Source organism: Lissotriton helveticus, chromosome 9 (assembly GCF_964261635.1).
Source record: "Lissotriton helveticus chromosome 9, aLisHel1.1, whole genome shotgun sequence".
Taxonomy (NCBI): domain Eukaryota; kingdom Metazoa; phylum Chordata; class Amphibia; order Caudata; family Salamandridae; genus Lissotriton; species Lissotriton helveticus.
Genome location: NC_136070.1, coordinates 275,638,125 through 275,782,303, shown reverse-complemented (window position 1 = coordinate 275,782,303; position 144,179 = coordinate 275,638,125). Strand labels below are relative to the sequence as shown.

At 45.1% G+C, this 144,179-nt stretch overlaps 1 protein-coding gene across 1 annotated transcript; it reads left to right on the top strand.

Moving 5' to 3' along the window:
- Positions 1-43,188: 43,188 nt before the first annotated feature.
- SNW1 (SNW domain containing 1) lies at positions 43,189-115,628 on the top strand. The gene is made up of 14 exons (XM_078659978.1): positions 43,189-43,326; positions 83,782-83,935; positions 86,993-87,154; positions 97,956-98,051; positions 98,139-98,245; positions 101,958-102,062; positions 103,306-103,375; positions 104,370-104,435; positions 104,834-104,950; positions 106,408-106,549; positions 107,075-107,174; positions 107,449-107,566; positions 107,886-108,049; positions 114,588-115,628. Exons 1-14 carry the CDS (start codon positions 43,313-43,315, stop codon positions 114,781-114,783), a joined length of 1,611 nt encoding a protein of 536 aa, XP_078516104.1. The 5' UTR covers positions 43,189-43,312; the 3' UTR covers positions 114,784-115,628.
- The last annotated feature ends 28,551 nt before the right edge of the window (positions 115,629-144,179 follow it).

Here is a 144,179-nt window from a genome sequence, read left to right as displayed (position 1 = left end):
CATGGCGGCACCTGCCACCTCACCCCCCACATACTTCAGGTCCTGGAAGTGGTGTTCCAAGACCTCCATAGGCAGTTGCAGGAGGGACAGCAGCAAGAAGGGGGTAGGTACATGTCTGTTTGTTGTCATGTGTGTCACATGCTACCTGCAGTGCTCCGAGGCATGTTAACACTCCCACAGTTGGAGTGGTGTGGTCAGACAAGCACTTTATGCATTGGCATAAGAATGGCCCAATTTCAGCAGATGCTTCTTTACATGCCTTGCCCTACTCCGCATTTGACCAGCGCTTTGGCTATTGATTGTTTTTCACATGTACTCCTAAGGTGCAATGTCTTAGTATGCATATTCCTTTGCACATCATCATGATGGAGGGAGGTCTGTGACACCTGTTGGTACCTTACATGTAGCACCACATGTGCACTGTGTCTGCCTGTGGAGCAGGGGTGAGGACGGACCGGAATAACAGGCGGGGAGGCCGGATGAAGTGCGCTATGATCAGCGAGTTTTATTAAAAGTTCAGGAAAAAATGACTTTTCAGAACAAGTGCTGTTTGGTGTGTCCCGGGTGGATATGCAGGGCTGGGGTCGCTGGGATGAGGGTCGGGCGATGCGGGGTCGTCTGGATGAGATCCTCTGCTGGGCCGATGTCGTCTTGTCCAGGGAGAGGCACCGGTGTTCCTCTGAGGTATACAGGGGAGAGAAAAGTATAGGGCGGTTAGTCCTGGGCGAAAGGACTTCTGAGTACTGCCACCTACACCAGGGAGTGAGGGATTCAAAAACGAACGTGAGGAAGGGACGGTAGGGTGGGTTGGGAAAGGGAAGGCAAGAGAGGGAACTGGAAGAGGGTGTTGCGTGTGGGGGAACGGTGCTCAGGTCTTCTATACAATCTACAGTGCCAGTGATAGGATTGAATACAATATACAGTGATTCCGTGATCGTGCGGTCCTATGTACACTATATAATAACTAAATACAAGGGAAACACGGAGAAAGGTTAAAGTGTACTCACGTGCCCCGCCGCAACTCTCCTGCGAGTTGCAGCTGCTCTCCAGCCACCTCCTGAGGACGCCACCAGTCTTCGGACCAGATGTCCTCCTCCTCGTCCTCGTCTCGGTTCTTCCGCTCCGCTCTGCTCACTGTCACTGGTTCTTCGCTTGCTGCTGCCTCCTGCCATGAGTCCGCTGCTTGGAACGCCTCTCCTTCCTTGCTGATGGCTTTTCTGTGTTCCGGGCAGGTATCCGGAAAAGCACTTCCGGGGCCAAAGGCGGTCATTTCCGGTCCTTCAAATGTCGCCTCACTTCCGGGGTCAAGGGAGTCTGCTTCCGGTCTTTTGTGCTCGGCTGTTGCTGCCGGTTCCTGTAGGGGAAGAGAGAGAGGAGGAGTCCTGGTTGATAGGGACGCTGCATGACTGGTCTCGGAGGTCAGGGACCCCCCGGGGAGGTAAGGGCTGCTTCTTCTCCACACTGCCCTTCTTCATATTTTGGCACTGATCAGGAGTCTCAACATGTGTTTTCTGCACAAGTCAGCCTCAGTGGCCTTTGTCCATGGTACACTTTCTAATTGTCATGTGTTAGCTACAGGTGCACACTGTACATGTAAACTAATTTTGGCTTGTGCATACTCACACTGGGCAGTGCTGGGCAGTGCGTCTGTGCATATTCTCAAAATATGTTGCATGTTGTTTGTAAATAATATTGATGGTCAGCCACACAATGTGACTTTGGGTGTAGACAGCTGTGATTCCAGTGTGAGGTGATGGAACACTTGTCTCAGGTCCCAGGATGGCATCACATGGCAGTTTGAGCAGGACTTTTCCCATGTGGCACAGGGTCAAAGCGATTCAAACATGACCAGGTCTGGATTTGGGTGGCAGGGTGGGCAAATGAACAGTGATTCATCATCAGCTATCCTGTTGTCAGGCAGTGGCTCATCATTGTGTCTCTCATAAAAGTTGTTGCCTTGCCTGTTACTTGTATCCTACTATACATTGAGCGTTGTGTCTCTTACAATTGCCCAAGACTAGGCTTAGCATTGTGCAGAGTTCAGTGGCATGTGACTCATGATGCATGCCATGTTTAGAAATGTGCCCAAATAATTTGTAGCTGATATGTCTGATGTGTACAGGTGACTGATATGTTTTTCTTATTCTCCTTGCCAACAGCATCATCACCGCAATCTGGAGGAGACACAGGCGCGGACCAGACAGAGGGACCCAGCGACAGTGCCACCTGCTTTGAGGAGTCAGAGGGAGGCAGTGGCATGGAGGGTGAGGAGAGTCAGACGGCCGGACCTCATGAGCACGACACCTCCTACCATGCGGACGGCTCTGAATCAGACTCTCCGGAGGAGGGGGAATATGCAGCTATGCCATCTTCTACATCTTTGGCTGTCCCCTCCTCCTCCAGTACCATCTCCACCCACCCAGTTGTTAGGGCCCCTAGGGCCCGTGCTACCCCCCGTGTCTCCTTTGTTCCCGGCACCGCAGCCCCTGCCCCTGTCTCCCCTGCTGCCCTCAGTGCTGAGTCTGTGGACCTACTCCGGCAGATTCTAATAGGTCAGACATCCATGTTGACTGTCCTCCATGGACATACACAAATAATGACACAGTTGTTGTCGTTCATGGAGGGCATGTCATCTGCCATGTCTGATCTACGTCGGAGTGTGGCTGCCATAGAGTCATCACTGACGGCAGCACTGTCCACCCAGCAGCATCTGCCCCCCTCCTTCAGACCCATCCACCTCAGCCTCTCCCATACCTGCCCAACGTACACGCAGACACCACAGGTCAGACACCACAACAGACACACCCAGCACACCCACACGGCAGACAAAGCGCAAATCTCCACGCACCCAAACTCAAGGGGATGTAGGCACACCCACAGGGAGAGGGGACAGACGTCACACACGCATCCACAGACCCACGACAACAGACTCACAGCCCTCTACCTCCACCCCCAATGTGTCCCCGGGTTCAGGTGGTAGTTTTTCAGAACTGGCTGAAGTGTGCAGCCAAGTATATCTAGCCACATTCTGCGAGGCACCGGCCAGTGTGGAGGGATCCACACCACCTGCACCCACTACACCTGTCCTTCCCTCTCCTGTCCCTGCGGTGCCGGAGGATTCCCCAGATGATGCCCCCACTGTTTCCACAGACGATTGAACTCTATGTGCAGGCAAGTTTGGGTGTGACAACATCCAGGATGCCACAATCTTTTTTCTACGTTATTTGGACTGGCCATTGGCCTTCTGTGAGCATGGACTCATATTTACGTTTTATCTTTTGATGCGGCTGAATAAAGCTTTTGATTTTTGGTTTTCTGATAATGGCTTTGACTGCTGTGTGCCTGGGAGCTGGTGTGATGTTCACATTTGGGTATTGTAACATGTGTCTATTTCCTGATGGTAATGAGGTTAAACATGGTATGTTTCTGCTTTCACTGCTGGGCACTGCTGGGATTCCTAGCCACACACACCCTATGCTGGTGGGCACTGCTGGGCACTGCTGGGGGTCATAGCCACACACACCCTATGCTGGTGGGCACTGCTGGGCACTGCTGGAGGTCTTAGCCACACACACTCTAATGCTGGGCACTGCTGCGCACTGCTGGGGGTCTTGGCCACACACACACTCTAATGCTGGGCACTGCTGGGGGTCTTAGCTACACACACACACTCTAATGCTGGGCACTGCTGGGCACTGCTGGGACTCATAGCCACACACACCTTATGCTGCTGGGCACTGCTGGGGGTCTTAGCCACACACACCCTCTCCTGCTGGGCACTGCTGGGCACTGCTGGGCACTGCTGGGGGTCTTAGCCACACACACACCCTCTAATGCTGGGCACTGCTGGGCACTGCTGGGACTCATATCCACACACACCCTATGCTGCTGGGCACTGCTGGGGGTCTTAGCCAGACACACCCTATGCTGGTGGGCACTGCTGGGGGTCTTAGCCACACACACCCTATGCTTGTGGGCACTGCTGGGCACTGCTGGGGGTCTTAGCCACACACACACTCTAATGCTGGGCACTGCTGGGCACTGCTGGGGGTCTTAGCCACACACACACTCAAATGCTGGGCACTGCTCAGACCCTCCAGCTTATCGCGATTTCGCGATTTGCAAAAAAATCGCGAAATCGCGCGATCTCTGCAAATGCCGCGATATTTGGCATAAAGCCCGCGAAATTTGCTGTTTCCCGTTTCCGCACTGTTGATTTGCGGCTTGCGCGGCGAGAAGAGAAGGAGCCAGGAGGTCGAGGACGCGCGAGGGAGAAGACCACGGCGGCCGAGAGAGGGAGAAGACCACGGCGGCCGAGAGAGGGAGAAGACCACGGCGGCCGAGAGAGGGAGAAGACCACGGCGGCCAAGAGAGGGAGAAGACCAGCACCACACCAGCAAGAGGGGGAGAGAGCACGAAGCGGCAGCGACACACAGGAAGACTTCCTCATTCCTCAGAGACTCGCAGCAGGAGGAAAGCCGGCCGGCGGTGAACAGAACACTGACAGGTACCGTCCGTAGGCAAGTTTAAAAGCAGCTGCGTTAAGAAGCGCTGCCCGGGTGGGAGGGGGGCAGTGGAGATGTGGAAGAGGAGAGAGGGAAAATCTTTTATTGCAGGTCTCGCCCGGCCTTGGGTAAAGTTTTTATTATTTATTTATTTATGCATTTTTATATAGCGCGGACTTTACCTGAAGGCGTCAGAGCGCTTCACATTAGGAACAGAGATGAAACATAATGAGAAACCTTACAAAAGGACAGATTGCAAAAACATACGTTACTTACATAAGGTAATAGTGACATTTGTGAGCAAACAAAATACATGAGGTAGTAAAAACTGTGAGCAACCAAAAATACATGAGGTAGTAAAGGTAATAGTGACAATCGTGAGCAAACAAAATACTTGAGTAAAAATTGTGAGCAACCAAAAATACATGAGGTAGTAAAGGTAATAGTGACAATCGTGAGCAAACAAAGTACTTGAGTAAAAATTGTGAGCAACCAAAAATGCATGAGGTAGTCAAAAGTGCACAAGAGGAGATGAAAGTGACAAGTGTGCAGTTATAAGAGAAAACAGAGTATAATTTGAGGTATAGTACTGCAATAAGTGCTAGACACTCAGGCACAGGAACAAGCGTTACGTGGGCAAGGTCAAACAGTAAGATATCTGTGTTTGGTGTTGCAAAAACCCCAAAATAAAATGCCGCTAAATGCCGCTAAATTTCCATTTTTGTGCCGCTAAATTTTCATTTTTGTGCCGCTAAATTTGCCAATCCATGCCGCTATATCCTGGGGGGTCTGACTGCTGGGCACTGCTGGGACTCATAGCCACACACACCCTATGCTGCTGGGCACTGCTGGGGGTCTTAGCCACACACACCCTCTACTGCTGGGCACTGCTGGGCACTGCTGGGGGTCTTAACCACACACACCCTCTAATGCTGGGCACTGCTGGGCACTGCTGGGGGTCTTAGCCACACACACCCTATGCTGCTGGGCACTGCTGGGGGTCTTAGCCACACACACAATCTAATGCTGGGCACTGCTGGGGGTCTTAGCCTCACACACACTCTAATGCTGGGCACTGCTGGGGGTCTTAGTCACACACACAATCTAATTCTGGGCACTGCTGGGCACTGCTGGGGTTCTTAGCCACACACACCCTCTACTGCTGGGCACTGCTGGGCACTGCTGGGGGTCTTAGCCACACACACCCTATGCTGCTGGGCACTGCTGGGCACTGCTGGGGGTCTTAGCCACACACACCCTATGCTGCTGGGCACTGCTGGGGGTCTTAGCCACACACACCCTCTACTGCTGGGCACTGCTGGGGGTCTTAGCCACACACACCCTCTAATGCTGGGCACTGCTGGGCACTGCTGGGTGTGTTTTCCACACATCACTGAGATGTGACGCAACATACACATACATTACTGACGTATGTCCCACACGTCTAACCATTCCACTGGTGATATGCGGTAGAGTACCGTACCCCGAGGTCAATGACGTAGGTGCGGCACGTCTCACTATTACACTGGTGATATGCGGTAGCGTACCGTACCCCGAGGTCGATGACGTAGGTGCGCCACGTCTCACTATTACACTGGTGATATGCGGTAGCGTACCGTACCCCGAGGTCGATGACGTAGGTGCGGCACGTCTCAGTATTACACTGGTGATATGCAGTAGCGTACCGTACCCCGAGGTTGATGACGTAGGTGCGGCACGTCTCACCATTCCACTGGTGATATGCGGTAGTGTACCGTACCCCGAGGTCGATGACGTAGGTGCGGCACGTCTCACTATTACACTGGTGATATGCGGTAGCGTACCGTACCCCGAGGGCGATGACGTAGGTGCGGCACGTCTCACTATTACAATGGTGATACGCGGTAGCGTACCGTGCCCCGAGGTCGATGACGTAGGTGCGGCACGTCTCACTATTACAATGGTGATATGCGGTAGTGTGTGGCGCAACGTACCCAGACATTACAGGCGTGCAATGGTGATGTGCGCGTGTGGCGCCACGTACAGGTATACTTCAATTGTTGGGGTTCGTTGTACTCACCATCTGCGTCGTCGTCGGTTTCTATGTACGAGGTGGTGGGCGTACAGAACTGGGATGACACGGACGATGGGGTTCATGTCTTGTTTGTCGCGTACCGGGGTGCGGTTCGTGCCGGACTCTGCTTTTACCGCAGTTTTGAGCTCTCGTAGCAAAAAAGCCGTACGGAGTGTCTTCAACACGGATCGTACTTCCTGGTACGAATGACGCGGTCTATTTACGTTCGGATGGAGCGTGGAGCGTCAGCCGAATGCAAATCGTATGGACTTGCGATTTGTACGGAGTTTGTTACGAGTCGTACGGAGTGACGCTTTTGGTTGGGATCGTACTTGCTGAATCGTACGGGGACGTTTACGAGTACGAATTGTATCGGGAAAAATGCTCCATACGAAGATTCGGGGCGCTTTTTACCGGATCGGAATCAACCCCTGAGTGTAAGGATTGTAACAAACCGCTATGTATAGTTAAATTTGGTGGAATTCCTTTACAGGTTGCTGCTGATTCTGGTTCACCATTCACTATCATTGTAAAAATGTGTGGGATAGCAAGTTAGTCGAGGCTCTTGGTCCACATTTAGAACACCCTGATGTGCTTCCCGAAAGTTTTACTGGTGACAAAATGTACTTATTAGGATTTCGTTCCTTAGTTTTTGACTTCAAGAGTCGTTCTGCTGTTTGCAAACGTTATATAGCTACTAATGGTCCTTCTGTTTTAGGTTGGAAAGACCAAAGAGCATTGAATATAATTTTAGATCCCAACAGTCCTGAACAAGTTCTTGTTCCCTGTGAAAGTGAAAGCACCAAGAACTGGGTTGTTAAAGAATTTCCAAATGTGTTCTCTGGAAAAATTGGTAAGCTTGATGGTTTTTCACATCGTATTAAATGTAAGGCCAATGCTGTACCCAGAATACACAAAGTGAGACACATACCTATAATTGTGAGAGAGGAAGTAAAAAAAGAACTTCTCAAGTTACGAGAAAATGAGATTATTGAGCCTGTAGAAGCCTCAGAATGGATTTCTCCATTGGTTGTGGCTAGACGTGCCTGTCAGGCTCCGTCTCCTATACTCCTCGGGGCTGTGAAGAAAGTCCTATACCCTCACCCACACGACGACCCTGAAGTCTGAGAATGAAACACAGACCACAGAAAAGTCCCGTGAGCGCGGGAAAGGAAAGGAACAGCGGGGAAGGAGATCTGAAACGACAAAGACAGATGTTTAGAATAACATCCCCCCCCTTTTGTCTCTTATAAAGATAGACCTAGCTCTATTCCTCTATACTCGCATGAGTGTACTTCTATACCCCTACCTGAAAAGGAAAATAATAAGGTCTTTAAATACAGGAGCACAGGCACAGGGTAATACCAGTGGCTGCCACCAGCTAGAAGAAAACAAGGAACAACACACTGTAAATCTATACTTCGTTTTTTGGGAGAGATGTATGCACCAATACACATAGATCACATACCACAATGTTTCTGTGTGCTACTCTTGGTCACATGCTCCCTCTGATCATGTACCCCCTGTTGATTCTCTCCTGAACTGAAGAAAACAATAAAATAACGTTGTGCAAGTAAATCATATGAGAATATGTGAGGTTAATTCACCATACCACAGCTCCTTCCATAAACAAAAGAAGATAGTTCACATATGAAACGTGTTTTAGTCTTTGTACTTCTTGATGCAACCAGCGAGAAACTCGCCCAACGATTTGAGCCCAAACCGCCAGTAGTATCCAAAAGCAAAAGAAGTAAGACCTTAATTAAGAGGACTGCTCAACAGTCCATATCCCGATGTTGTGTGGCCTGGAAATAGCGTCTTCCTCCTGCAATGAGAAAGCGAGTCTTTCTCGTCCAACAGGGGAAAACGAACGTTAACACTGCAGAGCAGGAAATCCAAACAGACAGGAATCTACACGCAGCCGCGTGTACTCCAAAAGCAGGAGGTTTGACACACACTCGGTCAAATCCGAGAACGAGTGTCAACAAGAAACAGTGTTTGTACTCACGATTTCTCCTGCTAAGCCTCGTCTTACCGACCATACCAACAAACACAGCAAGAATTATCGGCACCGTCCTTCCAATGCCGCCGGTACTTAGTTCCTGAATTAGCGTAGCGTACGTCACTACGCTGCGTTACCTCTAGGGATCTTGGGTAACGTAGTCTTTGGGTTTGAGAGCTGTTATGTGCCACGCATCTCGCAGACAGCGGCACCGGATTGCGCCGATCTTGACAGTACATCCCCCCTCACAAGGGGCGCTGTCCAGCAGCCGGTTTGGACGGAAACATAGCATGGAATCGAGCCAAGAGCCGAGGCGCGTGAACCGAACCCACCGGCTCCCATGAGTTCTCCTCTGAACCAAACCCTTTCCAAGCAATCAGATACTGCAGACGCCCCCTCACCCACCTGGAGTCAAGAACCCTGCGCACCTCATACTCCTGATCCTGCTGCACCCAAATAGGTAGTGGAGCCCTGCGTACAGGCGCCAAAGAGGGCTTTAGCAAAGACACGTGAAAAACAGGATGTATCTTGAGATGAGCAGGCAAACGCAACCTCACAGAAACAGGATTCACTCTACCCACCACCCGGTGGGGACCGATAAACCGTGGGTTAAACACACTATGTTTCCTAAACCTAATGTGTTTCGTAGACAACCATACAAGGTCGCCCTTCTTATACTCAGGGCACGGCCTACGATGTTTGTCAGCCTGCGTTTTATACCTCACTTTAGCTTGGGCTAGATTACGCCGCGTCGCCAGAAGTATTCGGCGTATGCGTGATAATCTTGCCCTGACGTCTGGCAGCCTGACCGTATCGTTCGGGAGCACCAAGGGATTCACCCTAGGATGATGACCGTACGAACTGAAGAAAGGTGAGTGCTGTGTGGAAGAGTGTTGAGTGCTGTTGTAAGCCATTTCCACCACCCACAGCCAATCCACCCAGGAGTCCGTATCGGCCTGCACATAGCAACGGAGATATTGTTTTAGTGATTGATTTAATCTCTCCGTTTGGCCGTCCGTTTGGGGGTGAAAGCTAGTGGACAAAGAAGAGGTTATATGTAGAGCAGAACACCAGACTTTCCAAAAGTGAGCAGTGAATTGAGCCCCTCTATCTGAAACTATCACCCTCGGGAGTCCGTGTAACCTCACCACATGTACCAACAGCAGCTGGGCTAAACGACCTGCCGTAGGGACCTGATCACAAGCGATAAAGTGTTCCAAATTTTGTGAGATAGTCCACTACCACCAAGATGGTGGTCATGCCTTGGTCTTTAGGAAGTCCAACGATGAAATCCACTGAAAAGCTTTCCCAAGGCTCTCCAGGTGTGGGCAAAGGTTTTAAATATCCCTGAGGTTGTTGGCGGTCTGACTTCATTCGGGCACATTGCGTACAGTCTTTTCCCCATTGACACAGATCGAGTCATATTGAGGGTACCCAGAATTGTCTCAAAGCCTTCTCAAGTGTTTTCACGTATCCCATGTGACCTGCACTAGGCGTCTCGTGGCACCAAGAAAACACAGTTCTTTGCAGGGATTTTGTGGGCACTAGCACTTGCGTTCCTTTCATGGCCACCCCGTGCTTCATTTTCCACTCTGGATGGAGACGAAGCCAGGTTCTCCAAACGCAAGATTGAATTCCAGTCCGTACAGCTTGCAGAAAGTCTCTAGATTGAGCAACACACACCACTTTTGAGGGATCGATGATGGAGCGATCCTGTGTCGTGGTATGTAGAGCGGGATTTTCTTGCCTGGTCAATGCATCCGCTTTTTTATTGTGGATACCGGGTCTGTACGTAACCACAAACCTGAATTCCTCAAAAAACAACATCCAGCGTAACTGTCTGGGAGTAAGATGGCGGGCTGATCGCATGAACTGCAAATTGTGATGGTCTGTGTAGACAGTGACTAGATGTGTAGCTCCCAATAGCCAATGTCTCCACTCTACAAAAGCATCCCGTATGGCCAGCAGCTCTTTCTCTGCTATTGTGTAGTTTATCTCGGCTGGACTAAGTTTCCTTGACATAAATGCAATAGGATGCATGTTTCCGGTGGTTTCATTCCTTTGTGATAAAACAGCTCCTAATGCAACTTCGGAGGTGTCTGCTTCCACCAAGAAGGGTAAGTCTGGATTGGCATGAGTCAGGACAGGAGCACTAGTAAACGCATCCTTCAATCCATCAAACGCACCTTGTGCTTCCGCTCCCCAGAGAAATGGAACGTTCTTTTTTGTAAGACGAGTTAGAGGAGTTACCAAGGCAGAAAACCCACGTATAAAACGTCTATAAAAGTTGGCGAAGCCTAGTTGGCACTGTATGTCTTTGACATTACAGGGACGGGTCCAATCCTTTATAGCTTTCACTTTCCTTTCCGCCATCACCTGACCAGACGGTGTAAGCATCACCCCCAGAAATTCAACGGTGGTCACGTGGAACTCACATTTCGTGATTTTGCAATAAAGTTGATGATGGAGTAAGGCCTGTAACACCTGACTCACGTGTGATGGATGTTCCTCCGTTGAGTCCGAGTACACCAAGATGTCGTCAATGTACACGACTACAAAGCGACCCAAAAAGTCTCTCGCACCTCATTCAAAAAGAATTGAAAGGCGGCGGGGGCGTTACAAAGCCCGAAGGGCATCACCAGACATTCAAACAGCCCATACCGCGTCTTAAATGCCGTCTTCCATTCGTCCCCAGATCTAATTCGGACAAGATGGTATGCACCTCTCAGGTCAAGCTTGGTATACACCTTGGCGGATCTCACCTGTTCTAACAAAACAGGGATCAATGGTAATGGGTACTGATTCTTGATGGTAATAGAATTCAAGGCACGATAGTCGATGCAACATCTCTTGTCACCATTTGCTTTGGGAATAAAGAACAAAGGCGACGACGCAGGAGATCTTGAAGGTCGTATATACCCGATTGCCAGATATTTGTCCAGATAAGCACGTAGGTACTCGTTCTCGGGCACCGTGAGAGCGTAGAGTCTTCCATTTGGAACAACCGATCCTGGAGTGAGGTCGATCCGGCAATCGTAGGATCGATGCGGTGGAAGAACCTTGGCTTGTGTATCGCTGAACACCCTTTCGAATGCCTTGTAACAGGAAGGCAGTACCACTTCCTTCTCTTCAGCGGTGGCGATGCTATGAAAAGAGGCCAATACCCGGGACGGGTCTTCAGACACCCACAGACACTTTTCTTTGCAAAAATCAGACCCAAAACGGATCGTTTTAGACGTCCAATGTATATGTGGTTCATGTCTTTGAAGCCACGGAAGCCCCAATATGATTCCATATTGTGGGGCCTGGATAATGTTGAAGGATAACGTCTCATGGTGTATCCCCTTGTATACGAGCAGGTATTCTGGCGTGTGGTATTTTATAGGTCCTGCTAACAATTCGCTTCCATCTACTGCAAATACCATTTCTGGTTTCGTCTTGGTGATGAGTGGGATTCCCAGCCTTTCAGCTTCTGCATAGTCCATGAAGCATCCAGTCGCCCCGGAGTCCACCATCGCGTTAACTTCTTTCTCTTCTGTTTCCATGAACAGAGACATTACCAAAAACACATGGCTCCTTTCCTGATCACCGCCCGGTGCAATTGAAGGGATTATTATCCTACTTGAGGGGTCCCCTTCTTTCATCCTCAAGCATGGGAGTTTTCCGACGTCTTGTCGGATGCTCCAGCTGCAGCTTGTCCAGTTTTATATCTTCCAGTTTTAGGCTTTACTGGACACTCTCTCAGAAAGTGGCCTTTTTTGCCACAGTACAGACACAAACCATGTTTTCTCCGATATTCTTTTTCACTAAACGTCAAGGAAGCCCTCACAGCTCCAATCTCCATGGCGTCTTGGGCAGAGGCTGATTTTTCTCCCCCTCTACCGTAAGCCATCACCGGTGTCTCTTTTTTTTTCTTATGTTCACCCCTCCGTTCCTTTATTCGATGATCCAGGCGCAAGGCAAGTTCAATCAGAGCGGAGCAGGTACGAGGCTGCGGATCGATGTGCGCCAAGACATCTTTCATCTCGTCATTCAAGCCTTGATAGAACAACGCGGATTGTTTGGCTTCTGGCCAATCTGTTTCCGCCACCAGGCGGCGAAAACTGTTCAGGTATGTCACCAGTTCAGTGTTGCCCTGTTTCAGGACTAATAGTTCTCTATCGGCCGAAAAAGTTTCTGCCCTGCGATCGAAGGTTTTTTCAAATTCCACTCTGAATTCATCCCAATCATAGAGTAGGGGATCGTCCCTTCTAACTACAGGAACCGCCCATTGTGCTGCTTCCCCCCCAAGGTAGGATATTAGAAAAGCCACCCGAGCCTGATTGGTTGAAAACATCTTTGGTTTGCACATAAAGTGCAACTGCACTTGGGTCATGAACACCTGGACTCTCTTATTGTCCCCATAAAACCTTTCTGGAGGAGCAAGTGGTATTTGTGTTGGCATTTCAACTACCAGAGAGGTGGGAGGTGTCTGACTAGGTCCTGCACTAAAAGGATTCCCTTGGATTCCATCCATCCTCGCCCTCAATTGTGCAGTTTCGGTTCTAGAAGCCGCCACTTCTCTATTGGAGGCTGCTAACTCCGTTTGTACTAAGGCCAGGGCTGCCAATACATCATCTAAGGACGCCATTCCTATTCAACACAGCCAAGAGGAGAACAGTATTCTTGGGCCGATAATTCTGTCAGGCTCCGTCTCCTATACTCCTCGGGGCTGTGAAGAAAGTCCTATACCCTCACCCACACGACGACCCTGAAGTCTGAGAATGAAACACAGACCACAGAAAAGTTATGTGAACGCGGGAAAGGAAAGGAACAGTGGGGAAGGAGATCTGAAACGACAAAGACAGATGTTTAGAATAACATCCCCCCCCTTTTGTCTCTTATAAAGATAGATCTAGCTCTATTCCTCTATACTCGCATGAGTGTATTTCTATACCCCTACCTTAAAAGGAAAATAATAAGGTCTTTAAATACAGGAGCACAGGCACAGGGTAATACCAGGGGCTGCCACCAGCTAGAAGAAAACAAGGAACAACACACTGTAAATCTATACTTCGTGTTTTGGGAGAGATGTATGCACCAATACACATAGATCACATACCACAATGTTTCTGTGTGCTACTCTTGGTCACATGCTCCCTCTGATCATGTACCCCCTGTTGATTCTCACCTGAACTGAAGAAAACAATAAAATAACGTTGTGCAAGTAAATCATATGAGAATATGTGAGGTTAATTCACCATACCACAGCTCCTTCCATAAACAAAAGAAGATAGTTCACATATAAAACGTGTTTTAGTCTTTGTACTCGCCCAACGATTTGAGCCCAAACCGCCAGTAGTATCCAAAAGCAAAAGAAGTAAGACCTTAATTAAGAGGACTACTCAACAGTCCATATCCCGATGTTGTGTGGCCTGGAAATAGCGTTTTCCTCCTGCAATGAGAAAGCGAGTCTTTCTCTTCCAACAGGGGAAAACGAACGTTAACACTGCAGAGCAGGAAATCCAAAAAGACAGGAATCTACACACAGCCGCGTGTACTCCAAAAGCAGGAGGTTTGACACACACTCGGTCAAATCCGACAACGAGTGTCAACAAGAAACAGTGTTTGTACTAACGATTTCTCCTGCTAAGCCTCGTCTTACCGACCATACCAACAAACACAGCAAGAATTATCGCACCGTCCTTCCAATGCCGCCGGTACTTAGTTCCTGAATTAGCGTAGCGTACGTCACTACGCTGCGTTACCGCTAGGGATCTTGGGTAACGTAGTCTTTGGGTTTGAGAGCTGTTATGTGCCACGCATCTCGCAGACAGCGGCACCAGATTGCGCAGATCTTGACAGTGCCAATGGAAAAATTTGTCTCTGCGTTGATTTGAGAAGTTTAAATGATAATATAATTGTTGACCAATTTCCTTTGCCTAGGATTGATGAAATGTTATCTCTTACTTGTGGTTATAAATATTTCTCCACCATTGATTTATCATCGGCGTATCATCAAATTGTTTTACACCATTTTAGCCGCAGTTTAACCACCTTTTGCGCACCTTTTGGTTGCTTTTGTTTTAAAAGAATGCTGTTTGGATTAGCATCTGCAGCTGCAGTATTTCAAAGATGAATGCACCAACTTTTTGGTGATATGTCTGGTTCAACTTTTTTCCAGGATGACATTCTCATCATGGGTCATGATATAGTACAACATGATTCCAGACTAAAAAAAGTACTTCAAGTTCTTGATAAGCATGGTTTAACAGCTGAAGTTTCTAAATGTACATTTTCAGAGAATAAGGTAATTTATTTAGGACATGAAATTGGTGAATCTGGTAATTGACCCAAAACGAAGCTTGTTAGAGCTATATTAGACGCACCTGCTCCTAAGTCGAAAGATGAATTGAAATCGTTTTTGGGCCGAATTTTATTCAAAGTTTGTAAATAACTTTTCGGAAAAAACTTATGCCATGAGAAACTTACTTAAGAACAAAGTTCCTTTTTCATGGTCTGAAGAGTGTCAACAAGCATTTGATGTAATTAAAAAAGCTATTTGCAATGCTCCCAACCTTCATGGTTGTGATCCTCTTGCTTCTACATTCGTTACCACTGATGCAAGTTCAATTGTTGTATAACATTTTAGGACCCTATTGTAATTTTCACGATTCATGCCCTTATATAGGTATAAATCCCCATATCCTTATATAGGCATAGAAATCATAACCATATTTAGACATAGCTCATGCAGTCCAAATACGGCAGGGCTACTTCCACTAGTTCTGAAAATCCACAACGATTTCTTGGAAAACTCGGCTTCAGCAGCTAGGGACTTCCCCTTGCTCGAATACTGACTTGTCCAAGAACTCATGCAGTTTTCAAAGAACTAACAGCCTGATTCATGTACGGGCCGTTTTGCGTGGCCCTAATAGCGAATCATAGCGACTAGCTATTGAGGACACACAAAACGGCATTCATGTAGGAATTGCTAAATCAATAGCGATTCCTACATGTTCTCTATTTGCGAGTAGCAATTTGCTACTCGCAAAAAAAGGAATAACTCCCCATTCATTCCTATGGGCCAAAAGGCCCATAGGAATGAATGGGGAGTATCCCTCATTTGCGAGTAGCAATTTGCTACTCGCAAATCAGATAGCGATTTTAAGGGTGCCAGGGGTGTCCAAAGGACACCCTGTAGCACCCCTAAAATGCACAATTGAACAGGTGTTGCGCACACACATGTCCAAAGGACATGTGTGTGTGCAACATGCAACTTAGAAAAATGCTTTTAAAAGCATTTTTCTGAGTTTTTGCTATTTACCGAGAGGTCTGACCTCTCGGTAAATAGCGGCCCAAAAGTGCTAAATCGCAATTTTTTTTTGTGTCATGAATAGCATTTGAGGAATCTCTATTAGAGATTCCTTAAATGCCATTCCTCGCAAATATGCGAATTCTTAAATAGCGATTTTTGCATTTGGGATGATGAATACCAAATGCAAAAATCGCACTTACAAAGGGCCAGATTCTCAGAATCTGGCCCTTTTGCGAGCGCTTTTAGCTACATGAATCAGGCTGTTAGACTCTTTGATGACGTTATTATGTCCACCTTTACGTCAATCTCGGTACATTCAAGGTATAAATATACCCACACTTGCCATTGCAAACACACGGTGGTTTGGAGCAGTTCGACTATCTACTTGCCCGACGCATCCTGCTACAGCAAGTGCCGAAGAAAGCCGGCCCTACAGCAGACGCACTGAGAGAGACGCTGTCTTTCCTCTTGCCAAGAAATTCAGCTCCAGTTTTTCCAAGCTACCCTTGTGGGTTGTTGGGAAATCGAGTCCTGAGACTGGCCGGCATCATTCTACACCAAGGTACGAGCTGATTTGACCCTAAGAGAAATCTTGGATAGATTCTTGGCAAAAGAATACTAAACTTATGCTACACCACACTTACTTCTTCCCTCATACTAGACTTAGGTTAGGTACATCGGGGTAGGCGTATTTTAGAAGCACCAGTTGAGTACTTTTAGTCTTTATTTATTCATGTATGTATTTTATGGCTTAGATACCATACCATGCTTTTACAGTATTATTTTATAATACTCTTCTTGCTGTATGCAATATACTTTGCAACCAGTATTACTATTGTAGCAGTTCACTTCTTATGCTTGAGAAAGAAGACTGTTCAATAAATACTTTTTTTTAAAACGCCTGTCTCTCTATTTCTCTGCACCTCTGGTGAAACAAAGCGTGCACAAATGACTGAGTAACATATCTATCTATTGTTTCCACGACTCTGAAGATACGTTTTATCTTGTGGAAACAAAGTTGTCATGTTTATGCGGTTGTCCAAAATGAAATCCCTTCTTGTGAACTCAATAAAGTTTCTAGTGACCTCTGAGCTAGCTGGCACTCACAATTAAGTCTAATATATGCGATAGAGACCTAGTTGACCTAAGTCCTACGTCACATCTATAGGATATATTATTCCAATGCGCAGAGCCTATTGGAAATATACGAACTACACTACTTGGCGCCCAACATTTGGTAAGGCACTAATTTGACGCTAGTAACTCAGTCATGCTTTTCACAGAGACCCCTTTATCCCGTAAAATACTCCAATAGACGTCTGGAGTGGGTTAAAGGATAAAATATCCGCCATTACTGAGTAGGACAAAAAATCCTATATTTTAGTTTTTGGTTTGTTCAACGTTGAAGAATACAGTGTTCCAAAATATTGTGCACCTTATCTTTATTTCCTTGAAACTTGCTCCGCAATACATTCAACAAAATGTTGAATAGTGACGAACAAAACAGTAGAGAGGCAGTAAATGCAAACCAACCAGGTCTTGACGTTACAGGTTTCCGACATGACGACACGGATGCGATAAACATCCTGGAAAATGTGCAGAAACCCATAGCTACAAAGCTCATAGAAAATGGCCTATCACCAAGAGGTGGTAGGGTAATTTTTGTCTTAAAGGCACATGAATATCGGCAGACAGAGGTATTCTATTCATGGATTATCTTTCCACAAGCAAATCCAACAACACATGTGTTCCACTTCTATAAGATAGAGGAACATCCAGCGGAATACGTTCCTTTCGAGGACATTGAAATTCCACTAACTTACCAAGGGCATCAGCTCTGGTTTAAAGGCACCCTACAACATCAAAATCACATAACCAGGCTCGGTCCACTAGGTAGACCAGGAGCAACATGGCCGGTACTAGCTAGCTATACACCACACCCTGCCATTGAACAAATGACAGGTCCAGAACTATTAGCTCAGCTAAAACAATTAATTAAAATCCACAGACAATTGGTACAATATGTAATGCGGACACTAACAGTCCAACCTGCTATAAGAATTCCACAGCACACCCCTCATGAGGGAACACAAATTAAATTACACCACAGACTATACAATCAGTCATCGGTAAATTACCCACAAAAAGGGAACAAATTCCATTCTGGTTAGCTTAAAGAATTACTCAGATCAAGGCAGTTTTTTCCGATAGTACACCTCATGAGAAACACAGGATTCTTACAATCTGTTTACCAATGGGGATTGCACCACACCGGGAAGACTGTGACACTTGGGGTACAGTCTTTGCTGCAATCTACACAAAAACACATGGTGTTCCATCCATGGTGATGATACCAGACGTCCTGAAACAGATTCAAAATGAATACGGGGCAGAGCCTGCTTTAAATCTCGGTATGAAGTTACTAAAGGATTTCAAACAGGTCTCAGCTATAATATTAGCAAATATTAAAGGTGAAGCAGCATCCGTGGCAATCCGCCAAAAACTGAAGGAACTTGATGTAACTGAGCAACCATATGAACTGGCCAGAATAATAGAAAAATCCTATGAAGAACTAGGAAGAGATAGTTTGGGAGGGAAACCAGTAAAGCCCGAACTAACAGAAAATCCTGAAAAAGTTTTTATTTAAAAACACTCTCACTACTCCTAAAAAGAAGTGGGAAAATACTAGACAGACACTTCTTAAAGAGAAGCGTTCTCAATCAAGAGGTAGGTCTCCTCAAAAGGAGCCCTCTGAAAAGAGGTATAACCTTAGAAACAGGGATAATTTGAGAAAACCTGGTAGATTCAACAAGAGTGACAGAGTGCACACCGCTTTCTTCCTATAATCAAACTTTGTCCATTTTGGATATCAAGATACTTATACACGTTCCTCTCGTACCTTTCAGACTTCCTTGCAGAAATCCGAAAGAAGAGAACAATCAGAACATAAGGAAGAACGTGTGAAGTCCAAAGACGATCAACACGTTCCGAAAAATAAGAAAACTCAATTCACCACAAAGAAAGTAGTAAATCTAAAAATCAGACATGCCGAGGATCTTGAGGACTCAATTAAAGAACAGGGAGTGGGCCCAGACAATGCTGGACAGCGCAGCAGAGGTTACCATAGCTCGCAAGATCCTGAAGGATCATCTGGAGACAGTGGACCTGAATAAATGCATTCAGGTTGAAACTGCAGATACCAGGGTTAGTGTTCCACATAAGTTATATGAAGTAACACTCCGAATAGAGGGGGACATTACTAAGAAAATAAAAGCACTCTTTTGGGAAAAACTATCTAAGGGTTATGACATTCTTCTGGCTGAAAAAGCCTGGCCACCTGAATTTGTCAGGGAGTGCCCACATGGTGAAGAGATCATTATGCCAGCCTTCTCAAATAATATTCCTATTCATAAAAAATACACCTATGCCAGAAAATGGTCTGTAGCCCAGGCTCCAGCATTATATAAAATTCATGTGGGATGCGATGAGGATTCTCCTCACCATAGGATCCAGCCACAAAATCAACCAACTGCTCAGAAGCAATATCCAGTTAAACAAGAATCTAAAAAACAGGTCAGGGAGATCCTAGATCAACTTGAATACCAAGGGGTGATTGAAACATGCATCTCGTCCATGAACAATACTTTGTTTCCTTTCTCCAAACCAGACAATACGGATCGTCTAGTTTTGGACTACAGACATTTAAATTCCTGTTGCAAAACCTATGCAGTACAAAATGCACACAGTGCAGCACTGATGAATAACATTGTGCGCAAAAAATATAAAACAACATTAGATTTTTCAAACGGTTTCTTCTGTCAAAACATTGCACCTGAAAGCAGGTACTTGACCGCTTCCTCAATAGGGGCCACAACACTTTTGTCTTCTCCCCCAGGGATTCAAGAATAGTCCAGGGTTATTTTCAGTCAGAGTAACAGAATTACTACAAACTTATGATGATGAGGCATTATCGTATGTCGATGACATCTATCTTACAGATGATGATTTGGAGAGCCACTTGAACAGGGTGAACACCATAATACGTGGATTCGCCTCTGAAGGGTATAAATTCAACTTTAAAAAAATCAAGAATTGCCCACCTCAACATCCTATTTTTGGGATACGAACTTTCAAGTGAAGGCAAAAGCCTGGCAGCAAACTTTTTAGAAAAATGTGCACTGTTCCAACCTCCAAAAACGCTGAAAAACTTACAGTCAGTTTTAGGATTCCTGAATTTCGGAAGAACTTACATTCTAAACTACGCAGAAAGGGTTAAACTTCTCTACAAATTAATCAAACCTGATTTCAAACATACTAATTGGACTCAAAAACATACAGAAATGTTGCGTTCAGTGCAAACAGACATGTTAGCAACAACACATTTACAGACACGCGTAAATAAACGCAACCTTGTTGTCACGTTTTCGGCGAGTTAGTCGTAAAACTACATCACCCAGAATGCCTGCCGTGTAGTCTGTCTTCTGTCTCTTTGCACCAGCCTCTTACTGTTTCCTATATCTGTTCCTCTTCAGAGGCATTCTGTGCTTGTCACCTGTGAACCTGCCTTTCCCGTACTTGTTTAACACTGAGAGGCCAGCCTGTTTTGACCAAGTGGACTTATCGTTGGGAGCTGCGCTGAGCAGAGCCATTTCGTGAAGCCGCGCAGGAGGCTTTCCGTGATCGCGGCTCGCCTGTGCCCTCTGACCCTGGGAGCCGCGCTGAGCAGAGCCGCGCTGTGAAGCTGCGAGGAGAAGCCGCTGCCCGCAGCTAACGCGGTAACTCTGTGCTCGTTGTTCTAAAGAGTCGAGAGAGAGATAGAAAGACACTCTCAGCTTCTGCATTGTGTGCTGTACAGTTATCCAGGGATTACATCTCCCTAAACAATTACAGAGGTGTTCGGGACTATTAGTGCTACTAATAGAAGAGTATTTTTAGCTCTTCTCTTTTCGTTGGTTTTCTTTTTATTTAGTTCCACTCTGAACACGAGACTATGGGATACTAGTTGTTCTCTGAGCTGTTGGGAGGCTCGGATATTATTTCGTTCTACTCAAAGGATTATTGATACTTTGCATTCATCCAGAAGAATATCGAGGACATGTGCAGTACATAGTTGAGCAGGAAGAGTCATCATTTGGGGAGCACATTAGCTTTCTGTGTATATTTTTATACATGACTAAGACAACTGCTCTCAGGAACTGTTGTTCTCTGAACTCTTCTGTTATTTATTTTTGCCTTTGCTTTATTTTTTCCTTTTTGTGCCTTTTTCTTCTTGGATGATTGTGGCAGCTTAGATCAGTGAGTACCTCTCTCCTTATTTATATAGTCTATGCTAGTAGACATAGGGGGGGTTGTATTTACAAGTGTTTCTTATATCTTTATGCAGGAAACAGAATGCAGACAGAATGAGGAATACCTAACCTGTCTTCGCCTGCAGTTGATGGTTTCTGGCTGCCAGTCCGTTATGTTTTATTTCTCCACTTTTCCCCTTCCCTGGGTGAGGTCCTCAGAGGGGAGTGTTATATACATGACTCACCAGGGGGACCACTCCTAGGGAGGAGAGAAACTAGCTACTACATCGCTCCTGCTGTATCTGATACATAAGGTTAGTCTATCTGCCGAGATTGTGACACTTGTAATCCGAATCATCCCAGGGAGATGCGGATTCACATACCTAACCTTTAATGAAGATGAAAAGGTACCAATAGCTTATAAATCACACTTGTACACACAATCTGAAATGAAATTCACTTCAACAGAAAAATTCTGACAGCGGTTCAAACTGCAGTAGCAAGAGAGAGAGCCCTCGCACAGGGTAAACGCTTAAAAGTCGTTACTCCTGTACCTGCCTTGGAGGCAGTGACAAAGGCAAGCATTCCAAATGCGAAAGCTCTACATCCGAGATGGATACAATGGGTTAATTCTCTTGCTGCGACAGACGTTGAATACATTTTTGACCCGTACTTGAAGACACAAGAATTTCTCCAATTCGAACAAGTCCACTGAAATTCTGCCTCTAGAACATTACGGCTGTATAATATATACAGACGGATCAGCACAGCCCGCAATTGAGGGAAAACAAGCTTACAGTGCTGCGTGCGCGATTGTTAAAGGTCGCTGGCGTGATGGTAAATTCAGAACTATGGTCACAAAAACTCAATCTCTCGGAGACTGTACAGCTCAGCGAGCTGAACTACAGGCTTTCAAGATGGCGCTTGAAAACACCGATTGCGAATTCCCCATACTCATAGTGTGCAATTGGTATTACTGCGTCCAGTCTTACAATGAATATTTGCAGAACTGGGTTCAAAATGGTGTTAAAGACGCAAACGGTGGCACAATCAAGCATAAAATGCTTTGGGACCAAGTAGTTCTTTTACAGAAAGAACTACAAAAGACTCACGTGATCCATACACTGAGTCATCAGCGTGATGGCGTTCACATTGAAGGGAATTCATTGGCTGATGGAGCCGCAAAGGCAGCTGTGCAAACGGCTTCCGTAGCTGCAAGCACTCATTCAAAAACAACAGTAGATGGTGAAACCATGCTCGCTGTTAATGCCACAAGCAAAGGCAGCGGAGTTGTGTTACCTCTAAAGTATCCACTCAAGTATACATACATAATTGATGCAAACTCTGTTCCTTTTGCTCGAATCCCTGGAGTGGGGGATAGGGTAATGCCAAACAAGGATCAGAGAGGTGCTTTGATTCAAGAAGCACATATGGGAGAGGGTCTGATACATCAAGGGATCTCTATAACTATACTAGAATTACAAGAGATGTACAGGTGGCCAGGGATGAATGCCCACATTTACGAATTTGGAATTAATTGCGATGACTGTTACAAAGATCACAGCTCGGAGCGCCACCAGATTCCTGACTACAGTGTAGCCAGCCCGGTACAGACACCATTGTTAGATAGCATCAGACTATCAACGCTCAGACGTCTCTATGGACAAAAGCGTTCCCAAAAGTATTAGGACAAGATTCATTTGGATGCATCCTCAGCGCTCGGCTGACGCCCGAACTGTTATAAAAGATTTGCGAGTCTTTATCTGCACATACGCAATCGGCACGCTACATTCTGACCAGGGTCCTGCTTTTAGCTCTCTGGCTTACAAGGAGGCCATGGCCAGCTTGGGCGTTGCATTGCGGTACTCAAGTCCATTCCACCCTGAGGGAAATTCGGTTATGGAAAGAAAAAACCGTGACATAAAGCAATCTATAACAGCTAGGGTATTAGGTTCTGGTGACGGGTGGGTCAAATATCTAATAAGTGTCCAACGTAGTCTTAATAACCTGCCAAGAAATTCTCTGGGTGGAATCACTCCATATGAAATCCTTGAATGATGGTTGAAGACCTCGATCGTCATACTTACGTGGTGGAACTAAAACCCTTTGATATCAAAGATCGCTTGGCTGTTTTACAGGACTTAAACGACACAAGAAGAAGTCTAAGCAACACCACACAAAAGCCCACGACCACTGAAGAAAAACCACCTGTCCCAGCAAGACCAGTCTGGATTCCAAAGATTGAGGATCTGGTCAGAGAGAAAATAGCGGATAAGAAGGAATTTGGGCCTTCTTATAGAAAAGCTGTACCTGTACTAGCAATCCACGGATCAAGAACAGTGTTACTGCCGCACCTTGCTGGAAGAAAGGAGAACCGGTTTGTGTCAATCAACCTGGTAAAACCACATCATGTGGCCGATAATAAGTAGTAGGCCCAGTGGACTCCAAAGATGTAGCAGAAGACCAAATCTTGCTACTGTACAAGAGGAGCAAACTGAAAGACTCATCACCTTTGAAGAATCTGAAATAAGAAAAGAAGGACTATGCAACAAAGTCATGGAACTTGTGCCTCTTGAAACCCAAATAACAGTTCGTCAAGAAACTCCAGTCTACAGTGATGTAGCATCTGACTATACTAACTTGTCAAGGGAACAAGCAGCTCCAGAGATTTCAAATGATCTGGATGCTATACCAACAATTGACAAAACTGCATCTGGCTATTTCATCAACTTCGATACCTTTTCTGAGGATCTCAGTGAGCCTGAAACAACACCAGCAAACAAAACTTTCAAGGAACAATTAACGTAACTTGGTCATCAGCTTACAAATGCATATCTCGTTTCACCATGGGTTGAATTATGGATTGGGTTAGGTATACTTTTTCTCCTATTATGACTCATTCTTGTTTTAAGTTTGGGAAAGCTGATAGATGGAAAATATAGTAAAATGGACACAGCAAGTAAGAACATCAACTTGCACCTGAAGCCACACAAATCATCTCATCGTGAACAACGAGACCTGTCATCAGTGTACATCACAGCTGTTCCCCTACCTGTTGGAATAGCATGGGATAACACTGATTATGACATTTATGGCCCGGTGGAGCTGTTGAAGATTCCACACCAATTTAAGGTTTCTTTGAGTGATTTTGTTTCACCAAGTACATTTTTTGATGATTGGGACTTTGAAACTGTTAATAACATGATGACAGACATAGAAATGTCAGCAAAATTTGCAAAACATGAATACTTAGAAGGTTCATCAAATTATGAAGAAATGTATTGTTTTAATCATTTTGGTCATCATTATTTGCACAAATCTGCAAACCCTAGAAATGTTTTAACTTATAATCAAAGGGCACATTGTCCAACGCCACCAAAAGATAGCTCTAAAATATTCTATAGAAAAATTCCATACTTTACAGGTTTTAATGTCACAAATCCAGAAAGCTTTTACTTTAAAAATGTTAATAAGACAGGCATGAAAGGTATGTTAACAAATACTAATCAGATTTATTCTGCAGCCTTTTATGCTCAATTATCCACATTAGGCTTTGACTTTTGGAAAGACAACATTGAGACAAAAACTGTTTGGGGCACAAAAGACTGGAAGGTACAAGGTTTATAAGCATTGTTCAGAGCCTCCTTCATCCCAGAACAAATACTGTTCTTAAATGAAACTGTTCAACAGACATCTTGTCTTGGCCTGGCTAAGATAATAGATTTAAACAAACCGTCAATACCTAAGCCCACACCTGATAGTAATAACGACTTACAGTGTAGGAAAACTGTGCCTTGAGTGGCTACAAAAATCCACACTCCCAGAAATAAAGCAACACTTAACTTTACTTTAAAATGACATTGATTTACGAGAATTCTTACTTGGACCTCGCAAACCATGTCATAAACGTTTCATATACGCCTGTATTTACGCTGCTTACAATGAAGCATGGAAAGTCACGCAAACGGAAACTGCAGAGCGAATACGAGAAATTGATCGTATTAATTTAGAAAAAGCACTCTCTGTAGTTGACATTCCTCCTGCATCTCTGAGAGAACGTATTATTCAATAATCACATGAAGGCAATCCAGGTATTACTCGTACGAAATCAAGAGTTAAAGACCTTTATTGGTGGTTGATACTTCTATTGAAAAGAGTGTTAGATCGTGTATTACTTGTGAAACATCTGTCAAGTCAAAGAAGACATTCAACCCTCCTCTTGGTATATTTAGTTCTCCAAGTTTACCTTGGGAAGAAGTTGTATTGGCTATAACGGGTCCAATCATCTGGTTTGATGATTCAAGCAAGTGTATTCTTGTTTTAATAGATTTATTTTCATGATGGTTTGAACTTAGCATTGTTGATAGGATTGATACGAAATCGTTATTACATTTTTAAAATCTATTTTTTTACAAGAAGGATTGCCTTTTTCTATACTTACTGATAATGGAGTACAATTCAAAGCCAATGAAATGTTGAATTTTCTTTCAGTCAATGGAATTAAGCACAATTCTACTCCTTTGTATCATCCTTCCTGCAATGGTGTTGTGGAAAGATTAAATAGAATTATTAAGGACACTTTACAGTTATGCAGAAATTCAAAACTTTCTTGGGATGATGAACTAAAGAAAATGTTATGGTCTTACAGAGTTACCCCTCATCCCTCTTTAGGTAAAGGTCCTTTTGCTCTTATGCGCTGTAGAGTTCCGTTTTCTAAAACCAATCCAGGATGTATGAAACGTAATGGGATGTTTTTTTGTAATCTTGATGATGTTAAAAGTACATTGACTAGTTCTCAAGAAAAAAACAGAATGTATTACAATACTAAACATGGTACTCGTTCTACTGACTTACAACTTGGTCAATGGGTTTGTGTTAAGAATCCAATAAAAGTACCTAAAGGATTTAACACATTTTCTCAGCCAAAACAAATATCTAAAATTCATCATAACTCTGTTACCTTAGACAATGGTGAAACATGGCATATGAGTCGTCTGGCGTTATCTCATTCTTCCTCAGATGATTCACCTTCTTCGTCTCAACAATATTCATTGTCTCCATTTTGGTGTTATGATAATACTTCTGGGTCATCTGTAATTCCTGGTGATCCTCTAGATGATTCTAATGATACTTCTCATGGTATTGCTAATTTTAATAGACCTTCTAATGTTCAGACTTCTTTTGGAAGAATTGTTAAAAGACCTGAGAGATACAATGAATTTGTTTGTTATTAAGTATTTTTTTTTTTACTTCTTTAAAAAAAAGGGGGGGAAGATGTGTAGTAGAAAGCTTGGGGTAAGTTTTATGTTTATTTAATTATTTATTTAGAATTTAGAGTTTTAGAGCTATGTAGAATTCGGCATTCCATTTAGTCATAGAATCTGTATGCAATTCCGTTGTAAGGCATTATTTGTATGCTACTGATCTCTCTGGACGTTACTTGAGCTTTGTCAATAAAGACAATTTGTACACAATCTTAATTGTGTTACTTCGATGTTACTACAAGGAGTCAAAAAGAACTTATAACATGCCTTTGAAAAAGTCCTCTTGAAAGACAGTCGTGCAAGACGAGACCCAGGACAAAGACAAGTAAAGATGGGTAAGCAAACCAGAGTATTTTAAAGACAATGGACCTGATTTATAGTTTGGTGGACAGAGTACAGAGTGTCAAGGAGGCAAGGAATATTACCTACTACACCCTGACGGACTACCATCCGCCAAATTTAGAGATGACAACAGACCCATCAGTCATCTCTGTACATTGAAAAGACCCGTTCACCAAACATTTACAAAGGTTTTGTTTTTCAAAAACAAACTCCCAAAGCTGACCTATCCCTCTCCTCCAGGTTTTTTCAGGTGGGGATGGATAGGAAAAAATACATTACACCCTGTATAGAGTTGCGTCATTAATGGGAACACAGGTGCACAAATAGGAGGCCAGACACCAAAACTGAGAGAGCTGGGACCAAAGCTTCCCCTGCACAGCCGCGGCCGCTTGTTTATTGAGCCCCTGACTCTGGGGCCAGTGTCAAGATAATGCTGTGCATGTGTAGTGTACACAACCAGATGTCACATGTCTCACGACGCACTACATTCCTCCACAAGTTTTCTTTTACTTTCTAACACAGAACAAGAAACATAAATATATACTGGACATCATTCATCATGGAGTTGGAGTCATTATGGGAAACCCAGAGGTTCAGGACTAATTTCAGAGGAACCTTCTGTCAGTTGTGGGTACCCTTACCCCTGGTGTGGTCTGTCTCTGGTTTACAACTGGAGCCCCAGTTGAGGAGTTTCCCAACGGTTCGTGCCATTCTCACTCCGGGTCCTCAAGACTAGAGTTTACTTCTCCATCTGGACGCCCCCTATGCCACTTCCTGTAGTAATCCGACTTCTACCTTTCCCTGCTATGAGCATGGTGCCTTGCCTATGGGGGATGAGTAGCAGAGTTTGTTCAAATGGGAGACAGAATTTACTCCTGCTCTGGCAATTTTGTACCTACAACCAAGTCACTAACATGTATGTTTGACTCTCCAGCTCTGTCCTCTGGCCTGTTCTCTATTGAGCCTCCTCTGCTGGCTGCCCATGGCATCGAGAGGTGCTGATACCCCCTAGGAAGCATGGGGGATTCCATCAAGCAATGCTTGACTGAACCTGAACAGCAGGTGATTCTGTGAAGTGATCGCCTGTAGGCTCCAAGAAATATTGTGAGCACCCTCTCAACATCTTCTTGCTGGTCAGCTCCAATCCTGAGGGTTAATGAGGGTTCTAATGAGTCTATCTACCACCTCATTGGCTGTAGGCCATAAAGGGGCAACCTCTAAAGTCATTCCCCTAAAGAAGCACGCCATTGTCTGTTTTGAATGTTTTTGGTAACCCAAACAGTGATAACATTGTGTCCAGTTTGTTCCTGATCTGTTTAAAGTTGATGATCGAGATGACATCAACAAACAGGAATTTGGAATGGACGTTTGATACCACAAGCATGTAGCACCCATCTGGGAGACAGACAAAGCTCACACTGATGTTCCATCAAGGGTCATCTCTAGGGTTTCCATTATGAGGAGGCAGTCCTGTCTGGTAGGCTTTTGGCTTGGCACAAGTGGCATCTGGTTACCAGCTCTTCTACGCTATCATCCATAGCGGGTAATTTCACTTTGCTTTTGAGGTTAGCTTTTGTTTTGCTCACCTGTTGATGCCACATGTGGTCTAGCAGTAGTGTTGGCTGCCATAGGATCCTTGGGATAACTATTTGATCCATTTGAAAAAGGACACCTTCCTCTGTGATGCTTAGTTCATCCATCACTACTTGCCAAAGTGTGGTGAGTGCAGGTGCCTGGCGTTATCAGAGTTGCCCATTCCTCATTGGAAGTCCTTCCACTTGTTGGATTTGATTTCTGTGCAAGCTAGTTGGAGGCAAATGTCTGCCTTTCTCGCCTCTTCAATTTCTCTGAGCACCCCTGTTGAAAGTAATTCCCTGCAGAGACCCAATCCATGTCCACATCTACTCCAGCAGTACTGTTGTGTTTTGTGTCATCAGATTTTCTGGGGTGTTGGGAGAGATAGTTTGCTGGGCTTGAGTGAGAACTGGTATTTTTAAGAAGCAAAACTCACTTTCTGTTCTTGTCAGGGGTTGAGGTGCCATTCCAGTGAAGAGCAGGAGCAGGGATTTGTGGTGGGTTGGCATTTTGAAGGCTTGTCACATAAGGGTGAAAATTAGTGCAACACCACTTGATTGCCAAGGCCTCTTTTTCGATCTGCGTGTATGGTGTTGGTGAGCACACGGCTGGCAAATGCGATGGGGCTTGACCCGTTGGGCTCTATATTTTGCAATATCACTGCCCCTAGCCTGATCGGACTGGCGTCTAAGACGAGCGCAGACACATTTGTTGTGTTGTAGTAGTCCATCACGTTGCCTTGCAAGAGTACTGTTTTGATGCTGTAAAAAGTGACCTCACCGGCTTTTCCCAGGTCCATGTAGTCATGGCCTTAGTCAGTTTTCTGAGGGGGCAGCCAGAGTAACAAGATTGAGGATGAACCTCCCACAGTAGGTTGTCTACTCAAAAAAAGCTCCTAATGTTCGGTGGTGACTGAGGAGTCTCAGTTTCCTTGATGTCTATGACTTTGGCATGGTCTACTGGTATCCACTCTCTGGAGAAGATGTAGCCGTAGAACTCCACTTCTTCTAGGAATTGGTACTTTTCTCTGTTTAGCATGAGACCCATGTCAGCGATCCTTTGAGGCACTGATCTCAGCCGTCACTGATGTTCTGCTATGGTGCAGCGTAGAAGAGAATGATATTACTTGACATTTAGCATGCCTTCTTGGATTGATAGTACTCCCTTTTTTTTTGACAATAGATTTTATTGAAATTTTACATCCCAACGGGGCTTACCCGCCACAAGTAATGTTCATACAAAGCATTGATCATAGGTACACAAGTCTGTGATGAGGGTATCATGTGAGGATAAATACAACATTCAAACCCACAACCCCGCCTCCCCCCACCCCCTCCCTTGCACCGCACTTCCCACTTGAAACATTATACAGGCATATAAACATACAGGCTTATCTCTGCGCCGGCCAATCCAAGAATTAGATTTTAAAGTCATGAAATGTTGAGTCCGTCTATAAAGTCCTGATTCGTTGATGTGGGGAAGATAGAAAGGTCAATGCCCCGGTAGTTGACCCATGCAGTCCAGATCTTCCCGTGCTTCTGCGGGCAGCCTGAAACACTGCCACCGCGGCAGGCATACATTTATCTAATGCAGATTTCCGGGCCGCCACCCCTGGGGGAGAAGAGGATTTCCACTGTTGGGCTATGTTGTGCTTGGCCAATGTAAGTCCTAAAAATAGTAAATGTCTTTTGTATATGTTCCACCCAATATCATCTGTACTGTGGAGAAGAGTTAGTCGAGGTTCTGCTGGGAGGTCCCAGACCGTGTGCAAAAAGGATCCGTCATCCGACTGGCATCTGAGGCAGGTGAGGGATGGGATAGCCCTCATCTTCCAGAGACGGAGGTGGTTGTAGTACACCCCATGAAGATATTTAAACTGGAGCAGTCGATATCTAGAGGACACCGCTGAACCCCTGGGGCTGGCAAGGGCCTCAGTCCAGTCGTCGTCTGAGAGGGTCGGTACATCTGCCTCCCACGCTGCCCTCGTCCGGCGCAGGTTAATCTTGGTATGTGCGGTCAGTGTCTGATAGTGTTGGCGGATTTTGTGTCCTCCCAGAACACCCATCAACAGTCTACCCTCCAGTGGGTGAAATTCTGGTAGCGTCGTAAGGTTTTTAATCAGGGGAGACAGACCAAGGTGAAGCTGGAGGTATTTATGGAATTGGGACTTGTGTAGGTCAAACTCCTCCTGCAGCCTTTGGAAGAATTTAAGTGTGGGTCCTCGCATCACGTCACCCAGCATCGAGATCCCTATAGTGTCCCAATGACGGAATCCGGGCAAAGCCGAGACCGGTCGGAGGCATGTGCCACGTCAGCATACCTCACCAACCCATGGACCTAGAGACGCATCTCCATATCTGGATCACCGTGCGACAGGCCGGGCGAGGGCTTCCAGGGTAGAGTTACCATACAGGAGATCAAGCAGTGGATACACCTCCAGGAAGAGTCACTCCACCGCATAAGCCGGATCACTTTGCGGGTTATTCCACCAATCATTGATGACCAGTAGCTGGGACGCCCAGTAGTACGTCCGCCGCCGCGATGCCCCCACAGTAAGTAGATTGGATGCAGGTCACCAGAGCCACTCGAACCGCCCGCCACCCCACAGGAAGCTGTTCAGGAGAGAATTCACTTGACGAAACCAGGCCAGCGGGCTAGGATATGGGTAGTTTTGCAGTCTGTATAGCAAGCGTGGCAAGGACACCATTTTGAAAATCGCAGACCTGCCGTATAAAGACAGGGGAAGATGGGACCATATCGTTGTCTCTTCCCAGACCACCGGAAGCAGAGGGGCAATGTTAAGCAACCACGCCAAGGTGGGGTCTCTGGTGATATATACACCAAGGTATTTAAATCCTTCGTTTGCAATAACTAGTTGTGAGGCCCAGTCTTGACACCCCTGATCCCCGCAAATAGGAAAAAGTGTCGACCTGGATGGGTTGGCGTGAAGCCCTGTCGTTTCCTGATAGTACTCCCTTGAACATGTTTTGAAACTCTTCAGCAGCGGATAAGATGCTAAACATGAGGCAATGGTTTTGCAGGAGACTGACATGGGTGAAGAAATATGTTAGGTACCCACATTCTTTATCTAGTTCTAGTTGGTGGTACACCAAGTTGAGGTCTTGCTTTGAAAATCAGCGTGCTCAATTGAGGTTATTGATTAAATCATCAATCGTAGAAATTATGTGCCACTCACTTCTGAAGGCTCTGTTGGGGAGCTGTATGTCAAGACATGGCTTGACTGTTCCCATGAGGCACAGGGTCAAGACTGATTTGCATATAGCTGTGTCTGAACTGGGGTGGCGAAGTGAGCTAAAGAACGATGATGGATTCAACCCAGATCTGTGACTGGGGGTGAGTGTCTGAAAAGTTTCAGCGCTCCGTCCATCATCTTCTTGTGTTTGCTTTGTTCGCCCTGAGTTGGCAGGGTATGCCCAGACGTGGGTCCCTTGTTCACTTTTCCACTGGATTCAAGCTAGCGTGGCTGATTATGACTGTTAGCCCAAAACCAGTCCCAGGATGCTTGTTTCCGGTCGAGGGAAGACATGGCTTGGCAGTTCGGGCTGGACTGTTCCCATGAGGCACAGGGTCAAGACTGATTTGCATATAGCTGTGTCTGAACTGGGGTGGCGAAATGAGCTAAACAACGATGATGGATTCAACCCAGGTCTGTGACTGGGGGTGAGTGCCTGAAAAGTTTCAGCGCTCCATCCATCATCTTCTTGTGTTTGCTTTGTTCGCCCTAAGTTGGCAGAGTATGCCCAGACTTGGGTTCCTTGCTCACTTTGGCACTGAATTCCAGCTAGCCTGGCTGATGAGGACTGTTAGCCTGAAACCGGTCCTAGGATGCTTGTTTCCAGTCCAGGTAAGGCATGGCTTGGCAGTTCGGACTGGAGTGTTCCCATGAGGCAAAGGGTCAAGGCTGATTTGCATATAGCTGTGTCTGAGCTGGGGTGGCGAAGTGAGCTAAAGAATGATGATTGATTCAACCCAGATCTGTGACTGGGGGTGAGTCTCTGAAAAGTTTCAGTGCTCTGCCCATCCTCTCATTGAGTTTGCTTTGTTCACCCTAACTTGTCAGGGGATGCCCAGATGTGGGTCCCTTGCTCACTTTGCCACTGGATTCAAGCTAGCCTGGCTGATGATGGCTGTTAGCCCAAAACCAGTCCCAGGATGCTTGTCTCCGTTCCAGGGAAGACATGGCTTGGCAGTTCGGGCTGGACTGTTCCCATGATTCACAGGGTCAAGGCTGATTTGCATATAGCTGTGTCTGAACTGGGGTGTCGAAGTGAGCTACAGAATGATGATTGATTCAACCCAGATCTGTGACTGGGGATGAGTGTCTGAAAAGTTTCAGCGCTCCACCCATCATCTCCTTGTGTTTGCTTTGTTCACCCTAAGTTGTCAGGGCATGGCCAGATGTGGGTCCCTTGCTCACTTTGCCACTGGATTCAAGCTAGCCTGGCTTGATGAGGACTGTTAGTCCGAAACCGGTCTCAGAATGTTTGTTTCTGGTCCAGAGAAGACATGGCTTGGTAGCTTTGGCTGGACTGTTCCCATGAGGCACAGGGTCAAGACTGATTTGCATATAGCTGTGTCTGAACTGAGATGGTGAAAGTGAGCTAAAGAAGGCTCCCTTAAGACTGATTTGCATATAGCTGTGTCTGAACTGGGGTGGTGAAAGTGAGCTAAAGAAGGCTCCCTTAACTTCGGCCGAGTTTGTGCTATATAAAACTGCAAAAAATATATATATATATCCTACATTTTTTTTAAAATATTTTTTCTAGCGCGAACTCGACCCGAAGGTATTGGAGCGCTTTACATGAGCACCGTATTTACATTACACATTCAGGCACGGGGAGATCAAGTGATCCGACTTGGTGGAGGCTGAGCGAGAGCCGTCCATGCTAAGGAAAGACCCCCTTTGGAGACTCCCCGGGGCTCCGTAAGAGTTGCGGCAGTGCAACGTAAAATGGCGGCTGCCATGTATGGAGGAGCCTCTAATTGCCCAGGCACCTTACCAGAGCAAAGGGGAAAAGTCCTGTGGTGCTCGCGATCCCTCCGGGTCTCTCAGGAGAAGCGGTGTGCGGGAGGCTATGCTGCAAGATCGGAGAAGCTTCAGACCTTGTCTGGTGGAGCTCATGGAGAGTCTTTGGCGCGCTCACAGGTCCCAGGGAGAGCACAATACTGTACAATCGGTGAGGAGGGGACGCGCTTCATAGTCTTGATTTGAGCAAGGGGCAGCGGGAGCAAGCGTACAACTGCGGCAATACAGACTCATGCCTGGCCTTGCCGGACTCCAAAATGGCGGCGACACTCTGTCGAAAATCACATAATTGAAGGGGGTGAGGCTGCAGGACTGCATCAAAGAGCCTCTGCAGATTTGGAATAGCGGTGGAGCCGTGACTTCGAGCCCAGCTAATATCCCAAGGGGTAACAGCTCCCCGGCCGACGCTGACGATACCTCATCAACCTGGACCAACACCCGACAGGTAGTTAAAACCATCAAGCGCATGAGGAATGACGGCGCTCCGGGGCCCAATGGGATTCCAGCACCGGCTTTCAAACAGGCACCTGAGTTCTGGGCTGCACTCCTAACTCCACTCTTCAATCACACCTACTTGACCGCCACAACCCCCGACTCTTGGAGGGACTCTATTCTACTTCCAATCTTCAAAAAAGGTGACGTCTACAGCCATCAAACTACAGGCTCATTGCCCTGCTCGATCTGGAGGCCAAGGCCTACGCACGCCTGCTACTCAACGACCTAGAAAAATGGGCAGAAGAGGAAAATATAATACCCCGTACCAGACTGGCTTTAGGTCTAAGGCATCTACTATGGATAACGTCCTGGTGCTATCATATCTCTCCGCCCAGGCAACCTCGAAGAATCATCCCCCACTATTCTGCTGCTTTGTAGACTATAGCACAGCGTTCGACAAAGTGGACAGAAAACGCCTATGGTGGAAATTAGGAAAGTGGGGGATACCACCAAAACTTCTTAAGGCAATCATGTCATTATATGAGGCCACCTGGGTGCGGGTCAAAACAAGCGCTCGGACAGTTTCCTCCAAAATAGCTACAGTAAATGGGCTGAAACAAGGGTGTGTCCTGGCTCCCATCCTTTTTAATTTATACACTGCGGACCTGGGAGAGGCCCTAAAAGGTGCCAGCCTAGTAGCCCCCAGACTAGGAAGAGTGAGGCTACCGGTTCTACAGTACGCCGATGACACGGCTATAATGGATCACACGAAGATTGGCCTACAAAGAGCATTAACGGCCCTAAACAGTTTTAACATCGCCAATAGTTTAACAGTCAACCAAGGGAAAACAAAGGTCATTATCTTCGGGTCCTACCATCGGAAACGGCACGCACAGTGGCAGCTGGGAAATGCTCAAATACACTCGGTGACCTCATATAACTACCTAGGAGTCTGGTTCTCGGAACGGGCCAAAGCAAATGTACACTTAAATCAGCAGGCCTAGAAAGCCAACAACGTAACACATCTGTTAAGACAACTAAGTCAGAACCTGATCAGTCCATCTGCTAGCCCAATTCTGATAGCCCTAAAAGCAAAACTCCTTCCATCAATCTCTTATGGTCACCTTGCCTTCCCCGGGAAGCTGGACGCCTTTCTCAACTCTGCCCAAGCTAAGGCCTATAAGTCGGTGCTACACATACCCAGACCGGCAAGAAGAACCAGGCTGAGACTAGAACTTGGTCTAGCAAGGCCAGACGTGATCGGCCAGGGGGAGCTGATCAAGATGTATCTAAGGATATTAAAGGCCCCGGCTAATTCTCTAAAACATCACCTGAGAACCATCTTTGAAGACTCAGCTTCTACATGGCACACCAGGCTGGGCAACGCAATCAAAGTTTTGATGATAGCGGAAGAAAACCTCTCTCGGCAGGACATCCCACTGACTGTCTGGAAGAGAGTCATCAAGAAACAAGTGTACGAAATCTCTTTCGAACTCAATTACAAAACCCTACGCCGCAGCCCCTAATTGGAACCGCTAAACAATTTATACACCGTGGGAAAAGCACAACCTTATTTAAGCGAGGCCGTCACAACACAGGTCCGAAGTAAAATTCTATTTATGAGGCTGACCACGCTTGGAATAGCAGACCTCAATCCCGCGTGGGCTTATAGAGGGGACTCCAAAACCTGCAGGCTGTGTACCTACACAAGGGAATCCTGGCTGCATCTTCTCTGCTGCTGTCCTCATCTCAACAATGAACGCCGGCGATTATTCCGTCCGATTTGCCTCAATCAGAACATAACAACATGCTTGGTAGCATTGGCCTTGTGCCTGTCAACCACCCATACAATGACTTTAGCAAGATCGGCAAAATGTGTTCATCAAATCAGGCTAGCCCTAAAAGCCAATAATGAGAGCATTCTAACACTTGGGAAGTCCACTGCAAATGCCACGGATCAAAGCTGAAGTGATCTCATTAGGTATTATCATCGACAGTGCCATTTGTACGTCCCCCAAAGAAAGAAACACCTGCGGCAAAAACTAACTCCAGGCATATAAGGCCGGGAAAAGCCCAGTTTAATGGGCCCTAGTCAGGGGCCGCCTGATATTTTTATTGCATTTGTTTTAAACTGTTCTTAATCAGTACTGGACTACATACTTTTATAAGCAAAGAAGTTTACAATTACTGTTCCATGTACTTTCACCTTTTACTGTAAAGATTTTAATTAATTGTACAGTTAATAAAAAAACTTCATTGCAAACTTCATTGCGGTGGAGGGCGGTGAGGAGAAATCGTGGAATCCAGAGGTGTGGGCGGCAGAACAACTGTGTTGGTGTTCGCGCCCGCCGAATGTCTCGTGACCGCTGCTGGTAGGAGCTTGCAGATTACCAGTGAGAGCGATCCCCCTCCCCCGCCCTCCCTCCCTGCCCCTCTTTAGAGAGGAGGACAGCCTGGAGGCAAAATGCCCATGATTGAGGTTTAGGAGCCTGGGGGGGCTAAGAAGTGCAGAGATAGCGCCCAGACACGATCTGCCTGACTTAAACATGGCACCCGCCGCTTACAAAACCTATAAGCGGTTTTGGCGCGCTGGGCCTGCCGGTGCCTCACTGCGGGTGCTTGAGCAAGGCTGGGGGACCTCACTTCTTGGCACAGTTCCACCTGGCCTTGAGCGCCCTCCTCTATCCACAAGATGGAGCCCAGCATGGCCTCAAGATCCTCCCGGGGATCCAGCATGCTACTTTCCCACCACATCCACCTTCTACCCCTATGGACCTCTCCAACTCTGGGATCCCCCCAGACCCAAGACCACCAACCTTGAGAGCAACACCACTTGAAAACCTGGCTGAACGATGGCAAGAATGTCTTGCTCTGTAAATATGTAATATATATTTGACCAAGTCTAATCGCTGTTTAAATGTAATCCTGAGTGAATTTTCAATTTGTATATATATATATATATATATATATATATATATATATATATATATATATATATATATATATATCTCTAACCACTAGTATATGTAGTAGCCCGTTGCACTTACTACCATTCCTATGTGAGTCTATTACAGGACCGGAGGTTTCAGATTATGCTTCTCAATCTTTACTGTCAATTCACAGCAGCCAATGAAAATGAATATTTTCATAAATAACAATAAACAAACTACATTTCCCATGATGACATATGCATAGGCACGCCCCCACAGTCCATAACAACCCTTAGCGTGCCGCCATCTTCCTCTTTCTTTGCTGCTCACAGCAAGAGATAAGTGCGCCTTGTTCCCTCCCTTTGCTGTAGTGCATTGTTATTTGTGACTATAATTTGTTATAGACATTATTGAATTTGTTATGAATGTTTGTTGAATTGCCTTTATGGTACCTTCATTGTGGAGACACTGTTGAGGGAATTGGTGCATCGGCGGGCGAGCGCGGTGTTAAGAAACGCGTCTCCTCAGCCCGCCTTTTATTTCTTTTCTCTGTGGCTTATGTGCGAGTTTCGCGCCGCTTGCTGGCGCGTTGTCGTTATGGTCGCTGACCGGGGGCAGACCGTCACCGTGCACACATTGAGCCTTAATCCCGGGGTTGAAGGCCTTCCCCGCAATAGCGCGCTTCTCGCGCATGCGCAAGGGCTCCCCTCATCGCCCAGTGACGCAGTACGGACCGGGTGGCTCTCGGCGGCGACGCGCTCCCCAACGCGGTGATATTGGGCTCCTTTTGGGCTTTTTTTCAGTAGCAATTGGGCAGCACGCTAGCAGCGCGAATCACCTGTCATTTCAAAACTGTTTTTCAACGGTGATCGCTCTGCTTCGCATAGCGCCTGTGGCAGGTTGTAAAATACTGGCCTGATAAGAGTGGGCACACGCTCTATATATTTCTACATTGGCCTGGGTCTCTGACCTCTTTGAATACAGCTTTGCTGAGGGGGTTCTTTAGTGTATCCTTTCTGTGTGCTAGTGGGCTGACCACCCCTCCCCCCCATTACCCGCCTTGTGGCTGTGATACAGTTTGGCATAAAATGCTACCATCAGTGTTCTTTGAATAATTGTACAGATCTAAGCCATTATACTTACTTAAAGCCACCCCTGACAATGGCTGAGTGGGAGCAATACCCAGTGGAGTATGCTGAGGAGGAGACATATGACAGACAGCAGGAGGCTGTCTTAGAGGACAATTTGGTAGATGCTTTGGATGCTTCTGTCCAGTCCTCTGTGAACAGGGCTATGGAGACCACGATCCCTCAAACTGTTCAACAGGCCCTAGCAGCGGCTCTGCGCCCTATCAGGAAGCAACTTGAGGGCTTCGCAAAGAGACACGGCTATGACAAGAAGCCGCAGAAGAAGAAGGCAGACGCTTCTACATCTAGTGAGGGCTCTTCAGACTCTGCAAAATGGCCACACGCACTATCTGAGCTGCCCGCATGCGAGGCAGTCGATCATTCCTACTCGGGAGGCAAGGCCAAGGCTAAGCTTAGGGCACATGCCGACACGGATACAGACACTAACACCACGAATACAGACACCGACACTGATACCTCGGAGGAGCTTCCTCCGCCTAAGAAAGCGAGAACATCTCAACCGACTGGGGATATACCTACAGATACCCCATTCACCTTCGACCCTTCAGACATTATGCACCCCAGATCCTCGTACTGGGTGCCCCCCCCTGCAGTCTCAGCCTATCTGTATGAGAATCTCAGGAAGAGTTTCCCAAGAGAGGTGCGCAATCGCCTAAGGTCGGAGTGTCCACGACCAGAAATCCCACACAAGGTGGCGGAGACGCCGGAAATCGATGCAAGCCTCCTGACCTTTCTACGAAAATGTTCAAAAGACTCCAAACGCGGTATAGATCGAGCCTGGAGGGGTTGTCAGGATAAACTGCTGGATGTAGTGGGCCCCTTGGCCAAAATTTTAGAAAAGGCTTTAGCAGCCAAAGAAGCATCTACGCCGGTAAACCCTGATATATTGGCAGGATGGACCCAGCGGGCCATATGCCTTATTGGCAACGCCAACTGTGCTATATCCTCTGAGAGGTGTAAATCTCTCCTGATAAGGATGGACAGCAACTTGATGGAGTTGGCAGATGCAGAACCCGGGCCCCTAGCGGCGGGTCAGCTCTTCGGCGAGAGATTCGTCAAAGACGTTTCAAAGTACGTCGGGACCTTCACGACCTTGGATAAGGCGCAGTCAGGGATTAAAAGAGTATTTAACCAGGGTGTTTTTAACCGGGCCGGACGAGGCGGGGGGCGCTCGTCAGGCCGTGGAGGTCCCCAAGGCTCCCAGAGAGGTGACTTTGGTTGTGGAAGAAACGACTATGACTCCACAAGAGGCGGGACCCTCTACCCATCCCGCAGGAGGTTCAACAGGGGATGCTTCCAGTCCAACAACAACAGAGCGAACTTCAAAGCTCAACAAAATACAGGTGAGCGTTGTGGACCTTTCTCTTCTTCCTTTGGGGGGTCGTACTCGACACTGCCTACAGCAGTGGCAGGAACTGACACGGGACGCCTGGGTGTTGCAGACAGTACATGGCTTTCACTTAGAATTTTACTCTCGTCCTTTTCAGTCAGGTATCCCTGCAGATCTCCATTTTTCCCTACAAGATCGCAGTTTTATAGAGGAGGAGATCGTGGGGTTGCTGCAAAAGCGCGACATAGTACCAGCCATCCGGGGGCCTCACGGCTTTTGCAGCACCATATTTATGGTACAAAAGAAGGGAGGTGGAAACAGACTGGTTCTAAATCTCAAAGACTTCAATCAGTTTCTAACGTACAACCACTTCAAGATGGAAGGCATCCATATTCTAACGGATTTGCTACAGGAAGGGGACTGGATGGTCAGGTTGGACCTCAAAGACGCCTACCTCTCCATTCCAATCTTCCCGCCGCATCGCAGGTATCTCCAGTTCAGGTGGAACGGCCAATTGTTACGAATATTTGGCGCTCCCTTTCGGGCTCTCCTCGGCTCCTTGGTGTTTTACCAAGATAATGAAGCCGGTCGTGGCTCATCTACCTGAGAGAGGGATACGTCTCATAATTTACTTGGACGACATCTTGATAATGGCACAGAGTCAGCAAGTGCTTCAGCAGCATCTCGTCCTTACGACAAAGCTGCTTCAAAGTTTAGGATTCGTGATCAATCGAAAGAAGTCGGTGATAATTCCCACTCAGGTAATAGACTTCTAAGGATTTACGATAGACTCGATATCAGCCCAGTTGTGCCTTCCAAAGGCGAAACTGAAGGATCTCAAGAAGGAGATCCGGACGTTGTTGAGCAGTCAGACAGTCACCCTCAGGGCGATCGCCAGAGTAGTAGGAATATTGGCCTCGTCTGTCCAAGCAATATTCCCGGGCCCTCTTCATTACAGGGCCCTTCAGCACCTAAAGATCAGGCATCTCCAGAAGGGACTGTCCTACTCGGACATCATCCCTCTGTCGCAGGAGGTACGGACCGAGTAACAATGGTGGCCTGGCCGTGTAGACGCCTGGAATGGCAGAGCGATATTCGGCTCCCAACCAGATGTCATAATCGAGTCCGACGCCAGCCATTGGGGCTGGGGTGCGCGCTGCGGAGACATCTCCACAGGCGGCAGATGGTCTCCACAGGAACTTTCCTTTCATATAAATTGCTTAGAACTGCTCGCAGGGTCGTTCGCCGTTCGGACGTTATACCCGAGGCAGACATCTTGTTGTATACTCTTTCGCATGGACAATGTGTCAGCGGTGAGATACATCAACAAGTTGGGCGGCACAAGGTCGTCGCTTCTAGTACAGATAGCCAAGGATTTCTGGCATTATTGCCTGGCGAATCAAATCTCAGTAATAGCGGAGTACCTTCCGGGTCAATCCAATCAGGTGGCGGATTGGAATTCGAGGTACCTCAGGGATTACAGCGACTGGAAGTTGCTTCCCGAGGTCTTTCAGTGGATCCAGAAGATTTGGGGTCCATTCCAGATGGACCTTTTTGCCTCCAGACTCACATACCAGATCCCGCAGTTCTTCAGTTGGAGGCCGGATCCGCAGGCGAAAGCGACCGATGCCTTTCTACAGGATTGGTCGAAGGCAATCCAGTATGCCTTTCCCCCGTTCATGTTGATCCCCAGAGTAATGTCGCAGGTGATCAGACAACGGGCGGAGATAGTCATGGTGACGCCGTGGTGGACGTCCTAGTCATGGTTCCCCAAGTTGTTACTGTGGAGTTGCGATCTCCCCAGACTCCTACCGGAGTGGGACTTGTTGCTGGGCCCTCATTAGGAACGGTACCCATTGATTTTGGAGGGCAGGCTCCAGCTGATGGCATGGAGGCTTTCAGGGAACAGTGGCAGCTGCCAGGTGTTTCGAGCAGGACTTCTGAATTTATCAGACAGGCCTGGGCACCATCCACAAGAAAACGGTATTCCTCGGCCTGGAAGAACTGGGTTGATTGGCGCGTGGAACAACATTTGGGTCCCGTGGGGGCCGATTTACCCCACGTGCTGAATTTTTTGTCGGATAAGGCAGCAGACGGATTGGCTTATAGATCGGTGAACAATTTCCGGTCCGCCATTTCTGCGGGGCATGCCCAGATAAACGGGAAACCGGTAGGCATGCACCCGGTGGTGTGTAAATTGCTTAAGGGTATTAGGGTTGCCAACCCACCTAAACCCAAATATACGGGTTTGTGGGACATCTCTTTAGTTCTCGCGTTGTTTAACAGATGGCCTGTCAACGCGCTCTTATCCAGGAAGCAATTATCGGCCAAGCTGGCCATGTTACTTTGCCTTTCAGCGTGCAGAAGATCATCAGACTTGCGGGCTCTCGACGTTACAGGTAGAGTATTTACTCCGGAAGGAGTTTCCTTTACCATTACAGGTCGCACCAAAACTTTATCACGTCATATTGATTATAATGCTTTTCATGATAATGAGAAATTATGCGTGGTACAATGTTTGAAAATGTATGAGGAATGCACAAAGGCCATTAGGCCTCAGGGCTGTTCACAATTACTGATTGCATTGCAAAAGCCTTTTAAACCAGTGGTGGCCGCAACCATTGCCAGATGGCTGCGTTATATTATGCATGAGGCTAGCATTGACATCACCATTTTCGGTGCCCATTCTGTAAGAGGCGCTATGGTGTCAAAATCGTTCATGCTGGGTTCTAGCATCCAGGACATTATGCGTTGCGCAGATTGGTCCTCTGAGTCAACTTTTAAGACATATTATTATAAGCCGGTGGGGGATATTACCTCTGTTGTTTTTAATGACCGTTAAACTAGCATAATCTGAAGCCTCCGGTCCTGTAATAGAATCAAAAATTTGCTAGCATTCGTGCCAAGAATTTTCAATTCTATTAAGGACACGGAGGCGAGGATTATCCCACCTGTTAAGTGTAACAGCTTGCCCAACCGGATGTTTTCAGTGGTTACAGTTTCATTTCCTTTGTTTCAGGATCAGACAAGAAATCTGAATAAACGCAGAAGACTGCCAGGATATTCAACCTAAGGAGCACGTTTCTTTCTTCCATGTTGGATGAGCTCTGATGTTATTCAAGTTAAATTGGACTTGTTCGCTACAAAGAAAGAGGAAGATGGCGGCATGCTAAGGGTTCTTATGGACTGTAGGGGCGTGCCTATGCATATGTCATCATGGGAAATGTAGTTTGTTTATTGTTATTTATGAAAATATTCATTTTCATTGGCTGCTGTGAATTGACAGTAAACACTGAGAAGCATAATCCTCGCCTCCGTGTCCTTAATAGAATTGAAAATTCTTAGCGCGAATGCTAGCAAATTTTTGATTTTAGAGTTTATCTGTTTGTATCTCTTACTTGAGTGACTTTACAACTTGTACATTTGCAATTTTTTCTGTCTGTATCTCTTATGTAACTCATGTAATCCAAAATCCGTATGTAATGCAACTGGTTCTTTTGTAAAGTGCTCTGACACCTTCGGGTAATGATCGCGCTATATAAAATCGCATTAAATAAATGTGGACGCGACCTTGAGAGTCGAACCCTGGTTTCCAGCACCAGAGTCGAGCGTTTCTACATTTGACGTCGTGTATTCTGGCGTATCAAGTCACAACCAAAAACGCTAACTAAGCTTGATGTTTATCATAAATTTAATTCGATTCGATGAATTACTTTTTTTCTGAAAATAAGGGTATAATGATGTTACGAAGTGATGCTTGAAATTACTTTCAGAGGGGGCATTTCAGTGGTAAAGCTAAGTGGGCGCTAAGTGACAGAACAAAATTAAACAAAGGAAGCGTCTGAATCGCATTTAGGTTAATGGTTTCAGGATGTCTGGTTAGGATTTCGGTGCGACACCGGCGGGTATCTCCGTTTACGTGATGAAACTTTCAAATACTACATTTCCCAAGTATAACTGCGCGCTGAAGATGCAACCCACTTCGGCGAAATACCCAAGGGTTTATGCGATGCTTCTACGCCTGACGTCAATGCGCTGAGGCTACCGACCGGACGTGACAGGCAACGGGCTGCAGTTCAGAGGAACAGGATCCAAAATGGCGCTGGCCAGGTAAGTGTTTATAAATGTTCTACGAATGTATTTGGTGAGAAAATGATTGCTATGAAGCAAAGCGACACCCTAACTAGGAATCTAACAGTACTAATGCTTCATTGTTTGACCGGTAGTATTCCAACTTGACAGCGGAGGGGGTGTTCGCAGAAGGCGTACGATTCCATTTCTTTTTTACTCTTTATTCGCACCATCCTCTCTCGGCCACTGCTGCGCTCTTCAGTGTTGCGCTCTCCCAACAGTAATCGGTAAAGGATGATCCTTCGGAGTCCCTCTTAGATGCCTGCCGGTGTCATTACTTGTAAATGTAGAACTTTGTATTGACGTATTTATAGAAAGCTTACTACAAATATGTGGGGCTCTAAAGTGCTTGTCTATGTAGCTATAATGCTACACAATGTAGAACATTTAGTTTGAAATTAGTTGTCTTTGTTTTGATCCTGTGTGGGAAGAGTTTCCATGTTGTGGTTATCCTGTTATGGGACGTAGTGCTTAGTGTGATGGACGAAGTGTGAGAGATGGGTGCAGTTTATTGTTTTCTGTAAGCTGTCACATTTGAAGACCTCTGTAGGCGCATTTTCTGGTATTTTCTATGTCCATAGACCACTTAGCTGGTTATTGTACTGGATTGTCTATTCTGAGATATTTTATTCAAAGTTTATGGTCCTGAGCAGGCATAGGTTAAAGGCAAAAGTAGTGGAGAGATCTGCTAGGATGGACCTAAGTAATACCTCAAATCTGATTGTCATTGTAAGATGTCAAGGCGTGGCCGTATATGGTGGAACTGCAATGCTGAACTAAGTAACACAGGCGAATTGTGCATTTACACTTAGTCTAGTAGGTGTTGAGTGGCATTGCGTTAATATGGCCCTGTGACTAACTCTAAGTGGATCATGATACGTTTAAGTGGCTGCCACTGAAAGTAGCATGGCCCTAATTTTACAGCAAGTAGGAGGCCACATTGATTTGCTTCAGCTTTAATTGTCTTTGTACAAAAGATAAAGGGGTAACCGCCAAAGCCCAACAGTCAGAGTTTGCACTGCGTTTCATGTTATTGTTTGAAGTCATTTAGGATGATTAGCTGAATACAGAGCGCAGTGATGTCACTCAAAAAGAACAATCGTCTCGGGGGATTAACGGGAGAAAGTCGCCCACTTGACAAAACAGCAGCAGTTTTAGGACGAGAAATCAAAGGGAAGATTCTGAACCAATGCGCAACACATGAAAAAGACAAGGCCAGTAGCATAGCAAGGATGCTATGTGCCCTGATGCAAGCAAGGAGAATAAAGCAAGTATACCTCCAAGTTCCTCTAGCCAATTCTACAGACACTCAAAACTTGCAAGTACACACATGCAGCATACTCGGCAACTTGAAGAAGAACTCTATTTGAACTTTTTAAGAGGAGACAAAACACTCCAGAGTAATAAACAAAGCAAAATATTCCTTCTTTAAAATGTAAAAAGAGGATATAAACAGTATAATAAGAGTACTAGCTTTTGACGCTTCTATTCTCTCAAAAGCTCAACACAGGTCAAAGGCTGTATTTCACTTGAGAAAGTGGACACCCTGCAGACAAATTGAATGCAGGAGACCGGAAGGGGCATGCACGCATATTAAGCTCATATCGATAACTTTTAAATGACTCTTTTTGGAGCAACAACGTTTAGAACATGCATTACTAACTAAAAAAAATGGCAATATTGCAATAGTGAGAAAGCTCACGAGGAACGGTTTAATACCACCAAAATACTGTTTAATACCACAAATGAGTTGCTTAAAGTTTTATTTAAAAGCATAACATGACTGTAGGGAGTGTTCTCCTTGCATAGGCCAAACTATTGGAAGGGGCTCAGCATGTCAGAAGGCATGATCCTGTGGCTGCTTGATCCAAATGGAGTCCCGATTTGCTGAAGCATCTTTCTATTGAAAGTTGATGCAATCCCCTGACATTATCCCAAATACCTCCTGCACTGGAGACTGAACTGCATTCCCTTCTTAAGACACATGATAGCGGTAGCAGTGCCTTGGGTACTGTGACATTGAATTACTCTATGCTTCATGTAATGTAGGCCTTTTAACAGTGAGCTCAATGGAATGTGGAACATGTTACAAGGAAACTTTACCCACATGCCAATTAAAGACTAGTTACTTGACAACAATATGCACAATTCAATAAGACCTGTTACTAGCCAACTGTACACATAGCATAGAGGAATGGACAACTTTACACAGCTTATATTTTAGGAAGTTTTACTTGCAGGCTACAACCAGTATTCCAATGTAAGATGAGTTTAATGCAATCTACGTATGACATTTTAGTTGGTAACTGTACAAACAATCCGGTGTGGGATTTATTACTGGCCAACTGTATGCACAGTCCAATATGAAACAAGTTATAGGTACAGATATATACATGAGTCAAAAGGGGACATTTTACAGGCCAGAACATCACACAAGCTATTGTAAGATGCTGTACCTGCCAGCACAGAATTTGTTATAAGCCTTATTAACGAATATAGAGTTCAATGTGAGAAGTGTTTAAAAAAAAATAAAATATATATATATTTCCCACATACATACCTATCTCCCCTTCCCATGACTAAGGTGCAGGGGCACCGAAACGCGTCGGGATTCATACCAGTTGGGGCGGTGTTGTGTGGCGCAGAAAATAAAAGATTTGTGAAAATCATCCCTGGTGGAGTGGCGTTTTCCAAGATCTGGGGCATCTAGGAGGATAGATATGCGCGGCAAGCTCCAAGCCGCGGGAAAACGCACCGCTGTAAACTGGACACAGTCTGCGAGGCTGTGTACCGTCGCAGCCTGCCAGCACAAGGGATTGCCGAGGAAACCACAAACATTGCCCTGAAGCCCACTGGAGGGCTAGGAACATTATAAATATATTGGGAGCAAAAACAGTGGGGTGAAAATCACGGAACCTATTGGAAGGTTTAATCAAGGACTTCACTTCCCAGCATACCGCTCATTGGAGAGCATACACTGATTGGGTTAAAAGTGTGACGTCCAAATCCGGATTTGACCTATCTCCCCTTCCCATGACTAAGGTGCAGGGGCACCGAAACGCGTCGGGATTCATACCAGTTGGGGCGGTGTTGTGTGGCGCAGAAAATAAAAGATTTGTGAAAATCATCCCTGGTGGAGTGGCGTTTTCCAAGATCTGGGGCATCTAGGAGGATAGATATGCGCGGCAAGCTCCAAGCCGCGGGAAAACGCACCGCTGTAAACTGGACACAGTCTGCGAGGCTGTGTACGGTCGCAGCCTGCCAGCACAAGGGATTGCCGAGGAAACCACAAACATTGCCCTGAAGCCCACTGGAGGGCTAGGAACATTATAAATATATTGGGAGCAAAAACAGTGGGGTGAAAATCACGGAACCTATTGGAAGGTTTAATCAAGGACTTCACTTCCCAGCATACCGCTCATTGGAGAGCATACACTGATTGGGTTAAAAGTGTGACGTCCAAATCCGGATTTGACCTATCTCCCCTTCCCATGACTAAGGTGCAGGGGCACCGAAACGCGTCGGGATTCATACCAGTTGGGGCGGTGTTGTGTGGCGCAGAAAATAAAAGATTTGTGAAAATCATCCCTGGTGGAGTGGCGTTTTCCAAGATCTGGGGCATCTAGGAGGATAGATATGCGCGGCAAGCTCCAAGCGCGGGAAAACGCACCGCTGTAAACTGGACACAGTCTGCGAGGCTGTGTACCGTCGCAGCCTGCCAGCACAAGGGATTGCCGAGGAAACCACAAACATTGCCCTGAAGCCCACTGGAGGGCTAGGAACATTATAAATATATTGGGAGCAAAAACAGTGGGGTGAAAATCACGGAACCTATTGGAAGGTTTAATCAAGGACTTCACTTCCCAGCATACCGCTCATTGGAGAGCATACACTGATTGGGTTAAAAGTGTGACGTCCAAATCCGGATTTGACCTATCTCCCCTTCCCATGACTAAGGTGCAGGGGCACCGAAACGCGTCGGGATTCATACCAGTTGGGGCGGTGTTGTGTGGCGCAGAAAATAAAAGATTTGTGAAAATCATCCCTGGTGGAGTGGCGTTTTCCAAGATCTGGGGCATCTAGGAGGATATATATATATATATATATATATATATATATATATATATATATATATATATATATATATCCTACATCCTACTGGCGGTCGCCAGTAGGTAGTTATAGTTAGGATTGATTTCCATAGGGAAATCGCAACATTCTATTTGGAATAACTTTGGCGCCGGTTGAGGAATCGGCCTGAATTTCTCAGCAACTTTGCCTCGCGGCGGTTCGCTCCTTCTGTGAAAGTTTGGGGGGGATTCGTCAAGTGGGGGCAGAGATAAAAGGGGGGTCCCAAAACGTGTTTTCCCCATGTTAATTTCCATAGGGCGGTCGGTCCCACTTTTAGCTCGAACGGCTGAATAGATTTTCACCAAACTTGGCAAAATTGTAGGGACTGGTAGCCCGATGTGCCTTTGCTATGTCTCAAGATATGTGCTCCAGAGGATTTTGAGTAATTTATGTTAAAAAAAATGTATATATCTATAGCCGCGCTCCGGTACGCACACCGGGGAGCGCGCCACGCGACTTGCGCACGGAAAGCTGATTGGCTCTCGGGTGTCTGTAAACATTTGAAACAGTCCGGAGCGGCCGCCATCTTGGGTCTCGGTAGGACCGAGACACAAGAGGTGGCTAAAAACAAAAGGGGGAAATGACCAAAAGGGGGCATGGTACACCCCCCTGACCCCCTAGGTTTGATGTGGGGGACATAAAAGGGTCCCGCGGGACAAAAAAAAAATGTAATTTTTTTTCGATTTTCGCGGGGGGGGGGGGGCGCCCGGTACGCGCACCGGGGAGCGTACCATGAAGAAAAAAGAATGACAGAGTTTTTAATAAATGTAGCATTTTTTTAATAAATTGAATGTAGTTCTGAAAAGAACATTTTTTTTTCTTTTTTCTTTTTTATATTTTTTTTATACTTTTTTAAAAACGATGTTATATTTTTTGGGGATTTTTTTCAGGGGAAAAACAAAAACTGGGATTCCAAAACTGCTCAACAGGAGCAAAAATTGTGAAAAATTAGGGACGGGGAGGGCAGCGGTGTTCCTGTCTCTTTATAGCAATGAGTTCAACGCTCTGCTCCCCATAACGGAGCAGTTCATCACAGTCCACGCATAGAAATTTTATGCCTGCAAACACCGGCTGCACGTTAGGGACCATTCTTCCACGTGGTGTTCCTGAACGTGTTGCTCCACCAGTGGAGGTGCTGCTGCCATCTCTTGGTAATTTTCGTGCCAGGTCCCTCACACTCTCCCTGGCATAGTTATTTGGGTGTTTTCTCTGGACATGCCTAATTAAATTGACATTTCCAAAGCTATATTTCTTATTAGGATTGCCTCTGGATAAAATACTGCCACATATCTTGCAGGTTACCTTAGCAGCATTAACCTTTTTTTTTCCTTCAGGGATGTCAAAAAATTTCCAAATGAAGTGGTCCTTTGTTTTGTGGTGAGGAGGGTCCTCATGCAAAAAACCATCAGAATCACTGCTGGATGACTCCCTTGCAGCCATTGCTGTAGATCAGGAAACTTTGAGAAGCAGATAATGCAAAGAACACCTCTTGCTCTCTCCAAGTACAAAGCAATAGTGAGAGAAATGGGTGGGTTTCTCAATATTTGAAAAAAAAATGTTCTGAACCAATGAAAAGTGTTATTTTAAAATCACATGGCTTGACGCGCTTACGCTACGCGCCCTGGGGCGCGTCCCGGGGCGCGTAGCGTAAGCGCGTCGGGGCACTTACGTTGCGCGATTGTATGCGATCGCGTGCTTCCGGGTGTGCTTACGCAGTGCGTCATATGACGCATCACGCGACTACGCGAAACGTCACGATGTTGTTTTCGTTCGTGGGAATAGCGCTAACGGGACGCTCCCCGGTACGCGCCCCGGGGCGCACATTGCGCTTACCCGTGCGTTCACCGGTACGCGCCCCGGGAGCGCTCCGGGCAAAAAATATAAAAAAACATAAAATTTTTTTTTTTACATATTTATACAATATAAAATTCATTATCAAAAATATTATTTCATACCTATAGAGATTTGCTATTAAAAAACCGATGAAATTCACTGAAAAAACCATAGGTTTCATACCAGTTATAGTTAGGAATTAGCATTTAAAAAAACCTATTAAATTCACTGAAAAAACCATAGGTTTTACACCAGTTATAGTTAGCTGGGAATTTTACTCGCATAAAACCATTGAAATTCCCACGTTATAGTTAGTTGGACTCACTATAACTTGCGCGTGCAATGCACTGCTGATGATGTCACATATTACATCACTCATGACGTGGTCAGTGACATCACTCATGACATCACTGATGACACCATCCTTGTGACAGTGACAGACCTCCTTTCACTGTAATGTAACCCTTGAAACACATATTCAAAAATAGAAACTAAAATTTTTCAAAAAAATGGATACCCATACCAGTTACAACAACCAATTCAATAATTCTACCATCTATATACACATGCACTCATTCACCAACAGTTCAATATAGTCACTCATACATATACTGACTCATCATATGTAGTGATACACCTATACATCCTGTTACACACCGACAGTCATCCAAAAGATACTGTCACACATACTCACACATGCAAATAAACTATTAAACATCCATTTATTTGCATATACAGTTATACACACACTACCACTTTACTTTTAAGGAAACTTACACATACTTACTCTCTTAAACAATCACTTATAGAAACACATACTAATTTAAATAGGAACTCTTACAATCTCTTACTCTCAGATATACTCACTTATATACATCAATATTCACATACACTAGATTAAAACATATGTAGTCACTGATAAAGACACTAGTGAGACAGTCATTCACTCACTAACACACACATATGCACACTCATCCACCCATACAGTCCTGCACATATGCTGTCTTTAAAACACATACAAAGAGAGTCAGTCATTCATGCATCTATGTGCTAAGTAATACCCCCACCAAACCATACAAACACTCATACTGATACTAAGAAAAACATCTAATAACCCATATACATACACATGTAGCTACTCACCAACCCATGCAGCCACTTATACACAAAGTGAAACACTAATACATATATTTAAACATTACTCTCTAATATATGTATTCACTAAGATACACTTAATAAACCAGTTAACCGATCAATTTAAAAAACAAACAAAACATCCATGTAAACACTTATTTAAACATTTATTCTTCCATCAACTTTTACATATACATATATAACACATTTATTTTTTAAAAAGACACACATTCACTGGATGGTGTCATCAGTGATGTCATGAGTGATGTCACTGACCATGTCATGAGTGATGTAATATGTGACGTCATCAGCAGTGCATTATACATACACACACCGAAGCAGCATGCATTACTAGCCAATGGTATGAGTAACCCAACGTAAGAGCTATCCCTGAGTAAATGCACCTGGACATATTAACTGTGGAGTTCAGTTGAGCCAGTACAAGTACGAAAGTCTACGAGTGATTACAGGAAAGAGAAAAGATAAGGGTAGGAGTGCTGAGAGCGAAAGGGTCCCCAAACCTGAAATGTTTCTGATGCCGTTAAGACAGCTCAGTCGTTTGTCTGTGTGTAACGCTGTCAGTTTTCAGCATGGCAGACGCCAACCTCATTGTTTTGAGGTTTGTATAAAAGATTACCACTGACTTTTATTTTTGCAACACTTTTATCACTGTCTAGAAACTGGCAAATTAGTGGTAAGGAGACTGTCTACTATCATCAGCTTTCACCACTTCCCCAATTTTAATGAAGCAAAGCATGTCTTTTTAAAAAAATTTTTTTTATGGGACCACTCACTGAGTTTAGAAGTGCTAGACGTAGATATATGGATCCCAGTCTATCTTGACACCAAGAGCGAGGATTACGAAAGTCTGTTGTTGAAAGTTTAGCTTTTTGTTTTGTCACCACTCATGCCATTGCAACGTACTCGATCTATACCTACTGGTAAACCCATTGGCAGTGCTAGTCTAATGGTATGATTTGCCGTCTTGGAGAAAGACACGGATGCCTTTATATGTTACTAGTTAAGATTCTAGGGCCGCTCCTCCATCGCCACCCACTGAAAAATGCAAAGAAGGCTTGTTGCAAGCCTGCAGAAGCAGAGGAGCTAACCCCATGCAACCTAAGACTGGGTCCAATTGGCCTCACTTGTAGAATCCTTCGCTGGTCGTAAGACATGCTTGTGACATGGCCCCTTCCCACATGCCTCTTGCCCAAGATGGACTTCAACTCATAGCACCTCATGGCTGCTACAGCCAGCCCAGTCTCCCACTCTGCTAGTTGGCAGCATCGCATCTGAAATTATTGGCTTCTTAGTGAGTCACTGATGCCTTGCAGGGTATTTTTGACAATAGACAATCAGAAGACACTGAGAGTACTCCAGTTCACCCAAAGGTGTCTTTTTTTCCAGATTAACTTCTTTATTAGCAAGGGTGCCCCTACTACAAACCACAAGTCACTTATTGAGGCATCATTCCCACGCTTGAGAGCATTGCCAATCACTGGGTATGACCCTCGCACCTGAGAGCACCGCCACTCATCAGTCATTGCTCTCACACGAGAGCACCATTTCAATGACACCATGACTCATACTTGAAACTGCCATCGGTCATTGGGCATGATTATAACACTGTTGAAGGTTGCTCGCTACCTATCAGTTTTAATAGTCCCTTTGACCAACAAGCATTGGAAATGCAATAGGTCTCGCATTAGGAAAGTTTGAGCTATTGGTCTTATAAATTAATTTTTTATTTATTTATGTGTTTGTTAATATAGCTAAATTAATAGCTCTGTCATTTACAATGCCAATAGTTATAACTTTCGCAAATGTGACACCTATAGCATTTGTAATGCAACATGTTTTTTATTTAATTGACAAGTTCCTGGAATAGCAGCACATGGCTATTTTTACTGCACCGTACCACACATTTTCTTTACTACCCGTATAATGCGTTCTGCTACCTCAAAGGATATGCCCCGAGCATTTTAGATCTATCAAAATATCCAGACGATATTTAGCTGTCGCTGCAGGGGCACATGCTGAAAGACAACCCTGCAACTCACAAGATTACTACAAGTCCGCAATGTAAAGGTTTATTGCAATGGAGCCCTGAAAGTGCAGTCTCCAGACAAAAACAAGCATTGTTGTCTGATTTCCTGGCACCAACCTCCACGTCCTATCAGATAACCTTGAACCTATCTGTACGAAAAATGTGAGCAATGATGCAACAAAAGCATGTGACTGGACCCATCCTGCTACCATTTAACACACTTTGTGTATTTTGGCACGCTTGCTTTCTGGCTTCCTGCAAACAATATGTTGAACGTTGCGCTAGGACATGGCAGCCTAGAGATCAATTTAAACCGCAAGCCATACGTGTTCATTTAAATAATTGTCTGTTGTACTTACAAGTGGGCTTTAGCCACTCGGTAAGCAAAAGAAGAGAACACAAAACCAATATCACAAAGAAGATTTCCCTAATTCTGTTGTTATTAACAGGTAACAGTAAAACACAGACCACCTTCCGAGCAAGCACAGTCCCCGTGGACACTAACATCCTTAAAGCCCACGGCAGCAGCACAATATACCTACCATAAAGGTAATTTCCATCAAGAATACAGGACTGGGTCAAGGCAAGTCCTTGAAAGGGGGCGAGACCACCAGTTTAAATCCTTTTTGGTTGTCAGTCTCTTGAAAAGGCGGACCCTGCATGGGAGAGGGTGTGGCATAACGGCTAGAGCAGTCGACCTCGAAGCTAGGGAACCGGTTTTGAGTCTCGGCAGGGACGCTCAAAATCCTGTGATTCTGGGCAAATCACTTAAACTCCCCGTGCCTCACAAAATGAGTGTGTCCTTGTGAAACGCAACTGGTGCTCGTGTAAAGCACTCTGATACCTTCGGGTTGAATTCACGTTATATAAAACCCCCAAAATAAAGTAAGGATTAAGCTACTTTGTAGGTAGTGATGTTTAGCAAAACGCTATGTTACACTGCGGGCACTTCCCGGATAAAAGACAACTTTATGAAATGGGCTAATGCTTTCGGTGATACAAGTTATTAAAGTTATTTTAAATATTAGGGGAAGAGTGACCACGGAACATTTCATTACCGACATCAGATGTGGGTATATCTGACTAAAGCAGGTGAGGTTACTTTAATATGGGGTCTGGGTTATGTTACATTTGCAAGCCACTTAAGAGTCCACTCTCTGACCCAGAAAGTTCCTCTAGCCATCCTTCTGTAGAATTCTGTGTTGAAAGATCACATTTTTACAAATCTGAAAATGCACATTTAAAGCAAGATATTCACAGGTATCTCCTATGATTTAATCAGTGTTCATCAATCATTTCAAAGCTCAATACCAAGCTACTAAACAAGCTGCAACTACTTGTTAGGATTTGATTCATGCGGAATAGACTACAGAAAAAAATCGGTATTATTCTTTTGTGAAAGAAATAATAGCCATTTGGATTGTACGGCCATAAACCAAATTGTCTGTCCAAGTTGAAATCAGAGGAGCCTTATTTATCAAACTCAAAGATGTCCTTTTATCAACTTAATTTGGGTGACAGCATTTAAACTTACGAACTATAAGTTATACACAGATCTCCACTATTGATGTTCAGCTCGCTGAGCCAGCTATTTTAACAGCTTCTTGTTCAAAGCAGAAACACTATGAATAACATTTATTGGTTGCATCTTTTGAGAAACAAACAATCCTCTGCATCAGTGCAGGTTGTGAAAATAAAGTTGACCTTACAAAGTATGCATTACTTGCAAGTACCTTGAAAAAAAAACCCACCAATAAGCGCAGACAAACTTTACATAAATGGCACCTTAATTTCAGTTTTTCTTTAACACAAATTCCACAACTAAAAAACACGCAGCAGCTAGGTAGCAACACCTTCTTAAAGCTTCTAGAGGTAGGTTGTTTATATCATCGGGGGGGGGCGTCCACATACATGCAAAGAATATTACCTGCTGCCACATGCAAAACTATTAAACTACAGCAATCTGAAAACCGTAAAAGCAATTTTACCAATTTAGATTCACTGATTGAGGGGCCTCCATACGGAGAGTGACAAGAAGCCGACTTTCGCAAGGATACATAAATGCCATTACTCTTGCATAAAAGCTGTGACCGTATAAAATACACTAAAAGTATATGGGATAGCTTATTCCAAAGGATGCCTATGAAACGATCACAGAACCAACTCAAAAACCCTCTCCAAACTCCTAAATAACTTAAGCCCAGAGCTACTGTCACAGTACCACAAGCATCAAAACATTTTATGGGCAAGATGAGAAAAAAACAGTCTTTGCATAAAAAACAAGTAAAGGGACATGATAAAAACAAGGCAGCGCTGTAAGGAAGGAGAAATGCGAGTCACGGCCGGAGGCCGGCCGTGAAAACAATGCAGGCTCCTGAAACGCACGGCCGGCCGGCCGTGAAAGCCTTTGATGCCGCAGGGGGTGGAGCGGCAAACTGAAAGCACGGCCGGCCGGCCGGCCGTGAAAGCCCTTGATGCCGCAGGGGGTGGAGCGGCACCAAGCTGGCAAACAGATGGCTGACGATTTGATGCTGTGCACGTGCATTTTAGGTCAATGCGCTTGCGCATTGACCTAAAAGCGCACGGGCACAGCACCAAATCGCCACAGTTAGTTAAACTTTGTTTAAAGCCCTATAGTCTCGCTTCTCTCAATGCGCATGCGCATTGATAGGTCACGAGACCTAAAAATAAGTAAAACAAAAGGGAATGGCAATTTTTTGAATGGAAAAAGTACCTTGGGCTGAAATTTAAAACCATCAAATTTCACTTTTGTCTACTGAGCTTCTCTTTCCGCATCTCTTAATATTTTTACACTCCTCACCTCTGGAATCTACCCTGTATTTAATCATGCACAAAGTCTTGTGTTCCTTTTTATGTGGAAAACCTAGGCTTAACACTGTACCACATTGACAAACAGGACATTCCAGAATATTTTCATTTGCGGAGGCTTGCTCCTGCAATTGAGATAATTCCTTTTTAGTTTATACAGGAAATAAGTCAGTTCGGACAACAAACATGGCAACACCAGCAGCTCTAGACGAAATAGCATATTTAGCATCAGAATCAGCTAGGTTGTTACCCCTCGAAACATCATGCTGCCACCTTCTTATGCAACTGTAAGGCGTTCAAAATCATTTGAACATACTTTGTTTTATTAGGGGTTCCAGCCGATGTTAAACCCCTTTTCATCCATATGAACTCACTTCAAATGCATGCTTTGAGTCCGTAAACGGGATTATAATGTTTTCCTTGTCTAAAATGCAGGCTTTGGTGTGAGCTGTAAGCTCTGTAACCTGAGCAGATCTCACATTTAGCAAATGACAACTTTCTACAATCTGATACATTGTACATAGAGCATAGCCAGCGACAAGTACTTTATCTTTGTGAGCTATAATACGTCAGCAAAATGTTCACTTTCATTGAAGTATAGGCACATCAGTTAAGTTCACTTGGGGATTAGTTACATGGCTAGTAACTAGGAGACAATCTGGTGGTTCCCCATTTTCACGGTGAGCATTAAAATGGCAGGGTTCAGGGCTGGACACCCCGTCTGCGTAATGTGAGAAACGGGGAACAATAACATTTCATACAAACGGGCTGTAGAGATTTACTGGTTTTTGGTAGTCTGGTAGAGTGTAACCACAGAATGAGGCGCAGCAATATTCATGGGAGAACATAGCACCATATTTTGTGATGCTTCATCAAGATTTGCGGCTGCTGCTGTAGACCTTAAACGTTGTCAGAGACCAGCCACGACGCAGAGCTATTTCTGATTCCCGAATTCATTTTCAGCTGTAAGGGTTCAGGGGTGCCTTTTTTGGGTTTCGCCTGCCGAAGGCTGCGCTCTGCGCAGCTTTTCGGCGCAGGCGAAATCCTTTGTTTACAATAAGGACTTAGGGAACGTCCCCCGGCTCTCATTGGCTAGCTCCATAAATGGAGGCTAGCCATTGGGTGCCGGATCTGTCCGTTAAGGCCGGACCAGATTCGGGGGCGTTCCCGAGAATTTTTCTCTTTTGGCCACGTCATGCGGCGGTGGGCGGGGCTTTTTTTTTGGCTGGTTGAGGTTTGTTTGGGCCATTTGGCGGCCGACCGCCGGCCGAGGAAGTCCAGGTGAGTGGTTCCTTTCCTGTCCGTTCCTTTAGCTGTGTGGTCCTGCCTTCCTCCGTGTCCCCCCTCTCCCCCCCCCCTCCCGCTATCCGTGCGCCGTTCCCGCCCCCCTCCCTGTGCTCGTGGTGCTTGTTTTCTCTACACTGGATTTCTGGATATACTTCAGGAAAAACATTATACACCAGGTCACCAGGATCATATGGGGGTAATCACGCACTTCATGGAGGTCACGGATTGCTGAGTGGGGCATAAACATGAAGTGCACAAAGTGGCGTAAAAACAGATGACGCCCTCTTTTTATGAGGCCTCAGACACCTGAACAAGGCTCTTCCTGCCCATTTTCCTTCCTTTCTGCGTGTGCCGGACTCGTCGTCAGGAGGAGCCCCAGATACTAATTGTGTTCTTTCGACGCCGCGTGAGCCCTGACAGAGGCAGATAAAACACAAAGGTGGCGGCCAGTCAGCAGAGCCGCAGCCCCGCTTTAATGGCGCGGGCCCTCGCGGCGCGCGCCATCTTTTAAGTGTCAGTGTCTTAGCTTGAGAGTGGCTTTATAATCATGCCTCACGCGGCTTTATTGGACTACACTGCACAAACTTCCAAGGATGGCAAAAAAGGCCTGCCATAAATAGTTTACGCACCATTTACATTTAATTAATCTGCTAAAGCCTTCAAAGTGATACCTGCGCGCGCTCCCTTTCAAGCCAGGCTCATTCCCTCCCTCCTGCTGGCGCCTCATTCTTTCAAGGGTACTCAGCTCGGGGAAAGCGTCTCTTGAGCAGTTTAAATCCAGCGCGTCTGCCAATTACCCGCGCCCCCAGGGCGTCCCCCTGCGGGCGGCAGGGGCCCGCGGCGAGGGGCGGCCCTCGGGCTGTCCGTGGGCTAGCCACGGCCGATACAGCAAGAGCGGTGCTGTGTGCAATCAAGGGTTTCCGCAGGGGACAGGATTGCAGTATTCTGTAACGAACAAACAGTCCTAGATTCTGATCTCACTGGGGCAAAGACAGCAAACAAGTGTGACTGGAAAACCGGCCCCGGATCACACATTCCGGAGATGAAATCCGCCATCGTACAACTAATTGTGTTCGTAAAGCATTTTAGGCTGAGATCACCAATAGGCTTAATCTCAATACTTTAATTAATCTGAGGTATATGCAATTTTACTGCTCACATTTGATTTTGTTTAGGTTTGAAGTGTAACGACCATGCGCTATTAATGACAAACTTTCTACTAAACGCACGTATTTTAAGGGGTTTTGAGTCTGCCTTTGTCAGCCATCTGCTTTTTTGCACCAGAACCATTGGCTTCAGACATGGTCCATCTTATCTTGGATCAGCCCGCAGGAATATTTTTAGTCTCACTGTTATTCTATTGCCTGGCTGGGTGTCCCCTTCCTCTGCCACTGGAATGCATGAGGTGCTATTTTCCATCTAAAGTGAGTTGATAAGCAGCCAGGCAACAATGGGTATCGGGTGTTGGCAAAATCACCTTAAATATGGAAGCTACAGACAAAAATGATGACCTCTTTCGCTACAATCCATTTTTCTGATGCTCCGGTCTATGCTTCAGGCCAACAGAATTGATATTTGTATAATATGCACACAGCTGATACACATACAATATATGCGTCAAGCCTATTGATTTTGCAGATGCTTACATAGATTGTAGAACCCTTTACAGTCAATGACCCACCAAACGCAAACCAGTCCTGGGCCAATCCCAAACGAAACACCAGCCTGAACTGCTGGGCCATGTCTCATAAGTGAATACTTGGGTCCACAAATTGTTGCCCCATACGATTATAGGTGAAACTCAACGAGTCGGTCCTAAAAGGCTAAATGTCTAGGCTTGCGGTCTAGTTATTCATTTTGTTGCGGGAGTCATGACTGATTTGTGTCTGGTCGTTGCAGTGAATGAACAAAACACGCAAGACTGGTGAGCGGACCTGAATAGTTACCGGTGGCTAGCTGAGATTAATTCATACTTTCCATCCATCATTTGTTGTCCTCAGAGTGGAAAGCAAACTCCGGTATGAAGCTTCCACTTTTAAACTAGAAGCGAAAGCTCTTGGAAAGACTGGGGAAAGAAAAAGTATATACGCCAGAAAGTCCAAGGGCAGTGCTCATTCACAGTGGTTGTGGTTGAAGGTTTCGGTTTGAATAGTTTCTTCTCACCGTTTCCTAGAAAGACGAGTTGTCTCTGGGCTCCTTAATGCTGGATGAAGATCATTTTTGAGGTGGGGACCAAGTCACTTTATGGTTCTACCTCCATGCCTGTTTTGTGGAAGGTTTGATTAGGACAAAGAGACCTGATCTGGACAATCCAAGGCCCCTGGTGGAGTGGTAGAGTGTGCCCAGATGACGCAGATAAATGAGACCACCGACACAAAGGCTTTGGTATGAAGGTTATGAACACAAGGGAGGTTTAGCTATTGGTTCTGAACCCGGAAGCCGCCAGTTCCTTCGGCACTTATTCAAACTGGTCAACCCTATGACAGTAAGTCGTGTCGACAATACATACAGTCACCATACATACATACCACGACCCCCTAAGCCCCTTTCACCCAGCCCTTCACTCTTGTGTCGGCTCTATACTTGCCAAACCTTCATTCCGAAACGCCTTCCAGTTACCCCAATCTCTCAGTCCACCTCCCCTTCATTTCCTCCTCCCTGCCTGTCTCTCCTGAGTCCGTCTTCTCCTCTGGTGCCCCTTCTTCCCACCATCAGTTCACGACCCTTCGCCTCACCTACCCCTCCATCACTCCACACAGACCCCCGCTGCATCCCGTCTGTTATTCAGCTCCAGCCCCTGCCGAGCCCCAGCCAGGCTCACTTCCAACCCTCTCATCCTATCCTTCTCACATCTCCTTCACTTCGTCCCTCCTTCTCTCCACTACCCGCTTTCACTCAGCCATTCTTCCCTCTGCAGCCAGCTTGTCCGGCCCCCTTCCTTCAGCTCTCCTGACGTTTCTTCTCTTCATCTCCTCCCTCGTCTCCCCCTTCCATTCCGGCCCCTTCCCTTCGTACCCACTTCCTACGACCCTCCCTATCCCTACACCCAATAACTCTATCCCTCCCTCGTCCTTGTATACCACGTCCACCATCCGTCCTTGGCGCCCCACCCCCCTCCCTACGACCCCCTCGTCCCTCCTTCACCCCATCTCTTTATGCCCGCCATTCCCCATCCACAGCATAATCTGAAAAAGTGTGGGCAGAAGGTGAGGTGGGGAGCAAGAAGGGGGAAGGAAGCGAGAGAATCGGGTGCTAGAAAAGTTTACACTATATAAAACTGCATTAAGTAAAATAAATACTTGCACCCATTCACAGCATTATCTGAAAAAGTGTGGGCAGAAGGTGAGGTGGGGAGCTAGAAGGGGGAAGGAAGGGAGAGAATCGGGTGCTAGAAAAACTCGAGGAAGATTACTTCATATCATTTTTTTACACCTCGGTTTATTTTATTTTAATTGTAACGGATCTTTGTGTAGAGTGCAGAGTAGTGAGTGTGCAGAGTAGTGAGTGTGCAGAGTAGTGAGTGTGCAGAGTAGTGAGTGTGCAGAGTAGTGAGTGTGCAGAGTAGTGAGTGTGCAGAGTAGTGAGTGTGCAGAGTAGTGAGTGTGCAGAGTAGTGAGTGTGCAGAGTAGTGAGTGTGCAGAGTAGTGAGTGTGCAGAGTAGTGAGTGTGCAGAGTAGTGAGTGTGCAGGAGAGTGCAAGAGAGTGCAGAGTAGGGAGTGCAAGAGAGTGCAGAGTAGGGAGTGCAAGAGAGTGCAGAGTAGGGAGTGCAAGAGAGTGCAGAGTAGGGAGTGCAAGAGAGTGCAGAGTAGGGAGTGCAAGAGAGTGCAGAGTAGGGAGTGCAAGAGAGTGCAGAGTAGGGAGTGCAAGAGAGTGCAGAGTAGGGAGTGCAAGAGAGTGCAGAGTAGGGAGTGCAAGAGAGTGCAGAGTAGGGAGTGCTAGAGTGCAGAGTAGGGAGTGCAAGAGTGCAGAGTAGGGAGTGCTAGAGAGTGCAGAGTAGGGAGTGCTAGAGAGTGCAGAGTAGGGAGTGCTAGAGAGTGCAGAGTAGGGAGTGCTAGAGAGTGCAGAGTAGGGAGTGCTAGAGAGTGCAGAGTAGGGAGTGCTAGGGAGTGCAGAGTGACTAGGGAGTGCTAGGGAGTGCAGAGTGACTAGGGAGTGCTAGGGAGTGCAGAGTGACTAGGGAGTGCTAGGGAGTGCAGAGTGACTAGGGAGTGCAGAGTGACTAGGGAGTGCTAGGGAGTGCAGAGTGACTAGGGAGTGCAGAGTGACTAGGGAGTGCTAGGGAGTGCAGAGTGACTAGGGAGTGCTAGGGAGTGCAGAGTGACTAGGGAGTGCTAGGGAGTGCAGAGTGACTAGGGAGTGCTAGGGAGTGCAGAGTGACTAGGGAGTGCAGAGTGACTAGGGAGTGCTAGGGAGTGCAGAGTGACTAGGGAGTGCTAGGGAGTGCAGAGTGACTAGGGAGTGCTAGGGAGTGCAGAGTGACTAGGGAGTGCTAGGGAGTGCAGAGTGACTAGGGAGTGCTAGGGAGTGCAGAGTGACTAGGGAGTGCTAGGGAGTGCAGAGTGACTAGGGAGTGCTAGGGAGTGCAGAGTGACTGCAGAATGCTAGGGAGTGCAGAGTGACTGCAGAATGCTAGGGAGTGCAGAGTGACTGCAGAATGCTAGGGAGTGCAGAGTGACTGCAGAATGCTAGGGAGTGCAGAGTGACTGCAGAATGCTAGGGAGTGCAGAGTGACTAGGGAGTGCTAGGGAGTGCAGAGAGACTAGGGAGTGCTAGGGAGTGCAGAGAGACTAGGGAGTGCTAGGGAGTGCAGAGTGACTAGGGAGTGCTAGGGAGTGCAGAGTGACTAGGGAGTGCTAGGGAGTGCAGAGTGACTAGGGAGTGCTAGGGAGTGCAGAGTGACTAGGGAGTGCTAGGGAGTGCAGAGTGACTAGGAAGTGCAGAGTGACTAGGGAGTGCTAGGGAGTGCAGAGTGACTAGGGAGTGCTAGGGAGTGCAGAGTGACTAGGGAGTGCTAGGGAGTGCAGAGTGACTAGGGAGTGCTAGGGAGTGCAGAGTGACTAGGGAGTGCTAGGGAGTGCAGAGTGACTAGGGAGTGCTAGGGAGTGCAGAGTGACTGCAGAATGCTAGGGAGTGCAGAGTGACTGCAGAATGCTAGGGAGTGCAGAGTGACTGCAGAATGCTAGGGAGTGCAGAGTGACTGCAGAATGCTAGGGAGTGCAGAGTGACTGCAGAATGCTAGGGAGTGCAGAGTGACTGCAGAATGCTAGGGAGTGCAGAGTGACTGCAGAATGCTAGGGAGTGCAGAGTGACTGCAGAATGCTAGGGAGTGCAGAGTGACTGCAGAATGCTAGGGAGTGCAGAGTGACTGCAGAATGCTAGGGAGTGCAGAGTGACTGCAGAATGCTAGGGAGTGCAGAGTGACTGCAGAATGCTAGGGAGTGCAGAGTGACTGCAGAATGCTAGGGAGTGCAGAGTGACTGCAGAATGCTAGGGAGTGCAGAGTGACTGCAGAATGCTAGGGAGTGCAGAGTGACTAGGGAGTGCTAGGGAGTGCAGAGAGACTAGGGAGTGCTAGGGAGTGCAGAGAGACTAGGGAGTGCTAGGGAGTGCAGAGAGACTAGGGAGTGCTAGGGAGTGCAGAGAGACTAGGGAGTGCTAGGGACTGCAGAGAGACTAGGGAGTGCTAGGGACTGCAGAGAGACTAGGGAGTGCAGAGTGACTGCAGAGAGACTAGGGAGTGCAGAGTGACTGCAGAGAGACTAGGGAGTGCAGAGTGACTGCAGAGAGACTAGGGAGTGCAGAGTGACTGCAGAGAGACTAGGGAGTGCAGAGTGACTGCAGAGTGACTAGGGAGTGCAGAGTGACTGCAGAGTGACTAGGGAGTGCAGAGTGACTGCAGAGTGACTAGGGAGTGCAGAGTGACTGCAGAGTGACTAGGGAGTGCAGAGTGACTGCAGAGTGACTAGGGAGTGCAGAGTGACTGCAGAGTTACTAGGGAGTGCAGAGTGACTGCAGAGTGACTAGGGAGTGCAGAGTGACTGCAGAGTGACTAGGGAGTGCAGAGTGACTGCAGAGTGACTAGGGAGTGCAGAGTGACTGCAGAGTGACTAGGGAGTGCAGAGTGACTAGGGAGTGCAGAGTGACTGCAGAGTGACTAGGGAGTGCAGAGTGACTGCAGAGTGACTAGGGAGTGCAGAGTGACTGCAGAGTGACTAGGGAGTGCAGAGTGACTGCAGAGTGACTAGGGAGTGCAGAGTGACTGCAGAGTGACTAGGGAGTGCAGAGTGACTGCAGAGTGACTAGGGAGTGCAGAGTGACTGCAGAGTGACTAGGGAGTGCAGAGTGACTGCAGAGTGACTAGGGAGTGCAGAGTGACTGCAGAGTGACTAGGGAGTGCAGAGTGACTGCAGAGTGACTAGGGAGTGCAGAGTGACTGCAGAGTGACTAGGGAGTGCAGAGTGACTGCAGAGTGACTGCTAGGGAGTGCAGAGTGACTGCAGAATGCTAGGGAGTGCAGAGTGACTGCCGAGATTAAGCTAATGGCAATGTAAATGACAATGCCATTTATTTATCTGTTTTCAAAACCAACACATAAATACAAATTTTGTCATTTACAATGCCAATAGCTCTAACTTTTCCAAAGGCGAAACCATTGCATTGTAAATGCTTGTTGACAAAGTGCAAAGGCTTTGCTATTTCGGTATAGCCCAGGATTCACTGTCTGCAATACCTAGCCATAGTAGGGCAGCTAAAGAATGGCTTCCACTATCCTTGTACTGAAGACTTCAGTCTTCTGCAACAGTATTTTTATACAACATTATGGAAGGTATAAAAGCATTAGGTTGGTGTGTGAGGTAGTTGTATTACTTACTTCAGACATTACTGTTATCAAATTAATTAAAGCAGTTAATATTTCACTGAATTGTTTCATGCCCTTGCCTCGCATCCAGTTACAGATAAATTAAGAGCAAAATGCTGACTGACACAAAATGGTATTTGCGGAAACTAAACTTGTGTTTGATTTTGTTGTCTGCCGTGGAACTATGGGCTCTGGTAATAGCAACAGTTTGTAATCAAATTCTTTTTCGGGAATCGTAAGTGCCTCAGCAGGGTGGAGATATGATGTGGATTGCACCAGTGCCTGAGTTGAATCCATCTTAATTGATTGTAGGATTTTGCAGGCTGCATGATCGTCCTGCAAACTTGGGCATCCCTCAAACGTGCGAGCTGGTTTCTGCTGATTAGCTGAAAAAAAAAAAAAATAAAACTCACTAAATATTTGACAACAACTAATTTGTAGCGCAGCTTTTCTCTCCATCCTTATGTGACTTACTCCCTGACAACATGTACGTTAGCGACTACTTAAATCATATAGAGCAGGGTACTCCACCCTTTTGTGTATAAAGAGCTACCTACGTTCAATAAAAATTATCCCAAGCAACTAATTTTTATTAGTGTTGTAATAGTGACCATATCCGTCACGAATACACCAATGACCATCCCATGCTAAATTGTCAGTAGTGATCACCTCATTACACCAGGAAGGGCTGCCAGCCGTAATATGAAGCCTTTATCAATTTGGATTGCCTCTGCGTGGGTAATACATAACATCCATTGCTTGCCCTTTGTACCAAGGTAATAACATGATCAATAAGTTTAGACTATTTTTTTCTGAACACAGGCTTATGAAAATACACATGCAGGTGAGGTAGTGCCTGGTAGGGGTCATTGCAGGGTTAAAAAATGTAACCTCATATGGGGTTTCTGGGGAAGAGGGCACGTGGATTGGATAAATGTGTACACTTACAGGATTGTCTGCTGGTAATGGTTGCCTGCCAATTGGTTATTGGCTTTGAGCCTTTGATGGCAGGTGGAGGTATTATGAGGTTGACAGTTAAGATGGACATGCGCTTTCGAAGAGGTGTTGGACCAGAGCTTTTGCAAGTCTCACAGAGCAGCAGTCATTTTAACACAATTGAATTAATTTTCCTGGTGTCCACATTCCATTAATCTGAATGTTGCAGGATCTGTTTTTGATGTGAAGAGAAAGATACTGGTTCTCTTAACACCCCCCCCCATTGCCTTGAGTAGCCTATAGCTAGTTATACCCTCTCTCTCCTAGTCTTTGGGCAGTGGGGGAAAACTTAATAGAGCTAGCAGTTACCAGGGAAACACATTTAAATGATGCTGCCTACTGTTTGTATTACAGCTTTGTTCACTAGGAATAAATAGATTAGTATATACAATACTCGTGAGCATGATGTGCTTTACATTTTCTGCCTTGGGTTGTGCTTATTTTTATTTTCATGGCAGCAATCACAGTTGCCCGCATGTGAAATTGAGTAGAATGTTTGTGAAATGAAAGAAGCCATTGACGTTCTTGAATTAAAAATTCAGATATTCTAGTGTATGCTGAAATTAGGACATGGGGATCCTTTTAGGAATTATCTATCTTTAGGTTCCTTCCGCTTTTTACATTCAAATCTAGGTGGTGTACTATCTGATAGACATCGGTGTGGGAGGAATGCTCATGCCCTGGAACGAAGGTTAATTCCTGGGTAGATGCTGCCACCAACATGGTGACATTCCTGCCTTGCCTGTTAGCAAGGCCGGCCGAGGCTGGATTTAAATAGTACAGTACTGCCTCATACAAACTCTAACACACACATCCTTTATCGCAGTATTCCCACCATTGGGGAAAGACTATACCTTAAGTAACTGTATCTTTACCTGTGGTCCGGGGGCACTCTGGGGGAGGGGAGGGGAAGGGGGGGTGCAAAGTCTACTCGGGGGGGGGGGGGTGAGGGGGGTCTGCGGCTGCTTAGAAAATTAAATAGTACTAGTGTATATAAATATAAAAAGCAAAATGTGCAATTGAAATTTAAAAATTTTATGTAAGTGTCTTGGAATTTGAAAGTGGAGGCTAAACGCTAAGGAGAAGTAGAGGTGCATCAAACACAATATATTATGGACGGTGAGTACAGAATTTAGTATGGCCTCAGTCGAATTTAGAAAAGCTCCAACCTTCCTATTCCAATTTTTTAAAATATTTTATAATTGTTTTTGAATTAAATTAAATATTTATCATTTGTGTATTTGTTTGATGAATGCTGGTTTTTGTATTTTTGTGTGTATTGTTTTGTGCTTAGGTTCATCAAAAATCCTAATGCAGGGGTCCCTAGCTTCATGTAAACACTCAGTGGGGGGCCCCCAGATTCAAATAATGTCTCATTGAGGGTCCGCAGAGGTCCAAAGAGTAAGAAAGACAGTTTTATGTGACCTGAAAAGGTGTGGGTGGTGTTTGTTGGGGGAGGGGTACACAATCGGAAGTAGTCTACCAAGCCCAACAACCCTTTGTAAGTGATGTTGCTGACATATTATAAAATTGACTATTTGTTTAATAGCTTGTATAATACATTTGACAAGGGAAGTGTAAAATTGAAGCAGTCGACTGGAAACCGTAGCTATTTTAACAAACAACTATATAAGTGCCAATCACCTAAATATTCAGCTGCCTCTGCTTGGCACAAAAAGCTCTTTGCGGAGAAGGAGTTCAAGAGCTTAAGAATGACATGCAATGGGTAGATAACCATCATATACGAAAAAACATTTTTGGATTTAAGGGCAGCTTCCTCTACAATGCTAGCCTGTCATAGTGCACATGGCTGGACTTGTCAAGAGACAACTGTGTGTTGCAAGCGGGACTTGCTGGCCTAATCAGCCATTTTCAAAGGCAGAAGCCTTGTGCTGATGCTACCCTTGAGGTAACTTCCAGATTGTCTACACGAGCTACTACAAGTTCTTAAGTACAGCAGCTCTTGTGCATGGCACTTTCTAATAAGCATGTGGCGAGCACACATTGAATGCCTAAAATGTGCATCTTGTCGCCTCCCTGAACCTTGGTAGTGTGCGTCACTGGTCCTCCTTGCCCCCTTTGAATTAATGGTATCACGCAGAACACCAGTTCATGTATCAAATGCTAGTTTTTGGCTGCTGCTGAAGATACATGCCAGTTCAGCAGCTCGGGGAGAATGTGGATTGGGGCAGTTGAGTGCCCCTAAGTAGGTCAGGGAAAAATTGCAGTCTTCAGCCTCAATTATGTGCAGCTGCATAACTTGCCGACGTGGTTGAAGGACAAGCTCTGTGGTGACTACCACACAACCTTTCCTATGAGTCTGCAAAGCTGTGCAATGACAGCAAGGCATGAGACTGGTTTTCACACGCTCGGCCTTAACCAGTGTGAATTGGCCTGGCACTTTGTAGAGATCACAACTATGACAAAAATGAAAAAAAAAAGACTTAGTGAACTCAAAATGTGGTTAAACAAATGTCCCAGGTTCATGCTATCCTGTCCCTTTGTCCCAAAGATTCTGGCTCAGATTTGTGGTCGAGCTTGTAGCCAGTTAACCAGTGCTCAAATCAACCAGATACAGAGGCTCCACCTAGTATTTGGGGGGGGGGGGGGGTTGGAGGAGGCAGTGTGTTGGAGGATGGGAGTCTTTGTTTGTGGAGGTAAAGCACTGTGTGTACTTCATTGAACAGTTATCACTTAAAAAAATTTTTTAATAAAAACTGAAAGCTCCCAAACGCAAAGTTTGGGCCTAGTGCAAATGACAAAAGATTAATATTTTTACACAGAAACGCAAACATAATTTCTTGTCATCTATTATAAATTAGACTGTTTTTTTATTTTATCAATATAATAAACCAATATTGAAATACAGCAAGTACCACAGCATATCTGTCTATTCTGTCACCTTCCACTAAGTGGCAGACTTTTTTTTTCAGTCTGTTTTATGTTGAGTGTGTTAAGTATGGCAGCACATGCACTATATACAAGATATGACCTCGCCCGCACAATTTGATTGCGAGATATTATCACGCCACTTAATATGATGAGATGCGCGTGAGTTGCTTAGAGATATAGTTACCACACAGCACGTATAATTATAAAGCTTGCAAGTTGTGGTTAATATCTATCGCCAATTTACAGCCAAGGCACTTCCACATCCTCTCACTGAGAAAAGGCACAATTAGCAACTCTTTGCGCCTGGACTTTTGCGACGCCGAGCAAAAAAAATTTCTAATGGGAGTGACAGCATGCAGGCACGATTTTGAGGCACTGCACAACGTAACAGGCTTGTAGAAGTTTAAATTCTGACATTTGTCTTCATCCTTCTTTTACAGGTATTTTGATCTTTTCAGGCTTACCCATTGCGGTTCAAGCCCATACCACAGGCACACTTTTGCCCCTTTGTGGTCCCAGAGAGTAGGACCGGGTGCGTCTTTTAGGGGACGCAGACCATCCACTCTCATGGTTTTTGGTCCTGAAGAAAACCTGGTTAATTAATACCTTCACGGTTGAAACATGTAGACCAGACACACATAGAGATACATGGGCTCATAATTACCCTCACCTTATCTCGCCATTGATTTTAACATTGTCCAGTTGCTTGCAAATAAAGCACTTATTTTTCCCAAGTTAAACCAGGACAATTTTTAACACACTTATTATTTTTTCATGCACCTTCACTCACAACCTGCTCCACTGTAAACAGGTGTTGTAGCACACCCTGATGACGCTAAGTCATTAGGGTGGACCCCGATGATGAAGCATGTCACCACTAGGTGGTGAGTGAGGGTTTTTTTAACAAAAGGAGAATTTCTCACTTTTGTACAACCACACACCCCATTAGGAATCGGTGATTCCACGTTGGTGGTACTCCTTCTTTGTTTCTAGTGATATACCCAGGGGTACAGGAGTACTCCCCGTTCACCTATGTGAACTGAAATCCTTGCTCTCTCTATTGTTTTTTCACACCTTGATTTGTATAGCACACTAATTACTGGAGAGGGTATCCAGGCAATTGGACAGGTGTGTAACTTAGTGTGTGGTCCACAAGGTGCTTTGTAGGAAGAGCCAAGTCTTCAGCTTCTTGTGGAACACACACCTTGAGGGATGGCTCTGATATGTTAAGGGAGGCTATTCCATCTTTTGGGTGCAACATAGGAGGAGTGACCTCCAGTTTTACTTGCTTTAAGTGTGCGAGAGTGAGGCAGAGCCTATGTGTCTGGCGGGTTGGTAAAATGATGTGGCTGGTCAGGTGTTCTAGTCCTGTGTTGTGTAGGGTTTTGTGTGTGCGTGAGAAGTTAGAATTTGTCATCCCTGGGAATGAGGAGTCCGTGAAACTTCCTGAGGTGCCTCGTGATGTGGAAGCGGCGTGAGGTAGAGTAGATATTTTATGGTAGTGTTGTGGATGGTCTGGAGCCTGTAGGTGTTGTTTGGAGATTCCGACATACTGTTGCAGTTGTCCAGCCTCCGTGAGGAGTGCTTGCGTAAACGTCTCTCTGGTGTTCTGATGCAAACATGTGAAGATCTTTGGCAGCATGCGTAGGATGTGGAAGCAGAAGGTGTACCACGCATTAACTTGAGCCTCTATTTTTTTTACTTGTCGTCTATGATGATCCCTAGATTTCTTGCCTGTGGGTGTTGGTCCTAGCTCGGACGGCCACTTTGTTTAGTCCCATGGGGAGGTCCTGTTTCCGAAGACCAGTACTTCTGTCATGTCTGAGTCAAGCTTTTTGTTCGCATCCAGTCTTCTATCATAGTCATGCAGTTGGTGAAGTTGGTTCTGGTGGTAGTTGTCTTGTACATCAGGGATAGGATTTGTTGGGTGTCATTAACGTGGGAGAAGACCGTGATATCTTTTTATTAAATGATGTTGGTGAACGGTGTCATGTATATGTTGAAAAGGGTGGGACTGAAGGACAATCCCTGTGGGACTCCTCAGAACAGTTTCCTGGGCTCTTATGTGAAGGGTGGCATCTTGACCCTTTGGGTCCTTCTCATGAGGAAGGAACAGATCTATTTGAGAGGGGATCCTTGTACCCCTATCTCATGAAGTGTTCTTATAAAGGTGTTATGTGAGTTGGTGTTGAAGGCTGCAGAGAGGTCTACCAGGATGAGTGTTGCTGTTTCACCTCCGTCCAGGATGATTTGAAGGTCTTCCGTGGCCGCGATGAGAGCTGTTTTGGTGCTGTGGTTATTTCTGCATCCTGATTGCATGTTGGTGAAGTTTGAGGTGAGTTCTGAGAAGTTTTTAGATGGCCTCTTCAATCATTTTGGCTGGATAGGGGAGCAGGGAGATGATTCGGAAGTTGCTCTGTTGATTTGAGATGGATTTGGACTTCTTGAAGAGAGCTATGATTTCTGCAAGTTTCCATTCATCCTGGAAACTGGTAGAGGAAATTGAGGTGTTTATGATGTGGGTCAGGATGGTGCTGATCTGGTATATTCCCAGGTTGTAGTAGTGGCGGAGGCAAGGGTCCATTCGGGACCCTGATTGGATGGTCTGCATGATTGCTGCTGTGACGTTTCTGCTGAGTGTTGACTGTTCGATCAGGTGTCTGTCTTAGTTAGTGGTGGGTTGGTTAACAATGAGTTTTCTGGGGTTAGTTTGGTGTGTGAAGTTGCTGTAGATGTTTCTGAATTTGCAGTGGAAGAAGTTGAATACATTTTTGCTAGGTGGTTGGTTGGCAGTGATTTTAGTGGCTGAGGTGAAATCCTTGACGATTGAGAAGATCTTTGTGTTCTTGGAAGTGTCCTTTTCCAGTGAGACCTGAGATGAACCTGCTTCAGTCCCTGTGACCACCTACAGTTGTCTTTCATATTGCAAATTGTTCGATTTGTCAGCCTTAGGGTGGTCTTCACCCAAACGTACTTCTCCATTTTAGCAGATCTCGTTTTTGTTGGCCTTAGGATTGTGCGCACTTTACCACTGCTAACCAGTGCTTTAAAAAAATATATTACTTATTTGTGCAAAGGAGATGCACATAATTTGTACACAATTTAACAGTAAGGCAATACTAATTCATATATAGGAGTTCATATCAAAGATGGTGTATCAAAACATACACATATATCTAGAACCGTACTTATAAGATACAAAGAAAGATATAAAGATTTGTGGAAATCACATTATATTATGTCAGTCTTTTATCATTCTATGCCAAACAGCATTGAACTTCAGCAGCGATCGTATGCCTCTACTTTTAGCCAGAGCCCTTTCTCTCAAAGATCTCCACCACAGTGGCCCACCGTTCTGCTACCACTAGAAATTGGAGAAACCAAGCCCTTGAGATAGCTAATCTGACAGTAACTAAGATAATAGCAAACGGGGCTCATTGCGCATGGCTGGAGTCAGCCTTGTACCCCAGCAAAATCTCCTGTGTAGTAAAAACCAAGTTTGAGCCCAGGCAAACTTTACAGACTTGTCTTATTCCCTGCCAGAATGTCAATAGCAATGAGCATGCAACAAGCATATGCCCAAAATTAGCAGTATATAATCCACATTACAGACAATTAACTTTTTTACTCCAATGTCGTCCACTTTGCGCCCCCTCCCCCCCACTGGCTATTTTTGTCCGGTGTATAGTATAGCATGCGTATTGTCCGAAACTGCTGGAACTTTATATTAGTTGTCCAAACAGCTTCTTTTGGCGTTATAAGGGCGTCATATATTGCCATAGGAGGGACTTCTGTTGCCAACACCCTGCTCCATTTTGAGGCTAACTGTAAGCATGGATCAATCTTATCCTGACATAGATATTGATATGCTTTACGAATTGCATGTTTCTGAGGTGTCTCTTGTAAACATATCCATATATCCTATATCGCTACAGATCAAACCCCCTGTGATTTCATAAAGAAATCTCTAAATTGTAAATATTTATAATGATATTGGTGTGGGAGTGCATATGTATTTTGTAGGATTTGTAAAGTTTTAGAACCATTACTGTCGTAAAGATTTCCAAAGAAATCAATCCCAAGCTTAGCCCATCTCTTTGAGACACCATCATAGAAAATCCCAGGAAGAGAATGTCCAGCAAGAATTTCCCGCCAGATAGTAACCAAGTCCCTAAGAGTCTTAAAGCGAACTCGCTTAAAATAATTCGGGTCATGGATCCGATAAAGAAACCTGCGGCTATCCTGGCCAAGAAGACACTGGTGGCTGAAATCTTGGCTCTCACTTGAGAGAAGGCTATGAAAACTGCCCATAAATGATGCCCAATAGTATAATTTGAAGTCATGAAGTTGAAGGCCCCCTTGAGTGTACGGGAATGTTATACATGTAATGGCACAGCGTGCTCATTTTTACCCCCATATGAAGCTGCTTATTGCGCCTTTTAGTTTTTTGAAAAAGGAGTTTGTAACTCTTGGGGGAAATGAGCGAAATAAATATATAAATTCGGGGAGTATTGTCATCTTAATGATGTGACATCTGCCAATTATACTAATAGATAATGTATGCCAGTTTCTTAACCTTTTAATAACATATTGAAGCAGAGAATCATAATTCAACCTGAGTGTATGCTTAATCTAGGCTGTAACACGAATTCCCAAGTAAGAAGTTTCTCGGCATATCCCTGCAATGGGCCTATTCGGTTTAACATTTAAGAGCACCTGTGTTTTGCCAGGAGTCAACTTATATCCATAAAAGGAACCAAAGATTCTGCTTCATTCATAATAGTGTCTAGGGAAACAGCCAGATCCGTAGTAAAAATAGCAATATAGTCTGCATAAGCAGTAACTTTCAGATCATCAATTCCTGATCGCAAAGGTGAGATATTTGCATTTGCAAGAAGTACTCGTATAAAAGATTCAATTTAAAGTGCAAATAATAGTTGGGAAAGATGGCAACCCTGACAGGTAACTCTGTATTCGAAAAAGTGTGGATTGGGTACCTGCGTGACTCAATTTGACCAGTGGCATACCGTATAGAGCTCTCATCTAAATAGGAAATAGGCTTGTCATTCCAAATGAAGCAAGAGTTGGCCATAAGCAGCCCCAAGCCACGCGGTCGAAGGCCTTCTCCACATCTAAAAGGATCATGCCTAGGTTGCTACCCAATTGTTTTGCATAATCAAAAGCCATTATAGCCGTGTTAAAATGTGCCCTGGTACCTCGACCTATTATAAAGCTGTGCCGTTGACTTGAAACTAAGCCTGGCATCAGAGGGCTAAGCGATACGCCAGAACTTTAGCATGTATTTTGGCATTGGTGTTAATAAGAGAATCGGGCTGTATAAGCCACATTCTTGAAGCGGCTTACTTTTAAAAAAGAAAAATACAATATTTGTAACGTGCAAATTTGTTGATATATTACCAGTTTCACCGATCTCTTGTATAACCTTAGCTCTGGGGGTGGTGGGGAGGGGGGACGGCTTGACTCCGCCGCTGAAAGCTTACAGCCAGAGCAGCTGTTTCTCCACCACAGCATACTGAGGGCTGAAAACCGGAGAACCCCGGGGAAGCATGGGAGGATGTGAAAAGGAGTGAAGAGCCTCTAAAGATTCAAAACTGCGGATGGTTAGCGATTATTTAAAAAAAGACCTCGACGCATGCAAATGTATAAATATTACGGATTACTTAAAAAGCAAGAACCTCTGCTTGCTAACAGCCTCACCTGATGCTAGGCTCATCGCTGAAACTCCACAGAAATTTTGGAGCCTGGCGTGGCTTGATTAATTTGCGCCGCTCCTCTCTCGGCTGTTCTCCTTAGCACGCGCATCTGGGTTCACTTCACTTTGCGTAATGGCTCTGCCGAAGACCACCATCCAGGAGGGAGGACGTGTCGGTTCGCGCTCAGTTACAACGACAATTAACACTGCTGTACCTGCCAACAAAGAAGATGAAGCATACCCTTTAACTATGAAGGGTAGCACAGCGCGATTAATCACCTCCCGAGTCGGGCGCCTGCTCCTGAAGGTGGTACAATCCGGTAAAGCCAGTGAAGTGATAAATCCTGGCGGCTGTGCAATTATACCGCCATATGTGGTGATGGTAGATGCACTTTTGGAGGCAGTTCTTGCTGCTCCTAGGGAGTCACTAATGGAGACACAGAGTGCAGGCATGGATACTGTCTCGAATATGGCAGTCTTACAGCTCACTGCACAGAGTTTCATGGGAGAGGGTGAGCACGCTGGGCCCTGATGCGGGCCCTTGGGTGATGCAACACATCTGTTCTCGGGGAATGCAACTGAAGTGGGCAGCAGGTTATGCGGTCAGGCGCAAGAACAATCTGGAGCAGCTGCTGCTGAACAAGCAGGCACTTTTCAGCTACATCTAGCATTACAAGACACTTGCCAAGAGGATCTTAAATGGCAACCTGAACCCAATCTGGGGGATTTGGATGAAAGGAGGCTGAATTTTTGGAACACGCAGGAGGGAGCAGCATTGGTATGGAAGGATCAGTCGAATCTGGTGGCACAGATCCTCTCAAACACCAGCAAGAACAGGCAATAACCCGTTCAGCCCCCAGCCACCGTTGCTAATCTCTCTAGCTTTATTACTAACGATAGCTTGAAAATTGCTAATACTAACCCAATCTACTCTCTGCCAGATGATTTGGCTTCGCATTCTGAATCAATTAGCTCACCGCTTGGATGGAAGAAGTGCAATGCTAAAACTAAGTATGTAAGATGTTATAAAAAAGGAGTTGACCAGCAATGTGTTGCACGCGATAACAAGATTATTGCTGGCAAACTTGGCACAGACATCAGCACCCTTCGTAATTGGGTTACGGCAAAGTGAAAAACTTGATATCTCATCTCTCTTGCTCTGGCCCAAGTATGGTATATGATCTAAGACACATGTTTCAAGTCCCTAGTCAAGAGTTAACTGCTACTATTGATATGGAACCGACAAACAGTGGCTCCACAAATGTGGTGGCTGGCTTTTTTTCCCCAAAATCCCTTGCTAATGTGGGTAAAGGCGTCTTAACTGCTGGCTTTGCTGAATCTTCTGTTGTAGTGATTCTGCAAGCATTACAAGCCCAAGGAGAAGCGCAGGAGTATTATACGCAGGCTAAGGCTGATAGCTTATCAATTAAGCAATGTTTGGCAGAAGTAAACTGCAAGGTAGCTGCACTTACCTCAGACATTACGGAGCTACCGCAGCGGGTTGCGGACATGGAAGAACATGCTGCTAAGTTCTTCAAAGCCCTAGAAACACATGAGAATCGGCTTACGTTCATGCAAGGAAAAATAGAGGATCTAGAAAACCGGCAACGCTGCAACAATCTTAGGCTTCTTGGGGTGCCAGAAGACGAAGAGGGAACTGATCCATGTGTATCTGTTGTGCAGCTGCTCCAAAAAATCTTTTCCTGATTTGGCTGATTAGGATTGTCAAGTGAAACGTGTGCATAGAGTACCATTTGCCTTCAATAAGCCCGCATGTCGATACCCTAGGCCATTTCTTATTTACTTTCGAAATTTTCTTTTGAGGCAGGCAGTTTCCATTAAAGCTCGACCTGCATCCCCTGTCCGGCTGGACTCCTACTCTATTTTTGTGAGGTCCGATTTTTGTAAGAATACTGTGAAGAGACGATGGAAACTGCGTCAACTTATTGACCCATTAAAAGCTGAAGGGGCGCAGGCTTTTCAGCAGGAACCGGCTTGTTTAAAAGCCATTAAAGACTCTAAAACAAAACAAGTGCATAAGGAGCATGATACCTAGCAAGTTCTGGTTAGGCTGCAACAAGGGGCTAAATAAATACCTTAGAAGTGAATGGAATTAAGCTCCCGATTAGGTGTAATGATTGGCACAGAAGAGCTCAGGGTAGCTAATGTGAAATGCTTTATATAATTGAAATGCTTAATTCTACTTTTTTAGGTCTCGGCCTGCGATGGCTGCGCACATGTGCAGTCTCGCTGGTGAGACTTAATGACTTAGAGTGAGTTTCACTAGCGAGGTTAAGCCCTGCCCCTCTTTTCCATTGGCTGGCGTCACCGTTCATGCAAAACAGTGGCCAGCCATTGGAAAAGAGGTCCCAGTGATGTACTTATTTCTTTTTAAGCCCCGTCCTTTTCAGAGTGGATTCCTTGACCTACTGCTGTGGTAAAAGGTTTCTTATCTTCTTTATGGGGCGAAACAGATAGCCCCATAAAGAAGATAATGAACCTTTTACGTCAGCAGCAAGTCAGCAGCACGTCAGAATTTGTGGAGCTCCTCACTTGCCATAACTCAAGTACTCGCGTGTTGAAGTGTCAAGAAAGAGATCCCAAATTTTATTTTTTGTTTACATTATGGTTCAAACCATTCAAGCCGCATCCTTAACAGCCACGCCTCTTGGAGAGGCTTCTTAGTTACGCATCGTTGGCCGCGCCCCTATTGGAGAACTCCCCGCCTACAGCTAACGAATTCGCATAGGCAAGTAAGCAGAGTTGTAATACTTACGTAAAATACTCGGATGAGGTGTAATTCACTCTCTTCAAAATAGAGACACGGATGAAGACGTGTAGGTAACACGTTTAAGATGGCCACCTAGGTGCCACAGAAACAACCAGAAATGCAGCACGCTGTCCACTATTGAGCTTGCAACGAATGACATTTGTACTTGATTGGAGGACTTCCGGGTCGCATTGTCACGACCAATCCGATAACTGAACATATTTCCGTAGTCGTTCAAGAGTGGGAGGGACTCAAAACGTGTAAGGCGATCTAGGAGTGGTGTAAAGGTGTCACCTCGGACAATCCTCATGTGTGACACATAATTCTGCAGTGCCCATTGGCTGTGGTGCCCTTGCGGAGAATAAACACTGTCCGAGTAGTCCTCCGCCGGCTTGGGGGAAGCCTTTGCAATTTGGAATTCGCTGGATGGTAATGTAAGGTGAGTTAGTCTGTCATGGACCCGACAGTAAGAGTCTTAAGCTGACAGTCTCTAATGCCCTATACAAGCCAGCTGGCGCCTCCCACAGTTCCAGGCGGCAGGGAGGAAAGAGGGCTAAATGGGGTGTAGAATGAAATCAGGGAAAGTGGAGAGATGGTTCTATCCAGCAGTTGTTTCGGTGGTATGATTGACGGATGCATAAATTCACGACTGATAGCCGGCCTGGGCGTGGCTGCGGGGTGCAGGCCTTTCCGGTACATGCCTTCAGTGTTGCCAAAGTTTCTGTTTTCATGCCGGGTTGCAGATTGGCAGGCAACACAACTGGATATGAGATGGAGTCACTAAAAGGCTTATATTGTCATTTTACCAGTTAATGACTTTGATATGTGCTTTGTTATTTGTTACTGGTTGTATTTGACTACTGTATTAGGCACCTTTTTTATGATTTCACCTGTTACGGCATTACAAATGAGATGGCCAACTGGTGTGGACTTGAAACCTCTGGGGAAAGTCCCAAAATACATTTAGCGTATGTTTGAGGAAGTTTCCGCTCCAACGGAAGAATGTTGTTCGATTCTTAAGTGGTGAATACTAAGGTGACTGACTATATAGCTATCATTAACAATAAACTGGAATAGTAGCCCCTCTATTAAAAAAATAATTGAAAGAAAAACAACAACAAACAGCTCTTAACTGTAGTTTGTTTTGGTGACAGGCTATCAGACAAATAACATTCATAATGTTTATCTAGAAGCTGATGCCCAATTCTTTTCAGTTTCTCCTCCAAAGTGTCAATCATACCTATTGCCTTTAAACCGTGTCTCTGGTAGAGTAAAACGTGACGTTGTAATGCTAAGGATGTGACCGCTATGTTCTGTACAAAGAGTTCTTAATTTCTGAGCACTTCAAAGAAAAGGACGTTCGGTGAAACAAAAGTGTACTCATGGCTATTGCCACGCCCCCTTGGCTACATAAACCCTCTAAGAGCTTTTAAATTGATTAACTGTCTCAATTACCGTCACTTCTCCTGGCATTGACAAAGTACGAATTGAGTTCGATGAAAAATATCATACTGATAATGTCGACTGCGTTTTAAAGTGTGTGCGCTTCAAACATCGCTGTTAACCAATTTTCACTTTGTCAATGTATGTTGGTTTTTGTAAAACTTTATTGTTTGGGACTAACAGTTACCTTAACCCCTTTCCATGGCGCCCCACTGAGAACAAATGCTCTTTTCATCCGGTTGTAGAAGTTATGTAAGGCTAAATTAGAAGAGTTAATATAACACCCAGGATAATGTGCTGCATGGCTAAATACTTTAAAGTTTCCCAAAGGTGAGACCTTTGCATTGCAAATGCTTGTTCCTTTCTTATAATATCCCTCCTATTTGCCCTCTACTGTCCTTTCGATGTCTTTTTTTGGTTGTGTTTTTAACTTTGTTTCTTTTCTCTCATGTTGGGCACAAATCTGATATTTTAATGAATGGTGGGGGGCGGCCCTCTGGGTGGGATGTCTCTTGAAGGATGTAATGTGGGGGGTGATTTCTTTCCAAAGACAATGGCTGGGTGTGGGGCGTAGTTTGCTGGGAGAAAGCAAAGGGGGCACTAATGAGAAAGGGCAAAATGCTATAAATAAGAACCAGCTTATGTGAGCTCTTAACAATATTTGGAGGTAGAATCTTTAAAGATCATTTAAAATAAATCAATTGCTTCTTAGGATTAATGATGCAGGGTCAATTTTTTTGACTCTTTCGGGTCACATTAATGCTTATGCTGGAATGTCTCTGGCTTAAATGCAGGTGGAAAGCGCCAACATGTTCACGAGGAATTAAACATGTATAAGCCTCATCTTGTATTATTAACAGAAACTCACTTGGCTTAAAGGAAAGGGGATTCCTCAAGCAACTACGATATCAAACAATAGCGTCTAAATCCCAAAATGTATTGCTCGGAGGGACTACTATTTTAGCTAGTAAAACACTTATATATAAAATACATTGGATATTAACCAATCAAAGGGGGCGATGGCTAATCGCTCAGGTGGAAATTCAGGGTATAGAATAAGTCTTAGCAACTATATATGGGGCTAATGTTGAGGACTCTGAGGTCTTTAATTCACTAATGCTAACACGATTAGAATGGCAAGAACTCTACATAATCATGGGTGATTTTAACTGTGTAATGAACTACTTTATTGCTTCTCCTAGCCGGAAGTGGAGGCATCTATTTTGGAACTAGTGCGCTTACATAATTTAAAAGATGTGTGGAGAAGTCTCCATGCTAATCTCCCTGAACACACTTATTATTCCTGTCCACATGAGCAGTATTCTACGATAGATATGGTCTGGGCCAGTGACTCTACATTTCAGTCACCTAAGATTGAGGTGTGTCCCAAAATAACATCGGATCACAGCGCTATTCTATTCTGTTTCCAAACACAGGCGTCAAGGAGATCTCTGTGCGCTTTTTCCTTTTCATGGTACTTATTGACGAATATACTTTACATATCGAGAAACTGCTATTAGAATGTATTCATTTTAATCTGAATAAGACATCTTCAGAGTAGTTTGGGACTCAATGAAGGGGTATATAAGTACAATGTATACTACAAGAGAATAGAATTAGACACACCTTGATTAAGGCTATTTGCGTAGCGATAGCTAACTTAGAAATGTGTCATGCCACAGCTGTTAGACAAAAGGATCCCAAACAGACACAGCTCTATATTGATCTTGTTGAAGCACTGGCATCACTGGGCAGGATGTTAAAGGAGAGAGTAGCAGCTTGTTATAACAAACACCGCTCCGTTCAGTATGAATATGGGGAACAGGTGGGGGAGGTACTTGCATATCATCTGGCAGATAAAAACTTGAATGCTTTTAAGGGTGAGGATAATTTACTCCATACTGAACCATGTATGATACTTAAAACAATTTTCAATGTTTTATAAAAAGCTCTATGCCCACTCGGATCTAATAAACACAGAGGAGCTTTCTAATTATTTAGAGAGGCCTGTATTACAGTGCTTGCAAGAGAAAGCTTCTACTCAACTATGTAAAGAAGTTCTGCACGAGGAAATTCTCGTTGTCCTGTCTTCATTACCCTCAGGCAAGGCATCAGGGGATGATTCTGTACCTATTGAGTTTTATATAACTTCCTGAGAATTATAGTCCCACTCCTAGCTAAGGTTATACTGTTAACCATGCTAAAGTATTTGTGCTCTCTCCTTTTAACATGGTGAAATTGACTTACACCCAATTTGCACATTAAATGTACTTGTAAGTCCCTAATAAAATGCTACTACATATACCAAGGACCTGTAAAGTAAATACGACTAGTGGTGCTACCCACCAAAGTAGCCTTTTTAAACCTATCTCAGGCTTGCCATTGCAGCCTGTATGTGCAGTTTTAAACTGCCATTTCGGTCCAGCAACTTAAACCTTTTGCCAGGCCTAAACCTTACTTTTTAATACATATGTCAAACCTAGGTTAGACCCTAAACAGTCTATAGGGTAGATGGACATGTACTTTTAACTTCTACATGTCATGGTAGTGAATAACTCTTAAAACATGGTATTCACTGCTGCAAGGCCTGCCTTTCACATAGGATAATGTTGGGTTAACTTATTACATTTAATAAGTGATAACTTTCAATTGGGAGCAGGTAGGAATGTTGAGTTTGGTGTCTAAAGAACTGTAATTGAAAACCCTCTTTAATGGTAAAGTCTGATTTGTAGTCACAACTCTGAAAATTCTACTTTAAGAAAGTTGGTGTGTTCTTGTACCAACCATTTAGTATATGTATACTGGTCACATGACGAGGTATTATAGCAGGCAGTTGGACCTTTGTGTATTGCTCCCAGACTGTGAGACAAAAGGGGAATAGGTGTTGGCAGGCTGAGCCATCGAACTTGATGAGGGAAAGGAGCTGTTACCTACCACACTTGCACATCACATTGGCTCTGCACAGCTCACTCAGGGTTTTGACACTAGTCTTTTGTCACCTCAGATAAGCTGGGTCCAGGGCAGGGAGGCAGAAAAGTCTGAACACATGTTGCAGTGAAAGCCACCAGCACTCTCTACTTAAAAGTGGGTAGGAGTTATAAATAATGAACTTTCAGACCTAGCTATTCAGTGCACCTCTTGGCATGTGGAAGACTCAGAAGGACTGCTGTGCTAGTATGCAAGAAAGACTGATACTCTGCTGCCCCGATGCCTGTGTGAAAAGGACTGGACCTGCATTTTGAACACAGGACCACAACAGTGACTCCAAAGGCTAGTTGGTCAGCCTCCTAATCAGACCCTCAGGGACAGAAAAGGCTCCAACCACCTAGAACCCAGCCCTTGGACTCTGTGTGCTCTGGGTCCTACTACCCCACCCCAAATCCTGGGCCCTTGGTAACCGACCTGAAGATGCGCTTCCAGCACAGCCTCAGTCATGAGAGCAGAACAGACACAGATAGATGCACTTCCTCGCAGTCTCCTTTGAACTGCTGCTGTGTGATGTTCCTCGACTCATCGCAGTCCCACAGTTGCTTCTGAACCACCGGTGCACGATGCATCTTTGATGCAGGACTTCGCATCACAAGCCCCTCATCGATGGCATTCTCGATGACATAGGACGATATGACTCTGCAATGCCGCCCCTAAGCTTCTTGGAACTGCTGCTGTGCAACACATTCTCACAGCAGGATCTCGAAACACTCTGCAACCAGAATTTAAGTTACTTTGTTTAGCAGGCCTAACTTGGTCCCTGTATCCAGCCTGCGCTCCACCGCGGCGTCGTGAACTTGTGACTTTGTCCTGGAATGGCGCAACCAGATAACCACAGTTTGTGCTTTGTGCTTCTAGGCAGTATTCTCCTTAAATCTTTAAAATTACATATATCCAGTTTTACTAATTGGATTTTTGTTGTTATGGTGTCAAATAATGTTTTAAGTTGTACTCTACTTTTCTAAATTGGTGTGAGACTTTTCTTGTATTGCGATTTCACTTTATTACTGGTTGAATTGCTGCTTAAATGCTTAACACATTCCCTCTAAGGTAAGTTTCCTGACTGCTTTTTGTCAAACTACCAGAGGTTTAAGCACAGGTTAATTTGGAGTTTGCTTGTAATTTCACCCTTAAAGAAATTGTGGTTGCTGCTTGACTATGGCCCCCCATGCCCCAACCACACCCAGTAACTCAATTTTCTACACAGTTTTCTCTTGCGCTGGCCCCTGAAGAGATCACTACCAGCCTATCTCTCTCCTTCCCTTTGACGCCAAAGTCACAGAGAGATTTATCAAAGCCCAGCTGATCCCCTAAATCAAAGAGAACGCCATCCTCGACTCCTCCGATTCCGGCTTTTGCAGGAACCACAGCACCGAGACCGCCCTCCTCTCCACCACCGATGACATCCGCATGCTACTCGACCAGGGCCACACTGTGGCCCTCATCCTACTAGACCGCTCCGCAGCCTTCGACACCATCTCACACCACACTCTCGCAGCCAGACTCCACGACGCGGTATACGAGCAACCGCCCTCGACTGAATCCGCTCCTTTCTCTCCGGCAGAACCCAAAGGATCAGACTCCCTCCCTTCCTCTCCGAACCTACAGAGATCAACTGTGGAGTACCCCAAGGATCCTCACTCAGCCCCATGCTCTTCAACATCTACATGGCCCCCCCCTCGCCTTTATCGTCAGACAGCATGAGCTCATCCTAGTATCTTACGCCAACGACACCCAGCTCATCTTCTGTCTCACGAAGAACCCCAAAGGCACCAGACTCTGCTTCCAAGAAGGAATGAAAGACCTTGCAGCCTGGATGAGCGACCGCTGCCTACAACTGAACTCTGAGAAGACAGAGGTCCTCGGACCCACCCCCACTGCATGGGACAGCTCCTGGTGGCCCCCTGCCCTCAAAAACACACCCACCCCGACGGACCACGCCCGGAACCTCTGCCCCATTCTAGACTCCTCCCTCAACTTGAACTCGTTCCCTCCACCTGCATCAACTCCCCCCGCAAGACCTTCAACTGGATTCCCCCCCCCCCCCCGAATGCAGAAAGACCGTTACCCGCGCACGCATAACCAGCAGACTGGACTACGGAAACGCCCTCTACGCTGGAATCGACAAAACCCTGCTAAAGAAGCTCCAAACCATCCAGAACACTGCTGCCAGACTCGTCCTCTGAACCCCAGGACACGAGCACATGACCCAGCACTTACGAGACCTCCACTGGCTCCCCATCGAGAAGAGAGTAACCTTCAAGCTACTCACTCACGCCTACAAATCCCTCTACAACATCGGACCCAAATACCTCAATGAAAGAGTCTCCTTCCACGTACCCAAAAGGAATCTCCGCTCCGCCGACCTCGCACTGGCAGAGACCCCCTGCATCCGCAGAACCAGAGCAGGTGGAAGAGCCTTCTCCTATGCTGCAGCAAAGACCTGGAACAAGCTCCCAGTCAACATCAGACGCTCCCCCACTCTGCATACCTTCAGGAAGAGCCTAAAGACCAGGCTCTTCGACTGATCCGGACCAGTGCCCCCCCTCCCTCTCACCCCCCCCCCCCCCACACCATCACAGCGCCTTGAGACCCTCACGGGTGAGTAGCGAGCTTTATAAACCCCTGATTGATTGATCACCCCTAGTTTAGCACCCCAGCGCTTCAGTTAAGCCATGCTTGGCAGTGCACAGAAAAGCATATAAAGTCTCTCACTTTCAAAGACAAGCGTTTGGTATAATCAGTTCATTTGAATTAAAATTTATTTTGGAAGACTTTCGTGAACATGCCATCACAATCCTATCCGTAAAGGTACACTCTGCTTTGTCCCTTATGTTTTCTTTTTTCCTCCTCTTGTTCCCGAGAAGTGGTGGCGGGGCAAATGCAGACCACCTGGCTGTCTAGGAATAATGCGCTGGCCAGCAGCACCACCTGATATGCCACAGGGGGAAGAAAAGTGCACAGTGCAGATAGAGTGAGAAATGTGGTTGTGCCTCGGGGCCTGCATGAGAGCCCACTGCCCAGGGGAAAGTACAAGGGTTTAATGCAGGCAACGAGGAGACATGATAAGCCCAAGGGAGAAAGGCCCAGTGGCGAGCAAAGACATTGGTACATGCTCCAGGTGAGACATACAGTGCACACGGAAGACAAAGCCCGAAATGCGGGAGTACGAGCAGCATGAGAAGAAAATCCATGTCACTTTACTGAGGGCACCAGTTGCAATAGTGAGGAGGGATCTGGGGGCCATATTTTTTTTTCACTTTTCCAAGGGTGTTGCATTGGGAATGAATAAAGGAAAAAAAACAATTGTACTGCAGTGATGGCAACATTTGGTTTCCCAGCATTGACTTAACATTTAAGCACATCTTAAGTAAACCGCGAGAAAAGTAGTTTAGAATTTGTTAGGAACATTTGGTAATTGCGAACAATTATGTAATCTAATCTTAATGTGTGGGTTTTAGGGACAAAGACCAGCGTTTTCCTTTAACGCGAACCTTTTCTCTTGTCCTTAGTTTTCTGCCTGCGCCTACTCAACTGTCTCAGGACCAGCTAGAAGCAGAAGAAAGAGTGAGAGCTCAGAGATCAAGGCAGACTGCACTTGTATCTTCTCGCAAGGAACCTCCACCTTATGGGTATAGAAAGGGCTGGACACCCCGAACATTGGAGGTAAATGGCTGCTTAATTGTTTTTCTAATTTTTCCTGTTCTTTCAGATCATGGCCAAAACAGAATTTTGTAATATAAGTGAGAATCAATGGTGCAATTGATAAATCCATAAATGTGTTGTGTGCTAGAGTATTGTACATTTAATCATCATAAGGATTTGCCTTTTGTGGGGTATTTAGCTTACATGGTTCCTGCTCATGGGAGTTGCTATAAGTTGAACTACCGAAGAAGAAATGTTTTTGTTACTTCTCGAATTTGCTGGCAAAAAAGAGCACTTCTGCAATCACACACAAGCCCGTCATTCTGCAGTTGTAAGATAAGCCGTTATAACAATCTCAATTTCAATCTGTCTTCCTTAATGACTACTTACTTTCTTCAACCCATACTCTTGGTCAATCCTACACTTGATTGAGCAGGGTGGCCATTCCAGCAATTGAGCACGTAGGGGTGCACAGAGCTGGATACAAACACAACTATACAGTATGTGCAGCATCTGCATCCCCCCCCCCCCCAAAAAAAAGAGGCAATGACACTTAAGTATACCTACGTAATGACACTGATGCCATTATTTTTTTTAATTAACCGATTCATGATTGTACACAGCACTTGGACAGGTAGTTGGAAAAAGAAGTATTTGAGTGAAAGCATTTTCTAAAAGCTGAGTAACCAGGCAGCACATCGTAGCTTCCCTTCCCAAAAATAAGTTCATATAAAATGTTGTGCAGGCGAAGGAAAGCAACAGAATCGGCAGTAGAGGAGGAGTTTAAGGTGTAGGGGTAAGACATAAAAAAGAGAATAAAGCAGTGGATGGGGGAGAAAACACCAATTCTGAGCAGGTAGGCCTTGTTTAGTGGAACTCCAGAAGCAGTCCACTAAGGCAAGATCAAGTTTGAGATGGGGGGAGGGTAGGATAGGTGTCAGATGGAACAATCATGAAATGTGTGCAGGGGGAGGTAGCCAGTATTTGGGAAGGGATGGGATACAAAACGCATGTACTTATGGAGTTCTTAAAGAAAAAAGTAGTTTTTTAAATGTGAGCAATGGACGGAAACAGATCAGCCAGTCAAAGGATGATAAAGTACCTATGCTTCACTGAAGGGACAAAAGCAAAAAGAGTAAGGCAAGTAATTGAATAAGAAGCAACTGAATGAGAGAGACCTCTAAGCTAATCACTGGTAATCAAACTATACCCTGAATGTAAAGTTCAGTGTAATTTATTGGTATGGTCCACAAATGGGCTTTTTAAATGGATAGTTAAAAGCTGCGTGTAGACGAGACCTGAAAACTGGGCTGCTCAGTGTCTTCTGCTTTACAATATTCTACAGCACCAAATATTGAAGCATTTAGGTATTTCATATGTATCCTTATCCTATCCTGGCCTTAAATATTAGAGTCTCAGAGACTGAAATTTGTTTACTTCACAGCAGGATTGTTCCTGAGGCATAAAGCCATAGAAGAAGCTGTAGTATATGTAAGGTTGTTCAGTAAGGTGGTTGTTGTGCCGAGTAGTCCCTTCCCTATTGTGCAGCGTACAAATCACCTTTTGTTATTCTTGTTTAATAAATATATGGCCCATTCGAAAGTGGTGTCCACAGGTTTAATAATCAATCATAGCATTTGCATAGCGCATTGTTTTCCTTGACCAAACAGTGTTTGCACTGTACTTCAAGATGAACGTTGGTTTCAAATCTCCTGGCAATCTGTAATTAATTTTGGAGCAAGTACACTGCCTGCTTCTGTGTTAACTTATAGGGATAAGTGTGATCACACCAGCGTAGCAACTTCAAAAATGCTTTGAGATGTTTTTGGCAAATCTAATTTCCAGAAGTTATTACTTTGCCTTCACGGATTTAATTAAGTGTCCGAAAGCACTGTGCAGGTGCTCTGCAGAAGTCTTACAGATAAACATACTAGATTTGAGTGTTTCCTATTAAGTAACAAAAAGTAATAGCTTTTAGGGACATCAAGAGCACAAACCCATTTAGTGAACTGAGTGGTACCAGTAAATTTCCAATCTTAATAGATTTCTATCTACTGCGGTACACAATTGAGGGAGGCATTGATGAGACTGTACAGAATGAATGGTGGTTGTACAGGTGAGTGGTGGGTGAGTTCCGATTGAGCTTCATTACTGACTCCTTCCTGCAGAATATGTAATGGAATAAGCCATGTGGTTTAGCGTCTACAAAGCTTAGACTCATGACTTAATCCCAGGAGGAAGAAACATGGTTTTGTATTTCTAACACTTGGTTCAAGTCCATAGTGATTGTTTGAGATTTTTATTTATTTATTATCATAGGCAGCCGATAAGGGGAAATTGGTTAGAGGGTTCTAGTTAGAAGCATTGAACCAAGGAAATTGAAGGACTCCTGCACTTCTGAGAAGAGGCAGTTTTGATGTCTGCACTCTGTCACAGACACTGAATGCAGGGGACTGGGGAACTACAATATAGGAGACCTAGAGGCTAGGACATATGCTGTGGAGGAAAGGAAAAAAGGGGATCCAGGGGGAAAAAAATTGGAACAAATGACTGTACAGGAAAAGATTACTGCGAACATAGGTCTTTGGGTGGTAAGCAACAGGTGGGTCTCGGTTGGGGATGTAAAGGAAAAAAAGTCTAGAGAAAGCAACAAATGTGGTACTTTGAGACTATGATGCATAGCAGACTGGCAGAAACAAGCTTTGAAAAGGGTCATAGGCACTCAGCACTCTTCACTGCGTCCCAGAGACGGTAGTTGCAAGGGTGCAGCTCAATGCTCTCTTTCTCACAAGGGCCTAAGTCCTTGCACATAACCCAATAGCAAATTCACATACTCCTAGTGCTATGTTTGCAATTGGAAACTCTACCATTTGAAGTAAATGTTTATTTGACTATGTCAGAAGCTGCCCTACAGGTTTTCAATAAAAGAAATGGCTGTAGATTAGTCAAATATTTTTAAACTTTAATTATCTGTGGGATTCTGTGTTGAATGTTTTTTGCTACTGATCACTTTCTGGTAACCTTTCACTGGTGAGCCTTCAGTCAGCAATATTAAACTGCTTTTGTTTCCCCATGTAGGATTTCGGAGATGGAGGCGCTTTTCCAGATATCCATGTGGCACAATACCCACTGGAAATGGGCAAAAAGAAGAAAACATCCAATGCTCTTGCAGTTCAGGTGGATGCAGAAGGGAAAATCAAATATGATTCGATCGCTCGGCAAGGGCAGGCAAAAGACAAGGTGAGATCCTTTTCTTTTTTGGTGCTTGTGAAAAAATGAAATGAGTGAAGCATAGGAATAGTTTGCATTTAAATGTTTTGTCTACATTGTCCTTCAAGGTGCATTTGCCTATTTTGAGGCCTGAAACTATTTGGAATTAAGTCTTTTGGCTGTCATGCATTCCTATCAATTATGATACCAGTTTATTTTTTTAGAGATTTCTTTCACTGATCTTCCTTCAAAACGAACATCTCCATCACTGAGCTAGAAGCTGCAGGTCCGAATCGGGACCTCTTCCCTTAACAGGTTGTTGTTAGCTTCCCTTCTGAGCTGGTTTTATTTTTAGTGTCTCTGTGCCATGATTGAGGCGCCAAAACCGTAAGTGAATTTGGTAGACTCCCATGGAGAGGATGGTGGGATCTGTTTTCCAGAATTTTAAGAGCAAGACGGAGGCCCAAAATCCTTTTTCCTTATAAAAGTCTTTGCATAATGGAACCCAGTGATATGTAGGTGCTTCAGTGTGTTTTTGAATTTTACTTCTTATTTTGCATTCTTTAGAAAGTTGAACCATTAACTGTTACAGTTTATTTCTAACTTGCAGCCTTTTTACTCTGCTAGCAAAGACTAGCTTCTGTTCAAGATTCTACAAGTTGCAATGTTTTGAATGTTGGTGTACTTAGGCCTCAAACTCATGATTAAAGTTGTACGTCATGGGGGTGTGACCAGCAACATGGCCAGGTAGCTGTGTTCTCTGCCAGCCCCGATGAATCTTGCTCTTAATCCTGTCCCTCGACGTGAATCTTGCTCTTAATCCTGTCCCTCGACGTGAATCTTGCTCTTAATCCTGTCCCTCGACGCCGGGATAATACAAAAGTAAGAACTGGACTGTGCCCTGAGCCCGAAACGTGTCGCATGAAAAAGTAGCTGTGGTTTCCTAAGGTGAAGAGAGCTCCTCTTGGTCGGAATCTGCACGACGTAGTCCAAGATGGCGCCCCGCCGGAGCTGATCGCCGGGACCATTGAACCTGCGGGGAGTCTGGGCTGCAAAAGAAGGCCCGGACTAAGAAGTGGATGGTGAGCGCGGTGTGTGCAAACGGGAATGTTGGCTCGACGCTGAGAGCGGACTACACCTTCCTAAAGCTGTGATGCTGAGCGGTGAAAGTCCGCCCTGCTGGGACAGTGATCCTACAACAAGGAGGCATAGCGGACTGTTCAGACGGGACCTACTGATGGTGGGGTGGTTCTATACGCCTAAACAGCAACACCGGTGCGACCTGGATTGGCGGTCACGGCCCAGAAGGGTAATTGCGTGCCGCGAACCTGCGCCTCTATCCTGGACTTTGCAACTTGTGATACCAGCTGCAGCAGAGACTACGGGGAGGGACCTGATCGATGCCGATCTGTCTTGGGGAGTCCTTCAGCGAGAGGTGACGGAGACGGCCAGAGGCTGCTGGACCGGGGGAGCGGAGTGTACTTAAAAGAACCACGGAGCCTAGGAGGCCTGGAGCTGGATTCCTCTCCTCCCCCCCCCCCCCCCCCCCCCCCCTCACTGTTATCTGTATACACCATGTGGAACACTGAGGTAAGAGGCGAGGGCAGTCCCTGGCAGCATGGTCCTGGGTGCACCCTTTGGGAGATGGGCCCTGGTGGGGGGGAAATAGTGATATTACCGACCGGATCCGACAGCCCAGTGGGCACCGGATAAGCTGGTCGTGAAGCCAGAATCGAACTCAAGGTGTGACCATTGTAGAGGCCACAGAGGGTGGTATGAGAGGTCTGAGGGATACCCTGGTGCGGCATCCGTGGGCGAGAGTGTCTATCTAATTGTCAACAACAACCTGGACTGGAGGTCCCCCTGGGCCAGGTCCCACCCCTGCCCTGAAGAAGGGCTGAAAGGGCACTAAACTAACGTCGGATGTGCCCCCTGTCCCCCCCCCCCCCCCCCCCCCCCCCTTGTGACCTGAGTAACCTGGAAGTTTGGCCGTCCATTGGCTAGTAGGCGGCAGCTTCCCGTAGTGTCTGTGGGGGAGAGTCCCTATCAACAAACAAATGCTGGATCGCTTAAGATGGCGAAGGATAAGGAGCCTAAGTCATCAAGACAGAGGAAGCTAGATGGATTTGCTAAAGTACTCCCCACGTTGATGGGTAGAAGAAGGTACTACACCTCTCCCGGACACCGCAGCCATATTACAGGTGATCCATGAATTCAGAGAGCCTGGAGGGGAAGGTGGCGGAGATCCGCCCGGAGGTCACATTACTATGCCATGACCTGAGAAAAGTCTGAGTCACGGAAGCTGAACACCGCATCTCATGAATGGAAGATACCTCTCATACCATACGTAAAGACGTGACAGGACTTTTAGCCTCAATGAAAGAAGTGGCCTGGAGGGTCGACGACGGCGAAAATAGGGCCCGCATGAATAACCTCAGATTTATTGGTTTTCCAGAAGGCACAGAGCGAGCGGACCCAGGCCAGTTCCTCCTGACCTTTCTAAAAGATGTCCTCCCAGACACACAGTTCTTGACATGCTTCATCATAGAGACGGCGCATCGAATGCCAAATGTCTGCCCGCCACTGGGCCCCCCTGGAATCTTGATAGCCCATTACTTTAATTTCCAGGATCGTGATCTAATACTTCGTGAGCTGTGGCAAAAAGGAGAAATGAAATACTAAAATACACGAATAATGGTATTCCCGGACTACTCACGCGATGTGCAAAAACAGAGATGAACTTTTGACCCAATCAAGGTAAAACTTAGAACACTCGGGATCCAATACATGTTGTTATTCCCTGCTAAGCTTAAAGTCATCTTCCAAGGAACACACATTTTTTTTCACCGAACTGCTCTTGTTGGGGCGTAGAACATCACATTAATCAACAATACCCGCCCACAAGGCAAAACGTGTGTATATACCGTGTATATACCGTGTGTAGAACACTAATCGTTGTCTTATCACACGGGGTGTATATATCACAAAAATTTACAATGTTTTAGCAAAAATAACCTATTTCCTGCTCATGGTTAATTGCTATACATCAATTACCTTGACAAATTTCTAAAAATTGCTTCATTTCCACTGACAGTCTCTCAAGAGGGGACAGCACTTGATAGCCAAATAATCACAATCAAGCGGAAATACGTCTAAAATAGACGATTAACACCACAAAATTAGTGTAAACGTAAAAAAAGTGTGAAAAAGGGAAAGTGATCCCTCACGGGCGAACCACCCAGGGGAGAGCTGGCAGGTACTCACCAGGTCAACCCATTGTTCTGTGGGTTGACCTGGTGAGTACCTGCCAGCTATTAGACCATCATCCTTTGGCATTATCTTCAAACCCAAAAATTCCAGCGTGAATCTCAAAAATGCATTCTGGATATTCAGCCATCCATGAAATGCTTTCAAGGTATCTTCATCACCTCTCCAGATAACAAAAATTTCATCGATGTACCTCTTCAGGTCCGTAGATGACTAAAGAACAGATTCCCATGTGTTAAAACCGTTGCCTTTTCAAAATTATGAACATACAGGTTTGTCATATACACCCTGTGGGAGTGAAGCCTGATTAAAACATATTGGACCAAGATACTGAGGGAACTTAACAAAATATTGGGAGCTCATCTTGTTAGAAGCTAGGTATGCCCTAGTGGGAATCCCTACGGAGGTAGACCTACCAAGTAACAAACTCACGTTGGCCAATCTGGGGTTGGTGGTGGCGAAGAGGGATATAGCTCAATACTGGGGTGTCCACCAACTCTCTACACTCAAAGAATGGAGAGCGTGCTTAGATCTATATATGATGGCAGAAAAAACAACATATAAAGCATGGGGATGCCCCCGGAAATTCTGAAAGATTTGGACTTTTGGATAGAATACTATGGCTTAGACATGAGAGATGAGAAGGAGAGCTAAGATTTGATAACGGGGAGATCAGGGAGAGAGCCTTGAAAACCGTTGTCTCTGACCTATTGTCGATGGATGTAGATAATCCACGTATGACCCTCATTAACTATAAATGTTTGAAACTTGAATCTAACCTCATGCTCTTTTTCAGGGAACTCAATGCTGTATTTTTTCCCCTAAGCCAATTCATAATGCCTGTTTTGCAGCGTGAATCTTTCTGGATTCACTATGCTGTGCATATTCCGCAATCTGGTGGTTGGGTCCGGATTCGTAGTCTTTTTTTTTTTCTCTCTTTTTTTTTTGTAGCCCAAGTGGGCGTCGACGTCCCACCATTTGGTGTCCCTTCGGTGACGTCGGCGTACTTCCGGCGGAAGCTACCACCCTTGGGCGCCATCTTCAGATTCTTTTTTCCGCCATTGGGTCTGGATCGTCGGGTGAAGCTCCAGAAGTTTTTAAGGTGGAAAGGAGAAAATATAGCAAATCTTCAACAGAGAAGACCTGAGAAGATCGGGAGAAAAGGACCTTTAGAGAAGAGACGATGAAGAAAGGAGAGAACTTCGAAATCTTCGATGTCCTTGGAGGAATGCGCACACAGGGGGCCCCCTGAGCGCAGGGATGTACAAGACGCCCTTTAAATTCTGCAAGAACTGCCACCACAAGTTCGCATAGACAGACCAGCACCCAGTCTGCAACCTCTGCCTACCTATCGACCACGAGAGCAGAGACTGCAACGCCTGCTCCGTCTTCAAGCCGAAGACACTCCGAGTTCGAGAAAGACAGAGGACGGCTCATCACACGATGCAGGGCAAGGGCCAAGCCCCGACGCATTATGAACTGGGCCTCTCCACAGACGACGAGGACAACATCGCCGAAGGCCCAGATGACTTCACGGTCGACGAGACCGATAAGAAAACGCCTGATAAGGTAGGAGAGTCTACGACCCCGAAAACTCCCACAGGGCCTCGAAAACCAGAGGCAGACTCTCGAAAGTCTGAGCCCAGAGCCTCGAAAAGAGCACCGGCGCCGAACAAATCGACGACCGAAGCTGCATCCTCTGAAAAAGAGCCCAGCGGATCCTCCGAGAAGGACTCCCGGAGGCCGAAGACCAGCGAAAAGCAAAGGTCATCGAAGCAGGCCCCCGAAAAAGGGCCTTCGACTTCGACGTCGAAAGAAAAGGAGCCGAAGAAAGCTTTGACGTCGACGGCGCCGCCGAAAAGGGCGGCCGAAACGCTCGACGACGAACAGGCCGCAGAGATGCAGAGAAAGAGGCTCGAGGCCGAAATGGAGAACATCCTTCAGAGAAAGAAGGATTTCGATGAAAAAATGGGAAGTTACAAGATCCCCTCGAAGCCGGCAACGAGCGTCGCTGTGGTACAGGAGCTCGAGGAGTTCGACGTCGAAGAGCCGCCGAAAACTCCGGAACCGTCGGAGCACGAAGAGGAAGACCTCTACTACACAAAAGGGGATTACGGGGAACAGCAGTCAAGCTACGGCTCAGGTTCCTCGACAGCCCAAGACCAGGAATGGCAGGACATCGAGGCCGAAAACCCAGAGGAGGCTGTAGAAACATACCCCTCGAGGCCTTCACCACCGGATGACATTGGGGCATACAATGAAGTGATCAGAAAGGCGGCAGCAGCTTATGGAGTTAAGATGGAGGAGGAGAAACCTGAAGCAGACTTCCTGCTCGAGACATTGCTCCCCATACAGACAAGAAGCCAGTTCCTGCCCATGCTCAAGAGTATCACAGACCAGGGGAAGGAAGCCTTCAAGGACCCGGCTACGTGCAGATTAGTAACGCCGAGGACGGAGAAGAAATACAAATTCTCCTCCCAAGACCCAGCTTACATCAAGGGATCCGTCACAGCAGATTCTATAATCGCTGCAACGGCCAGGAAAAGGGCAAACGTCCCAACAATGTCTGGACCTCCACCTGACAAAGAAAGCAGGAGGATGGACCTAACTGGCAGGAAAATTGAGAGGAACGCCGCAGCGCACTGGCGGATGGCGAACTCCAACGCCCTCCTGAATAGGCATCAATACCAGCACTGGGATGAGATGGGACAGTTGCTCAAGCACCTCCCGGAACAATACCTTGAGAGGGCATCACACCTTGTGGAAGAGGGGAAGAGCATCGCCAATTCGTGCCTGAAGACAGCCTTGGATGGGGCAGAAACATCCAGCAGACTGATGGCTATAGGCATCACTGAGAGAAGGCAAGCCTGGCTCAGGATCTCAGGTTTCAAGGCTGAGGTTCAGCACAACATCCTGAACACACCCTTCAACGGGGAATCACTGTTCGGAGCCCCAGTTAATGAGAAGCTCACCCAATTGAAGAAGGACAACGAGACGGCAAGGTCCATGGGGGCCCTGCAGTTCAGGGGGATGAGAAGAGGCACTCCTACACGGAGGCCGAATGGCAGAGGTGGAAGTCAGCGAGGAGATTCTCACCAGAGTTTCCACCAGGGGCAACAGAGTGACAACCAGGGCCAGCAGAGGCAAGGCTGGAACTACCAAAGCAGGGGCCAGTCCTTTCGGTTAAGAGGAAATGGACGGGGCCAGAAAAGGAGAGGCGGTGAACAACCACCCTCTAAGTGACTTCACACGGGAGAAGGTGCTCCACCACCCAAACCCTCCGGGGGAGGAGCACGGAAAAAGAGGGAGGAGAGGCCTACACGGACAAAACACAAAGGAACATGTAACGCCGGTAGGAGGAAGATTGAGATTTTTTCTCCAGGAATGGAGGAAAATAACAACAGACAAGTGGATACTCAATATCATGCAGTTCGGATACTGCATAGAGTTGGAAAGAAGACCACCAAACAGAAAACCAAAGAAAAGACAGCACTCGGAAAGAGAGCTGCAACTACTGCAAGAGGAAGCCAAAGAACTCCTCCTCAAAGCGGCCATCGAACGAGGTCCTTTCAAAGAACGGAACAAGGGAGTGTACTCAAACTACTTCCTAGTGCCAAAGGTGGACGAAAGTCTAAGACCCATCCTGGACCTACGGTTCCTAAACAAATACGTCAAAACGCAGAAATTCAAAATGACGTCCCTACAAGAGGTCATCCCACAGATAGACAGGGGACTTCTTGTCCACCATAGACCTCAAAGATGCGTACCTGCACATCCCCATGAACAAGCAGCACAAGCACATGCTAAGGTTCACAGTAAACGAGGATCACTAACAATTCACGACCCTCGCTTTCGGCCTAAAGTCCGCGCCAAGGGTGTTCACCAAATGCCTCGCGGCAGTGGCCGCACACCTAAGAAGAGAGGGGATACACGTGTACCCCTACCTCGATGACTGGCTGGTAAGGCAAGCTCTTACAAGACATGCAAAGAACATGCAGGACAGGTGACAAGAACACTAGCAAGCCTGGGTTTCTCCATACACTGGGTCAAATGCTCAATAGAACCAGAGCAAGTGAAGATCTTCCTGGGAGCCCAGATCGACACCGTCCAATGCAGAGTCTTACCGAGCGAGAAGAGAACGCTCAGCCTACTGAGGGAGAAACGTCACTACCAGAAGGGGCGAGCTCTGACAGTGAGGACTGTGAGCAAGATCTTGGGGATGATGGCATCATGCATACACTTGGTCCCCAATGTACGCCTACATATGAGACCACTCCAAGAGTGGCTACAACAGCAATGGTCACAAGCTACAGGAAGTTGGGAGGATCTAGTGGTTGTAACGCACAGGGTGCAGGAGGAGATAAGGTGGTGGACCAGGGAGAGAATAACAGAAGGGAAACCTCTAACACCACTGGACCCAACAGTGACCATCACCACAGACACATCCCAGAAGGGGTGGGGCGCACACATGAACAGGCTCAGAGTGAGGGGTCTGTGGAGCCCTACAGACGCAGTCAGGCACATCAACTACCTGGAACTGAAAACTGTGTTGCTAGCCCTCAAGGCTTTTCAGAAGCACCTGTACAACCAGAAGGTGCTAATACAAACGGACAACACCACAACGATGTTTTACATAAACAAACAGGGGGGAACTCAATCGTTCCCTCTGTCAAACTTGGCACAGGAGATCTGGAAATGGGCTATACCACTAAAAATAGACCTGCTAGCCATGCACCTGCCAGGGAAGGACAATGTAGAAGCAGATTGGCTCAGCAGGCAGATTTCAGCGTCCCACGAGTGGGAACTCAATACTCAGGAAACAGAGAGACTATTCAGGAAATGGGGCACGCCAACAATAGACCTATTTGCAACACACGAGAATGCAAAAGGCCAGTACTTTGCATCCAGGCAACCAGAGGCACTGTCCTAGGGGAATGCCCTATGGATAAGCTCGTCGAAAACATTTGCCTACGCTTTTCCCCTGATACCACTGATCCTGAGGGTTCTCAACAAATGTATGAAGAGCAACATGACGCTCATCCTTGTGGCACCACAATGGGCCAGACAGACCTGGTTTTCTCAGATAATGGAGATGGCGCAGGGGCCACCACAAAAGTTTTCAAAAAGAAGAGACCTACTCTCCATGGAAAACGGAGAAATCCTACACCCAGAGCCAGAGAGCCTCAACCTCTCAGCCTGACTTAGAATTCGCACACCTAAAACTACCAGAGAGCACCCTGCGGGTGCTACGAGAGGCAAGAAGGCCCAGCACACGCAAGTGCTATGGGGAAAAATGGAAAAGATTCACTCAATGGTGTTTCAAGAAACAGCTCCAAAGGAAACTGACCAAGGAATCCACGGTGCTAAGGTACCTCACGCACCTAATTAAGGCTATGCTAAGCTCATCCTCGCTGAGGGTGCACCTGGCAGCGATTGTGGCATACACAAGAGGAGAAACAGGGAGAAGCTTTTTCACATCCCAAGTCGTAAAAAGATTCCTGGAAGGAGCTAAAAGAATAGCCCCGCCAAAAAGAATGCCGCCACCGGCATGGAACCTAAATGTGGTACTGACGGAGCTCATGAAAGCACCTTTCGAACCCATCCACAAAGCATCACTGCAAATGTTAACAATGAAGACGGCCTTTCTGGTAGCAATCACCTCGCTACGGAGGGTGAGCGAACTGCAGGCACTCACACTGCAAGAACCCTACATCCAGATACACAGTGACCGGGTCGTGATGAGAACAGACCCACACTTCATGCCAAAGGTGGTGTCAAGGTTCCACATGAATCAGAGTATTCAGATACCTAGCTTCTTCCAAAACCCCACTACAAGCGCAGAGAGGTCACTCCACACCCTAGACGCTAGAAGGGCTGTGATGCACTACGTTGAGAGAACGAAGGAACACAGGAAAACAAAACAGTTCTTCGTATCCTTCGCAAACAGTTACATGGGCAAACCAGTGACTAAAAACACCATAGCGCGATGGATCGCACAGACAATACAATTCTGCCACAAACAAGCTGGCCAGGAGCTAACTGGAGGGGCACAGGCCCACTCCACCAGGAAGAAAGGAGCAACAATTGCCTTTCTGGCCAACACACCAATCCAGGACATATGCCTGGCGGCAACATGGGCTTCAGTGCACACTTTCACTAAGCACTATTGCGTGGATGTACAGATGAACAAAGAAGCACGAGTAGGACAGAAAGTGCTTCAACATATATTCAACGACCAACGCTCATCTTCCACCCAACCGCCACAAAAGTGAGGAAAACCGCTACAAAATCTATGCAAAGCATAGTGAATCCAGAAAGATTCACGCTGCAAAACTAATAGTTTCTTACCTGTCGGTGTAGTTTTGCAGCTTGAAGATCTTTCTGGATTCACTAGCGAACCCACCCGCCTCCGCCAGAAAGATGAGGCTGGAGAAGAAGGTGGAAACACATAGAAAGAAAGAAAGTTGAAACTTAGAAGATACGTGAAAAGATACGTGAAAAGATACGTGAAAAGAATTACGTTAAAAAAAAAACACGATTAACAAACAAAGCCATGGATTCACTACAAAGACAGAAAAGGAAAAAGAGACGGAAAAAAAGAATCCGAAGATGGCGCCCAAGGGTGGTAGCTTCCGCCGGAAGCACGCCGACGTCACCGAAGGGACACCAAATGGTGGGACGTCGACGCCCACCTGGGCTCCAAAAAAAAAAAGAGAAAACAAGACTACGAATCCGGACCCAACCACCAGATTGCGGAATATGCACAGCATAGTGAATCCAGAAAGATCTTCAAGCTGCAAAACTACACCGACAGGTAAGAAACTATTCGACATCCAATATGTATTGTGTTTCAACGGTTTCTTTGTCTGTATGATAACACCCAAAAAAATAATAATCAGTTTAAAAAAAAAAGTTGTACATCATGTACGCAACTCATTTTCTTTCAACAATATGGTCAGTGTTAACTACACCAATGATAAAATAACCCATTTTCAAACAGGGTTTGATAGTACAGATTGCGGTTCATTGGTGTGACATCTGTGGTGGTGTAGATCGGAGCCCCACTGGTGCTAATTGAGGCCTTTCTAAGTGGAGCTCCAAAAATGCAGTAGCTATAGTAACAAGGATTGATCCTCCGCAATAGGTATTGATTGGCACACCAGATAAGATGCACCAATGGTGCGATTTGTCAGTGGGGCGCCTATCCTGGTTAGGATCAGAGCTTCATCCATAGTGGAACTAATCTGGGCTTGTGTGAATGCTACCGATCTCTGAACTTGCACTTTGTAGCAATCAAAAGCTGTCCTGATTAGACATTGTTGTTGTTCTGGTGTGGCGATCCCAGCAGTGCTTTTAGAGGTTTAATAACTTCTACTTCACTTCTGCTAGTCGTTGACTGCTTTTTGACTTTGAAAACGTTACTGCCATATCAAAACTTTCATTGTCTCCCCTGACAAAGCCTGAAATTCACTTATGTGCCGATTAGATATGTTTGCATGCTTCTCATTCACTCTTGAATGCTATTTATTAGTCTTTGTGCGTAAGTATTTTATTTGTGTTGCAGGTTATTTACAGTAAGTACACAGACCTGGTTCCAAAGGAGGTCATGGACGAAGATGACCCTGATCTTGCTCGACCAGATGAAGAAGCTGTGAGGGAGGTGAGAAAAAGCACAGATTGATCATTTTGCTTAGATATCTGTGCAGCCTTGTGCAGCTCCTACATCTGTATGTCATTTGTATTACAGTTAACTGAGAAGACACGGTTGGCACTGGAAAAATCTGTCTCCCAGAAGGTGGCCGCTGCCATGCCTGTGCGGGCAGCAGATAAGCTGGCACCAGCCCAGTACATCAGGTATTTCTCAGCAAATTGGCTTTTTCCTATTCGCATTCTGTGTAAGGGGAATCTGAAAAAATGGAACAGAGCATGGTAATGATCCAAGGATATACATAACTTGAGTATATCTCTGGGTCTCCGTGTGATTCTGTACCTGCATGCTTTTACACAACCTTAATTGAAGGTCTAAAAATGGTGTGACCCAGCTAAACATCTGCTGAGTGCCATACATACCCACAGTACAATCTTTTTAAAGTGGGTGTCAAGCGTTCCTTAAAATTTTCTTAAGGACGCTGTGTGACTAGATCTAGTCGGTGCATGTATATATAGTCAGGGAGATCTTCGGCATATATACATTTTTTATGCGAATACTTGGGTGGACACCGATGATGAAGCATGTCACCGACCAGGTCGGTGTGTGAGGGGTTTCCTAAAAAAGAAAAAGATCTTTTGCTTTTGCTTTCTACACCTTTCTCCGTGCTGGATTGCTGGGACTCTGTGTCCTGGGGTTACTCCTTTCTTTTGTTTTATTATTATTGAATTCTAGGGGCCTAAGGAGTAGGAACCCACTGAATACCCTTACTCTCTCTTTGTTGATTACATTTTTCTTATTCATGCCACATATTCAAAAAGATCAGTCACCCAATAAAAGTGCTTTGAGAGATGCAGCATGACGTTCTGAACAGATGGTGCAATCACTAATCAAACAATGTATCTGAATGTAGCAATTTTTGAACCTATTTTGGGCTAATTTTAAGTGACTTAAAATCCTGTAGCAAGCTGTATCGCCAGCGATAGTTAGTAGCATTTACTTTGCTGGGATGTGTGGAAGACAGTGAATTCTTCTAAATGGAAACATTATGACTCGAACACAGAAGGACAGCAATTCTAACAGTACTTTGCCTGTTAGGACATCTCTCCTGATTGATTAGCTTTGACTATCCTCACCAAGGACAGGACCTCAGAATACGTTTTCTAAAGTAAATTATATTTTATTTCAACAATTTAATATCAATTGGCCATATTTCTTGTCAACTTTTCAGTGACAACGAGGTAGATCCTATAATGTTCGTCTCTAAGACATTCGCCCTTGTTCAGTTTGATTACAAGCATGTAGCATCATCCTGGTCCTCTGTATAATGAGGGTAACTGCTACTGATGAATCTGGAAAGTATATCCTTGTTTGGAAAAGAGTTGTTACAGCGAAGTAGTTTTTGCTACCCAAGCAACTGATTCTCTGCGGATTCATGCATTTTGAGTAGACTTGAACTCTGCACCCTACACCTCTCAGGGAGAAGAGGGTGCAACTGATAAAAAACGTATCTGAAAATATTTCTGAGAAATGCTCCGAAGTCCATGCAGTAACATTGGCAAAGTATGGGATAGGTTTCTAAGCTGGAGCTGGGCACATTTTTCTTCTAGTGTTATGTTTCTTATTAGTTAGCAGTATCTGCTTGCAAAGACTTTGGCTGGCTGGTAGATTTCTAATAACCTAACTGTATACTGGTGATCTATCTAGATTTAGGCTGCTTTGCAGTGACTTGACTTTAAACATTAAACTTGAGAAACAAAAAGTAATTTAGAAAGTAAAATGTATCTATTAATATCTAGCATGCGCAAAGTACATAAACCACTTGAGACAAGCTAGTCTCAAAGGAGTTCAGTCTCTGAGAAGTCAGAATGAATGCCTTTGCACAAGTACTTTTTCTTTGTGGACAAACCATTAATGCTTCGGTAATGCAGGGGCTGGGTATCACTGTTTTTCCAAACTGATGTGAAAGTCACATAACAAATGAGGAGTTGAATGTGGCATTTATGCACTTTTTCACCTGCCAACCTCAATAGCAAACGTAAAATGACATTGCGCTCCTAAGATTGAGCAGATCTGTGCACTATTTTTACATTCGGAAGAAAATAGTGACTATGGGTATCTTGGTAAAGATGTTATATTAACTGTGATCGCAGAAAGGTTGGCTTTTAAAAAATAGTGTTGCAGTTCCGTTTTGGCTAATTGTTTTCATTTCTAGGGGTTCATGCCTTTAGCTGGATGTTAAATGCAGAACCTCCCTCATTAAGCAATAGTATTTTCTATTGAGCATAGACTATCTCTTAGAATTGAAACACATCTAGCAAAGTGAAATCTATACTAGTGGGGAGTCAAGTGGATAAATGCAGATTTATGCATAGTCTAGTTCTGTAAAACTGCTGTGAGAGCCTACAGACAGATGAAGCAGGGCAAGGACGTGAATGTATCTGACACTTAAGTTAATGTTAATTCGGTATTCTGAATTTCCACTCCCATCAGTGGGAATGATGGGAAAGAAATAGCATTTTTGCACCAGCTTTCTGTTGTAGATTGTAAAGTTTAACCATTTCTTACTTTTTGTGGTTAGCGGATTGATATTGCCTTTATATTGCGTTTTGCTGGCGTTAATGTAGACCTCACGCGCTGTTACCTCAAAATCTGAATCGTGCTTGTTGCATTGCTCTAGACCTGATTGTAAACCACTAGGTGCATGACCAAAGTGATTTCTTGGCGCTGGGAGTCTGTTACTTGACACTAATATTGTAGCCTAAAGTGCAGACAATGTCAGTACCTTCCTAAAAAGTGCAAAGCACATCTTATTATTATTGTTATCCATCATTCTTGTATGGTGAGTGATGGAGTTCTATGTTTTGGCTTTGAAGCCTGACACGGAATGGCCCCCACATCCCTTTTTTTTCTCCTTTAAATTTCTCTCTTGGGGCAAGAACTGAAACAAGAAGTATTTAATGAGCGATTAACCTATAGATGATGGCAATGAGATTAACTTTTCTGTTGGGTTGATTTGGCATAGTAATTAGTTTGTCAGCATGGAATTGCTTCATAAAAATGGGGCTGGGTGAAGAAGAGGACTGATGGTTTGTGGTGACAGGTCAAGTAAAAGTTAATGGAACTTGAAAGGATTTGAATGACTTATTTTGATTCCGGATACAACTGAATTGGGCATCGTTAGTGTAATTTGATGTTTAATTGGGCGTAATTGTTCCCCTCTTTAGCAGAATACCTTTCCAATGCAAGATACACAGGTTCGAAGGGTTTATTAGGTTGCCTTTTTTGTTTGATCTCTCTAAATAATACAGCATCGTACATTCATTAAAAAATTATTAAAATTTAAATTGGAGGTGAGGGTTAATCCTAAGCGTAGCTTCACATCAGTAATGCAACTCTGCTGCAATTAATTTTTTTTCTTTTTAAAACTTCAAAATGGTTAGTGTAGTTTAAACTTCTGGTAGCAGTGCAGCTCTGAAGTCAGGTCTCCCTCCAGGGCACACATTTATTTTTCTGTGCTTTTGAAGTTGAGATTTACGTACTTTATTCACTCTGTGTGTAATCCGGTGCTTTCCCTAGAAAGTGGCTGGTGGCGGCAAACCTTTGAATTCAGTCTGCCATGTAGGTATAAGGAGTGCTCTTTAATGATAAAGGCCCCCTATAGGAAATTCAAACAAATCTTGGACCTGCCTGAAGATGGAGATTTTTTTAAATCAGATTGAGACTCCATAAACTATGTATCTCTAATGAACTATTTTAGAGATAAGCGACTTATTTTATTAAATCTAGAATACCCAAGTGCTTGGCATTTTGAGACTGCTCTATATTCACTTGTGTAAATTAATTTTTGTTTGCAACTTCTCTTCCTTGATCACGCTAATCTGTTGTTTTCTTTCATGATGCAATCTCCTTATGCAGGTATACACCATCCCAGCAGGGTGTTGCTTTCAACTCTGGAGCAAAACAAAGGGTTATTCGGATGGTGGAGATGCAGAAAGATCCCATGGAGCCACCTCGATTCAAGTGAGTTGTCATAAGACTTAGTGCTTGGGGTGAGCAGAATTGGTTGGAGAGCAGGCATCCAGAGACTTATGAATTATGCTATTCCTGATATGAATATAAAGCATCATCCTCCTTAATAATGCGTTGATTGACTCTTGGTTGCGTGTAGGAAACTGGACAGTTTGCAGATGTTTCCCCATTTTTCCCCCCATTGGAACCGCTAGATGCTGGTTTAACTGCACGGAAGCATACTAACCTGGCTCCAGCTTTCTTTCCCCTAAAGCAGTGGTGTTCAAACTTCTTAATGCTGCCCCCCCTGTTAAAATTGAGCCCTTCTGCAGATTTTTTTTCTTCCACAATTCTGCTATATTGGCAAAGTTGAAGTATGTCTAAACATATTTAAACATTGCAGTTAAGCTCTCTTACCCCTTTTTACACATACTCCCAGTCAGGATATAAATAACAAATTGTTTGTGAAGGCCCATTACAAGGTGGCTTACTGCTGCTCATGGTTTTAACACTTAAAACAAAGCATGGAGCTTCTCTTGGCCCTAGACTGGCACCCCTTACCCCTGTCCCCCGAGATCACTTAAGGCTGTCCCTCGGGGAGGGGGGTCGTCTCCCAGGTCGAATACCTCTGCCCTAAAGTGACCTGTGTGATTCGCTTCCCAAATTGACAAAAGCGTTCCTCCCTTTTAAGTCCATGGTAAGTAGTATCTGTGGTACCCAGGACAAGTTTGGTAAAGGGGTACTCAGGTTTTGCAGGACTGGCTGTGCCACTCTGAATGACCCAAGCAAACTAATGACAGCAGGCCTGCCATTGCAGACAGCAGCAACAGTGCTCACTGCTCCAATTCGACTTTGTCCTCACCATGTGTGACAAAGTCCCAACCTCGCATCACAATCCCTTTTTACACAGTTCATATTGTCAGTGAGGGCCTGCCATCCTTTGCAGTGTTTATGAAAGTAAAAGACTGAGGGAAAGGCTGCATTTCTCTTTGCTGTTTACAAAGTGTACTTTTAATGTGGTGTTAAAAAAAGTTCTACCTCCACACTGTTCCATATGGTATGTTTTCAGTTGCTTGTGAGAGGTTAATGAGGAGCAGACGCCTCAAGATCGCTCAACCTCTTAGACCTATAAGATTTCCATACTTTAAAGAAATCAAAAATGTTTTCATGCTCAGATGCATAATAATTTCACATGGACTAAAACAATACATAGTGAAGCCTGTTTAATATTTATAATGAATTTCTTGCACACCAGAATTAACAAGAAGATTCCGCGTGGACCTCCATCACCCCCGGCACCAGTCATGCACTCTCCTAGCAGAAAGGTACCAGTGCTAAATGTTGTCTTGCAGTGTTAATTGTATGATTTCACTCAGTTGTCTAAATTGCTTCTTGTATAGCAAAAATCCTGTGCATATAAGTAGCGATGTGAAAGGATTGGTTTTGCTCTCTCTGCCCCCATCTATTACAGTGGATTATTGCCTATTTTGCACCTTGAATTTTGACTCTGGAAACGTCCTCCGTCTTCATGCTCTTGGCCCCGGTGATGGGCCTATCTCTCATTCCTCTTTAAATAATGTTGGGCTTCCGTTTTTTGCCTTGTTTGATTCTAGTGCTAATAGTACCTATACAGTATCTGTACTTTTATTGTAAAATTTCCACTTGTTTTGTTTCACTTTAACAGTCAACGATTACTTCCTGAAGCTCGCAGTATATCACCCTAGTACCTTTTTTGCCATTACCCTCTAGCAGTCAGAGTATTCCACGTTCTCATGGACTTAATTTCACCAAGTCTTTCTACTGCAGGTTTATAGCAGTAAATACGTATGCGCCTTCATATTCAAATATAATCACTTTAAACAAGAAAAGTCTACAAGCGTAGAATGAAAAACTAGACTGAACCAAAACAATACATGTGAAGTGTATTTATTTGCACAAATTGAAATTTCTCAATAAATGCTAAAATACCCTCAAAGCGTTGTGGTGAAACATTTTAGTTGTGGAACAACCCAGCTGTGTTATATGCCTCGGATTGGTCTGTGTTGTCGTCCTTAACATTTGTCGCTTTAATCCATGGTTAGTGATGGTTGTTGACACACACCTTTTGCTGTTTTGTCTGCTATAGAGTAGACCCAGACTCAGCCTGTTCAAAGAAACTCAGCACATGACCCAGTTTCCTTCTCGTCCTAAATTGACGTGCTTATAACACACTGCTTTGTCAATCGTTCAAAGTGCAGTGTGGAAGCAGATGTCTGTATTTATGCATAGTTGTTTATTTTGCATGCTCCAACATGTCTTTTTTTTCTTCCTTTGGTTTAGATGACGGTGAAAGAGCAGCAAGAGTGGAAAATCCCCCCCTGCATTTCAAACTGGAAAAACGCAAAGGTAACTCAGTCTGATAAAATGATCCTATTTTTAGAGTAGTGGTTTGCACCAGTTTATCAGCAGTCAGAACTTTGGAGCCCATGTGACTACTACCTCTGAAGATGTCTTCATTCCAAGCATTTACATGGCCAAGTAGAATAGTACATGAAAATATAAAATATTTAATGTCCAGTATTCAGATTGCTGACAATATGTTGACATCCGAATACTATGGGTCCATTGAATGACAATTACCAGAACTACATGGAATGCCTCATAGATTCTGAAAGCGCTACAGGATTGTGTCACTGTGTAAGGATGCTTTTGAATCATCCAAGTCCGTAATTGTGTTCCTCTCAGAAGGATATTGTGATTGCATGTGGCCCTTCTACAAAATGGCCTTCTTTTCTTCCTTCCAGGGCTACACTATTCCATTGGACAAGCGACTGGCTGCAGACGGCAGAGGGCTTCAGACCGTGCACATCAATGAAAACTTTGCCAAACTTGCTGAAGCTTTGTACATTGCTGACAGGAAGGTTCGTAATTACTTTCACTAGGTGCCCGATTTATTCCCCTACCCTCACCTTAAATCCTGGAAAAAAAGCTTGTTATCACGGTGGCTGAAGTCTTGAGACCTGCCTGAAGCCCAGAGCTTTGGCTGAGGTGGAGTGGGCAAGCCCAGCTCGCAGTTACTTGGTAACAAAGAAAAGGCTGCGGGGTTCCTATCACAGTCTTGCGTTAGAATATACATGTGTGTCCTGGAGCAGTTGCAGTGAAGAAACAGTTTGGGGGTGATCAGACAGCATTTGGTTAATTCAGGATTCTGTACCATAAAGGACTTTCAGCAAGGTTGGCATAATCTGCCATAAGCTGATGTTCCGGTTGCATCTTACATTTCCTCTGGGCTTATGCTGCTGGCATTTACTGTGTTCAAAGGGATGCTTAATAGAAAAAGAAAGATTAATGGTGTTTTTGCTGACTTAACCCCAAGCTTGTAGTCTCAAAACTGGCCCTAATTAAGGAAAGGCCCTTCTATTGCTTTTTCTTGTTACAGATGTCCAAAAGCTATCAATAATGACTTATTTCAAAGTAGTGGTTTTTTTTTGTTGCTTCGAATGTAAATCCCGTTTTTGCTTTTAAACAGCCATATTATTTATTTGCATGCTCCTCTTTTATAGCCTTAGGCCATAAATCTGTGTTTAAATTAGGCCTTCAGCCGCACAGAATTTACTGATCGCCATTCTTTGGAAGTGCTGGCTTGTCTTTGCCAAGCAGTCCGAATTCCTACTTCTGAGTGACCAGCATTCTCGCTGATTCATTGCGCAGTAGGGTTGATTTCAAATCACATAGTTTCACATATACAGTGTTCAGCAATCCTAGCTGTGGTTGACTTCCTTCATGGTCAAGTTCTGTATCAGCACTACATGACTGCCCCAAGGTCTTTATGGCATCTTTTACTGCTTTCAAGACTCTGGACCCACCTGTTGCACATATGTGCTTCTCCCATTAATGCCATTTGTTTTCCCATAGTCCTTTTTGTGTCTGTGGTGTCTTTTTGTTTATTTATTTTTTACATGAAGTACATGCTGCAGCGATACATTATTCCTGCCTATTCACCTAGAGGGGCTGTAGGGTATTCTGGAGTACCACAAGCACAGCTGTTATAAGAGATGCAGTAAGACTTTGCATTTACTTTTACTGTGAAGATAGGCAGATGCGTGTACTCCTTTTGTTTGACTAGTTCGAAGCCTTAAATAGGTTGTATGACTTTATATGTGTTTCTAGTCACCACTGTACCCAAGTCATTGACACTACTGGTGCAGAGTCCCCATGCTTGCAAATCAAGCATCTGACTCCGGGGTGGACCTTATGAGGTAAACTGTTCTTACTTGTCTGAACTGTCATTCTCTTATATATTTATCCAGTGTTTCCTTGACATCATGCATGTTCTCATAAATTACGATGCAATAAGCGCATTGTAAATGTTCCATAGGCTCGTGAGGCAGTGGAGATGCGCGCTCAGGTGGAGCGGAAGATGGCACAGAAAGAGAAAGAGAAGAAAGAGGAGAAGTTGCGAGAGCTGGCTCAGATCGCCAGAGAGAGACGAGCAGGCATCAAAACCCATGTAGAGAAAGGTACGTCCATTTCGCAACAAGACGCAGGAGAACAAGTGTTTTAAAGAATCAGAGTAGACCTCAGCAAATGAGCAAAAAGGCTTCAGAGAGAAGAAAACATGCATCAGCTGGATAACATTTATTTAGGAAAGAACTGGGAATGAAGAAAAATGCCTCCTTTACTTTTATCATGTCTCTCCAGGGAGCAGCGGGTCTTTGTCTGGGTACCTAGCTAGCTTATTACTCATCACGGTGCGCTTTTGCACTTCAATCTGCATATGTGAATTCTTTTCATTTATAGAGGTCTAATTCACGGAGGTTTGCTGATATCCTAGAGTGAGATTTACTTACTTCACTCTCGGCTATCAGCAATACTCCATGAAAGGTGCATTGACTTGTAAGATAACCTTAAATTATTAGGACTGATTCTCTCCAGGGGAATTGCATTCTGTCTTCCAATAGGGATGGCAGGGTATAGACCAGTGCATAGCAATAACATCCTCCCATAAGAATCCTGAATATAAAAATGTTTTTTTTTTCGGTCAGCGGAGGATGGTGAAGCTCGTGAACGGGAAGAAATCCGCCAGGACCGACGGAAAGATAGGCAGCACGACAGGAATATCTCACGGGCTGCCCCTGATAAGAGGTAACCCCTTCGGTTTTATGGTTTTTTTTTTTTTGCTAATGCTGGGACATTGTCCCTTCAAATCTTTACTAAGTTGGCTTTTTTTTCTTTCATGGTGTAGTATTTATGAAACCTTTCAATGTACTTCTGCCATAGATTAGACATAATGCAGTCTTACGTCTAAATGTTCTTACTTTATAAAGGTAAATTAATACTCCTGTGATCTTCAGTCTATTACTCTAACCCTGTCTAATCCATCAAATGCACTTTAAACATTTATTTTTAAATATTCCAGATCTAAATTGCAGCGAAATGAAGATCGAGATATTAGTGAAATAATTGCCTTAGGGCAGCCTAACACTCGTCCCACTACAGAGGTCCAATATGACCAGCGACTCTTTAACCAAAACAAGGTATGGGTGCAAGAGTATTCAAAGATTTCATGTGACTTGTTTGATATGTCATTACAGTGTCGGTCCAACTCACGATCAACAGTTGTTCACATAAATGGGAAACTGTTGTAGTATTGCATAGTACACAACCTGGCACGAGGAAATGAATAATTTAGATATTGGTCTGGGACCACCTCTTTTCCATACGGGTCATCCTGGATGCTTTTGCAGATTTAATGATAACCCCTACTTGTTGTAGTAAAGGTTGATGATTCTGAGGCTTTCACAAATTCATTCCTGTATACTACTTGACATGGACATCATTTGGTTTGTTCTCCAGGGTATGGACAGTGGCTTTGCTGGAGGAGAAGATGAGGTTTACAATGTGTATGATCAACCATGGCGAGGAGGTAAGGAGGTGGCACAGAATATCTACCGGCCAAGCAAGAACGCAGATAAAGACATCTATGGAGACGACCTGGATACGCTAATGAAAACCAGCAGGTGAGAAATTGTAAAGATCTTGCCCTCCAACTTAAACACAAGGCATGTGTTTGTTTTTTTGTTGCAAATGTAATACTGTAGAAGTTGCAAAGTCAATATGGCGAGACCTATTGGCTTTGCCAATGCTCTTTTTCTGTGGCTGGTTTGAGAGGAATATTAAATGGGTTTCCAGAGCGTCACAATCACAATATGGTTATTTTTTTTGTATTAATGATAAAGGCTTGAACAGTGATGGGACCACATTACATCGACCCTGGCGCACGTGGTTTGCACCATTTTATACTTTTTATGTCTTGGTGAAGCACAGTTCTGACTTGAAAGTTGAGTTGATGGGTTTCTTTCCATTGGACATTTATTGGAATGAATGGTAACTACTTGTGAGACTTTGAATGTGTTCTTAGGGATTGTTGCACTGAGAGCATGCAACCTGAGGCTTAGTTCTGCTGTGAGGACCGAACTGATGCCTTTGTAATGTTAGAACATTTCTGTGGATCCAAGCCTCTGAGAATTTACTTAAAGTGGTTCAGATTGCTGAAAGTTAGGACTAAAATATATTGACCGACCTGGGTCTTGTCTCGGCACTTGACTATAGAGTGTTTTGAAGGTATGGGTTCTAAATACACCACCAGAGCTCCAGGCTCCTGTGGTTTAGGATAGCAGTGCAGTAAGAGCGCTCTGCAAGGATCTAGTAATCAAATAGAAAGGTCTCAATTGAAGTGCATTCACTCAGCTCGATAAGGCTCAAGAATGGAATAGTCTGGCTCCTCACGGATGGGGCCCATCCATGCGTTGCACTCCAAACTTTACAGAGAAATCCTTATAATGGGGGTCTGGCTCTCCCAGACATCAGGACATACTATAGAGCGTCCCACCTTATAGTTATTAACGAATGGACTCCCGCACCAGGGGATCACTCGACCTATCAACTGGAAAGGTTACAGTTTAGAGAACACACACACCTTCACTATATCTATGGGGGCAGGAGAAGCAGACCATTGTTACAGGCGACCCAGTGGACATTAGAGGCATGGATAAGCGCTGAATGGCAAATGCAATGGTACTGAAGGTGTATTAGGGAAACCCCACTGTGGGAAGGAAACAGATTGACTGAGGTTGGGAAGCTGAGAGGCTTTAAGACTTGGGACCTGATAGGCATTTCCAAAGTAGGGGATATCCTGGACGGGGGTGAGTTGGCATCCTTTATCACACTCCAAGCCAGTATCAGCTGCATGACACTCAAGCATATGAATTCCTCAGTCTGAAAAATGCATGGATAGCATTACGGGATGGATGGGGAGATATTGCCCGAATACGCCCCGTTAGAGGGTCGACTCCTACAGGAAGAGATTTCGACTAAAGCAATTTCATTTACCTAGAAAACGTTACTCAACAATATGCCTACTCAGAACCAAAGGGGAAACCACTACCGGAGCATTGGAAGATATGGACTGGGAGGCCGCTCTCATGCATCTAAGGGAAGTGACAATCAAACTTCCACTACGTCTCATCCAGTAAAAAATTCTCTACCGCACCTACTTTGATAGAGCTCGATTGCATAAAATAGGGAGAGCGGAAAGAACTGCATGTCTTGGGTGTCATGTAGCAACCGGAACATTTATACACACCCTGTGAACATGCACAGAGATTCAGGTATACTGGAGAAAGATTGTGAGTCGACTGAATAACATACTTGAAGTCCAAATAGAATTGGAGCCACAATTCCTACTCCTTGGAGTCCCGACTGATGTGGATGTCCCAAGACGCAAACTTATGTAAGCTAACTTGGGACTAGTGGTGGCATAATATTGGGAGGCTCAACAAACACCGACACTCAATGAATGGAGGACATGTCTTGATTTGTATATGGTGGCGGAACAAGTGATGTACAGGGCTTGGGGATGCCCGCGAAATTTCTGAAGATATGGGCACCGTGGATAAAATACTATGACTTGGAGGTGGAAGGAGAAGTGTAGGGTGAGGGATTGTTATCAGGACAACCAAGGGAGGAGCCTTGATTGATGCAATATATGGCCCTGATAGTGGGAAATAAGTGCATTATATTTTTGAGTTGTTCTTTCTGTCCGCCCGGTTTGTTCTAACTCTTCGACAGATTCACACATGATGGAATTTACTTCTGGGAAATTGCCATATGAGACAAATACAGAAGGACAATTATTGTGCATTGTATGTTCATGCTTTGTTTATTGTGTTATTTTTCTTTTTTTCAAAATTAAATAAAAATATATTTTTTAAAAAGAATGGAATAGTCTAGAGCGTTGCAGTTCAGGGCATAGTTTCATTCCCCAAGCTGCCTGCTGGACCTAGTAATAGAACAGCTTGTTATGCTGTAGGCAACGATGGTGGAGGTGTTGTCACAGAGGGTGAGGAGTAACAGAAAAGCAGACTGTGCTGCTAGTCTGGATGGATGTTCTTTCACAGCACTTTTGTACAGTTCTAGCAATTGAACAGCAGTGAGTGCTACAGGTCTGGATTATAATGATTGACTTTTACCAGACGTGTCTGGATCCAACGCTTGTGGTCACATAGCATCAGATACCTTAAATATACCTCAAGGCCCCACTATGTGTATACCCTGTGTAATACCACAACACGAAGCGGCTATAGTGGATAATAGGTCTTTGGATTTGAGTCATGAAGCAGGTACCGTAGCGGGTTTTGATGCCTTTAGCTCTATAATATCATGGAATGTTGCGGGGCTAAGTGCTAAGATACAAAGTCCGGAGTGGGCTTTGTTTGTTAGCCAGTTTACTATTTGTATATTCCAGGAAACCTGGCTTCTTGCCCCCCAGCATTTTCAGGGGTTCCTAAATTTTAGCATCCCCGCTGAAAAGAGTGATCACGGAAGACCCTCTGGTGGTCTCACAATTTGGGTCAAGCAGGACTCCGGAATTACTGTAAAGGAGTTCCCGAAGAGTCACAAAGATATCCAGATCCTTTCCCTTTCTTATAACCAGTCAGAAACACTGGATATTTATAATGTTTACGCTAGGAGTACAGGGGGGCAGAAGTCTGGTACTTTTATTGCACTCGATGATCTTATGGATAAATACTCCGCACACTCGCGGATAATAGTTACAGGAGATTTTAATGTTAACTTTGAACCCCTATCAAGTGACGACTCTTACCTTGTAGAGGAACAGGACAGCCAGTGGGGGGTTCCTAAACTCGAGCTGAACCCAGTTATGAGGTGGACTGATCTGGTTATTCAGATTAACTCCATCTGCCTAAACAAAGGGTTACGGGCGGCTAATGGCAGAACCCTTAAAGATAAGATGGGTGCTGTCACGTTTAAGAGTGGCAAAAGAGAAAGTAGAATCGATTACATTTTAGTCCACCTTGAGTTGTGGAAACACCTAGTTGACATGTCGGTTGTTGACCGCCTTGAGAGCGATCACAACCCTCTATGTATGACTTTTTCATACTGGAAAGTGCCAGTCGTAGTAGAGGAACTAAGTAATGTAGCTCCCCAAGCTGTCCTCCTCACACATGATTTGCGTCATTTGAAGTGGGCAAAAGTAGCCCAAAGCCAGTCAAACCTTGATTTTATTTCAAAAAATCTTCAACGAGCCCCCAAGGAACTCAGCGCCTGCGCTGTCCATGATGCCTCAATTGCAGGGAGTGATAGTGCCGTTAAGGTACACGAAACTTTGTTCACTCAAATAAAGGGCCTATTTGTTAAAACACATAATTCAAATAAAACCTCAACTAATTACTCCCCCAGGTGGTATAACAACGATTGTAGGAAGGCCAGGTTAGACCTAGGACAGGCTATCAAAACCGGTTCTAGTGCTGGTGTTCGTCTAGCCAGGAGTACATATAAAATTGTCATACAAAAATCTAAACTCGCCTGGGATGAAAAAAGGTGGAGGGAGCTTAAGGAGGCTAGCACAATCAGGAATTCCAAGCAATTTTGGGACCTAGTAAAATGGGGGTCAGGAGGTTGCCCAGAAAAGCCCCAAAATTGGGTAGCCCAAGGAGATTGGGTGCCCTACTTTATGCCCCAATATGCTAGAGGGCAGGATTTGCCTACAGAGCATAGAGAGAGAATAGAATATACTCCCTGGGTGGAAGACGCGTTCACTATTGGGGACATTGAACGCGCGCTGGACTTCGTTACACCTGGTAGAGTGCCAGGAATAGACGGTGTCCCAGCTGATATCTTCCTGCATGATCGTGAACCATGGGGAAAGTATATCTTACTATTGGCAAATTTGATAGCGAAAGGAACACCAATACCTGAATCGTGGAAGGGGGCAGAAATAATCCGTTTTTAAAAAAGGTGATAAGTCCCTTCCAGTCAACTACCGCCTTATCAGCTTAATTGACACGATCCAAAAGATTTATGGCAGATTGGTACTAAATAAAGTTCTTGAATGGGAGCGCGAGATGCGAATCTTGTCTCATATTCAAGCAGGGTTCAGGGCCTGCATAAGTACAGTGGATCAAGTCCTACACTTTGCCATGCTCTATTAGAAGGTTGTCCAATTGGGGGGGTAGTCTGTATGCTGCCTTCATTGACTTGAGGGCCGCCTTTGATCTTGTTCCGCGCACAAACCTTTGGCTTATATTGAAAGATATGGGCATGCCTCCCACCCTTCTTTCCCTGATTGTGAAACTACACGAGCATAACTATGCCCAAATAAGATGGGGACCCCCTGGTAGTGTCACCAACCAGTTCCCAGTTGAGAGAGGAGTGCGCCAAGGCTGTGTGTTAGCCCCAACGCTCTTCTCTCTCTATATTAATACTGTGGCAAAGGTCCTGATTGAGGCAAGTGTTGATGCTCCAATTTTAGCAGGCGCCAAAGTACCGATTTTAATGTTCGCCGACGATTGCCTTATTATTTCTAAGACCCCGAGTGGCTTGTAAAAAGCACTTGGAATCTTTGAAGCCTTCTGTATTGATCAGAGGCTTGAAATTAATGTTTTAAAATCACAATTCATGTCTTTTAACCAGCACAAGACATTTAGAGGGAAAATATTAATGAACAAACAACCCCTGGAACAAGTAAAATCATTCTTATATCTGGGCGTAACCATCCAGCATGACCTACGATGGAACGAACAGATAGACCTTGCAGCCCTAAAACATAGGCAACTTGCCGGGGTACTGAATAGAGAACATGCTAAGTCCCTGACTAAACCACTGGCCCCTGCAATTATGGTCTATAAAGCAAAGGCTATGGGTGCAGCCCTTTATGGTGTAGAAATCTGGGGGCATGGAAACCTAAGTAAATTAACATGTTCCGAAAATAGCTTTTTGCGTAAACTTACCATGCTGCCACAGAGCACCCCTATGGGGCCTGTCTTCCAGGACCTCGGCATGAAACCAATTAAGATCATTGCAAACTTTCGCCCGGTATTATACTGGAGGCGAATATGGGTAATGCCGGAACTGGAAATATTTGCAAGGGGCCTCCTTGATATTATTAAAAGTGATGTCTTTCACCAGATAAAATGGCTCTCCGGAATTGGAGCGATTCTTAGAGAGCTGGGTCTGGTGGAGACATGGGAGGACCCGACGAATGCTATTTTTCCGTCAAAAAAAGCCTTAAAGGGCATGTATTTGGAAATTATATTTTCCAAATTGTTTAGGTCCACTCCCCCACTTTCACTAACCGGGGTTTTTATGGAGTTCAAGGATGAGACGTCATTTGAGCCATTCTGGGACGACATAACTAAACCGCTGGACAGAAAGCTTTACTTCCAATTGAGACTCGGCAGCATTCCTGTCAGAGCATTTACATCCAGGTGGTCTAGTGGTGGAAATCCCTTATGCCCATTTTGCCCGAATTCCAAGGAAACAATTGGCCATTTACTCTACGAATGTCAAGCATACTCTTCCCCGCGTAGAGCTTGGTTGCGTCCAATGGCCAAATTGTTGGGCACTCGGAGTGGACTACTGGCCCTTAGAATTATCTGCACAAATCCAAGCCCCCCAATATACATAGCAGTTGCCACATTTCTGGGATGGGCATGGGTCATTAGAAGTAAATGTTTAAAGGGATAAGTAATGCTATGATTAACTTTATGACTTTTGATGTCCCCAGTCTTGATGAAATCTTCCTATCTTGATGATTTTTAGCTTTTGTAGTATTTCAGTGTGAATTTTATCTCTATTTGTATTGCATGAATTGTTTTAATGCATTGCTTTTACTCTTGATGTCCCTAGTCTTGGTGAAATGTTCCCATTTTGATAAATTTTAGCTTTTGTAGTATTTCTGTGTGAATTTTATCTTTATTTTTATTACATGAATTGTTTTTAATGTATTGCTTTTATGACAATCGTCGAATAAAGCTTGTTTGACTGACTGAGTGCTACAGGTAAGTTTCGTATTGACTTGATAGAAGTGGATTGGTTCCTGTACAAGACTCATCATCTACCTGTATTTTAAATAGTGTCACAACAGTGCATAGTCGTTATGTAAGTGTAAGGGCCGATATAAAATTGATTTGTCTCAGATGAAGGGGCACTTATCTTGCTGAGCAATAAAACTTGTATTTTTCTTTTTAACTGTAGGTTTGTTCCTGATAAAGAATTTTCAGGCTCAGACCGCCGACAACGACGTGAGGGCCCTGTACAGTTTGAGGAAGATCCTTTTGGTCTTGACAAGTTCTTGGAAGAAGCCAAACAGCACGGCGCTTCAAAAAGGCCTTCTGATAGTAGCCGGTCAAAAGAGCATGACCATGAAGGCAAGAAGCGGCGGAAAGAGTAAAGGAAGTATGTGAAACCCAGGACAGACTAGATATTATTTACTTGCTTTGATCCAACATGTTCTGAACAGGACATAAAGGGTTTTCTTGAAATGGAAATGAACAAAAAAACTTTGAACGCAATTACATTCTTGTTGGAATGTAGCTTTAAAAAAGCAGTTTTTAAAGTACCATTAAACCCAAACAAACATGCCTCTCTGTCCATGGCTCCTGCGGTATACAGTGCTGATGAATTATATTTGCTACGTATGTAGCTCAAGACAGTAAGGCACATAACTGTTATATTTAAATAAGGGGCTTGTAACTAAATACAAGCAATGTACATATTTACTTAGGCTGCCAAGTAGCTCTATTTGTAGGGTTTCCCAGTGCAGCAGACTTCACATGGATTAGGCATCCAAATCGGCTTGCATTCATCCTTCTAATCCTACTACACGGTCACAGTGATTGTATACAGGAGTGCAACAATTATGTCCCCAAGAAAAGGGTATAACTGTGGAAAAAAGCTTGCAAGCTCTAGATGAGAATGAATGGAAATGCTGATTTTAAGATTAAATCTTCTCTTCATGATCCCCTGGGCCATTATCTTTGGGAAAAGTACTTAGAATAAGGGGCACAAACTGAAGTGTACCCACAAAATAATTCTATAAGACGAAAACTGTTCTAGTTGTCATTTCAGTTGAGCAACGCTCTCCAGAAAACCATGTGGCTGCTGCTCCCTACCACGTAACCAGGTGTAGTCCCTTCCTCACAAGTGCAAGAACTGCTTTGTAATTTTGGCCAACTGTTTTTGGCAGGATTGCTGAAGTTCCTTTTCTGTTATTGAGTAAAACATTGTTGAATCTTGTGCACTTGTGTTTTATTTATGAGTACTTTTTTTTCTTTGATATTTGTGGTTTAAGATTTGGAAGTATTGTAAGTCTTGCTTTAAATTTAAGGTATAGTTTCATCCTCCCCATGGTTTGTAACTTTGGATTTCATTACAATGATTCACTGGCTGCATTGTCGATAATATTGTCCGAACCATTTTTGTAGTTTTGCTCTAACGCTTTTTGCTTCAGTCTATATCGAAAACCATCTTTAAAAAAGCTTTGTACAAATAAACAACTGTATGGCGAAAAAATATTGTTTCCCCACTACCACTGTACAAAGTGTAAGTGTAAGTGTTTGGTGTGCTGATGCTTTAAAGTCCATAACAGTCTTTCCTCATAATTCTGTTGGATGCCCGTAGACAAGGTTTCATATTTAGATGTTGGAACAAAAAGGTCTTCAATCCAGAGTCTAACTATATCAGTAGAAGAAAGAATCCTCAGTAGCTCCACTCAGCCAAGTTTGTAGGAACAGCAGGCTCTCCAGATTCTGTAGGAATCAATAAATCATTTAATTCCGTGTTCCAATTGTAGCAGGCCATTTCATGTCTAGGGAATGTTGGTACTTTCCGAGTATAAATCATGGCAAACTAGATTTGTGTTCTAGTTTGCAGATTAGCCACAAAGGATATGAGTAGTGTTTTACAGTAAGCCCACACTAGCAAGTTTAAAAATTATATCTAATTTGTGAGGATTAAAACACTACAAATAATTGGATTGATGAGGATAGTGACAACCATGACTGGCATCTTGCTAGCTAGAAGGAGGCAAAAAATGTTCTCTTGTACTTTATCTTTGAGCGGAGCGAGCTTGCACAGTGGCCTGAATTAGGTAGTTTAAATGAACTGCTAGACTTTAATATTGAGTGCAGGTGGTGGTCCACAAACTGTGCTGTGTTCCTCATGTGCACGTAGATAATCAAATTGAAGTCTACGCGCAATAAATGTAGTTCTTCACACTACTCCACCCTCCTTTACATGTGGTTGTGAGTTGCCTGCACTGCAGACAGGATCCTAGAAAAGTCTTAAAGAATTCTACTACTTTCAACTAATTGTGTTGTGCGCCATTCATGTGCATCTCTATATGCATGAACACGGTTCAGTGACTAAATATCGAGGGATCGAATATCGACTACCCAAAATATCGACTCCAAAATATCGAGGGCCACAATATAGAATGCCTATCTACAAACAGGTGAGTACTAAAATATTGATTTCAAAATATAGAAAGTTAAAATATAGTTAACTAAAATATCGCTTTTTTTTAATGTATTAAAAATACTATAAGTAATTAAATAATAAAATTAAATAAAACAGTTAAAATAATGTAAAAAAGCTTAAAATTTACAAATAAATGTAATGTTAAACATTTTTTTAAATATATATTTACTTAATAATATAAAATTATTCTTAATTATAAAATATTTAGCACATTAGTAAAACATATATTGATATATATATATATATATAACATCTAAATATAAAAATAAATAATATATAATAATTAAAGTAATACTTTTTATGTTAATTAATGAGTGCAGCAGTAGGGAAATCGTTGGATAGCATAGGGGTAAAAATTACTATTCCCACTCCAGTGATTGCAACAGTAGGGAAAGCGTTGGATAGCGGGAGGGTAAAAATTACTAGTCCCACTCCAGAGAGTGTAACAGTAGGGAAAGTAATGATTTAATATTTAAATAAGAATAAATTCATTATCAATACGAATTTAAAATTAAAATTAATTACCAATTACAAAATATTTAATAATTATAAATACCAATAAATGTTATTTATAAAAAATGTATTACCTATTAATAATTAACTACCAATTAATTTTCAATACCATAAATGTAATAAGTAATACAAAAATACCAATTAACAATAAATTATTTATCAGTACATAAAAATAATATAAATTATTTAATTACAATACTTCCCACCCTAGTCCCCTATAACTCGCAACCCGCTCCTAATAATAAATTAAAACAATTAACATAATTATCAATTAACCAAATAATTAAAATTAATTACCAATTAACTAAAATTATTACCAATTTATTAAAATGAATTATTTAACAATTAATTATCAATACATATGAATAAAAATACATATTTACTTAATTACAATTAAATTACCCTATTCCCCTATAAACCCACAACCCGCTACAGAACTAAAACGCTAAAGTAAATTAAAAATGATTCATTCATAAAAAATAATATTTAATTTACTATAAATAAATTCTTTCCCACCCTATTCCCCTATAAACCCACAACCAGCTACGGAATTAAATTACGCAAAAATTAAATAACATAACATTCATTACTTTAAAAAAATTAAACCTACATTACAGAAATAATATATATTTTTAACACATACCAGCATACATAACACTAAAAAAAAATCGATGTTATGGAAATCGATATTTTAAATTCGATAATATGGAAATCGATATTTCTTACCTTAATTTCGATATTCTAACCAACTATATTTTGGTAATTAGATATTCTGTTGTTTCTATATTTTTAATTCGATATTCGGGGCAGTCGATATTTCTGAATCGATATTTAGGGTGTTCATCACATGAACACAGTATCTACATATGTGCATTCCCAACTGCAATGCTCACATACCTGTTTTTACGTCTTCTTGGGCAAGAGACAGTAATTGGTTTCTTTGATGCTTACCCTTTTCGGACAATGCTTTTCTTCATTCTTTTTCCTCACCTTCCTGGAAGGGGCATCTCATGTTTTCATTTGCTTTAATACCGTAGAAAATATTTTCCCTCTGCTTTGCATGCCATTTACCACAAGCTTCAAACAGTGCAATTTCATTTGACAATAAGCTTGTGCTGCCTATAGTAAGACGTGAGTTTTCTGTGTTGAACAGGCATCTGGTCAATTCTTAACTGTTTTTGCTCTGAAATTGATCAGAGGTTGCTGAGGAACTATCTTTTAATGGTGCGTACCACAGGAGACGATATGTATTACAGTACAAAAGTTGCTGCACGTAGGTAAGAGAAGTTTTATACAGAGCGGGGTCCCTGAATTTCCAGTGCCTATCAAAGCAGGCAGTTGTCAACCAGTAGTGAAGAACGCAGAGCTGGATGACCACAAAAAATGTACCTTAACTGTTGTGCTGCTAAGCAGAATATCAACATCATCCCATAACCATTGCTACATCTTTAGGCGGGTAACCTCTTGACACACTGAGTACCTCCTGGACGGAAAGAATCAAGCTTTGTGGTCATGCGATCCCAGTTCATCTGATCAAAATTGAACTGCATTGATGAGTGTGCCTGCCATAGAACTCCACCATATAGAGCAATTTGAATGTTGCGCAAGCTCTGTAAGACTGAAAATTCGAATAGACCTTTAACCAACTTTCTTATTTTAGATTTTGGGAGTCTCTTCATCAAGGCTCCTAGTGCAGTTTATTGGTAGTGTGCCTTACCTTAAAGCTGCATAAATCTCACATAGTGGGTCTAGAGTGCAAAACTTTTAAATCTGCCCTTTTCTGGAGCTAGATTGTTTTGAAAAGGTGTGTTCGAGGCATATGAGCTGTAGATCATATGCTTTAGCATGGATCGCCATCTGGTATTGGGTCCGGATGATTGCACTTTGTTTTTGTTCGAAGAAGTCTTTGCAGTCATAAGGTAGTTGACTCCTCCTTTCGGTTACAGTGCGCATGGGCATCGACTCCATCCCCAGATAGTTTTTTTCCGCCATCGGATTTGGATGTATATTTCTGCGGGTCAGTATCGTTTTAGAACCCCTTTGACGCTCAATCCTCTACCCTTGACGGTATTGTCATTCGATCGCAGTTTCCCATTCCACGCATATCGTCTACACTGTGAAAACCTTCGATCGGGAACTTCGAAGCGGGCCGTCAGGCCGACCACGCCAGCAGTCGATGGAACGGACTCCGTTCAAGCTATGTCCCGAGTGTTGTGCTAAGTTTCCACGCACAGATTTGCACGAGGTCTGCAACCTGTTCTTATACCTGGAACATGGAAGAAAAATCCTGCGAATCGCGTCTATCATTCCGATCGAAGAAGACCATCCGTGATCGTCGGCCTCGACGCCACAAGATGCAACGTGGCAGCGGCTCCGTACCGGAAATCTTCAGCGACGAACAAGTACACCGTCCTGCCGCAGAAGCCGAAGAAGAAGAACTGGTCTCCGTGTCCGAAGCTGACTCTGACATGGAGGAAGACCTGAACGTTGCTCCGGGTCTACGGAACGGGAGTACAGATCCCCATGTGCCCACTCAAACAAAAGATATGGCCCCAGTGTCACTCTCACCCTCGGGTCGACACTGAGAAAAAGTTTGTTGCCCGCCCTCCCCTGAAACATAAATACAAGACTTCCAGCTTGGGCTTGAACCGGCCCCATTCCGGTGCCGAACCAAACCTTCAGCACCGAAACATAAAGAGAAACAGTTGCCACTTCCCACACCATTGGCATCGAAGACACCTTTGACACCGAAAAGCTCGGAGCCGAAACCCTCCAAAACAAAGGACTCAGAAACGAGATCGTCCAAGCCTAAAACCTCGGAGCCGAAACTCTCCACACCTAAAATTCGGAGCAGACCGCCTCCACGCCAAAAAGTTCGGAGCTGAAACATACCACTCCGAAGGCTCCACAGCCAAAACTAAGCATTTGGATTCAAAACACTCGCCACCCAAAGACACTGAGCCCAAATCTTCGATGCCGAAATCCACTCCTAAAGGAAGAGATACTCCTTATAAGGAAGTTCCATCCCAAGAAACACCTCTGGATCCAAAACAAAAAAGACTTAGTATTGATCCAAAAACAGGACACCTTCTGGCTACTCTTCCTAAAAAACAGAAGTTAGACCTCCCACAGGATGTCCCTATACCTATGAATCAAAAAAGAGATATGGTACTAACCCTTCTCCTCCTTATATACCTCCCTCTCCTCCTCATATTTCCAATTTACACATTACACCTTCAAATTCACCACCTCCATTGTATCGTGACTTGCAGGGTGGCGATTTTGGCGATGGGGACGGGATAGGGGATGACTATCATCATACCCCACACGATCCGGACATACCACATGACACTGATCCCTGGGATGATTATGATTATGATCAGGATCCAGATCATCCTAATGACCCTGACCTGTATTCCTCCAGACCTTCCCCACCTGATGACAACATTGGCTTTACACAACTTATCAACAGGGCTTCCCAATATCACGGGGTGGAACTACATACAGACCCTCTAGAAGTGGATTTCCTGGTAGAAACGTTCACACACAGAGGCCTACCAACACTTTACCCATGCTCAAGGGCATGCTAAAACATACCGACGGGGTATTCAAAGACCCAGTTAGAGCCAGGATACTGACACCTAGGTAATTAAAAAAAAAATAATAATTCAAGCCTGCTCCTACAGACCCTGTATACATAAAAGGCCAGTTACCGTTCGATTCTCTTATTTCGAACGCCCGCAAGAGAGCTAACTCTCAAACTACAGGCGACACACCTCCTCCTGATAAAGAGTCAAAACGTATTGATGCCTCTGGAAAGAGAGTAGCTTCACAGGCCGCCAAGTATTGGTGCATTTTCAATGCTTAGGCTCTGTAAGCACGCTACGACAGGGCCCACTATGATGAGCTGGAAAAACTCATGCAACATTTGCCAGAGGAATATAAAAATAAGGCGAACTACCTCATTCAAGAAGGGAAGCTCATCACCAACACTTCGTTAAAATACGCCCTAGATGGAGCAGACACAGCTTTTAGTGCTATCAACACTAGCATACTGTTGCGGAGACACTCTTGGCTTCGAATCTCTGGATTCAAGCAGGAGGTACAATCCTCCAAACTTAATCAGCCCTCTGATAAAGAGCATCTTTTCGGGCCAACAGTAGATACTTCATTAGAAAAAATGAAGAAAGACACCAAAACTGCAAAATCCATGGGAGCCCTACAATTACCTTCTAGCAGGGGTTCCTTTTGTCGCTCCTTGTACAGGGGTAGCTCAAAAACACTATTGTCAGAAAATCCCTCCTCTTACAAAGGGAACAACCAACAGTGAACTCTTCCAGAGTTCGATTGGACCTTACTGGACCTCAAGACACCTAAGCCTCTACATTCAATCGGACCACTTCCACATGATCACCCTTCAACAGGTACTCCCATTGCTTCAGCAAGGCAACTTTCTTTCCACTCTAGATTTAACGGACGCCTACTTCCATATTCCCATTCACCCAGCTCACAGCAAATATCTCAGGTTTGTGGTGGACGGACAACATTACCAATTCAAGGTCCTCCCATTCGGGGTAACTACAGCACCAAGAGTCTTCACCAAATGTCTAGCAGTAGTCGCAGCTCATTTAGGAAGACAACACATTCATGTCTTCCCTTACTTAGACGACTTGATAATAAAAGCCAAGTCGCAACACAGCTGCATACACCACATTCACAAAACAGTTCAGCTGCTTCACAAATTGGGATTCACTGTCAACCTCACCAAGTCTCATCTTCAACCCTCCAACACGCAAGCGTACCTAGGAGTCACAATAGACACTTGCAAAGCTCTAGCTTACCCTAACCCAGTCAGAATACGCAACCTGCAAACCCTAATATCACAATTTCAACCGCAACACTCACTACCAGCACAAGTGTGTATGTAGTTGAACGGAAGGATGGTGTCTTGCATTCTAATTATTCCTTACGCAAGACTCCAAATACATCCCCTATAGCCGTGGTTCCCAATCTGTGCGTCGTGGCACCCCAGTGCGCCATCAAAACTGCCCAGGGGCGCTGCGCACCAAGCACAGTTTGGGAACCATTAATACTCAAACATACACACCGATACTAACAAACAATTACAGACTTGCGTGCAATGCACTTCTGCAGAAGAGACATACAGCAACTTAGTACTGGTAGAACAATAATGCAAAAGCTTAAAAATGGCATTTTAGAAAAATTATAAGCTAATTTCTCTCTTGCCAGGAGCGTTGAAAATCCTGTCAACGGTTTCAACTCTTGCGCGTGCGCATTTCATGCAGGCCACGCCACCCCGGCATCGACTTTGACGGAGACAAAACGAAAATGATTGGTGTCAAATCTGTTTTTCCATCATTCTGAGTTTAACACTGCGAAAAGCTGAGCAGTTTCTGTCCTCATTAATAGCAGAGCCCTGGAAAGCAAACCTGTTCATTACGTGCGTTTCTCCATCTATGCACATGGGCCTGACTTGTATGGGATCACTTTATCAACAAAATGGTCCGATAGTGAGTTCAGACTACTCAGAAATATTCCCATAGCACAGATCCTTGCTCTGGATTAAAGCCAGCTGAGTTAGTGTAAGAAAACTAACTAGGCAAGTGGAAGGAGTACCTCCGTCCTGGGAGTACAAATACCTGTTAAGCTCTACATCGGTTACTGCGGTTGCTGTTGTTTTGCAGTCTAAACCCAATGCCTAAGCACCCTCAGTTTGCTTGAATAGAGAAATGTTTGTGCTGGTTTATGCACATAGATACAAACACTGGCCTGGGTTGCTGCTTTATTTACTTTTCTTGCATGTATTCAAAAGCCTTTCAGTGTTCTTTCATCGCAAAGACGAGCCCCTGTCAGATTCTGGTATTTAAAAAAAAACATGCAGATAGATGTGTATGCCGGTTATGTTGTGCACATGATGAAAGTGGATCACACTATGGCAGGCAGTGAAATGGCTCAGTGGGGTGCCACACAGTGGAGTGTCAGCTCCCAGAGACAGCCCCTACCAGTCTGCATATCTACAATGTTTGCCTGTATCCTTCCCTATTTAGTAATCCTATTGTTCAGCAGACCAGGCCTGTTTTCACTCTTGCACCCTGATCACGATTGAAGAGGAAATATGTGTGAAGATTCCGGGTGGCTGGAATATCCATTTACAGCCGGTATCTGCTCAGATTTCCACCTATGCGTTGAAAGCAATAACACCTTCTTGTTGATCATGCTGCTCCCGTTTTCATTGCAGTTACAGAACAGAAATATTTTAAATGACCGTACCTCTCTGAGAACCGGTGTCCCTCCAATCCATCGTTGGCACTGTAGGGGACTCCGCAGTGGATAGGATTACATCTATGATTATAATACCTTAATCAGCTCTACCTTCATCCCAATTATTTTCAAGGAGAAAAATCAAAGTGCTCACGAGGCCGGACATACAGCTTTTACACCTAGCTCAAACCATATGGAGATGAGCCATACCGCAAGAAATATATCTCCTTGCAAAACATCTCCCAGGAGTTAACAATCAAATCGTGGATCTGCTCAGTCATCGAAGACAACAGATCCACGATTGGGAACGACACCCTCAAGTTCTTCTCCCATTATTTCAAATGCGGGGCTACACAGATATAGATCTGTTTGGCACACACCAACGCAAAATACCCAAACTTCGCGTCCGGGTATCCACACCCAGTGTCCAAAGGCAATGCGCTATGGATCAACTGGTCAGGGATATTTGCTTACGCTTTTCCGCCTCTCCTGCTAATTCCATTACTTGGTCGAAAGCTCAAGCAACATTCCCTCACAATGATCCTAGTTGCTCCCTCCTGGTTCACAACCCTGTTGGAACTATCAGTAGTTCCTCATCAAAAACTACGCCTCTCCCCCAAGATTCTCAAGTCAGAACCATGGAGAGATAAGGCATCCAGGTTCCAGTCAACTCAACCTTGCCATCTGGCACCTGAAATCATACATTTTGGCTACCTTAATCTCCTGTCAGACCGCATGAACATCATTAAAGAGGCTAAACGCCCTACCTCAAGAGCATGCTATCCAGCAAAATGGAAACGATTTGTAATTTATTGTAATAACAATCAAATCAATCCGCTTGATGCTTCAATTCAAAACATCATTTGTTATCTGTTACACTTACAGCGGGCTAACTTAGCATATTCATCAATAAGACTGCATCTTGCTGTAATGGCGGTTTACCTACAAAACAGACAACACTTGTCCTTGTTTCGTGTACCTGCTATCAAAGCCTTTATGGAAGGACTCAAGAGAATCATTCCTCCTAGACTTCCACCTTCTCATGTGTGGAATCTTAATAGAGTCCTTACAAGACTCATGGGCCCACCATTTGAGCCGTTGCACAAATGTGAACTACAATTTCTAACGTGGAAGGTAGCCTTCCTCATAGTCATCGCATTTCGTAGGAGTGTTGGTAAGCTTCAGGCACTAACTATACAAGAACCATTTTTACAAATTCACCGCAATAAAGTGGTTCTTAGGACTAACCCCAAATTTTTACCCAATGTCGTTTCTGCCTTTCATCTCAACCAGTCTGTTGAGTTACCGGTGTTTTTTCCCCAACCAGACTGGCAGAACGTGCTCTTCACACATTAGATGTAAAAAGAACATTACTTTATTACATTGAAAGAAAAAAATCTTTTAGGAAAACAAAACCATTCTTTGTTGCTTGTTCACCACCGCATAAAGGCAATCCTATATCAAAAGCAGGTATTGCACGGTGGATAGTTAGGTGCATACAAATATGCTACATTAAAGCTAAACGTACATTAACAATTCTCCCTAGAGAACACTCTAAACGCAAACTAGGGGCTTTCATGGCATTCTTAGGGAATAATACCCTTAGATGATATTTACCAAGCTGCAACATGGTCTACTCCACACACATTCACAAAACACCACTGTGTTAGATGTGTTAGCGAGACAACCAGCTAGTGTGGGCCAGGCTGTTTTAAGAACACTATTCCAGACCACTGCAACAGATACAGGTTAGCCACCGCTAGGGAGGAACTTCTGTACAGTCTATGCTAAAGCATATGATCTACAGCTCATATGCCTCAAACTACATGCATCTGTTCTTGGCATATAGAGCTGTGGTGCCATATGCGCCCACCCGTCTCCCAGGTACCTAAATCTGTTGCAGTATTATCTTACTTAGATACTCTATACATTAACATCTTTCTACTCTTACTAACTCCATCATCACCCTTAAGGCAAAACAATCTGGGGATGGAGTCGATGCCCATGCTCACTATCATCGAAAGGAGGAGTCACCTCTACCTCTTGACTGCAAAGACGACTTCGAACAAAAACATATATATATATATAGGAAAATCTGGCATATGTCTAAGATTGGTACAATACTATTCCAATATCATAATCGTGTCAAGCTCAGAGAGAAATTATTTAGTCTCTAAGAGGAAAACCTTGACTGCTGCATGTGGAACCAAATACTTCAGGACATACATTTGGGGTTTAAAGATTCTACTAAAAGCAGATCATAAACCTTTAGTCAATGTGTTATAGACCGGTGGGGCAGCCAGTGGTTCAAGGAGACTGGCATGGTTATCTGCCTTTTTAGGTCGAGCTAGACGTAAGAATGCGAAGCATTGCTTAGTCTGCAAAGACATCTATTGTCACCCGTTTCTGGGAATGTGGACAAGAGAGGGTGCACGAGCGCAGATTGCACCTCGTGGGCGCGCACGGCGCCGTGCCCCTCTCCTGCCTCGGAAGCACCAACACGCATGCGCATACCCAGAGACACACACGAGCACCCATGCACGCACCCATACATACAGAGAACCCACCCCGGCCGTCGCATACACACACACACATGCGCGCGCACACACACGCTCCCCCCTTACCTCACCAGAGACACACACACGAGCGCACATACACACACGCATACAGAGAACCCGCCGTCGCATACACACACACACACTGCATACACACACGCTCCCCCCCCCCCCTCACCTCACCAGGCTCTTTTCTTGTCCTGTTTTCATGTGGGCTCCTTCTGCCCGGCTCCCGATGGATGGATGGGCGGGCGGGTGCCGGAGAAGCGACCAAGAACACTCTGCGCCTGCGCGGAAGTGCACGCGCCCGCCTGACGTCACTTGTTTTGCTTGTTTGCTATTGGTAAGGTTCCTGCGCCCCGCCCGGCACGAGTGCTTGCTCAAAGCAAGAAACTACATTTCCCTGTTTTTTTTAGTGGTTGCATTGTATAAGTATTTGTTTTATCCGCTCTGTTATTTCCGACTACTATAAATAAAAATAGCGCGGACGGTGATTTTTCAATGCGGCAATGGTTCAGTCGCGCATTATTCAGAGGCTACTTAATTCAGAGATAATTGTATTTCGATTAGAAAATAATGTACTACCAGCTCGCACCCTGGAAAGGTCACACTCACTGTGTTGTCTCTGGCAGGTGTGAAACGAGCTGGAATTGCTAAAAATGTCTGCGTCGGGCAGTTTCCGGGCAAGGAAGAGTTAAAGGCTTCACCGGAATACGCGAGAATATTTCTGTAGGCCGCGAAGGCCCAGTGACAGTCGGCATTATTCACTTTATTAAGTTCCCGTCTGCGACTCGCTAATGGGGTTAATTATTTAGGCGCCTTTATTTACGATACATCTCTGTCTCTTGTCTGCAGCGCAGCTACAGCCCACAGCCGCTGGAAAGGGCTTCAGAGAGGCCGGCGGCGGGCGGATACTCATTAATAACCCCCTGAGCTTCAGACCGAGACCGCGGTGCGCCCGGTTTCCGCCACTGCGCAGTCCGTATAGCTGCCTAGTAGTCCACTGTCATTTGTAACACACCTGTTTTTATTCCTTGAGCCAAGATAACCACTTACATGCTGGGGCTTTTAAATCCGTGCCTCGAATTATAAAGCGGAAGTAAAGTCTAACCGGGATCCCAGCCAAGGTTATCCATGTGCAGCAGGTGCAGTGGCACCGGAGCCCAGGGCCCATAGGATGAAGGACCCTCTGGACCTCAATTGGGGCATTATTCACCACATAAGTATGTAGGGACATGGGGCCCCACTGTTTATATTTGTGTCATGGTCTACTTTAATATAGAGCTTGGTGCAAAAGGTGTATGTCCCTTATCCATGTACAGCAGGTGCAGTGGCACCGGAACCCAGGGCCCATAGGGTGAAGGACCCTCTGGACCTCAATTGGGGCATTATTCACCACACAAGTATGTAGGGACATGGGGGCCCCACTGTTGTTTAAATTTGTGTCATGGTCTACTTTGATATAGAGATTGGAGCAAAAGGTGTACCTCCCTTGCAGCTAAGCTCTCCGGTTTCCAGTAAATGGCGCGAATGCCGAAGGCGTGAGCCTGTCCAAGGTCACGCCGTTACAGAGAGGTTTCTCAGGGTTCAGTTTAAAAGCTCCCTTTATTGTTCTATAACATTCCCTACCACGACCTTCTTCCTCCTTCCATCCATTTGTGAATGAAGAGCATGAATTTGAAGGCAAATAAATCTAGTGTATTCTTTTCTAGGCTTCACGTAGGCGGTGATTGCAAACCCATATGTGACACCATGTGTGATCTATGACATGAGAGGAAATGGATATATAATTGAAGATGATTGGACATGTGCTGAGGGTCAAGGTTCAAGAGCTGATGAGGGACTGGCTGGATCTATTCATAGCCATCAAGTGATTCCAGAGAATCAACGAGCATGATAGCTTTGTTGGTCCTGCTTCCTACCCTCCTCATCGTCTCAGCTCTTTGTAATTGAGATTCTGAAGGCATACTCAGAATGTTAAAAGATAAAATAATATTTCATTTTGCTTCATTAGTTAAAATCTTTGCAAATACATAACAACAAGCATTTGCAATGCAATAGGTCTCGCATTTGCAAAGGTTTAAGCTATTGGCATTGTTCATGACAATGCCTTTTTTATCTATTTTGTAAAACAAACACATAAATAAATGCCATTATCATTTACAATGCCAATAGCTAGTGTTGCATTATTATTAGCAATGCCAACTGCTCACACTTTTATAATGCGAGACCTATTGCATTGCAAATGCTTGTTATTAGAATATTGTTACATGGAGTACATTTTTATTGATGCAAGAAGCAGGCCTATTGTCTCTCCTGATTACCTGACTTAAAACGTTGTAGAAAATGTGTGTAATATCATAAAGAGGCATGTTAGTTTGGTCTTGAAAGAAGGGTGGATGTTGGCTGATGAGTGACTGTATTAGAAGCAATCACGTTTTTAGTAAGTAAAACTGTGTATGTGAAAGCTGTGTATGATTGGGTCTGAGGCCCCTTGTCAAAGTTCTTGACGAGTTGTCAGTGTGGCAAGGGAGCAGTTATGTGAGGTGACTAGATTGTACCCCTGTAGAGAATTTGGCGTACGTTCATGGGTTTGGTTCATGAAGGACAATTGAATCCAACTTTGAGTAAGAAATGGTTGAAAGAAAAGTTCTGGCGGCCAGGCTTGGATCTGTAAGTCATAAAATGTTTTTTAAATTGCAGGATGTGCAAGCAAGGAGAGAAGGGATTGAAGGAAGATGGAAGTTCAGCATGCGGAGGATCCAGGAGCCCCGTGACTAAAATGCTCTAGATTGTACTGTGCAGTTGATTGGTTTGCCCAATTCACAACATTTTGCAGCTATAATGGTGTACCGAGTAACCCATGGTTGTGATATGTTGGGAATAACTACTTCCAACACAATTTCTTTTTTTTTGTATTTCTTTTTATTGAAACTTTTAACAACATAAACAAAAAAGAAATAATCAAGGCAGTACAAGCAATCGAATGGCGAAGCGTCCTGCGGGGAGGAAAGCATGAGATCATAATACAATCATTGACATTACAGGATGGGAGGATTGAGGGATACAGCAAGTCCAGAGACAATCAAAGCAACATGGTAGCAGGAATGTATGGTCAAGGGGAGGGAGGGTCTGCCACCTGTTGTGTGAGGAGGGGGTTGTACATATATCTCCCCGGTAGGAGTTCCATTGACCTCAAATCTTACCCCTCCTGCGGGGCTTGCCACGGGCCACATACACCGTCTTCTCCCTGAACATACACCAGTCCATATTCTCCTTCCATGCCAGAACTGTGGGTGGCCTCTGGGAGCCCCACAACTGGGCGATATCCCTCCTAGCGATCATATTGCCAAGGGTCACCCACTGAGTCTGTGCCAAATCTTCGTCAGTCGGTTCCCACACATTCAACAAGCATCGTCTAGCTTCAGGCAACAACATAACACCCGTGACCTCTTCCATTACTGCATGTACTCGATTCCAGAAACGAACAACCGCCGGGCACTCCCAGAGTATGTGAAGAAAGGTGCCCGGAAGGCCACAACCACGCCTGCACAGCCCATCCGAAGCATAACCCATACTGACCAAGCGCTGACCGGTAACATAGATCCTGTGGAGAATCTTAAGCTGCACAAACCTAAGGCGGGCCGGAATTGCAACCTCTTTCGGCGAGGATATGGCCTGCTGCCAGTCTTCGTCATCTAACTCCAAACCATCGCCAGTCCAAGCTTCCCTGAGTCGCTGTAAAAGGTTGGTCCTATCGTTTATCAACTTTTTATAAATAAGCGAAATCGTACTGTCTGGAACGTGCCCATCCAGCACCCGATCCTCAAGCGGTGACGCCTCTGGAACAATAGTACCCGGAGGGAAAACCGCCATCAGCGTGTGTCGGACCTGAGCATATCTAAAAAAACTCCCTGTCACTCAGGTCATACTCCAATCTCAACTCGTCGAAGGTTTTAACCCTACACTTAGTCCACACATCATTCACCCTGCATATACCAATCACGTCCCATCTATCAAAGCCTTTCGTCTTCCATAGGGAGCCCAGCCTCTCGGAAGCATATAGCGGAGTGGCGCGTGTAAATCTATTCTTCCATCCCATGGCATCAGTCGCACGATGCCATACTTGCACCGCTATCTTGGTAGGGCCAGTGAGCAGCCTCCCAGCGGATTTCGTATACAGCGCCCTGTTGTGGTCACCACCAGGCAGCAACCATCTATCCATTTCGAACGCGGGGTTCGACGCGGGATCGTACATGCCGTGATAAATCGCCCCCAGTTGGGAGGCCCAGTAGTAGCGCTTAATATCCGGGAGAGCGATTCCACCGTCGTACCAAGGAAGTGTCAACTTGGCAAGTGCTATGCTGGACCGTCCACCCAATATCAAGTGTCGCTGCAAGCTTTCAATCTCCCGAAAGTAGCTGGCCGGGATGGTATCGGAAGTATTCTGTAGGGCATACAAAAATCGGGGCAGGGACATCATCTTAAATAGAGCCACACGTCCAAGCGGGGACAACGGAAGTTTACGCCATGCCACAAATCGGATCGCAAGCACAGAAGCGGGGGCAGCAGGTTCCGTTCATAGCGAACCACAGGATCTAAAGTGATAAACACCCCCAAGTATTTGAAACCCGCGTGTACCACCTGTATTGGGCAACCACGCGGCAAGAGAGGAGGGTCTCCCGAGAGAACGTACACGCAGGACTTGGACCAATTGATCACAAGACCAGAATTTTTACCGAAAGAAGTCAAGACATCGAATAGTACTATTAGCGACTTTCGAGGCGACGTGAGGTATAACAGGATGTCGTCAGCATAGAGCGATATCCGGTCCTCTAAATCAGTGGTCCAGCGTATACCCTTCATTGACGGCTCCCAGCGCAGCCAAGCCGCCAAAGGTTCCAAAACAAGAGCAAAAAGAAGCGGAGACAATGGGCACCCCTGGCGAGTACCCCTTCAGAGAGAAAATGAGCCAGAAGCACGACCATTAACAACTACCTGGGCCAAGGGGTCTTGATATAATAGTTTCACCCAACTGATGAAAACTGGGCCAAAACCAAACTTGGCGAGGACAGCCCAGAGATATGGCCATTCCAGCGTATGAAACGCCATTGTGGCTTCTAAAGAAGCCAAAACGGCCGATTCACGCAGCGAGGACGCTCTCGCGAGGGCGCCATGTAAATGCCGAAGGTTCAGCGCCGTGTTCCGGTGCGGAATGAACCCGGACTGATCCGGGTGGATCAGGTCGCAGACAACAGAGATTAAGCGATTAGCAAGCACTTTAGCAAGGATCTTAGGCTCAGCGTTTAAGAGCGAGATGGGCCTGTACGACGCGCAACAATCCCGTGGCTTCCCTTCCTTGTGAATTACGACGATAGACGCAAGCCTTTGATCGGATGGAAGGGTACCCGCATCTAGCGATTCTAAAAACATCATGCGAAGATGTGGTGCTATTTTGTCTGGGCGCAGCTTATAGAGTTCGATGGGAAGACCATTCGGACCCGTGGCCTTTCCCGATCTCACAGAGCGGATTGTGGTCGCGACCTCCTCAACAGAGAGTGTCACGTCCATCAGTTCTCTATCCAGTTCCGACAAACAGGGCAAAGCAATGTCTCTCAGAAGCAGATGCGAATCATGTTCCGGTCTGTCCGACACTGGGGAGTATACGGTTTGAAAATACTCCGAAAAACACTCCACAATCTCAACCGGGTCAGTCACTCTCACTCCATCGGCCCTCTCAATCAAAGGAACCACACGACAAGCCCTCTCCTTCTTGTCCAACCAAGCTATCCACTTTCCGGCCTTATCACCCACATCATACAAGCGGCCTTGCTGCTCTCTACTCATCACCTTGGCGGCATCAGTGACAACACTCTATAGTCGGTTTGTTTGAGGCTGAGGAGGTGCAACCTGTCCTGGGTAACATCAGATTCCAGCTCTCTTTCTATGTCTAATATCTCAGTTTCAAGTCGGACCACTGCCTCGCACTTACGTTTCTTAGCGTTATTAATTAACGATAAGGCATGGCCGCGGATGACCGCCTTATAGGCTTCCCATAGCGAGACAGACGATGACACAGACCCCACATTCTCCACAAAATAATGGTTTAGTGATTTGATCAGTTCCGTACGGATCTTTGGGTCACGGAGATACCAAGGGTTGATCGGGGATACCCGACCCTCTGTTCCCGGTCCTGTTTCCATTACGAGCCATAGGGGGGAGTGGTCTGAGATACCCCTAGCCAGATGTCTAATCTCCTTAACAAGTGGGGCCTGTGTTGCGGGCATCAGGATATAGTCAAGCCTCGAGGGACTACCATGAGCACCAGAGTGAAAAGTGTATTGTAATTGTCCAGGGTGTAGCAGCCTCCAGCAATCTATTAGTCCCAGGGCATCAAGGAAGCCACCCAGCCAGGACTGGGACCTCCCGAGGTCCCTGGGCGGGTAGCGATCGACATTTCCAGAGACCACAGAGTTACAATCGCCACCCACCACAAAGATGCCTTCCGGGAGCCCCAGTATCACCCTCCCCAGGTCAGCAAAGGTCGTTGTCTGAAGGCCAGGCGGGACATAAACGGAGAGCAAAGTGACGACCTTCCCCTCCCACCGTCCAGTAATGGCAGCATATCGCCCCCCATCGTCAAGGACGACAGCATCTATCTCAAGGGGGAGGGAGACTCTAACCAAGATACCCACCCCCCTAGAGCCAGTGGTGAAGCCGGAGTGTGCCAGGAGACGGTAGCCCCTACGATTCATAGCCTGGCAGGTATTGCCCATCAAATGTGTTTCTTGCAACAGCACAACATCAGGGGAAAGACGTCTCAAGAGTTGTAGCACCACGCCACGTTTTATCCTGTCCCCCAACCCGTTAACATTCCAACACAGCAATTTTAGCCCCCTACCCCAAACGTAATCGCAGCATCCGCCCCACGTTAGTCGCAACAGCCAAGTCCAAGAGTCCATCAATATAGTGCCTTGAAGGGAACCAAACAACAACAACTTCCCCCCCTCCTCCCCCAAACCTACCCTTAAAACAAAACCCCCCACCCTGCACCCCTGCGTTAGACTCATAGGCCCCCCCAACTTGCAGTGTGCCTGTCGCCCTAGCAAATAACTAATCTACGGAAAGAAACCCCAGAGGAGGAAGAGACTCACTCCCTCCGCCACCCCTGGAGGATCACCTTAGTTAAGGCAAGGTAAAAGATCTGCAAACCATGCCGAGAGATCTATATGCAGTCCAGCGAACCCAAGTCACATTACTATTCCTGGTCCATCAGTCCACCCTCAGCTCCACCAGAATGTTCAGGGTGTTCCCGCTGCCTGGGCAGTGTATCAAGCCAGTCACTTGCAGCCTCAGGGCGATCGAAGAAGAACGTCCGATCTCCATACTCCACACGTAGCCGGGCTGGAAATAGCATTGCGTATTTCATGTCCCTGTCTCTCAATCGTCTCTTCACTCCCTGAAACCCCATTCTTTGCTTCTGCACCGGCTGAGTGAAGTCGGGATAGAAACTCACCGTCGTGTTCTCAAATTTCGTGGGGCCACCCAAACGCGATGCCTGCAGGATAGTGTCCCGATCACGAAAATGAAATATCCTGGCGATTATGGGCCGCGGGGTAGCACCCAGCTTAGGTTTACCATCCGGCACTCTGTGCGCCCACTCTACAGCAAAGAATTTACTCAGGCCTTTGGGTGCAAGATGATTGACGATGAGGTCCTCAACGATGAGGTCGACATTTAAATTGTCTGAATTCTCAGGAACACCCACAATACGGACGTTGTTCCGCCTAGAACGACTTTCAAAATCTTCCAAACGACGGGAGGAGTCATTAGAGGACCGTAGATCACGGACCTCCGTTTGTAGATCGGAGACATCCGTTGTAAGGCTAGAGGTCTTCAAGTCCAAGGATTTAACTTTTTCGTTCGTTTTAGCCAAATCCGCCCTGATCAAGGTGACATCGATCGCCACTGTATCCAGTTTGTGCGCCAGGGTTTCATATTGCGCACCGATTGAGGCCTGCATACTCGCAATGGTGCCCATAATATCGTGCAGAGTCGGGTCTTCGTCCGCCGTAGGGTCATCTCCCTTGTCCGCCGGGGACTTGCCCGTTCCACCGGGTGATCCCTTAGGATGAGTGTATCGGTCCATGACATTAGATTGGATGGAGCCCCCACGGTGAACAGTCTTGGTCTTCCGCTTTTCAACCTCGGGCTTGCTGGCCATTTTGGAAGCTGCGCCCCCGAGGGGACCCCGAGATCTGGTGAAAATGGCTACGTCGCAACCACCCACAGATGCTCAACCAAAGGACAGCGTGTTCCACGTCTCACACCGAGCGGTGATATACAGTCCCGGCCCTAAAGTGGGACCGCGAAGTGAAGCAGTCCGTGGGCGGCGGGGCCAAATCCGCTGCACAGAGGGGTCCAGTGCGAGCGAAAGCCAAGGCCAGGGTCCAAAGTAGAATCAGGGAAGCCGTTGTTGTTCAATTACCATTAGGCAGTTCATCAACTCGAGCCCGGGGCAGATCCGTGGAGCAGGCCAGGAAAGTTTAGACCATCATAAAATCGGTTTTTTCGGACCAAATCAAATTTTGAAAGCAACTATCATATCAGTTGGGTTTCATCTTCGATGATCCATAGTCATAACCAGAATTATAATCCGGATAAATGCCGGAGGTGGCGAAGGTCCGGGAGCCCTGTGCTCACGCGACCATCTTGGTTGCGCGCGAAGCTCCTCCTCACTTCCAACACTATTAACGTATTCCGAATGCATTCATGAGAGAAGGCCTATCGACACATATTGTGACAGATAATAGAAGGCAGCTCACCTTCTATGAAATGAAAGTTTTTCTGGAAGATCGTGTAAGAAACCTAGCAGGACCTAGAACCCCCTAGCAAATCATATGGTTGTGCAGGCCAACCAGTTGAGAATGGTTTATTAGAGATGGCATTGAAGGAAGGAGGAATATTGATGAAGCGTTATTGGACAATATGTCTGCTTTCCACACCTCTATAACGGTAAACAACGTTTACCACAAAACTTGTTGCCCGCAGGAAATCATATCACGGTTGTTACAACGACTCTGTTGTGATTCTGCATACCATTACTCTGCAAGTCGTAACAACGACTTGTGGAGGAGTGGGGGGGGGGAGTGGAAGGTGTTGGATTTAAGATCTAACACCTTCCCTACTGTCCGCACAGAATGGAGTTGGAATAGTAAATTATACTATTCCGATAACCAGCGCCCCCCCCCCCCTCTGCAAGTCTTTGTTACAACTTGCGGGGTAATGGTATGCAGAATCACAACGCGGCCGTTATAACAACTGCGTTGTGATTCCCTGCGGGCAAAAAGACTGCAGGATAACGAGGCATATTCCTCTATAACTAATCCACTGGAGGTACGCCATGTTTTTCTGGTAAGAGGAAGCTGTGCTAGAACTAAGTTAATTCCAACGTGGTTAGAAGGGTTGTTGGAAGGAGATAGACAAGTTAAGAGCTAGCACAGAAGTAACACTGGTTGGGTCTGTATAGGTGATTGATGGAAAGTGGAACTAGAGCATTTAAGTCTCATGAAATTTAAATCGTTTTATTACTGGCAGTGAAAGTGTTACGTGGTTTTGAAAAATGTTCAAAGGTGGAACAGGAGAAGAGTAGATGTGTATGAGAGGTGGGGAGTGGATGGAAGCAGATCTTGAAATGGAGAGATGTAACCGTGTTCTATTGAGTGACCGAGCAGAGCAAGGTGTTATGGCTGAAGGGAAAAAGTGGTGTTCATGAAGGTGGAGTTTAAAGGACCATGGTAGTGCTGAGTTCTTTGGAAAGTTAGGAGGGTTACTGTTTGTTTAGATGCCTACCAGTGGGGTTGAGATCTTTTTAACCTTGGTGCTTTTGTGGCGGTCCAGTTTTGTTGTATGTATTCCTAAGTATAGAAAAGTTTTGTTTTTTGTTTATTAGAAGAATCCTTTCCCTAATATAATAAAAGTAAACCTTTGAAGTTTATGCAGCTTTGGAACCCTGTGTAGTTATTTGCTTTGTGTTCAATAGAATGCAATAGTATAAATGTATTTGTGACAGTTAATTTAAATTGATATAATTCGCAATAAATCAGTTAAAAGGATAACATCCTAAAAAAGCACATTAGTAGCAACCACAGACTAGAGCAAGACTTATGTAATATGACTGTAGCAAAAGAATTTAAAATAATATAGTTTACAATAACAGTCCTGCGGCAGTGATAGAGGAGGCTCTTCCGCGAAGGCGGAGGAGCGTCGCCCCACTGCTATTTCAGCAGTACAATAAAAGAAAATGATAATAACAGGACATTGTTATAATTTCATCTTTTTGTGAGGAAGTCGGGGCAGGCTGTGTGACGCCAGAATAGGGAAAGAGTGGTTTGCACTCTTCTAAGTGCACATGACGGCTGACCCTCTAGGGCCGGCCAAACTGTCATGCACACTTGACATGTTCTCTATTGGACTGTTTTGCACAGCCCCGTGGAGAACATGCCCAGGCTCCCAGGCACTACCTGAGCATCCTAACCGGACGCTCAGACCAATACCGATGCTGCTTCTGCAGGGTTGTGATTGGCTTGGAGAGTCCAGAAGCCTGGGTGCTTCCAGCAGACTGAGGACAGAGGAGAGGCATGCGACAGAGAAGGTATTTTTCTCTTTTTAATCCAGCCCCTGCCCCCCCCCCCCCCCCCCGTTCTGAGGCAGCCGCTACCGGGCAGTGACAGTAGTCTGTGGCATCAAGTCCTTGACTGCCTGATCGTGGGGAAAATTATACATTTCCCAATGCTTGCCAAATTCATGGGAACAGTGGTAATTATGCAAAATTCCAGTGCATCAGTGCAGGTGGAGACCGCATTCAGCCTAAACATTGTTTTCAAGTGCAGCGTGCAGATGAAAACTCTGGGCAACATCATAGCAGATGAATCAGAGACGCTCTTCTGTACTTGCAGAACCTGCAAGGCTTGCTGCTGTATGTTGCTGCCCACTCTGATCGAATATCTTTGATTGGAATGACCATGAGTCGCACTCTAAGGGTACAGTGCCTGGTCTCCTTGCTTAGTGCCATTTTAAGTATGGATGGGGAACTTTTAAACTTGATGTGGAGACCCTACCTGGGACGCCCTCATCTGTCTTCACCTTTTCGCCTCTGCAGCTACGACTGGCTTCGCGGGTGCCGCAGCGCGGCTGGTGATTTACCGCCTACAACCATTGCCTTGGGACCTGGAGTGTGTGCCTGGGGTGAGGCTCAAACATCACAGGGGTGTTGCGCTGCAGGGACTCGCTTTACCAGGAGTCCCTGCCTGACCTCTGTCAGCTGGTCTGCGCCCCCTGCTAGCCCCGCCCCCCGCACGGCACGAAGCATAAATCAATCTCCTTTCCCGGGTGTGAGTGGGAACTTTTAAACTTGATGTGGAGACCCTACCTGGGACGCCGTCATCTGTCTTCACCTTTTTGCCTCTGCAGCTACGACTGGCTTCGCGGGTGCCGCAGCGCGGCTGGTGATTTACCGCCTACAACCATTGCCTTGGGACCTGGAGTGTGTGCCTGGGGTGAGGCTCGAACATCACAGGGGTGTTGCGCTGCAGGGACTCGCTTTACCAGGAGTCCCTGCCTGACCTCTGTCAGCTGGTCTGTGCCCCCTGCTAGCCCCGCCCCCGCACGGCACGAAGCATAAATCAATCTCCTTTCCCGGGTGTGAGCGGGAACTTTTAAACTTGATGTGGAGACCCTACCTGGGACGCCGTCATCTGTCTTCACCTTTTCACCTCTGCAGCTACGACTGGCTTCGCGGGTGCCGCAGCGCGGCTGGTGATTTACCGCCTACAACCATTGCCTTGGGACCTGGAGTGAGGCTCGAACATCACAGGGGTGTTGCGCTGCAGGGACTCGCTTTACCAGGAGTCCCTGCCTGACCTCTGTCAGCTGGTCTGCGCCCCCTGCTAGCCCCGCCCCCCGCACGGCACGAAGCATAAATCAATCTCCTTTCCCGGGTGTGAGCGGGAACTTTTAAACTTGATGTGGAGACCCTACCTGGGACGCCGTCATCTGTCTTCACCTTTACACCTCTGCAGCTACGACTGGCTTCGCGGGTGCCGCAGCGCGGCTGGTGATTTACCGCCTACAACCATTGCCTTGGGACCTGGAGTGTGTGCCTGGGGTGAGGCTCGAACATCACAGGGGTGTTGCGCTGCAGGGACTCGCTTTACCAGGAGTCCCTGCCTGACCTCTGTCATCTGGTCTGCGCCCCCTGCTAGCCTCCCCCCCTGGACGCCTTAGAAACCTAATATAACTGCGCTAGTCGCTCGCTGCGCGAGAGCGCCGGACGAAGCCCGGACAAAGGGCGGACAGTCTTAGACAGTCCGAGACTGGCCGTGACTGGACTGGCCCTGGATCCCTGCCCGACATTCACTCCATGACGATCTGTGTTCAAACTCTGTGAGATTATACTTTTTTTTTTTTCTCGTTTACCATTGTGGACCTAGAGTGTTATCCACTTACTTGGTACTATAATTTTTGGTTTCTTATATTAATCTCATCTAAGTCTTGTGTACACAGAAAATTGTGTGGTTAGTTAAGGGGTAGATATCATGTCGAAGCAAAAGACCCCCTCAGTGTCAAATACCATGGACAACTATTTAGTTCAGGTCGTGAATAACATCAATAGTAAGCGAAGGATGTCGCTGGGGTTAAGTGTTTCTCCTCCCAGCAGTTCGCAGAGTCTTCCACAAGAACCCCATAATTCAGCACCTCCAACGATGGATATTAGCTCTGTTGTGCTGGATATAGCCACTCCTGCTAGTGACATAACGACTGAAAATGCATCCCCTGTTGTGCACCTAGAGAATGACTCGGAGGTTGACTCAGAAATGATAGCAGATAAATCCCCATCCCCTGTGGCTGCGCCTGAGCGTAGAGTAGTGAGAGCGTGCAGACTTAGCCAGACTAAGAGGGGTGGGCTACGTTCGAGCAGGAAAAAGATAGCTTCTCCTACCAAAAGAAAGGCTATAGACTAAGGTAATGGGCTTACGAGGGGAATATGATGTTGGAAGACGAGCTTATTAATAAATTAGCTAGTGTGATCGACTCCAAGATCAAGTCCATTACTAAACCACTGATAGCCAAAATAGATAGGCTAACTGCTGAGGTCAACAGACTAGGGGGGCTCCAAAATAAAACAGTGGAGGAGGTGGGTAACATCTCAAAATTAATTGCAAATAGAGCTTCCTCAGTAGTACCCCCTCAAGGAAGTATGGGGTCAGTGGGACGACAGCGATTCCCCCCCACCTACTCCCCACCATGCAAGAATAGACGACCAAGTGCCTGCAATAGAAAATCTCTCACCTAGACCTATAGCACCATGTTTAGAGAAAGGCCCAGTTGAATTGGTTGTAGAAGCCTCTCCCCTCGTCCTTGTCCTGACTAATGTACCCCCTGTGAAAGCTGGCCAGATAGAATCTACACCCTCGCTGATGAGCAAAGCCCTACATTGGTTGTCTAATAACATGCTGATAACCGCTAGGGGCAAACAACAACTTGCTGAGGAAATAACTATGGCAAGAAGGGTGGGCTGGGTAGGGACGGGCCCGAAAAAAATTTGGAGGTGACTGTGTTGTTTTGACTTTTTCATGCCCAGAAGTACTCCCAGAAGTATTGGCAAATATACTCCCCCCCCCCCAACGTAGGAGTACTGATATAATTCCGCTTACACTTGACTTCTTCTACGGTAAAGGGGGTTCAGGAATGAATTCTAGTGTATTAAGGACTAAGTGGAATCTGGTATCGAATAAAGGGAGTAGAGGGGCTCAAGAGAGCGAATGGGGGGTTATCTTGGAAAATAGGTTTGCTGCATTGTCTAACCTAAACGAATGCGATTGACTTGGAGGAGGTGTTAGTACTACGCTTATAGAAACAAGGGAGTCTGATAGGAGCTCTGTTCCCCCGATTTGGGGATCTGTACCTCCCAATAGCACTCATGCACATATAGAAAAGAGGGTAGGGGTCCCAATCATTTCAGGGTCCTTATCAGAGATCAGCAGCCCTGAGCGGCTGACTCATGGTAAGCACCCTGAGATCTACTCCAGGCTGAGGTCAGATTTCCCCTTTTTGGCTACAGTAGATTTTACGGTTGCAAATTTAGGATTTGAATCCAGAGAGGAGGCTACAATCCAAGATCCTTTAACATCCCAAGATCTGTCATGCCCCTCTGCAGTGGGTGCTAGGCTGTTCATCCTTTCATGGAATTTAGCTGGAATTTCTAATAAATTAGTCTCTCCAGAATGGTGTAAATTTATTGACCAATATGACATTATTTTATTTCAAGAAACTTGGTCATTGATCCCAGTGCATCGAGTTGGGTTCCTTAGCTTTCATGTGCTGGCTACGAAAAACCCCAAAGGGCGCCCGTTGGGTGGGCTAATTATTTGGGTTCGCCAGTCATTACACTGCACAATAAGGCTCAGGAACTCTCCATTAACCGATATCCTGTCTGTAAACATTACATGGCCCAATGGACAGGAAATGGTCATTTTCAACATCTATGCTAGGGGGGTTGTGGGGGGCCAAACTTCAGAAATAATTGCCACCCTAGACCGTGAACTTGAACTGCTTATGACCCCGGTATCAATAATGGTAGGGGGTGATGTTAATACCACCTTTGAACCGTTGGGACAGGAGGACCAATTTTTGGCTGCAGAAGAGGATAGTAAGTGGGGTGTGCCTCAACTGGAACTACCAGGGGTTCGAAGATGGACAGCAGCGGCCATTCAACTCAAAAGCTTATGTCTGGTGAGAGGACTAAGAGCAGTGAATGGACGCACGCCTTCCGATCGTCAGGGAGCCAATACTTTCGATAATGGGAGGTCTTCGAGCAGAATTGATTATTTCCTTGTGGATATCAGGGAATGGCACAGGCTGATTGACATGAGGATAATTAACAGGTTGGAAAGTGACCACAATCCACTCTGCATAGAAGTCTTAGCATGGGAGGACTCAAGAGAACTAAGGCAAGGGGGTAGAATGGTTCCCCTGGATATTGTAGCCTCGAACAACCTAAGGCACATAAATTGGGAGAGAGTGATTGAGAACACAGAGTTTGGAGGCCATTAAAAAGGTGGTTGCTGAAGAAGTAGTGAATATTAATCTACTCAGTAAAAATTCCCACTTTCCAATACTTATGTTAGAGGCCCATACAAAATTATTTATTAAACTTCAAGGGTACTTTATGATGTCTAAAAAATCTGTAAATGCCAACAAAAATCCCCCCGTAATGGGGTGGTATAATCAGGCCTGTAGATCAGCTCGCTGAAATCTTAGTATTCAACTCAGGTCGAGGAATAACCAAGCAGTAAAAGAGGCAAGAGACAAGTACAGGAAGGCTCAGAAAGCAGCCAAGAAGCAATGGGATGAGGACTACTGGCGGGATTTAAAGTCGGCTTGTACGGCAAAGGACCAAAAACGTTTTTGGTCCCTCGTCAAGTGGGATAGAGGAGGGAGAGCAGAAACCCCAAAAAATAATGTAGCAAAAGATCAATGGATCAATTTTTTTCAAACCCCAATATGCTCGTGCTCAATCTGTAGACGATAGTGTAGTACCTCCAACAGTATATTTCCGCCATCAGCTATTTACGGCAAGGGAGGTAAATATAGCATTGGACTGTGTGACCGGTGGTAGGGCTCCAGGTATAGATGGGATACCCGCTGATATATTCTTGAGTGATCGGGCAACCTGGGGACAGTATCTTGAATGGCTAGCAAATTCAGTGGCCATGGGGGCACCCATACCCGGTTCTTGGTTGGGTGCGGAAATAATTCCGGTGTATAAAAAGGGGGACAAAGCTCTACCAGGTAATTACAGACCTATCAGTCTTATAGATTCTGTACAAAAAGTGATAGGACGTTTAGTGCAAAACAAACTGCAATCCTGGGCAGAAGAAAACGAAATTTTGTCGCCATACCAAGCTGGTTTTCGTCCTTGCACGAGCTCAATTGATCAAGTTTTCTTTTTTATTGCTCTTTATTGGAGGAATGTGACCCTAACCAAGGGGACCCTTTACGCTGTTTTTGTTGATTTAAAATCAGCATTCGACTTGGTTCCTCGTAACAAACTTTGGAGGGTACTTGCTGAAGCGGGGGTGAGCCCCGAACTGTTAACGTTGATCGTCCGCTTGCATGAGAACAATTAGGCTAGAATTAGGTGGGGGGCTGAGGGTGAGGTGACCGACTCATTCCCTGTCGAGCGAGGTGTTCGGCAGGGATGCGTCTTGGCACCCACTCTGTTTTCTATTTACATCAATGGCATAGTAGACCACCTGAGCCAGTCCCCCACCGATGCTCCTGTCTTGGCAGGCGCACGCGTTCCAGTTCTCATGTTTGCGGACGACACGCTGATAGTTTCTCGAACTCCAAGTGGGCTACAGAAGGCAGTCAACACTTTTGGCAAGTTTTGCCAGATGCGCGGCCTTGAATTAAACACCTCCAAAACTAAGTTTATGTGCCTCAATCAGCGAAAGGGAAAATCAATTTTAATGGAACACCCCTAGAACAGGTTGAGGCTTTCACATACCTTGGAATTTTACTGCAGAGCAATATGGGATGGAAAAATCACACTGATATGGTAGGTTTGAAATTTCATCAAAATGCGGGCGCAATATTAAATAAGCACAAAGCGTCAATGACAAAATTAATTAGCCCCGCCCTTGAAATTTATAATATGAAAGCAGTGAGTGCCTCCTTGTACGGGTCAGAACTTTGGGGATTCTCAAATTTAAAGCAATTAACACTGGCGGAGAACAGGTTTCTGCGTAGCTTAATTGGGGTTCCCCAAAGTACCCCAACTATTCCAATAGCCTATGATCTGGGGAGAAAGAAAATAGAGGATTTGGCATGGCTGCAACCATTGCTATATTGGAGGAGGGTAATGACGACCCCCGAATTGTCACATTACGCCACTGCCCTACGAGATGTTATTGGGGCAGATTGTTTTCATTGTATTCCCTGGCTGAAGGAATTAAGGGGTTTGTTAACTAAGTTGGATTTAGGTCATTTATGGAATAGACCCAATGATACAGGGTTCCCATCAAAGGTAACTTTGAAAAAAATATACTGGGACATGACCTGGTCGCTTGATTATAGAAACGGTTCAACTACTGGGCTGACCGAACGTTTTCTAGATATCAAGCCTTTACCATCTTATGAGCCGTTTTGGGATATTATCGAACGGCCATTTGATAGGAAATTGTATTTCCAATTTAGAATTGGGACCCTCCCTCCCTCTAAATATATTTACTAACAAATGGTCTTTAACTAAAGGTGACAAATGCCATCATTGCAAAACCATGCTCGAGAACATTTTCCATTTGATGTTTGTATGTCCCTTGTACGCAAATCCTCGTCGTAGGTGGTTAAAACCTGCGTGTTTAAATCTGGGTACACGCAGAGGCATGGAGGCGCTAAGAATCCTTGAAACAGACTGCACACCGTGCATTGCTGTTGCAGTTGCAAAATTTTTAGGGTGGGCATGGACAATACGTGCCCGCGACATCCAGTGTTTCGCTGATGCTTAATGAATTATTGTCATTGAATTTTGTATGGGTAAATTTTATTTAAATGCTAAACTGAATTGTTTTAATTGATGTTCATGAATTGTTTTAAATTGAACAAGACAGCTTAGTTTAATAAGATTTTAATATGAGGATTTTTAAACAAAAAATGTAGTATTTATTTATTGTAGGTTGTAATGTTGTGTAATGCTTTTATGACTGCTGTCGAATAAAGCTTTGAAATTTGATTTGTATGGATGTAATCTTGTTTCCTCATATGATCTCATAGTTGGGGCTCAATATGTCATGGTATGTACAGTTGCTAAGTCGAGCTTCATCAAGACATGTGCAACCTGTTTCCTCAAGATTGCCTTTATACTGGAGTAAGGAAAAATAAGGACTCTCCGCATATC

Excerpts from the sequence above, each read along its gene's own strand:
- SNW1 (XM_078659978.1), top strand. Across the intron at positions 102,063-103,305 it reads ATGGAGCCACCTCGATTCAA|AATTAACAAGAAGATTCCGC; the intron begins GTGAGTTGTCAT and ends CTTGCACACCAG. Across the intron at positions 107,567-107,885 it reads GACTCTTTAACCAAAACAAG|GGTATGGACAGTGGCTTTGC; the intron begins GTATGGGTGCAA and ends TTTGTTCTCCAG.